Source organism: Geotrypetes seraphini, chromosome 17 (assembly GCF_902459505.1).
Source record: "Geotrypetes seraphini chromosome 17, aGeoSer1.1, whole genome shotgun sequence".
Taxonomy (NCBI): Eukaryota; Metazoa; Chordata; class Amphibia; order Gymnophiona; family Dermophiidae; genus Geotrypetes; species Geotrypetes seraphini.
The window spans coordinates 10,785,789-10,929,967 of record NC_047100.1 but is presented as its reverse complement, the minus strand read 5'-3'; the positions used below and the strand labels follow the sequence as shown (position 1 = coordinate 10,929,967).

Genomic DNA, 144,179 nt, shown 5'->3' with positions numbered 1-144,179 from the left:
ACCAATTCAAAAATCCACACTGGATTGCAAAATCTGCTATCCTCGCCGGAGGTGCTAATGTGTGTTTCTAAGGCTGGATATACGAGTATGCTTGTCTATGCTTTCGTGTATCCTCACGTCATCCTTTGTTTAATGTGTGTCTACTAATAAAGACAAGATATAAATAGAAGTCTTACCATAAAAGTCCTTTATTCAAATCCAAGGAGGCCTGGTTTCTCCCTCAGGGCTGCCCTCAGGGGTGTAAGTATATAGCTGGACTCAGACAACTGCCCATAATTTACCAGCTACATCCGACTAATATAATGGATGGTAATCACAGAATCCCTTGGCATATATATGAAATCGAAATAACTGTGTACTTTTGTGTGCTTCCTTTTTGTATGTGATTCCGTGTTTAGATTGGGCTTGTGTGTGTGTTTTGATGTTTGTTTGTTTCTGTCTGTTTACAAGAGGATTCTTATATGTTTCTCTCTTTGGTTAGTGTCTCCAAATGGTTTTACATTGCAAATATCTTCATAGGAATGAATCTCACTTTTTAATCCAGAATAAATTTTGGAACAATGACTGCTTGTGTCCCATCCCAAATATCTGTCTCTGGATCTGAGAAGTGGGCCGCAATCCCCCCGCTGGCTGACTCCCTCTCCCTCTTACCTGTCCGGGGTGGAGAGGTATTTCTGTTTCTCGAAGCGCTTCTCCAGCCCCATGAGCTGAAGCTCGGTGAACACCGTCCGGCTCCTGCGCCCCTTCTTGGCTTTGTGGCTCTGCTCGGCGCCGCTCGATTCCAGCTTCCCCCGAAGGTGCAGCTCCAGCGGCAGGTGAGCGGCTCCCGGGCCGCCCTGCAGGCCGGGCCCCACGCTCAGCAGAGCCGAGCTCAGCGGGGAAGCCAGGCCCGAGCACGATAGGGGAGCCAAAGGGAATTTAAAGACGGCGGCCTGCTCAGCCTTCAGCACCGCTGCGGATAGACCAGAAACAAAACCAATGGTGAGGGTGAAGTGCTGGTATATAAAATGCAATTGCAAAAGACAAAAGGCATGCTGATAGCATTGCAGTAGTGCATCGGGATTAAAGCCCGGAACTGATTCCACATTCGCAATCGCTCTGCCATTGTGACTGGAATGTTTTACTATAGGCTCGAATGTCTGCATTAATGAAGAAAACAATCGATTCAGTCCGCCCTTAACACCCAATAGTCGACAGGAAAAGATCTCCATTTTTCGAGCAGGGCCTGCTTTCTTACTCTTTGTGACTCTGTACAGCGCTGCGTACGTCTGGCAGCGCTTTGGAAATAATTAATAGTAGGAGTATTTAATGCAAGTCCCTCTCCCCCCTCCCCCGAGCACTCTCTGTCCTGTGATCCCAGAAAACGGCTCGCGACGTTATATCTAAAAATGCGACTGTTGCAGTTTTGCTAAATGCCAGGTTTGCTCCCGCTTTCAAATGCTCAGGTGCTCCAAGAACCTCAGGAACCACAACCCCCTCTATTGTTTCTCTAGCAATAACAGAGAAACCGCCCCCCCCTCCCAAACTAACCCTCTGAAAGAGCAGGGAGTCTGCAGCTACGTTACATTACAATGTACTTGTTAACCGCATGACCAAAAGTTTTATGCGGTTTGCAAAAAAATTATTATAACATATTACATAGAAAGAATGGATGAATTAGTCAAATATTTAAGGAAAAACTAGGTTTTCAATTTTCTTCTGAAATGTTTGTAAGAATGAGCAGAAAGCAGCAATGAATGAAATTCCTTTTGCCTGGAATGCTAGCACCCCCCCCCCCCTCCTCCCAAATTCATCTCTCTTGGTTCTTTGCAAACTACTCGTTTCAAACTTTGGCGCTACTCGTGGCGCAATTTTTTTCGCACTTTTGTAAATATATATATTCAGTATATGCAGCAGCTATTGCGACATCCACTGAAGAAACAAATGCTTGAGTAATCTGAAATTAATTTCAATGTTTCTGCAAAATATATATATTTTTTTGTCTTGGCTCCTCCGCCGAACCTGCACTAGCTTTGAAACTGTGTAATTTAAAATTATTTTAAAAAGACAAAAATCCTGAGATTGTAGCCATACATAATAGGATTTTAAAAAATCTTTTATCTAATTAAAAAAAAAAACCAAATAAATAAGAAGACTTGGTTGTTTCAGTTTATAAACCTACGATGGACTTTATTTGAATTCCTAAACAACTCATCTAATTTAGATGTATTAAAGTTTTTTTTCTAAGAATCTGAAACCTGTCCTAGTGCTTACATAGTTTGTAGTCAATGAGGATCAAGTTTATGAAAGCCAGAAATCGTGAGTCTATTTTCTCTGCTTCATGAATGTACCACTTAGGGAAAAAAATACTAGCTGAAATTTTAATTTCTTAATTATAAAATTTTTTTAAAAAAACTAATTCAACATAATGCTTTCGTTAATTTTTTTTTTTTTTGTATTGTATTAATGCTTAAACTAAACTAAACCTTAAGTTTGTATACCGCATCATCTCCATAAAGATAGAGCTCGGCACGGTTTACAGGTAATTCAATAAACGAGGGAAGGACATCATAAGAAATTAGAGGTTATGAAGAGGATAGCTAGCTTTACATTTTCAATAGATAGCTTTACGTTTTGGAGAAAAGCCAGGTTTTCAGATGCTTTCGGAATAATTGGAATGAGCCTAGGTTCCGCAGCTGGGCAGGGAGGTTGTTCCAAAGCTTAAATGCTCATTTCACGTCCTGTTCTTAAGATTCTGAAAATATTACTTTTTTATCTGTCTTTTTTGGTCTCCTTTACTTTGTTCCTGCCGTTCTGCAGGCTCTAGATTAAGCCCTCCTGAAGAAATCATTAAGGGATTTCTAGGAAACAGCTAGGTGGATTTTTTTTCCCCCCTAGATTTGTTGTTGGTTTGTTAATTTAAATGTCTTCACGTGTCCCAGTTTGTGATAATAAATAGACAAGACAGTCAGAGGCAGTCAAGTTTGCCTAAACTGAACTATGCATAGGTTTAAGCCTTGATTTCCGATAAGTACTTGTATCCAAAGCTTAGAAGTCAAATCTTTTTGGTGCTTATTTATATTCGTTGGCCAAATGATCAGTACAATATTTTGTAAGGATTGATGTTTTCAAAAATTACATTTTTGAATCCCATCCTAATGGTTTAAGGTCGTTTGCAGCAAGCAAGAGAGTAAACGGTGACTTGGATCTTAATAACTTCTTCTTTTCAGAAAAATTAAACTATTTTAGATCTAATTGCAGGAGCCTTTAGGCCTGGGATAAACAAATGGAAACGGATGTGAGAATGCTGCTTCCAAGTGCCAGTATTCTGAAAGGCCCAAAAGCTAGAACATAATAAAGGCAAAACCACATCAAATAAACAGTAAGTACATTAAATATGGTGATAAGACTAGTTTTATATAGGGGAAACTACTTGATGCCCAGTTGAGTTTTGCAGACTCTAAGTCTGCATTGTAGTGTTTTAATATCACTGGCTTTGGCCTATAAATTAGGAAGATACCAAAAAAACTTCTTCTTTTTTTAACATTAGCCGTTCCGAGGTACAATGTAAACATATTATTCCCCCCCTGCCCCCAGCAGACACGCTTTGTTGTGCCAATTCGCCCTTCATTCCCGAAAGGAGCCCTGGTTTCTATATAGGATCGATTAACACATAGGGGATTGTCCAAAGTGTCAATTCCTCATGGATCAGAGCTCAAATGAAAAGTTCCGATGTTCTGAACAAAGGAATACATTTCTTTTTTTTTTTTTCATGAGATTTTATTGAGAATTTTATCAAAATACAAGGGGAAAAACAAGTCATAACATTATCAAGTATCATAATTAGGAGCCAAGGAGGAACAGGGCAAAATCCAGTATAACAGGGCAAAATCAAATATACATAACTATATCATATTATAATCTGTTGCAATAGGTATCCAAATTGCATCAAAGAAATATGAAGGAGGGGAGGGAAAGAGAAAAAGGAATAATAGAATCATGAAAAGAAAAGGGGATACATTTCGCTAGAAGAAGCACGAGAAACTTGCCAATCCTATTTATTACCGATTAATGCTCAAACATTTCTCCTAACGTGTTTGTACGTGTTTTTTTGGAGTTGTTATTGTGAACTACCTGTGTATATTTAAAGATTACAATTTTTTTTTTTTTTAAACTTTTGGGTATTTCATTACTTTGCCTTTGCTTGAACATCATATGACATAACATGATAAAGTTAGCGCCAGGGTTGACGTACGGGACATACCGAGGTGGTTGTGGTACGGTCGGGCAGACAGAAGCGCCTGGACGCCGAACTTGAGCAAATCTCCAGCGGGGGCCGAGACCTTAGAGTCCGGATGATCGGTCAGGATTTCCTCAATCATAAAACTCCTATAACGATGAGACCTGTGATCGGGGAAAACTTCGGGCGGAAAATAGTGAGCTCCGAGCTCCGAGGGATGCTGCATTGTCCCAGTAATCAATGCAAAAAAAACCAAAAACCAAAACAACAACCAGAAAAACAACCACCGTGTATATTGGTTAATACTGAAGAAGAAACAAACGTCTCCAAACCACCCGCAAAAGGTTTCTAGAATAGATCGCCAAATCGTTCAAGCCGTTGGCCCCAGACTAGCAAAGCCTGCATCCTTTCTCCCTTGTGCTGATGGCCAGGCTGTGAAAAAGAGTCTTCAGCTCTCGAGAACTTTTTCAGCTCGAAAACAATTTGTCGTCGTCGTCCCCCCCTCCCCGAAGAAACGAGCTTTTTAGGGTCTGGCGGAAGACTGAGACGAGGCTGTAAAGTTTTCAGGCTCCAGCTCTAGAGTGTCAGCGAGAGTCTAACGGCTCCGCCCACTGCCAGCAAAAGCAGCCAATGAGCTTCTCCGATCCGAGACTAACACGGGAGGGGAGAAGACGGCCAGAGCTAGGCTGGCTTAACGTCTTGAACCACCTTAGGATGACCTACCGTGATGAGATTTACCTGTTTCCAAAGACAAAAATACCCAATCTGGGCTCATGACCCATGAAATAATCTAGGACCGATAAGATCCAATTAATATTTAAAACCTATTATACTAATCTGATAGTTTTTTTTACATAGAAACCGTAAAATAAATAAATAGAACAGCCACCCTCCAATATTTCCCAGTGCAGCAAAGTTCAAATGACGACGTCAATAAATTGTCACTTTCCTCTAAAAAGTACAACTTTTAAACTGTGTTTTCTGTGCAATGAGATATTGGATAACCAATCTGCCGAAGGGGGAAATCTGAAATGTGTGCTTTATCTGTTGGAGATAAAGCATTTTCTTTTTTTTTTTTTTTTTTTTTAAAAACACGTTTCGTGCACCAGTTTCCTGATACCTTGGATGGCGCAATTCTTCTAAGCGATAAAACCGCTTTTTTTTAACGCTCAATGCACTGTTCCTCCTGCAGATACCAATTCGTATCCTGTCTGTCAACATTTAACGGCCCATATCTGTTGTTCCAAGAGGAGACTGCTCTTTAAAACCAGGAAAAGCCTTGTAACAACCATTTTTTAAACAGGAAGGCCATGACTTTTACATGTGCAGGAGTCAAGTTATAGAATGGCCTTGTTGGCCAGATTAGAGGAATTCCTTTAGGAAAATATTGAAGACTCAACTATTCCTCGGAGCATTTTTCCGAGCAACTGACTTTATGTTAGACTGAATATGTCTGTTTTATCTTCTTATTTTTTATGATTCTTAACTTTTGATGTACGTAACTCCTTGTGCACCGTTTTGGATAAAAACAGTATAGAAATTTTAAAAATAAATAAACTTGTGTTACAACCCAGGGATGGCATGTTCAGATTTTCATACGAACTTGAAATAGATTACGTTCAAAAAATTCATCATCATAATTCTCCTCTGTAGATTAAAAAAAAATGTCAGATCTTGGCATACATCAGAAACTGTATTGATAATAGTTTTTGCAGGTACACTCAAAGTTACACTGTATATGTATATTCGCTGTTTGATCGTCGCCCCGCATCATTTCAGAAACACGTTTGCTGAATTTTATGAAGTTTCAAATTTTAATTCAGTTGCATTAATGCATACAATTAGAACAAGCAAAATTGCAATGCGCTATTGGAAAACCATTGCAAAACACTTATTAAAGTCAAATAGAAAGAATAAGTTTTCATATTTGCCCATATTTTTTGTTAAGATCATCTTTAGCGGTTATACAACTCTGCTCGTGCAAAAATGCAGTTTCCGTATCTTTGCAACAACGAATCCATACAATGCCTGCTCAGTTTTTCTTTGCATTCATTTCCAGTAACTTCTAGCTACTCTTTTTTTGAGTAAAGGGATATTATGGATAAGATATGTCAAAATTGCTAAAGCAGCGTCTTTGAGACACAGAATGCACTTTGGTTCGGAAATAACCCGCTCTACTTTGTAACCCAGATAACCTCTTATGGAATCCGCCTTGAACCGCAAGGTAATGGCGGAATTAAAGTCAATAATGTAATGTAATTTAATGTAAAGTTCGATAGGGGACAGTTGCACATTTCCACCTCATTTTTCTGTTGGCGTCACGTAGAGAAATTACTTTGAGACAATCAGGAGAAATAAGTAGACCAGTCCTCTTTAAATCGAATTCTATTACTCTCCTTTCTCCAATATATATTTCAAATAATTTTTTTTTTTTTTAAATAGTTCTTTTCATATTCACTGTAACTTCAATCCCTTAATGATTGCGGCATTAAAATATACAATTTGCCGAAGAAGCGTTTCCATAATATTTCTTATGCTGTAACCTGCGGCGACATTTGCGCTTGAACCAAACCGAAAACAGACGCGAAATTCTAAAGTCTGGATCCGAATAACGCGCGATCTTTGCTAAGAGATACAAGAGAGTTTGGAGAACTCTGCACAATAGTCTCGGCCGAGCAGAAATGCACAAATAATTTTCTTAATCTACTAATATTTACCATTTTCGTCTGACCAACACAATCTTTTGGCAGAGCAGAAATGACCATAAATAGCAAATATACACCTTTTACGTATTAAGTAGGGTCAGTGGTCAAAAACTCTCAACAAACTCGAGAGGGAAGAAGGAAGTTTCTATGCCAATGACTGAAAACAGGGGTATAATATAATATAATAGCAATTTTCTGAGGCTTTCCCTCCTTGTTTAAGGTTTGGGCACTAGTAATATTAGACACAGTAGGGATTATTTAGGAGGGTGTTGAGAAGAAATAACAAATGCGAGATTCTGTCCAAAGCATTTCTTTTGCCTAAGTTTTAAGTAATAAGCACAAAACTTTAACAGATCTCCAGGGCATTCGGAAAACCAAACGGCAGCTATTAGACAGCTAATATTCCTGAAAGAGGTTGCAGGAGTGCTGGCTCCGACGTTTAAATTCTTGTCTTAACGAATTACTCGATAGACATAACCCGAGAGATGAGCGCATAAAGCCAGCCTGAGGGAAAATAATGTCATATGCTTTCTTTGTTCACCTTCGCCCAACCCCTTCTTTTAATTTCGAGTTTGCATTTTATTTCACTTCTGCCCACCTTCCCACCTGGATCAAACACTTTGCAAAGCAACAAAGTCCTGTTTCATCTGGTCATAAAGAAGATTCACCTGTACGATCTGTTGGATTCTAATCCAGAAGACGAGACTGAGTGGATGCTCTGTACGAAATCTGCTGATGGTAATATTTCTTCAGACAAATGTTTGTTGGGGTAGAAGAGCAGAAACATGAAAAAAAAAACAAAGCATGACATTATTCGGAATAGTGGTATGGTGTGTGGTTATATTTTTGCCAGACTGTTATCGGAGCTGAGTTCTGTACAGCAATGTTTCAGAGAATCATAAGGAAAAATCACCATTGCTTCTCAGCATTGCACATCTTATAAAATGTTCCGTAGTCAGTTTACACTTCCATCATGATATGTTTTAATCAGTTATGATCCTAATAAGAACATAAGAACGTGCCTCCGCTGAGACAGACCAGAGGTCCATCTTGCCCAGCGGTCCGCTCCCGCAGCGGCCCATCAGGCCTAATCATTTTGCTAAAAGTTGAGAGGGGACAACTCTGAAAAAATAAAAATAAAAACACATAACAAAGCAACCCAACTTCTCGGAGATTGATGAAAAATAGTTATCAATAAATGGTAGAATAAATCATTCATTAACAGAAAGCCTGAGAGCCTGTCTCAATGGGCGACTTTAACGTGGAGCTGGGAGGCCCGCGAGGTCACCTGTTGAGGAGGGGGTAGGTCCCGGGTAGGGTCCAGAGTAGACGGGAAGGAGTGGGTTTTTCCCGCCGTGGGAAAGACTCGAGATTGGGTGGAGGCCATGGCCGATGTGAGCGGGATAAGAGAGAGAGCTCGGAGGACCCAAACGGTCACTGGGTCTTCCGAGACAGCTTTCCCGCTCGCGATACAGTTCCAGGGGGGGGGGGTTTGGATAGCTCAGGGGGTGAGGATAGTATCCCGAGCTACTGGCTGCTGGGCTCAAGGGATAAGTGGAGGGCCGGCGGGGAGCCATGCCTGGTGGTTCGCATGACCTGGACAATGGGGCATGTGGAGACATGCCACCCCTCGGACCCTTGCTAGCACGGCGGGGTTGGGGGCCATTTTAATTGTTATAGTAGCTCGGAATCAAGATGTGTTTTGTTATACAATGATTGAAGTTATATGTTTATTTCAATAAACAGGGCTGTGGCCAGTTTACTCCAACAGCAGAGTGAGTGTGTTATTGAGGCATGGGAGGGGGTATGGGTGAGAGGAGATCTTGGGGGAGTGAGCCACTACAGGTTCCGCTGTGAGAGTGTGGTGTAGTGGTAAAAACCTGAGGCTGTGGGTTCAAACCCACGCTGCTCCTTGTGATCCTGGGCAAGTTACTTAATCCCTCCATTGCCCCAGGTACATTAGATAGATTGTGAGCTCTCCTGCCGCCCTGACTCTCCTGCCCTTCTCTGCTCTACGAGCCCGTGGTTTTAACCCTAACCACGGGCTCGCGAAAAAGCAAGCATCTGATTGGTCACAGTCACCGATGACAACAAGAGTCCCAAGCGCTTCCAAAACCATCGGGGACGTCACTTCCTTCCCAAACTTTCCCACCTGCCAACTATTCTTGCAAGTTGTCTTCTTAAAAGAGAGAGAAGAGAGGATTTGTTTCTGTGTCCTCGCTGTATGAATGTTTTCCGGGGTTAGCAGGATCGAAGTTTCCTGTGTTTGTCGCCGAGAGAGAGACAGACACAACTGTCTTAAGTCATGGACTGATACCATTAGCTCAGTTCTGCAAACTGATCCGCCCTCCCCACCTATGATTTGCCCCTTCACCTCCCTCCTTTCCCCCCAAAAACCAAAAAAAAAAAAAAAAGGTCGCTACTCTTAAGCATGCGCAGACTATCAACAGATGGTCTGCACATGCGTCGGGATCGCTAGAGAGCAATCCCGGCAGTTGGATGGGGGCATGATTCTGATCGCCCTCATTTGCATGAGGGCGATTCGCGAATCATCCCCCCGGACACGGATTGGATCCTTTGTGAATCTAGCCCTTTGTACAATGCACCTAAGTTGTTTGCACTAGTGCTAATTACATCAATTAAGAGGTGTTCCTTGCCTTGTTAAGGAATTAAGTTGTGTGTGCAAATTGTCTGTGTGCGCGGATTTGCCCACACAACCTAAGTTGCCATACACTGAATTTGGGAGTTAGAGGCAAGATATTTTTGTCCTTGCTTTAATGATGTGGCAGGCCTACACAGCAATCTCAGTCTCTAGTTACTCAAGAGCACTTCTGCATTTGCCTCATCTCCGCTTTTCATTTACCACTTACTAATTTTATTATAAATTAGTTAACACGAAAAATATGCCGTGCCAGCAATTTCAATATACTTAGAGCAGTCGTATCATTTCCACGCTGACATTTCTGAGCCAATATAAATACTAACAGCGGAAGCTGGAGCGGCCCGCTTCCCCGATGTATACCTTTCCAACCTTCAAATACCAATCCAACCCCCTCACCAAAAAGACACGTAGACCTGAGTGGATAAACCTGGCCGCAGCCCTGTTTATTGTAAAACATATTTAAATAACAATTTACATATAGTAAACAACATATATAAACATCATTAAATAACATTTTATCTAATTAAACCGCCACAATGGTACCCACCATTGTGACCCCTGATCCCGAGCTACCGACATAGATGAAAATGGCCCCCGACTCTGCCGTCTAAGCAAGGGTCCGAGGAGTGGCATGTCCCCACATGCCCCATTGTCCAGGGTCATCTGACCCACCAGGCACGGCTCCCAGCCGGCCTACCACTCATCCCATGATGAGACCAGCCGCCAGTAGCTCGGGATACCGCCAACCAAAAACCCCACACTACATCACGCAGAACTAATGGGCGGGAGGGCAGGAAAGCTGCCTCGGAGGACCGGAAACCGTTACTGTCCTCCGAGCGTCCAGCTTATATACCCCCCACCCACCCAACCCTGCGGCCCCAATTTGACCTTATGGGAGGTCCGTCCCACGGTGGGAAAGACCTCCTCCCTTCTTTTTAAAATTTCTGCCTGCCTAACCACCCCCTCCTAGCTATCTTCCCGACGGACGGCAACGCGGGCCTCCCAGCTCCGCGTTAGAGACAAGCTCTCGGGCTTTTTAATCTTACCTACCTTCAAAAAAAGATGGCCTCCGAATCAAAACCAGAGCTCAGAAACAGGACTTTAGTCCATGCTTTTCTCAGGAAATCTGGGTTTAAGATGGTACGGAACGCTTTCTGGCCTACGTTGAGTTAGAGGTGAACGAAGGGGGCTAGAAAGGACATTGATTTACACTGGTAAGTAATGAAAATAGCACCCGAGTTTGCTTATGGAACAGACAGCCTTGCATTCAACTCAATGCTAAACTGCTAAAAATGTTAAATTCGGCAGCTGTGTAGATAATGACAGTACTTAAGGTGGCATACGCATCAAACGTTTGGTCTAGGCACAAATTGCTGCAGTTTCATTCTGGCAACATGCTGATTGAAAATACTGGGGTATTTTAATTGGTCTGTCTGGACCAATGTTTGGCCTGGAGCAATAGAATAACTAAACCTGCATCTCATCATCAGATGTAATCCTCCCCATAACCGACTTTCACCAGCTGATCTACATGCATTTCCCCTATAGTTTATATTTGGAGCCATCAAGTAGGAGGAGAGCTGTAGCTGAGTAAGGCATAATTGCAATAATTACGTTTTAGGTAGGATTAGCTATCTAGTAATATAGAACACTCAGTGCTTGCATGGCCTCCTTCCTGAACTCCTAAGCCACTTCTTCTGAGGGATTCTCATTAAGCTTCACTCCTTGCAGTTGGCCACACATACAGGTCCTACATTTTGAAAGTATACTGTCCTGTACAGGGTGCCCACAAAAACACTCCTTGATTTTAAATGGTAACAAAACCAAAATTGATTGGAATATTCTTTCACCTTTTAGGCGACAGTTTCATCAACTCGTAAAGTCTCATATGGTATCTGTTGATTACATACACTCGATGGGCGCCCCACCTGTTACTCGGCAAAACATCAAAGCGAAAATCGAGCTCGGACCAGACTCTGTGAAGCATATCCGGCGTGATCATGATGCGTTCCTGTAGATCGTCCATAGTTGCGGGTAGCGGAGGTACGTACCCCCAAAGGAAAAAGGCACAAACAGTAAGGTCCGGTGATCTCGGGGGCCACTTGAGGAACACCTGGTCATTTTGTCGCATTGCAATGTCTAAAGGTTGTAATTTCCGCACCAATTGCAGCTTATAAGGGTGAAAGTGCATGCGATTGTGTAAGATCTTGCTAACCGTGCTTTTTGTGACTTATATTTGCTGTCATCTTATTTATAAACATATTCCAATACGTTTAGATTTTTTAACCATTTAAAATCAAGGCCCCATGCTGGCAGAGAAGCTAATTGTGAAGGCTGATGATGATGAGAGAAAAGAGAGAGAGGTACCCATTGGGGAAGGTGGGGGGGGGGGGTAGAGAAATGCTGTACCGTGCACCCAATTGGAGGGAGGGGTAAGGAAGAAAACCATCCAGTTTGGGGGGGAGAGATAAGGAATGCAAGGGAGAGGAGAGTGATGCCAGACCAGGGGGAAGAGAGGGAGGGAAAGGAAAGGAAATGCCAGAGCATGGAGGCAGTAGAGAGAAATTCCATGGCATGAGGTTAAGGAAGGAAAGGAGACAAAGATGCCAGATCACGGATGGGGATGGAGAGATCATGGAAGGGAAGGAGAGGAGACAGATGCCATAGCACATGGGGGAGGGAAGGAAAGGAGACAGAGATGCCAGACCATGTGGTGAGGTAGGGAAGGAGGGAGGGAAGGAAGGCAGAAGAGAGAGATGCCAGAGCATGGAAGAAGGAGTGGAGACAGAAAGAGAAAAATGGAGAGCGGAGGTGAAACTGAAATGAAGCATGTATAAAGAAGGGGCACAGGATGGTTTATGGCAGGGGCATAGAAAGGCGCTTTTCCTTTTCGGAGAGGGTGCCATCAGATAGGTCAAGATGGGTGCATACAAATACACGTAAGAGCTATGGAGGAAGAAGCAGTCGGATGTGATGTGTTTCCTGTTGCGAGTCCGATGCTGGCAGTATCGCCAGCTGTCTTCCCTCTACCGGGCACCCCGTCCCACTAGGCCAGACAAGGCTCGAAGGCTGGGGTACAAGGCTAAACAAGGTATTTGTGTTCACCGAGGTGGCTGCAAACACCCTGTCCCAAGGGAGCTACCTATGGTAAACCCGTCCATCATGGTATTAATCAGATCAAATTTGCACGCAGCCTGCAGTCAGTTGCTGAGGAGCGTGCTGGCTCGCACTTTGGGGATTTGAGAGTACTGAATTCATACTGGGTTGGTGAAGATTCCACATACAAATTCTTTGAGGTTATCCTTATTTAACCATTCCACAAAGCCATCAGGCGCAACCCTGACACCTAGTGGATCACAAAGCCAGTCCACAAACACAGAGAGATGTGTGGGCTAACATCAGCTGGAAAGAAGAGCCATGGCCTTGGCAAGGGCCACAAGTTCCATCTCACCATTGGTGGTGCACGGCGTGCAGCCTGGAGAAGACTGAGAGATCGAAACATTCAAGGTACTGAAGGGGATAGACTTAGTAGATAAGGACAGGTTGTTTACCCTCTCCAAGGTAGGGAGAACGAGAGGGCACTCTCTAAAGTTGAAAGGGGATAGATTCCGTACAAACGTAAGGAAGTTCTTCTTTACCCAGAGAGTAGTAGAAAACTGGAACGCTCTTCCGGAGTCTGTCATAGGGGAAAACACCTTCCAGGGATTCAAGACAAAGTTAGACAAGTTCTAGCTGAACAAGGACGTACGCTGGTAGGGCTAATCTCAGTTAGGGCACTGGTCTTTGACCAGAGGGGTGCCGCGTGAGTGGACTGCTGGACATGATGGACCACTGGTCTGACCCAGCAGCGGCAATTCTTATGTTCTTATGTACCCTGCAACTCCACTGTTACTGCTAAATCTTATGTTGTTCGTAAATCTCATTTACTAATAAAGTCTGGGGATTGTCAGGTTAAAAAAACAGAAAGAGGGTGTAAGATGCCATAAGGAAGGGGGAGAGGGTGGACAATGGATGGAAAGGAAGAGAAAGAGGCTGGACAGTGGATAGAAGTGGCAGAAAAAGACCGGATGGTATACATCCCAGGGTACTAAAAGAGCTCAAACATGAAATTGCTGATCTGCTGTTAATGATCTGTAACCTGTCGCTAAAATCATCTATAGTACCTGAAGATTGGAGTGTGGTCAATGTTACGCCGATTTTTAAAAAGGGCTCCAGGGGAGATCTGGGAAATTACAGACCGGTAAACCTCACTTCAGTGCCGGGCAAAATGGTAGAAACAATTATAAAAAATAAAATTGTGGAACACGATGAGATGGAGTCAGCATGGGTTCAGCAAAGGGAGATCTCGCCTCACCAATTTGCTTGACTTCTTTGAAGGTGTTAATAAACATGTGGATGAAGGTGAGCCGGTTGATATAGTGTATCTAGATTTTCAGAAAGCTTTGCATAAAGTTCCTCCCGAGAGGCTCCTGAGAAAATTGAAGTGTCATGGGATAGGTGGCAAAGTTCAATTGGGAATTAGGAATTGGTTATCGGATAGAAAACAAAGGGTAGGGTTGAATGGTCATTTTTCTCAAAGGAGGAGAGTAAACAGTGAAATACTGCAGGCGTCTGTACTGGGACTGGTGCTATTTAACCCTTTCAGGACCAAGGGACCTATTTGTCCCATAACTTTAAAATCCTATCCATTTTGATTGGGATAGTCTACAGTTCTAAATTTGATATGTACGGATTCCATAGGATACTGCCTTTATGTAAACAAACTGGTTCCGACATTCATTCGTTAGCGTCGTTGCCAGATTGACGAGAAGATTCACTTGCCACACTGTCCATAAGCCAGAAGTGTGATTTTTTTAAAATAAAAATAATGATATTTCACAAAAAAAATCAATTTTTTGGCATCTGCAAGCCCTTTTTACCATAAAAATGTCGTCAAAACCACAAAAATTGGCCTACGATCCTTATGGTCCTGAAAGGGTTAACTTATTTATAAATGATCTGGAAATTGGAACAACAAGTGAGGTGATTAAATTTGCCTTATTCGACAGAAATATCACCTAAAAAGTATCTACACAAAACACTAAATCAATTTCTAATATTTCAAACATGTCCACTCCTGCGTATAAGACAAAAATTTATTCTACATGCTTTATTTCTCTTAACTCTGCATATTGTAACTCGCTGACTGTCCAGCTCTCTTCAATGTAAACCGCCTAGAAGTATAAAGTTATTATTATTATTATTATTATTAATAAACTGTTCAAAGCTGTTAAAACGCATGCGGATTGTGAAAAATTGCAGGCAGACCTTAGGAAATTGGAAGACTGGGCGTCCAAATGGAACATGAAATTTAATGTGGACAAACGCAAAGTGGTGCACATTGGGAAGAATAACCCGAATCACAGCTACTGAATGCTAGGGTCCACCTTGGGGATTAGCGCCCAAGAAGAGGATCTGGGTGTCATCGTAGATAATACGATGAAACCTTCTGCCCAATGTGTGGCGGTGGCCAAAAAAGCAAACAGGATGCTGGGAATTATTAAAAAAGAGATGGTTATCAAGACTAAGAATGTTATAATGCCCCTGCATCGCTCCATGGTGCGACCTCATCTGGAGTATTGCGTTCAGTTCTGGTCTCCTTATCTCAAGAAAGATATAGTGGCGCTAGAAAAGGTTCAAAGAAGAGCGACCAAGATGGTAAAGGGGATGGAACTCCTCTCGTATGAGGAAAGACTAAAACGGTTAGGGCTCTTCAGGTTGGAAAAGAGATGGCTGAGGGGAGATATGATTGAATGTAATGTAATGTAATTTATTTCTTATATACCGCTAAACTCCGTTAGGATTCTAAGCGGTTTACAGAAAAATAGACAATAGGGTGCATTAAAATAAGTAAAATAGGTACTTAGAAATTCCCTTACTGTCCCGAAGGCTCACAATCTAACTAAAGTACCTGGAAAAATGACAATTAGTAGAGTAATGAAGAAATAAAATAGAGAATAGATGAGAAAAATAAGAAAATAAACATTCTAATAAGACTACAATGATCTAAAGGACTTTGAAAGGTTGAAAAAAGAGGGGAGATAAGAATAGATGCAGAGGGAGAACCGCTGAAGCAATAGAAATTTAAATGAAATTTGAATGATAAAATAAAACAAAATAAGTGGTAAAACAATAAGTGAGATTAAAAAATATATCATAAACTAAAAAGAAGAAGTGAAAATAAAATCAAAACAGTCAAAACTGAAGTCCAGCTTGAACGGGCCCCCGAGCCAACCGTTGGTCCGATGGCCAGACTGCAGCCCTCCTCCGTCGGCTCTCCCCTGCTGGAATGGGGGAGGAGCGATGACAGTGTCGGGTGCCCCGCTGGAACGGGGTCTCCTTCCCACTTCCTTCTAGCATTTGCTCCCCTTCTCTCCACTTTAAGAGTCTGTTCCCCTCTCTCACTCTCCCCTTCCAACCAGCATCTGCTCCCCTCTCTCTCCCCTCCCTACTTCCATCCAGCATCTACGCCTCCCTCTTTCTTTCTCCACTTCCCTTCAGCATCTGTTACCCTTCTCCCCTCTCCATCCACTTCCCTTCAGTGCCACTCAACCTCTTCCCCTCATCCGGCCACCTTCCTCCCCCTTCCCCTCACCTTCACGGGTGCTCTTCATAGTTTTCTCTTTCTGAGGTTTCCGGATGCGGCAACATTCTCACCAAGTCCCGCTTGACTGCCCCAGACCTTCTCCTCTACAAAATCCTGAGTGGAGTAGAACGGGTACAAGTGGATCGATTTCTCACTCTGTCAAAAATTACAAAGACTAGGGGACACTCGATGAAGTTACAGGGAAATACTTTTAAAACCAATAGGAGGACATTTTTTTTTCACTCAGAGAATAGTTAAGCTCTGGAACTGCCAGAGGATGTGCTATTTGGCACGTTAATGAGGCCAAGAGTCCAATAACTTCATGTAATAATAGATTACTTTTCATCATGACGGGAGTTGCCATACAACTTATTCTGAAAAATTGGAAAAATTGGGACAGGTTAAACTAAAGTTTTTGGTGGGAATCCTTGTGCCAAACTTATAAATTTGAACGTATGAGAGCAATACAATTGGGACATAACAAGAAATTCAAGGAGGTTTGGGACCCATTGACAAAATTTTGTAAAGATTGATTATTGGTTTTAGCCCTTTGATTATACACGTCCAGGAGGGGTAGGGGAGAGGGGGATATGCCTTTAATTTATTATTTGATTGTAATTTGTTGGTCTTGATCATTAGTATTATTCTTGATTGTCTTTATGCTATATGAAAGGGTGGGTGAGTGGGAAGGGATATGTTTTTATTATTTCATTATATCATTTGATGGAATTATGTGCTGTCTGTTTGTACATTGCTTGATAATATGTTGCACTTGATGTTGGCTTTTAAAATGAATAAAGATATTTTTAAAAAGAAAAGAGAAGGCTGAGGGGAGATATGATTGAAGTCTACAAAATCCTGAGTGGGGTAGAACGGGTACAAGTGGATCGATTTTTCACTCCGTCAAAAATTACAAAGACTAGGGGGACACTCAATGAAGTTCCAGGGAAATAATCTTAAAACCAATAGGAGGAACAGTTTTTCCACTCAGAGAATAGTTAAGATCTGGAACGTGTTGCCAGAGGATGTGGTAAGAGCGGAAAGCGTAGCCAGTTTTAAGAAAGGTTTGGACTTAGTTCCTGGAGGAAAAGTCCATAGTCTGTTAGTGAGAAAGACGTGGGGAAGCCACTGCTTGCCCTGGATCGGTAGCATGGAGTATAGCTACACCTTGGGTTTTGGCCAGGAACTAGTGACCTGGATTGGCCACCGTGAGAACAGGCTAATGGCCTTGATGGACCATTGGTCTGACCCAGTAAGGCTATTTTTATGTTCTTATGTAAAGGAGAGTGAAGAGAAAATGGGGAAAGCAGAAATCAAAGATGACTAAAGGTAGACAAAAGATTTCTTTATTGTTGCTTTAGAACAATGTATCTCAAACTGTGTGCCGCGGCAAATTCCAGGTGTGCCCTGACGAAATGCCGGTAAGGAAGAGAGGAGCCGGTGACAGCTGACTGCATCTAGGATGTGCTTCTCGCAGTGAGAGGCACGTCCTATAGGCAGTCAGCCAGCCCCAACAACCCTCCTCCTCGCTGACGTGTCTTCTCCTCTCCATGCACCTCCCCTCCTCATGTATCTCACACCAAAGAGAAAGCTCCAGAGTTGCAGCCGGAGGGCCTGCCCGGACATGATGATGTCAGGCGTGACATCATTGCATCGACATCCAGCACACTACCGGGTGCCTTCCGGCTGGGGCACTAGCGTGCTGCCGACCGGAAACGTTTGAGGGACAATGCTTTAGAATAAAGCCATAGTGTAGCTGTATTGATAAACATTTATAAATAGAAATGGAAATAAGGACATCTGTTTACTGGACTAATTTTAATATATTTTTATTAACTTTCTGAGACCAAAACCCCCTTCCTCAGGTCAGGACAGGATACAGTTATTGACCTAAGGAAATAGGTTTTGGCCTCTGAAAGTTAATTGAAAAATGAACATAAGAACATAATGGGGTCAGGTCAAAAGCACGCCGGGACAAAGGCGCGCCCAGACAATTGAGCGCAGCGTGGAGGTGCGCGCCGCTCTAAATTACTGTTTTTAGGGCTCCGACGGGGGGTGTGTGTGGGGGGAACCCCCCCACTTTACTTAATAGACATCGCGCCACGTTGTGGGGGCGTTGTGGGGGGCGTGGGGGGTTGTAACCCCCCACATTTTACTGAAAACTTAACTTTTTCCCTGTTTTTAAGGAAAAAGTTCAGTTTACAGTAAAATGTGGAGGGTTACAACCCCCCAAACCCCCCATAACGCCGGCGCGATGTCTATTAAGTAAACTGGGGGGGTTCCCCAACAAAAACCCCCGTCGGAGCCCCTAAAAACTGTAATTTTGTGCGGTGCACGCCTCCGCACTGCGCTCAATTGTCGGCGCGCGCTTTTGTCTTTCGCGCCGTTGTCTATGAACCGAACATAATAGCCTTACTGGGTTAGACCAATGGTCCATCAAGCCCCGTAGTCCGTTCTCATGCAATCTGTCTGTGGGCGTTATATTGATTCTGAAACATAGAGTTTCATAGTGAATGTTTTATGGGGTAGGCCACCAGGTCTTCCCCCAACCCAAAGCACTTAGCCACATGACCGCCGCAGTTGGTATGTCATGCGTTGCCACTCTCCCGGCACTTTGAGCCAGCTATGGGAAGAGAGGGAAGAGAACGGTCAGTGGTAAAAGGAAGCAGCGGGGACCAAAGGCCCATTGGCCGGATACCATCAAGAATGACGCGGGAATGAACCTCAAGCAATTGAAAGAAGCTGTGGAAAACAGGGAAGCATGGCGAGGACTGGCCTACAGAGTAACCATGGGTCAGACACGACTGAATGGATGGTAGTAAAATCGGCATTCTCAGAAGAGCACTAGGTCTTCATGTGGTATATATCTTGATTGTATAGAATGGAGAACAAACTCATATCAAGTGAATTCTATTACCAGACCCAAACACCCAAGGCACACTACTTCTTAATTTTTTCGTGCCCTTGCTGGGGTGATATGTTCATCATCGGTCTTGATAAAGTGATGTGTGCAAATTGATTTTTAATTTATTTTTAAACAGGCTCTATAAAATTATAAAGTTATAAAGTTCTTAAAGTGCTGTAAAAGGAAGGCACTTATCTTTATGCCCGACGGCTGCCCAACCGTTTCACTCTTGGTTTCGTCAGGGGCTATGCCTTCTTGAATAAATGCACCAGTTTCTAAAAGAGAACCAAAAATACTTGATGTTCAATTTAAAACGTGAAAATTCTAACATCCACAGCCTAATAGTATGTTAATAATAATTTTATTTTTCATATACCGCCATAGCCATGAAAGTTCGAGGCGGTTTACAACAAGAGGCGCTGGACAAACAGCGAAGTAGCTACAATGCAATGTCGAAACAGTAGTGTGATGATATGGCTCGAGAATCATGACTGCTTTGCAGATGTCCTTAATAATAATAATAATAATAACTTTATTCTTCTATACCGCCACAATCTTGCGACTTCTAGGCGGTTTACAATCAAGAGTGCTGGACATTCAGCGAAATACAATAAGTAGATATTCAGAGGAAATACAGAGATCAGAGACCTCTGATTATACTATACTATATTATATTATACTATACTATATTATACTATACTATATTATACTATACTATATTATACTATATTATACTATACTATATTATACTATACTATTGGAGGCAATAGTATAGAAATACAATTTGCTGAGCGAAAATGTAATATGTACATTTTAGTAGGTAATGTCCGACAGGACCTGTTGGGGATAAATAGCAACGTAAAGTTACGATAAGATGAAGATAACAGATTATATTTATAACAGTGCTGTAAGTTCAGGAGGAATAGGGAGGGGGGGGGAGGGAGAGGGACAGCGGGTCAACTGTTTAGGTATTTCTGGAACAGGTATGTTTTTAGGCGTTTCCTGAATTCCCCGTATGTAGTGGGCGAAACAGAATTAGAGTGGAAATGGGTTGCTGAAGCTGCCATAACCCTTACATTACGAGCTATAACACAACTCTATAGTGTCAGCTCAGTCTGAGTAAATGCTTAGGCGTCCATTAGTCAAGTGGAGATGGTTCTCTTGGTAACAAGTATTCTTATGAGGTTTAGTCCAATCCAAGTAGTATGCCGGGGAGAGGGGGAAGGGAGGAAATTGGGACTTATATACTGCTTTTTTGCAGTTATAAAACTACACAAAGTGGTTTACATACAAATACTCAAGCGCCAGCCATTCACGCAGGCACGTGAAAAGCTCATGGCTGCCTTGATGGCCGCTCTGCCTTTCACGGCCTCAGCTGTCCGGCGAGGGAAGTGCTGGGAGTACAAAAAGCACCGGGGGAGGGGAGGGTGGAGGTTTGTAGAATTCACTCCATAAGATGCACCCTTATTTCCACCCACTTTTTTTGGGGGGGGGGGAAAAAAAGTCTTATGGAGCAAAAAGTACAGTACTTTTAATATGTTATTCAATCAGTTCATTAATAATGAATTCAAAATTAATAAGTATTTTTTAAAAACTCATTAATTATATCAATGTATCAAATATTTCATTATTTAACATTTAATATTATCATAAATCCCTAAGCCATAAAACTTATTACCTAATTGCATTACAATTTAAATAGATCATTCTAGAACAATATATAACTATATATTTCATCTTCATGATTACGTGGTATGCTCTCACCAAAGGTTGTTTGTGAGTAAAAATGATCAGCTTGAAATGACCAAACAATCTAAAAAAACTATGATGGTACTGCTTGGTCATGCCAGGAAAAAGGAAATCACCAAAAGAAAAAATGCCTTGCCCACATAATGCAAACAATCTACCAAATGCTGAGAGAAACAAAAACAATAAATGTAGCCCTGAAGGCAATGTGCAAAGGAAAAAAAAAAAATACGAGTTTTAATTTAGTCAAGTCTTATAAACAGACTCCCCCACTCCTAAAGTACAAAAAAAAAAACCCCACCACAAATGACATTGTTCTTGGATAATCTGTGTTTGGGTAGCATAAACAATGGACAATTTCAAAGATTTCAGAGCCTTATGATTTTTTTATGTATACATAATGTCCATGAAACAAACTACGTAATGTTTTGAACAATAGAGAAGAGCAGGCATTGTAAGTGTTCTTTGAACCTTAAATTCGCATTTGTTTTTCTTTGCATGTGCTCAGTGTTGGGAAATGTTTCATGACCTTTCTTGCCAGGGTCTCTAGTTTACTAGGAAGCGTTGGTGGAATTGCACTGTGCCCGCCCTTCTGGAGTGACTGACATGTCTATCTGCTTACTAGAACACAATGTGCCTTTTATCGTGACGTAATGCTGAAGCTGGAATTGCATATTCATCGCTGACAAAATAAGTGAATTTAAGGACCACAAGTCAGACTATTTACGGGGATTGCACCACGAGAACCAAAAGAACCAAGCCAACGATCTCTCACTGATGTACAAATGGGTCCGCCTACCCCAGGGAAATTTGCTCGTTGAACCCATGCCAGGGCTTTGGCAGGTATTGCAGCTGACAGCTCACCTTGGCCTTTCTTTCCTGCTTGCCTCCACCTGGATTGCAGCTGCTGGTGATTGGTTTCGACCTTCATGCTGCTGCCGGAGTCCCTAAAGCCCTGCAGGGCATCTGAAGGGGGAAATTAGCCGATACAATTCCCAGCTCTCTTAAAGGTATTTGACATTCAGGAAATGCTAAACTCTGGCATGAACGGAGGGGAACGCGTGACATTACCCTGCAGTTGTAACAGTGCATTAGAGCTGGTGGATAACACATGTGTGAGTAATGCTTTATGTGTAATGGCTGAGTACGACTCTATCAACAGTTAAACACATTTGTCTCCAAAAGTAATTTTTCACTAGCAGCTGGCGTTACTGAACAGTTTAGATGCTATACTAATCTGAAGAATCGTGCTTCTATCACATAATTAGGATTCCCTGTGCCCTGGATTCTATTATACTCTAATCCTCATACATCCTCTCTAATTATCGTACCTCTCTGCCCTCCTTGTCTTCAAGGATTTCAATGATTAATACGTTTTAACATTCTCAAGTTTTCCCAGTGCTGTTTATATGCTTTAAAATCACTGAACGAATAAAGACCGACAGATACCGTTCACATAATGCCATGAACCTGGCTGCTGTTAGCAAACAAATACATGCTGAAGATTGAAGTTGATATTCAAAAATATTTCTATGATTCTTAGCAGCACCAGCCATATAGGTGCTTTTAAAAAAAAAAAAAAAATAATCCAGTGTACTGCAATGCACTCTACTCCAGACTAACCACTGTCCTCTCTCAAGCATTTGCAACCAAGCACAAACAACACCATTTTGACCATGCATCCTCTCTACTAATTAACAACTCAGCGAGATGATGGCTGAATTCTTCCATGACAAGGTTCACAAGATCGCCCTTGAATTTGCTGCAAAGTCACATTCTTCTCCCCTTTCCACCATCCATTCTCTTGACCTTCTGGTTCCCATCATCTCTTCTTCCTTCACCCTAACGTCACACCTTCTCCCTCTCCTGACCCACCTCTCCTTGCCCTGTCCCTCCTTTCCCACCCTCCAACTCCTGCTGACTTTTCTTCCTTCTATGAAATCACGGAGGAAAAAAACCCACACTTCTGCCATTGGCCAAGTTTACTGCATGCCCCTCTGACCTTATTCCCACCCTCATCTCTCATTTGTGTGGCGCAGTGGTTAAAGCTACAGCCTCAGCACCCTGAGGTTGTGGGTTCAAACCCACGCTGCTCTTTGTGACCCTGGGCAAGTCACTTAATCCCCCCAATGCCCCAGGTACTTTAGATAGATTGTGAGCCTGCTGGGACAGAGAGGAAAAACTGCTTGAGTATCTGCATAAATGCATGTAAACCGTTCTGAGCTCCCCTGGGAGAACGGTATAGAAAATTGAATAAATTAAAATAAAATAAAATATACTGCTATCTGTCATATCCTCAATCTATCCATTTCCACAGCAACTGTTCCTGATGCCTTCAAACATGTAGTGGTTAAGCTGCTTCTCAAAAAAAAAAAACCCCTCCGTGGACCCTACTTGACGCTCCAATATCACCCTGTTTTCAGTTCTTACCCAAGCTACTCGAGCACACTGTCCTCCATAGCTGCCTTGACTTCCTTTCATCTCAACAGACTCTTAGTCCTCTACAATAGAGAATGACACAGTGACAAAATTCATCACCGTTCCCGTCCCCGAAGATAACCGCGGGAAACCATCTTCATGTCATTCTTTAAGGAGAGAGGGAAGAATCAGAGTATGAATGGCCACAACCACTGACCCTCATGCTTTGCTTTGAAGAATGCTGGTGTAGAAGGACTAAGGTCGAGATAGACACTAAAGAAGGACAGCCTCTGGTATCCAGAGCAGATATTGTGATGTCATAATGCCTCATTCCACCAGTGCCTAAGAGCCAATCACATCAGTGATGTCACAATGGCTTCATTATCCTTGGCTCCCATAAGAATCAGAGTATGAATGGCCACAACCAGTGTTCCCTCTAAGCGGGCGGGTGTTGTGAGCAAACTTTTTTCACTGTGAGCTAAAAATATCGGGCGCCAGCAAGTTATGAGCCAAATAAATATGTTGCTTTCTACCACAGAACTTCCTTACGTTTGTATGGAATCTATCCCCTTTCAACTTTAGAGAGTGCCCTCTCGTTCTCCCTGCCTTAGCTACTAAGTCTATTCCCTTCAGTACCTTGAATGTTTCTATCATGTCCCCTCTCAATCTCCTCTGCTCAAGGGAGAAGAGGCCCAGTTTCTCTAATCTTTCGCTGTACGGCAACTCCTCCAGCCCCTTAACCATTTTAGTTGCTCTTCTCTGGATCCTTTCGAGTAGTACCGTGTCCTTCTTAAAGTACCAGTGCTGGACGCAGTACTCCAGGTGAGGGCATACCATGGCCCGGTACAGCAGCATGATAACCTTCTCTGTCTCTTCAGTCCAGCATCTGCCCCTTCCATTCACTGTCTGTCTTTCCCTGCCATCTCTCCTCCTGCCCCCCCCCACCCCCCAATTTGGTCTAGCATCCATCATCTTCCTTCTGTTCCCCTCATGGTCTGGCATCTCTATCCTTCCCTCCCCCCTGTGGTTTTTAGCATATCTCTCTTCTCATTTCCTCCACTCAGATCTGATCATTCTCTGCTCTCTCTTCCCTTTTCTTCTCTGGTCTTCCTTCTCTATTTTCTGCCTCCATCTAAATTAAATTCTTTCTTACTATTTAGTCCCGTTTCCCTCTTTTCACTGTGTCTACACACAGCTTGTCACCCCTTTCCCTCACCCCTCCATTATCTTACTATTTTCTTCCCCCTTTATTTATCTCCTCCTTCCATCCAGTATGTGTTCTTTCCCCACTTCCATTCAGCATCTGCTCTCCCTTCTCAACTGACATCCATCTGCCTTCTGCTCTCTCTCCCTTCTTCTCACTTCCATCATCTGTCCCCTTCTCTCTCTCTCTCATCTCCTCCATTCCATCATCTGCCCCTTCTCTCTCTCTCTCTCTCTCCCCCCCCCCAACTTCCATCATCTGCCCCCCTTCCCCTCACCTTTGTGGGTCACTTTCTTTCCCCTGAGGGTGGCTCATGTCACAGGGGAAGCTTTGGCCGAGCAGAACCGCTTGATTGACAGTGGAACTTACTTGATTGATGTCGATGCTGGGGCCCGTTGCCGTTTGAAGGAAAAAAAAAAGGTGGAAAAAAGGAACCTGTAAAGGCGAGAGGAAGGGAAACCTCCAGGACAGCTGCTTTTTGCCCTCCTTCAGCGGCCCAAGAGTTCAGACCAGCAGCGGCAGCTCTGTATGCTTTTAACTTCGGCACAGAGCTGCCCCTAATCAATAGTTTAGCGCGGTTTCATGAGGCAGCCTCGGGGCCTTTGATAGCCGGCCCGCTTCGATGATGCGATGTGGGCCGGCCTAGCAAAGGCCCCGAGGCTGCCTTATGAAACCGCGCTAAACTATTGATTAGGGGCAGCTCTGTGCCGAAGTTAAAAGCATACACAGCTGCCGCTGCTGGTCTGGAGGTGCGGAGACAAGGCAGGAGGCAAACGCGGTGGAAGGCAGGAGTCCCGGCGAAGGCAGGAGTCCCGGCACAGCGACTGCAACAGGAAGTTGCAAGTCAGCTGACGCCGGCCTTTCGTTGCGGCGGGGACCGAATCCTTCGTGGACCGGCAAGATTTTGTTTGCGGACCGGCGGTTGAAGAACTGTGCTCTACACTGTGTGCGCTGCGACGAGAAACTTGTGCGCTGCGAGGTAATATTTTGTGCGCGTGCGCACGTCAACGCAGCTTAGCGGGAACACTGGCCACAACCACTGACCCGCAAGCTTTGCTTTGAAGAATGCTGGTGTAGAAGGACTGAGGTTGAAATAGACACTAAAAAATGACAAGGGATTATTTCCCGCGGTTATCCGCGGGGACGGGAACGGTGATGAATTTTGTCACCGTGTTATTCTCTACTCTACAATCTGGCTTTCACCCCCTACACTCCACAGAGACCACCCTTACCAAAATCTGCAGTGACCTGTTCCTAGCCAGATCTAAGGGCCTTTATCCTCATCCTTCTTGACCTGTCTGCTGCTTTTGATACTGTTAATCACCGCTTACTCCTTGATACGCTGTCCTCACTTGGACTCTGCAAATCTGTCCTCTCCTGGTTTGCCTCCTAACTCTCCCATCGCACCATTAATGTTTAGCTGACATTTTGACAGTTATATACGCATACGTGTGCTAATGCCGTTATTCTAAATATTGTCCACCCATGGCAATTCTTTCAAAAGTGCTATATTAGAAACTAGATTTTTAGAATAGTGGATGTAATCACATATTCATATTGTACCTCATAACCTTAATGTGTTAAATGTCTGTCTTCACGATCCTCAGCAGGGCCACCAAGCACTCAAATATCTTTCCTAGTGCTTGGCTTTAAGCTCCAAATCGTCATCGGATCGTCTCCCTTAAATTTGCATTTTTCTTTTAACTTATTTGAATATATATGTACTAAAAGTACTTAGCTCTATATGTTTAAGTGACCCATGCAAAAAGCAGGCATAGCTTGAAATATCTAACTTGGATATTCCAATTTATACCTATATATTCAGTGGCACTGCCTAAACATATAGCACCACTGAATATATAGTATAAGTGAAGGGAAGAGTGTGGCCCAGTGGTTAAAGATACAGCCTCAGTGCAAACCCATGCTGCTCCTGTGACCCATTGCCCCAGGTACATTAGTGAGCCTGCCAGGACAGACAGGGAAAAAGGCTTGAGTACCTGAATTAATTCATGTAAACCGTTCTGAGCTCCCTTTGGAGAATGGCAGAGAAAATTGAATACATTTGGGCATTTGCAGCTATTTGTGTCTTGTGCACATAAACAGTGCTTTAATTGGCATTTACACAAGCAAGTTCACTAAGGCCCTGGTTTTAAGAAAGGTTTGGACAGGTTCCTGGAGGAAAAGTCCATAGTCTGTTATTGAGAAAGACATGGGGGAAGTCACTTCTTGCCCTGGATCGGTAGCATGGAATGTTGCTACTCTTTGGGGTTCCGGAATCTTTTGTTACTCTTCGGGATTCCGGAACCTTGCTATTCTTTAGGATTCTGAATGGAATGTTGCTACTCTTTGGGGTTCCAGAATCTTGTTACTCTTAGGGATTCTGGAATGTTGCTACTCTTTGGGCTTTGGCCAGGTACTAGTGACCTGGATTGGCCACCGTGAAAACGGGCTACTGGGCCTGATGGACCATTGGTCTGACCCAGTAAGCCTATTCTTATGCTCTTATGTGCCTAACTTGTAAGAGCAATTGTCAATCATCCACTAGGCGCCATTTATAGAATCACGCCTAGTGGCATCTAAGTGTTCTTAAGCACAGGTAGGTGTTGAAACCTTAGGTGCTCTCCCATTTATACCAGGGCTTTCTTGGCCTAAATGAGTGCACCTAAGTTAAGCGTCTACTGGCGTCTAAGCCAAACCACGTCAAAATCTGCTCAGATTCTGCCTCTAATCACACCAACTTTCAGGTAGGTGCCTAAGAATAGATGCCTACCTTGAGTGATAGGTGCCTACTGAGTTAGGCGTCTACCAGCTAATTATTTTTTTGTTTTTTCAATTACTTTTTAATGGCACTTCTCAATTACTGGTGCCAACTAAGCCTAATTAAATAATTAAGTTAGGCGCCTAGATCATCTAAGCACACTGATCTAAGTGCCTAACGTCGGGCGCCATTTATAGAATCTGGGCCTAAGTGCTCTATTCTATAAACGAGCGCTTAGAGTTAGGCACCATTTATAGAATAGCGCTTAGGCCTGGAAATCGCGTCTGTTAGGCACGTCCGTTTGAATCCAACTGAAACGTAGCGGACATTTACATGCGGATCCCACGCCTAAATTGATGCATGTAAGTTTTAATTAAGGGCTCCTTTTACGAAGGTGCGCTAGCGTTTATAGCATGCGCGGGATTTTAGCGTGCGCTAAACCCCCGCTACGCTTCTAGAACTAATGCCAGATCAATGCTGGCGTTAAGGTTAGCGCACGGGGCTATTCCGTGCGTTAAAACCCTAACACATCTTTGTAAAAGGAGCCCTAAATCTGATTAGCGCTTATAATTGCTGGTTAGGATGCCAATTAGCGCTAATTGGCTTGCTATTCATTTAAGTTGCACACACAAACTGGACTCACGCCCAAATTTGCACACACTAATCAAAGCGGCATATACAGAATCTGGGGGGGGGGGGAGGGGTGTCAACGGGGAAATAACCTAAGCAAATCAAGCCCTAAATTTCATTTCAAGTTTATTAGGTTTTTGATAAACCGCTTATCTCAGAAAATCAAGACAGTGCACAATAAAATATATAAGGGAGAAAATAAAATAGTAATAAAAACAGACATAATTACATAAGAAATATCAAATCAATAGAAGCAGAAACTCTGGAATCTAATGTTTTATTTTATTTTATTTCTTCCATTTGTAGGTCACACATAACCTGTACAAGCTCTAGGCGACGTTACAGAGGAAGGGGATAGATGAGGGTAAGGGAGGACTTTGAAAGGCTGGAAAGAGTAAATTGAGGGAATAGAAGTAGAAGGGAGAAACCGTTAAAAAACAGAATTTTGGGGCAATTTAAATGATACAATAAAACAAAGGGATAAAAACGGAATGAAAATAAAAATAATTCATAAACTGGAAAAAAAAAATGGAAAAATAAAATCAAAACAGTCTAAACAGAAGTCCAGCTTGAAATGTCTTCACTGCTTAGGCTGCCACAGAGGCAGGCGACAGTCTAGGGAAGGAAGGGGGACTCAGCAGTCAGCTATCCCCGACAGGGCCGATCCACCGTCTGCATGCCGCATCAGCTGAGCCTCCGCCACAATTGTTCCCGGTGCATCAACCGCAGGTGCCAGCCGATCCCTGCCAGCACACCGGACACCAGACACCATAAGTCCGCAGAGGCCACAGGCCAGGGAGCGAAAGAGGATCCAGCAGTCAGCCATCCCCGACAGGATGGCTTGACGAGATGTTTATTGAGATACAGTAAAAGAAATCCAATATGGTAAAATATCCACTTTACAGAGTGACTGACACAACAGTTGATGGCGGACCCGACGAGGTCCCTGTTTCGGCTGGCTCTAGCCTTCCTCAGGGGTCCTAAGAAAGTGACATGAGTGTAAATGAATGTGTACAAGAGAGAGAGAGAGAAAATGGACAGTGGTGCGACCGTGTTGTTGAAACCGAGGATAATCGTGAATATTAATTCAGTGAGAAAACGTATATGAAAAATGCCAGTGAGACTCACAGCTATAGAACAATATAAAAGACAAAATTTAAAAAGTGAGACTGGCGTAGGGACTGTGCGATGACGCCTGGTATAGGAGAGTGCAACCAAGGTGTAATATAATGGATGGTCTAGAATGTATACAAATGTATATACAAGGTATATAGACGTTTTAAGTTTATTCATGGCTTGATATACCGACCATCACATGTTTGTGGACGGTTTACAATATTAAAAAATAGAAAGGTCTAATATAATTTTTGATTTAGGTGCGATAAAATAAAAAGAGAGCAAACCTAATAGTATAACAAGTTAAGACTGATTGGAAACGAGAGGTTTTGGGGGATAAAGAAGTTTTAATTACAATGATAAATAAAAATAATAGGGAGGGTAGAGGGATGGGGGAGTAACGAGAGGGAAACAGGGATATTGCTTCCTAAAAGCTTTCCCCCCCCCCCCCTCACACTTATTTCTCACTCATTTAAAGAGAAATATAAAGGCCCAAATACATACCAGGTCAGTGAACACTTGATGATATGAGAAGGTGGATACAAATATAAGTTAAAATAGTAAAAGCATAATTTAATCACACCTATGAACTAATGAAATGGACTAAAATAAAACCAGAATAAATGAAACACATATCGCATTAGCAAGCATGATATTAAAAAATTTAAAGGAAATAACCTTGAAAGAGATGGACACAGGAAAAACCATATAAAATACAATTAGAAAAGATGGAAACCATTTTTGTATAAGATCCATAGTGAGCTACTTTCACAAATATGAAATTAACTGCTATAAAGTAAAAATTATAAAGCTATTTAAGTTAACAAATCTCATTAAAAAATGAACATATTGCACATGAGACAAATGGGGAGAAGAAGATGAAATACAATGTATAGGAAAGAGAAGGGAAAGACACAAAAGAAGGAGTAAACTGAGGCCCTCTTTTACTAAGGTGACTTATATTAAAAAATGTATATACTGCATACAACTATGCAGTTTCCATACCACATACATAAAATCTTGTTTCCCTCTGATTATCACATATAACATAGGCATGTCAAGACACCATCATTAATCGTCCATGTTATAATAGGGATAGTGCACAAATTCAATCAATTCAGAAATACAAGCAAGATTTAAATCATATCAGAAAAATTCTAAAAGACGATTATCAACTGAAATATACCTTAGCATAAGAAGGCATTGGCAAATTATAATCGAATTTCAGCATTTTCTTAAAATTCATCCTCCCCCCCCATACACAACCGCAGGATACCAGGCAAGGCATTCCATAGTTCTACACCAGCCATAAACATCTTTGAATAATAAAGTTTTTAAAGATTTGATTTCATTTATGCGCTTGCTATACCGCTACAAACTGACATGCAGAACTGTGCAGTTTACAATGCTAAAAAAACCATTAAAAAACCAACAAACAATAAGAGAAAGGAACTCTAATTCATAGATAGTAGAGGGAAATCCAGTCATAATAAAGACAAATCTATATGTTTCAGGGAGATGACATAAATACTCGCCAATGTGTTATGAACGCTGTAGGCGTGATCATTTTAATTGGAAATATTTTCACTGTATTTAAGGATAGAGGAAACATACTTTTCCTGACAACGCCGCTCATTTTTAAGAGTTGCTAGCGCCCTCTGCTGGGCATGACATGCTAGAACTCCTGATATTTACTATGCTAGCAGCTGACCAAGTCTGAATGTTTATTTAGGAGCATCTGGTAAAAATAATAAGACCGAACATAACAGCCTAATACTAATGGCTTTTTCTAGAACGTTCCTATGGAATACAGGATCTTTCTAGTAAACAAGCATTTAAGGCTCCTTTTTAAAAAGGCGCGCTAGCGGTTTAACACACGTAATACCACGCGCTAAACCGCCGGACGCGCTAGCCGCTACCGCCTCCTCTTGAGCAGGCAGTAGTTTTTAGGCCGGCGCAGGGGCTAGCACGTGATGAAAAGTCGCGCGCGTTAGCCCCGCTAGTGCGGCTTAATAAAAGGAGCCCTTAGTCAAACCTGTCCTGGAGAAACATCTAGGGCTCCTTTTACTAAGGTGCGCGTTTTTAGCGCACGCAGGATATTACCGTGCGCTACGCAGCTAGAACTAATGCCAGCTCAATGCTGGCATTAGCGTCTAGAGCGCACGGCAATGTAGCGCGCGCTATTCCAAATGCCCTAACGCAGCTTCGTAAATGAAGCCCCTAGTCAGACATGCTTTCAGGATTTACCACCATGAATATACATGTAATAGATTGGCATAGACTGAATATCCCATATATTTTGTTAAAAAATCCTGAATACCAGGTCAGTTAAGTTCACCTGAATCAAAAGGCTGTTTTTAGTACATGCATTTTTTATAAAAGCAGGTAGTTCAGGAATGTCACCGTGTGGTCAGAACAGCGAAAAAAAAGAGTATGAAGAGAGACTCGCCAAGGAGGCACGGAATTTTAAACCATTCTTTCGTTATGTGAAAGGAAAACAACCGGCGAGGGAGAAGGTGGGACCCTTGGACGAAGGAGACAGGAAAGGAGTGGTAAAGGAGGAAAAGGCGGTGGCGGACAGATTAAACACGTTCTTCTCGTCGGTATTCACAAAAGAGGACACATCCAACGTGCCGGAACCCGAAAAATTCTTCAAGGGGGACCAAGAGGAAAAATTATTGTGCATGGAGGTAAGACTCGAGGACGTACTCAAGCAGATAGATAGACTAAAAACGGACAAATCTCCGGGCCCAGACGGAATCCACCCGAGAATACTAAAAGAGCTTAGAGACGAAATAGCTGAGTTACTACAGCGGATTTGCAACCTATCCTTGAAAACAGGGGTGATCCCGGAGGACTGGAGGATAGCGAATGTTACACCCATCTTCAAGAAAGGATCTAGAGGCGACCAATGGAATTATAGACCAGTCAGCTTAACCTCAGTTCCGGGGAAGATGGCCGAATCATTAATCAAAGACATTATCATTGAGCATATAGAAAAAAATAAGCTGATGAGAACAAGCCAGCATGGTTTCTGTAATGGTAGATCATGCCAGACGAACCTACTGCACTTCTTTGAGGGGATAAGCGAACAATTGGACAAAGGTGACCCCATAGACATAGTGTAGCTAGACTTCCAGAAAACCTTCGACAAGATGCCTAACGAGCGCCTACTAAGGAAATTGTGGAACCACGGAGTGGAAGGGGACATACACAGATGAATCAGAAACTGGCTGGCGAACAGGAAACAGAGAGTAGGAGTGAAAGGTCACTATTCTGACTGGAAAGGGGTCACGAGTGGTGTCCCGCAGAGGTCAGTGCTGGGACCGCTCCTGTTCAATATATTTATTAATGACCTGGAAGCAGGGACGAAGTGCGAAATAATAAAATTTGCGGACGACACAAAACTCTCTGGTAAGATTAGCACAGTTGAGGAATGTAGAGAACTCCAAAGGGACCTGAACAAACTGAGTGAGTGGGCTAATAAATGGCAGATGAGCTTCAATGTGGAGAAATGTAAAGTCATTCACATGGGGAAAGGAAACCCGATGTACAATTACACGATGGGGGGGGGGGGGGGACAACCTAGAAAGGGACTTGGGGGTTATGGTGGATAAAACAATGAAACCGGCGGCACAATGTGCTGCGGCCTCGAAAAAGGCGAACAGAATGTTGGGCATTATCAAGAAAGGTATCGCTACCAGAAGCGAGGAGGTTATCCTCCCACTGTACAGGGCGATGGTGCGACCGCATCTGGAGTACTGCGTTCAATACTGGTCGCCGTACCTTAAGAAGGGTATGGCAATACTGGAGAGGGTCCAGAGAAGAGCAACAAAAATGATAAAGGGCATGGAGAACCTTTCGTATGCTATGAGACTGGATAGGCTGGGGCTCTTTTCCCTGGAGAAACGGATAGAAACTTACAAGATCATGAAAGGTATAGAGAAGGTAGAGAGGGACAGATTCTTCAGACTGGCAGGGGCAACAAAAACTAGAGGGCATTCGGAAAAATTGAAAGGAGACAGATTCAGAACAAATGCCAGGAAGTTCTTCTTCACTCAGAGGGTGGTGGACACCTGGAATGCACTTCCGGAGGAGGTCGTAAAGCAGAGTACGATTTGGGGTTTCAAAATGGGACTGGACCAATTCCTGAAGGAAAAGGGGATTGAAGGGTATAATTAGAGAGGTACTATACAGTACAAATGCTTTAGGTCATTGACCTAGGGGGCCGCCGCGGGAGCGGACTGCTGGGCATGATGGACCTGTGGTCTGACTCAGCAGAGGCGATTCTTATGTTCTTATGTTCAAAATGTCATTAAAGACTTTAGCGGTAGCTATAACAGAGTGGCTATATATAGGAGCCCAGAGTATAGTGTCTAGTCTATAAAGGAAATCAGGCATCTACTTTCCTTTACAGAATATTAAACTTAGCAGGTGGACTATGCACCTATAATTTAGCTGTGAGCATGTACTTCACCCCTCCCCCATACTGCCTCAGGTTTTTATAGCCCAAACGCATGACCCTGCCTTTTTAACATTATATCTTAACTGGCAAATTCTGGACTATTCTTGCCAGGTTGCTCCTGATGTCATCCACGCAACCAGGGGTGTCTATTTACCCTTTTGCAGATTTTGGTATCATCCACAAAAAAGTCCTTCGGCAATTTCATTTACAAAAATGATATAAGATGTATTAAGTTTAGTCCAAGGTGTCATCTTATTTTTCTTCTTCTAATGTATTTATTGTTATTTACTATATACTCTTTGCAATTTGAGGGTTCACAATTTAAAACACAACACATACAAAGTGGGATTTGAACCCGAGTCCCCTGATCTCATCCCACTGCTCTTTTTATTATATGCATCACATGCATTCACTTGAAATCATGTCATTATGAAAATGAGCGCCAAAAAAAACATGAAAGTTCCTGGAGGTTTTTTTTGTCATCAATAGTGTGTGTGCCCTCTTTCCTGATAGGATTATATCATGTTTATACATATGTTTATACTTTCTACAAAACTGACATCTTGATTTCAAGAATTTATTCTTTTGCCAGACTTGAAAAGAAAAGCAATGTAAACAAAACAAAACAAAATCCTAACTCTCCTCAAACTCCTGTTATTGTTGGAAGAAGAAAAAATACAGTATCACACATTAGAATAAGAAGCACATAGCCATTGTTGATGTGGCAGTCGTTCCAAGCAGACAGAATAACCACAGCCTATGCCAAGAACGAGACTCAAACAATTACTGAGCTTATGGAATCATCGTGCGATAGACTCTGCACTCAAGCCAGGGTTATCAGAGAACATCAACAACGCCCTCTGGGATTTAGGATGTGATGCTCCTTTGTACCTTCGTCAGAAATTTCCCTTATGGGTATCTCTCCCATATGGATTGGGATTAGTTATTCTATATACCGCTTATCACACTGTATTGAAGGGGTTTACCTTCAAAAAGTGTATTATACAAGTCCAACGGTAATAAAAGAAAAAATAATGTATTTGGTGCAAAAATAATAAGCAAAGCTAATACTAAAAAGATGTTATACATTACACAATGAATAGTCGGTAAACTTGGCTTCTTGGTATTGAAAAAAAATGAAGGACTAAAACTAGTGCTAAACAACCATGTTTGTAATGCTAGACATCCTTGTCCTTCTCGAGACAGACTCGAACCTTACCAACCTCTCTGAGAACATAACAGTTTGCATAACGAAACTCCAATCCTGGTCCCTCTCAGTTCAAATGAAACTTCTCTGGCTCGGTCCAAAATTAGAACAGCTGCCCACCCTCTTCGCACTGCCCTCTGGCGCCACACTGCAGCTTGAGTTCTCCAGCAAAGTTCTAGGCATCATCAACTCTTCTCTTTCCTTCAACGACCACCTCAACTCCTTGGTAAAATTATGCTTTTTAAGCCTCCACATGCTGAGGAAAGTGAGATCCTGCTTCCGCCAAGAACATTTTGCCGTCCTTGTTCAATCCATCATCCTCTCCAGACTAGACTATTGTAATTCCATCTATTTAAGTCTAACAACAACAAAAAAAGTCTTCAAAGACTTCAACTAATTCAGAACACTGCGGCCAAGTTGATCTTCGCAAAACGCAAATTTGATCATGTTTCCCCACTTCTGTCCAAACTCCACTGGCTCCCAATAATTTCCAGGATCCATTTTAAATGCGCCTGCCTAGCGTTTAAAATCCTACACGGCATCCTCCCTCCCCTAATCCCACTATCTTGGAACTCCTCGAGTCCTGACACCACCAGGCCCACCCAAAACCTTAAACTATCCTTCCTCTCGCTAAAAGGTATCCTCTACGCAGGAAAATCTCTCTTCTTCAGAATCACAAAGCTTTGGAATAATCTTACTGCCCCACTACGGAATCAGGTCTCCTTCCAACTATTCCGTAAGCACCTGAAAACTAGGTTTTTCACAAAAATGTAATACTCTCCTCCCCCCTATACTCAACCTCCATACCCAATGTGTTATTCTTTCCTATATTAAGCTCTTTTAAACTGTGCCGAGCTCTATAATTATGGAGAGGATGCGGTATATAAACTTAAGGTTTAGTTTAGTTATGGGGGTCCTAAGTAAAAGGAACCCTAAAGTGGGTGTAGTAGCTGTGTTAGTCCACTTTTAAAAGTAATGGTTAAGGTAACTATTCATTCTCGCGTTTTTGGTGTGGTAGGCCCTTTATGGAACACCCTCCCAGATGCTGTTCGTCAGCATCTGCATAGATTTTTGGAAATTAATTTTATGAAATTGTTAACGGCTCACCTCTTTGTTAAGGCCTTTCATTAATCAGGCTAAGAATTTCAGCAGACCTCCTACTTTACAAAGCCGCGCTAGGGTTTTTAGCGCCAGCCACGGAGGTAACAGCTCAGACGTTCATAGGAATTCAATGTGCGCCAGAGCTGTTACCATGATGGCCGGCGCTAAAAACACTAGCGCGGCTTTGTAAAGGAGGGGGGTTAATGAAGGTATGTAGAAAAAGGTTTTATGCAAAGTTTGTATAATTGGCTCTCAGGTGCTAATTGTTCTGTATGCATATAGTGTGTCAGTTTAATATGTACATTTTATTGTAATCCGCTCTGGTTTAGAGCGGAATAAAAATTGGAAATTTTTAAATAAATAAAACAAGCAAACCCTAGAAAAGAAAATATGCTGGGTATCATTAAAAAGGGTATCACAACCAGGACGAAGGAAGTCATCATGCCGCTGTATCGTGCAATGGTGCGTCCACATCTGGAGTACTGTGTCCAGTACTGGTCGCCGTACCTCAAGAAGGACATGGCAGTACTTGAGGGGGTCCAGAGGAGAGCAACTAAACTGGTAAATGGTATGGAAAACTTTTCATACGCTGACAGGTTGAAAATGCTGGGGCTGTTCTCCCTAGAAAAGCGGAGACTTAGAGGAGACATGATAGAAACCTTCAAAATCCTGAGGGGCATAGAGAAGGTAGACAGGGACAGATTCTTCAGACTGTGGGGAACCACAAGTACAAGGGGTCACTCGGAGAAACTGAGAGGGGACAGGTTTAGAACAAATGCTAGGAAGTTCTTTTTTACCCAGAGGGTGGTGGACACATGGAACACGCTTCCGGAAGTTGTGATAGGTCAGAGCACATTACAGGGGTTCAAGGAAGGTTTAGATAGGCTCCTAAAGGATAAGGGGATTGAGGGGTACAGATAGAAGTAGAGGTAGGTTAAAGAAATGGTCAGGAACCACTTCACAGGTCATAGACCTGATGGGCCACCGCGGGAGCGGACCGCTTGGCGCGATGGTCTGACCCAGTGGAGGCAACTTCTTATGTTCTTATGATACCCTTTTTATTGGATTAACAATACATTTTTGATTAGCTTTTGAAGGTAACAAGCACCTTCTTCAGATCAGAAAACCAATGTTTAAAATAACTAGTTGGCGAGAGCAAGTTTATATTTAGTACATCATAAGAAGATTGGACAATTAGATCTTTGCTTAGATGGTGTTTCGTTTTATATATAAGTGAATATAAGCCGTGTTCAGATACTTCATGATATTCCAGGGCTTAACTGAGGGCTCCTTTTAACTGGTAAATGAATTGCCACGCACTAGACCTTAACGCCAGCATTGAGCTGGCGTTAGTTCTAGAAGCATAGCGCGGGTTTAACGAGCGCTAAAATCCTGAATGCGCTATAAACGCTAGCGCACCTTAGTAAAAGGAGCCCTGAGTGTTTCTATTTTTAATTACTTTTGTACATATTTATTTCATATATTAATATAATATAAAGATCAAAGAGTAGGGTTACCAGACTTTGTCTGGGTTTTGAAAAGCTTTCCTTCGTGCGGATATGACACGATGCCACGCGCACGTGTCATTGCGTCGTATCTACGCATGCGTGGATGTCCTGCCTGACGAGAGCAGGCAGCGGGAGGCAGGATTGGAGGTGGGGCTGGGGTGTGACAGGGTGGAACCGGGGCGGGGTGAGACTGGGGGGACTAAGGGTTTGGATTTCCCAGACGGAAAATCTGGTAACCCTATCAAAGAGCATTCTAAAAAAAAGTCCTCTAATTGCTTTAAATGTCCAGTAACACCAGCTATTATATAGGCTGCTACTGTGACATTTTGTATTTCTCCAATTAACAGAGCTTGAAACATATTGTAAGTTAGGGTCCATATTAAAGTCACTGGTGTAGCCGCAGGTGGGCCTCTCCTGATGACACCCTTGGGAGGGCAAAGTCGCAGTTTACTCTCTTGATGAGCCGCTCTGGGTTTCACCCTTGCTTCTCAGCCCGGGTCCACGCAATCTTCCCGCCAAACTCAAAACATTTCACAGTCTGCTCTTAGCAAATTCACATGGACTCTCCCTGCACAAACTGTCAGCACTTTCAGAAGTCTCCCTCAGTACTAGGGCTCTGGTGGGAGAACAGGATGACCAAAGGCTCTTTTACTCCTCACTTCCCTTTTACACTCCTCCCTCCTCCCATGTAGGTTAAGGTCCTCCCAACTCCTTCCACATAGCTCTTCTATCCACAGACATGCTTAATCAGTGATTTCCCCCGCTCTGTAAACCTCCCCCTTTCCGGTGTACCTCATCAACTTTGCAGGCAAGGGCAAAGAAGCACATCTGCTGCTTGCACCAGTCCCGCAGACTTTCCTTTGCCATGCTCTGCCCTCCCTGATGCTGTTTCCTGTTTTCTCTCTGTTGGGATGCAGCAGAAGGAAGCCTGCGGGGCCAGCGCCTCTAGGATTAAAGTTTCCGCAAGGTACCACGATAAATCTTGGCCCACCTGAATCAAACTTCTGTTGCTTTTGGAATTCCCTCTCTGGTGTCCTGAGGACCTGTTCCAACCGCTTACAATTTAGAAAGATGTTGAAGACACAATTGTTTCTGGAGGCTTTTTTTTTTTTTTTTACTACCTGGTAGGTTTATTTTAAGAATTTTAAGCATTTTAATGTGATGGCTAATGTGTAAATTCTTTGAGCTCTCAAAATTATTTTTAGGGGATGAGATTGCAATGTAATTTGAATGCATTTTGTAAATGTATTGTGTATTCATATGAATTATTGTGAATGTTTTTCAATTGTTAACCGCTGACGGCCTCTATTATAAAGCCGTGCTAGCGGCAACAGCCCCGAAGCCCTTTAAATCTCTATGGGCTTCGGGGTCGTTAGCGCAGCCGCTAGCGCGGCTTTGTAAAAGAGGCCGTTAGTTTTAAGGCGGTCTAGAAATATTAAAAATAAATACATATGCTGGCGGTCTGCGTTTGCATCCTGCGGTAAAATGGGCAATTTGCACGCCTACACCCCACATTAAAATTTTTTCTTGGAAGAGACAAGGATGCTAGGTGCTCCATTTTTGTTAGCCTACCCATGCAAATGTGCTATTAAGTTTATGGGAACATCTACGATCCTTTTTAGATCTTAAGGGTTTATCTAATGGTGGGAGTGTAGCTCCGGGTTGTAGCGTTTAAGTCTTTTCTTTGTATTTTATTGCAATGCTACTCCCTGTAATCTTTTTATTTCCTTCCTCCTTCTAATTGAGGTCTAAGGAAGAGTTAGTTTCATAATAATTTTGACTTTTAAATGTTATAATGTTCTATGATGTTAATTTTGTTGGAACATGACTGTATTTCTATAACAAGTAGTTTATACTTGTAAAGTATGCTAAATGTAATAAAAAATTTTAAAAAAAATTTTCTTGGAAGGGGATGGACTAGGGTATGGAGAGTGGACATGACAGCGCTAATTAGTTAATGTGCGAGGTACTGTCACGCACTAATTCATTAGCATGGGGAACTTGCTGCCTAAAGAATAGATGGCCTTAAGGGCTTATGAGATAAGTTTGTTTAATGGTCATGCACTAATTGCAAAATTAGCATGTGGAAAAACAAAGGAGCAGAGAAGACCAGACCTACAACCTAAAAACTTTAATGGCAAAGGGGGGTCTTTTATTAAGGCGCGCCATGGATGCGTTAGCATTTAGTGCGCCTTAGTAAAAGACACCCCCCCCCCAAATGAGAAGTGGAACAAGTAAACGGACCCGACACAGTCCGTGTTTGGGCTACAGAGCCCGCCTAAGGAGTCCTCAAGTTGTCCGCTCAAGAAAACAACAAAGTACAGGGAAGGGGTAAAACGCGGACCTCACGGACCTGACAGACCTCGCGGATCTAAACTCGTACGGCCTTCAAAATCTGAAGTCCGTGTCGGTCCATGTCCCTGCCGCTTGTAGTTTCTGTCGCTGACAGACCTTGATGAGATTTTTGCGCTGACGGATCCGTCTCAGCATAGGGAGGGAAAAGTGTTAGGATCCGTCAGCGCTAAAAATCTCTTCCAGGTCTGTCAGAGCCAGAGACTAGTGCTGGAGTTTGGAGACATCTTTTCCATAACGCACGTCCAAAACCTATGTCCCCGCTCTCTTGGCTTCTGCTCTGCCGCTCCAGCACTAGTCTCTGGCTCTGACGGACCTCGAAGAGATTTTTAGCGCTGACGGATCCTAACACTTTTCCCTCCTTATGCTGAGACGGATCCGTCAGCGCTCAAATCTCAATCAAGGTCTGTCAGCGACAGAAACTACAAGCGGCAGGGACACGGACCTCAGATTTTTAAGGCCTTACGGGTTTAGATCCGTGAGGTCCGTCAGGTCCGCGTTTTACCCCTTCCCCAAAGTACATGAGCTTATGTAGCAATCTAATTCACTTCTCATTTTTGGCATTAAAGTTTTTAGCCTGGTCTTCTCTGCCCCTTTTTTTTTTTTCCTTTTAGTTTTGGTGCAGTTTTGGCTTCTCCTTTTGGTTTCTAAATTAGCATGTGGCCATTATTCAGAAAATGGGAAAAATCAGCCATTTTCCGGCTGCGGCAAGTGGGAGAGACCTGCGTAAGGGCTACGCTACGGCCACTTTTGCCACAACTTTAGGAAAAAGGGCCCCTTTGCAAAATGAACTCTTTCTTGCGCAGCTGCAGTTTTCTGATCAGCAACCATACCTGGGGGCTTTAGTCAGACGTTTCACAACATGTGACTACTAAGAAGGGCATCTCTGGCAAGAGAAAAACTCCTAGAAAAACCCACCTAGTAACTCAAATTCCAATATTAGGTAACAGCAGCATCTGAAAAAATGTCTTTATTCCACAATGCGTATAAGATTTTATTTCTAAAACAAAAGTAAATATACATTACAAAATGTTTAATGATGAATATCAGCAAGATGGAAAAGCTTTGGAATTCATCATCAGTTAAGGGATATCATGTGAAAAAAGTGTTTCCAAAATTGAAAGTGACAATTTTTGGACAAGCTACATTTCTCATGGAAACTCATGAGAATACAATCCTAAAATGAATTTCTTTACCATTAGTGCTGAGCTGACCATTTGTTTTTAGTTTAGGGATGCTCTCTAAATGATTAAAGCACATTCCATGTTACTGTTATTAATGTTTCCATGCATTAAGCCCAGATAGCTAATGTACTTTTAACCACGCTTTGAGGTTTTGTGCCATCAAAAGAATTCTGTTGCTTTTCATTAATGTTTTAAAAAAAGTTTCCCCCCCCCCTTTTTTTAATTTCAGATGACTTTGCTGTGTTTCTCAAATGAAACCCTCAGGTTTGCACTTGATCTGTTTGTATGCTGTATCATTTCAGGTTCTGTCTCCAGAGCGCCTTATTCCCTGTTGATTTCTTACTCGTTCCTGTTTACAATGCATTGTTTGACTATCTGCAAAGAAAATAATGGTTGCTCTTTTAGTGCCTTTAGCTCAGGAAATGTAACTAAACCTGTAGTTTGTAACTTTTGCAGGTGTGGGATAAATTTCAAATCCATTTAAGCCACAGCTCTGACAAAAGCTAATTATAAACAAAGGCACAGTGATCTGGCTCAAACATATAACAGTATCCACAAACAGTCAATCAGACAACACTATGAACTCCAGAAAGAAGCTCTCAATGCAAGTACTACAGCAAATATTAGCATTAATTTGAGATTGGGATCATACTTTACATGCCCTGGCTTAGGAGGTTCATTTGCTGTCAAAGAATGCACAAACTAACTCGCTTGCAGAAAGCCCCTGAAACAACTTGATTTTAACAGATTTCAATAAATACAGTCACAAAATGCTTGTCATAGTATTCTTCTTTGCTGCCTTTAAATCTGAACCTCTTATACTCTTGTTCATACTCATCTTATTTCAACCATTTCCCACAATAAATGAAAACTTTCTACTTCCGCTTGTTGCGTTTGTCTTGAATAGTTTATCAACTGCACTGCAAATGGACTTAGTGTCCCGCAAACTTTCTCAAGCCGCGCACACTAAAGGCTCGAGGCACCTGGAAGCGCACGGATATCGGCATGATGACATCACGCGCATGCCATCATCATGTCGGCGTCTGCATAGGTCCTCCAGGCAGGTCCTGAGACGCCAGGGAGGGGGGGGGGGGCAGAAGGGAAGAGGACAGGTGCTGGCACCCACTGACTGTCTACAGGATGACATCCTGTAGGCAGTCAGCTGGCACCGGTGCCTCTCCCCCCTCCCCAGTGTACTGTGGCCCACCTGAAATCTCAGGAAGCACACTTGGCACATAGTTTGAGATACACTGGTGTACATGTACAGTGCTGGATATGTTGGCTAGCACTGTAGCAATGCTAAGTATTAGTAGCAATGTTGTATTGTGGAGCAATCGTACACATTTCTACAGGAACTGGTGCCCAAATATACTGTAAGTACCCTATAGGCATTTTGAACGCTGTGTTTATTTAACTGAATCTACAAAGCCAAGCTCAGAACCCCACATGCAGTCTTTTCCATGTTTGAACATAAGAACATAAGCAATGCCTCCGCCGGGTCAGACCATAGGTCCATCCTGCCCCCTGGCCCCCTTGGTTTCCCATTGAAGTCCTATCTTCCCATTGAAGTCCTAATCCTCCGGTCTTGCACATTCACGACTTGGTTGGGTTTCCATACTTATTACCTGATTAGTTTTCTATACTTGTATTACATCCCAGCACCTCTCTCAGTATCCCACGATCCCTTTATCCCTCAGGAATCCGTCCAATCCCTGTTTGAATCCCTGTACTGTTTGATTTTTTGTTGTTTTTTTTTGTTTGTTTGTTTTCAAAAAAGCTAGTAGTGTTTAATCTGCAAATGAATCAAAACAAACAAAAATCATGCAGTCCAATACAGTTTTATGGTGCTGAATTCCCAATGTTTTCCAATGAAGAGGTGTAACCAGCCTCTGAGATAGCAAAATAAAAGCCAATAAAGAGAACTGCAGGTTCACTTCAGATACATTTGCAGCTAGCTTCCGAGAATTATACTCCCTCATGGACCTAGGAAATGTGTAGTCAGCCCAAGAGACAGGTGTCGTCTGTCTCTAGGCTGTTTGCTGATTTTTTTTTTTATTATTATTATTATTTCTAGTCAGAAATAATTAGTAGTAATAAAATGCCCCTGGAAGCAGCTTTTGGAAACTCAGTCACCCTAGTTACCAGCTCTTCCCCATTGCCCGCCCAAAATCTGAGGAGCCTCTGCCCCTAACAAACATGGCCGCCGAGCGCGCTCGCTCTCTCTCTCCACGCACTGCGTTCTCTTCCCTCCATCTCTATGGTAACTGAAGTACAGCAAGCGAAGGCAGTGGTTGCCAATTGAGCGGCTTCCCCGCCTAAGTGAGCTATGTTTGAAGACCGACGGCAGGAAAAAAATTTTTTTTGTACGGTGGCGGGTTTTTGTGCTACTAACTGTGTGCGCCATTTCTTTTTTTTTATTATTTTTTTAACCGCTAGTCGCTAGCTTTCTGATTTAAGCCTCAGTCTGGTGTTGCAACCGCTTCGCTGTGCGTTTCGAGCCTCCTTCTGGTCCTCCAACAGCCTTTCTTCGCTGTGTGTTTCAAGTCTCGTGCTGCTGCTCCAGTAGCCGTTCGCCGTAGGTTTCAAGCCTCGTTCTGGCGCTCCAATAGTCTCTCTTGTAGGTTTCAAGCCTCACTTTGGCCTCTCCATCTATTTCTTTCGGTCCCCTGTCAGAGCTCTGTGCTCAGACCGATGACTGCTGGCAGCTACGTCGCAGGTGGAGTTTAGAGGTTGGAGAACAAGGTGTCAGGATAAACTGTCACTTCTGCACCAAGAAAATTGGTTCCCAGGAGACAGGTTGGCTATTCTGCTCGGTAGATTTGTTTTATGTATAGGCTTAATTGTCTTTATATATATATTGTTATATAACAGGTCTTACTTGTCGTCTGCCTCTTTTTCTGCAAAAGCTCACCCTGGTGTGTTTTTCAGCGTGAAAAGACAGAGACTTGGTTGGGGAAGGGAGGCATAAGACCTTCTTTGTATTTTATAGGTAACTGGGAAGCAGATTTTGGACACTGTTGCGCTGCCAGGAAAGTGCACCTGATGCCCACCTGCCTAGGGCAGCAGTTTCTAACAATAGACACATAACCATCAATGTGAACTTTTATCTGCTGGAAGAAGGTCAGTTTTTAAATGGCTTGTTTACACCCCCTCTCCCCCCCCCCCTCAAAAAAAGAAATTGCTTGAGCACCTGAATAAATCTGTGTAAACCTCTCTGAGCTCCCCTAGGAGAATAGTATAGAAAATTGAGTGAATACATTTAATATTTAAAAGCATGTTGTCTTGAGGTAGGGCAGATTAGGGGCTGCTGTTGTCCCCCCCCCCCCTTCCCTTCTGACATGTGGGTCCTTCTCCTGGTACTTCCACTTTGTTCATTACCCTCCTCTATCACCACCCTCCCCCCACCCCCCCCCCACACACACCTTTGCTTCTGTTGGTGAACTTTCTACATTTCTTGCTGATCTTTCTTTCTGTACTTCACACTCCTGACTGACAGTAAGACTATCTTATTGAAAAATAAATTGGTGATCTGAGGCATCTTCTGATCATTGTATAGTTTGGAAGCTCCGGGCCTTGCAACAAATTATGCTGTTGATTCTGAACTGAAGATGGAGCAGCTTATGCTAAATGTACTCTTAGGATGCAGGGGTGTCTGAAACCATGGCTGGAAATTGATCATTTTCAGCTAGTTGTTCAGTTGATCGTTTTACCACAGGTGGATTATTGTAATGTGCTGCTTATGAGTCTGCCTGATTAATAATTTGAGTAAGATAAATTTTTAAAGTTTAATAACACAGTTTGTGTTATGATAGAGCTTGTGAGGTGCTTCTAGAGAAGCCAAAAAACTAATTAAATTAAACACAAAGTAGAGAATGACACGGGGACAAATTTTTCCCTGTCTCCACGGGAACTCATTTTCCTGTCCCGGTGAGTTCTTTTCCTGTCCCTGCCCCATTCCTGCAAGCTCTGTCCTCATCTGCACAAGCCTCAAACACTTTAAAATCATAAGTGTTCGAGGCTTGTGCAGTTAAGGCAGAGTTTACAGGAATGGGGCAGGGACAGTGACAGGGACAAAACTTGCGGGGACGGGACAGGGAAATTGAGTTCCTGCAGGGACAGAGAAAAATTTGTCCCCGGGTCATTCTCTAACACAAAGGCATCACCTTCAATTTATATGATGACATTTACAGGCGCAGATCTGAATAGACTAAGGGCCATATTCTATACATGGAGCCCCCAAAACTGGAACTAATTAGAACAGTGCTTAGTGTAATTCTAACAAATGTATGTGTACCTTATGAAATGCACTGGCACTCAGCTTGATTCTGTAACTTTTATAGGCATACGCATTTAGGCCAAGGAAAAGCAGGTCTAAACATGTGCACCTAACTTCTGCGCACATCGGGCATATTCTATAAAAGTGCCCATAAATTCTAGGAACACCCATGATCCTCTCTAGCCACGCTTCCTTTTCAAGTTCACCCCCTAGAACTGGCATACAACACTTTATAGAATGTGCCTATCGAGTTGCGGCGTAACTTTTTAATTAGTGTCAATTAGCATCAATTACAAGGTTAATTGCCAATTATCAGTGCTGATTATGCTTATTAAACAATTAAATTGTGCGCACTGATTTGCGTTCACAACATAAGGCACCATATACAGAATTTGGAGGTAAAGCTTTTGGCACCTAACTGCACATCCTTGATGTGAACTACTTAATAAGTGCTGGGGGAGAAAGCATCAGGCTCATACCCAGCCCAGGTCTTGCACCTTTAGCCACATTAGTACTGAGATTAGAAAACAGAGAAGTTTGTTCTCTTCCAAAATATACCACTGACACCAGTAGAAACAGGTCTGGATTTAGGTCTAAAAAAAAAGGAGACATTGCCAGGGGTAGGGAGAGCTGCAAGAGAAGCGCTCTTTGGAACCGGGAAATCAGGACCAGAGAAGGAAAACTAGGTCTCTCTTCAAAGATTTGGGGGCGAAAGGGAAGAACTGGAGCTGGCCCTTCTAGAGATGAGAGAAGATAGCGAAATATTGCAGGGAAGGATGATTGGAAGCTGGGGAGCCCCAGCTGCCACTAGAACACACTACCATTTACCCAGCCTTTAATGTAGGTGCCCTCCACCAATCTCTCCCTCCTCCCACCGCAGCCTTATGGTGAAACTTTCTGCCCCTTTATGGGGAGAGGGGAAGGGGGCGATAGCAGGTTTCAACCGCTTGTAGTTAGATGTTGTTCCTTGATAAGGCGGTGGTGGAGACAGCAAAAAACCTCTACCTGCAGTCTCGTTTCACTTGGTACCGGCTTCTCTTGACTGGCTCCAGCTAGTGAAAAGTTTTCTAGCACAACTCATGGAAAAAAGTAACCCCAAAATAGTCGAAACCAAAAAACTAATATCATAAATATCTTAGCATCACAGTGATAATAAATTCAATTCTTTATTGTACAGTATTGTTTAGATGACCACATTTAGACAATAGTCCATTTAATTTAAAATGGACATATTTAGCCAACATTATCATTTCCAGTTCTAAGCAGATTACAACATATGAATCATTATATAATAATAATAATAATAATAATAACAACTTTATTCTTCTATACCGTCACAATCATGCAACTTCTAGGCGGTTTACAATCAAGAGTGCTGGACATTCAGCGAAATACAATAAGTAGATATTCAGAGGAAATACAGAGATCAGAGACCTCAGGAGGCAATAGTATAGAAATACAATTTGCTAAGCGAAAATGTAATGTACATTTTAGTAGGTAATGTCCGACAGGACCTGATGGGGATAAATAGCAACGTAAAGTTACAATAAGATGAAGATAACAGATTATATTTATAACAGTGCTGTAAGTTCAGGTGGAATGGGGAGGGAGAGGGAGAGCGGGTCAATTGTTTAGGTATTTCTGGAACAGGTATGTTTTTAGGCGTTTCCTGAATTCCCCGTATGTAGTGGGCGAAAGCAGTTGGTCTAGGTCTTTGCCCCATAGGACTGCTTGGTGAGAGAGAAGGTGTTCGTGGTGTTTTTTCATTTTGCAGCCTCTAACTGGAGGGGAAATGAGTTTTGGGTGTGTGTTTCTCTTGAGTTTGTTATTAGAAAATGCGAAAAGAACCGTTATGTACTTGGGGGTCAGGCCGTAGAGTACTTTGAAGCAGAGGCAGGCAAATTTAAACCTTACTCGGGCTTCCGTTGGTAGCCAGTGCAGCTGCCGATAGTAGGGTGTCACGTGGTCAAATTTCTTCAGCCCAAAGATAGGTCTGGCCGCAGCATTTTGCATTATTTGGAGACGTCTCATATTCTTTTGTGAGATTGCTAGATAGGCGATGTTGCAGTAGTCAAGCTGACTCAGTATGAGGGATTGCACTAGGATTCTGAATGTTGACGTATCGAAGTATAATCCTATTTAAATTAAATAAAATAAAATTTACAGAAAATAGCATCAATAAAAAAACAATCCACACAGTGAAACTTAAAATAATTCCAAACATTAAATAAATGATTGTTGCACATTCCTATATTCACAAGCTACGAGTTCCAGAGTAGAGCATGACATGGTAACAGAATTTATCGCTGTCTCTGTCCCCATGGATAACCACAGGAAACCATCCCAATGCAAGGCTTGAGGGTCAGTGCAAGGCTTGAGGGTCAGTGGCTGAGCCCATTCATACTCTGATTCGTCTTCTCTCCTTGAAGAATCACATGGGGATAGCTTCCCATGGAGACAGTGACAAATTCTGTCACTGTGTCATTCTCAAGAGTTCAAGTCCTTCCCCTACCAAAGTCCTTGTACTCATGCCAAACAAACAACAGACATTTCTTGAGCGAATACAAAATCTAATCGCCATAAATGAACGCATTTGTCTAGAATAGAAACATAGAAATTGACGGCAGAAAAGGGCCATAGCCCATCGAGTCTGCCCATACCAATGACCCACTCCCTGATTCTTACTCCCCTATAGATCCCACATGAATATCCCATTTTCTCTTAAAATCTGACACGCTGTTGCCCTCAATCACCTGCTGAGGCAGCTCGTTCCAATGATTGACCACCCTTTCGGTGAAGAAGTACTTCCTAGCATCACCTTGAAATTTCCCTCCCCTGATTTTCAGCGAGTGTCCTCTGGTTACCGTGGCGATACAATATTAATACATCATTGAGGTAACCTGGACTTAAGCCGTAAATTGCCTTAAAAACTAGCTGTAAGAATTTTGAATTAAATTTCTACCTCTTACCTGCAGCCAGTGCAGCTGGGCCAAATATGGGGTTACATGATCATACGACCACCCTCACTCCCCCAAATCAATTTTGCCTCAGCATTCTGTATCACTTGGGGCTCCTTTTACGAAGGCGCGTTAGGGCCTCTTGAGCAGGCGGTAGTTTTTTGGCTAGCGTGCGCTATTCCGGTTTGATTCATTTTGCAAGGGCTTGTCTTATTCGGCATTCACAAAGTTACTTGGAACTAAATGGTTTAACAGCATTATGGACATTATTAGAGAATGACACGGTGACAAAATTCATCACCGTTCCCGTCCCCGCGGATAACCGCGGGAAATAATCCCATGCCATTTTCTAGTGTCTATTTCAACCTCAGTCCTTCGACACCAGCATTCTTCAAATCAAAGCTTGCGGGTCAGTGGTTGTGGCCATTTATACTCTGATTCTTATGGGAGCCAAAGATAATGAAGCCATTGTGACATCACTGATGTGATTGGCTCTTAGGCACTGGTGGAAAGAGGCATTATGACATCACAATATCTGCTCTGGATACCAGAGACTGTCATTCTTTAGTGTCTATATCAACCTCAGTCCTTCTACACCAGCATTCTTCAAAGCAAAGCTTGAGGGTCAGTGGTTGTGGCCATTCATCCTCTGATTCTTCCCTTTCTCCTTAAAGAATGACATGAAGATGGTTTCCCGCGGTTATCCGCGGGGACGGGAACGCTGATGAATTTTGTCACCGTCATTCTCTATTGTGGATCTACCAATTGGTCATAATGTGAAGACTGACATAGGCCTGTTGTGCTTGTTTTGTTCCCTATATGTTTTCTTTCTACTTGATTTTTGTAGTTCTTGCCCTTTTTATCTTTTCTGCCCATTTGTCTTTGTTTTAAATGGGTTTTTTTTTTTTTCTAATTATTATATTTAATGATGTTTTGGCATCTTAAATATGTATTTTAGTCAAAGAATGTTTTTATGACTTTGTACACCGCCTAGATTAGAAGGTTGATTGGGCAGAATAAGAAATTTTAAATTAACTTGAAACCGTTGTAAATGTAGCAACATATTATATTGTAAAACACTTAATATTATTTTCAATAGTGGTTAATCAAAAGCAATGAATAAACATGCTTCATCGGACCTGCAGGGCTAATCCCAAATGTATGATTAGATTTGGGCTGTGAACAAAACAGCTTTCTTGCTAAATCTTTTTCAAGCTATGTGGCTCATGATAATCTTGATAAAGATGTCGTTTTTAAAGCACCCAAAATTAACCGAGGCATTCTTCACGTGGCGTGCAGTGCGTGCGAGATAGAGTGGCAAGAATTGTGGATGGCTCTTTGCACGAGGGGGAGGCTCTGTGTGTATTGAGAGAGAATGTTTGTCCTTGATAAACATACTGTCATTTGTGTGTGTATTTGAGAACTGTAATGTGTTTGCTTTGGTGACAGGAGCGCTGTCCTGTGTGTGTGTGTCCTTGCCAACTTTAGTTTATCTACTTCCTGGTCAATTTATGTATGGAAGTTCTGTGGCATCAGAAAAAGATGTGCTTGTGTGGGCTCGGAGGCAGGGATGAGACATAATTTATCTAGGAAATTACACAAGCAAGCTGAAAATAGACAAGGACGGGAATCGGCGTCAATACTTCCTTTGACGAATGCCTGGAATGGATCGCACTGATTTTTACTATTCAATTTTTCCTTTTGTGAAGAAAGAACATAAGAATTGCCGCTGCTGGGTCAGACTGGTGGTCAGTCGCGCCCAGTAGTCCGCTCCCGCGGCGGCCCCTAGGTCAAAGACCAGTCCTACCGGCGTACGTTCCAGTTGCGCAGGAACTTGTCTAACTTTGTCTTGAATCCCTGGAGGGTGTTTTCCCCTACGACAGACTCCGGAAGAGCGTTCCAGATTTCTTCCACTCTCTGGGTGATGAAGAATTTCCTTACATTTGTACGGTATCTATCCCCTTTTAACTTTAGAGAGTGCCCTCTCGTTTTCTCCACCTTGGAGAGGGTGAACAACCTGTCTTTATCTACTAAGAAGTATGAACTCTGACAGCTATTAGTGTAGAGAATCAGGTAATTGTAATTGTGTGTTGATTTTAAGTGTCCTTTTCAGCCACAAACATTGGAAGTTCTTGTTAGTAGACGCTGCAGGGCCAATCTTTTTCCATGTTATCACTTGGGGAGGACCATTTTTAAATAATTTTATTTGGGTCAGATTTGGCAGCCCAAAATTGTCCCCCCCCCTGTGCTATTTTCACACAAGTACTTCTGCCCACATTTCCGAGGGGCTGTGGAGTTGGTATTGTAAACCTTGGACAACTCCTCTTATCTTTCTACTGTCCATCTCTGATTCTGACTCGTGTGTGTAGTAAATCTCAAGAGAAATGTAATGAATTACAGAAACATTGGATATTTCTTTAGGTACAAAACTAGGAATAATAGACCACAAAATACATCTATTTGAAGTTTTAATCCAAACAAAAAAAATTATGTAAGTATAAAATTATATTTTTACTGTATATTATAATGCTGTATTTATTTTGAAGTTGGAGTCGGTATGTTTTTACTAACTCAGATTCCACCCGAAGTTGCTTCTGACTCAGAAAACAATTGCATTTTAAAACACCCTGCCATGTTAACTGCTCTTACCCCATACTCTAACATGTTCCAGAGCTTAACTATTCTCCGAGTGAAAAAATATTTCCTTCTATTGTTTTTAAAAGTATTTCCCTGTAACTTCATCAAGTGTCTTTGTAATATTTAATGAAGTAAAAAAATGGATCCACTTATACTCGTTCTACTCCCCTCAGGATTTTGTAGACTTCAATCGCATCTCCCCGCAGCCATCTCCTTTCCAAGCTGAAGAGCCCCCAACCTCTTCAACCTTTCCTCATACGAGAGGAATTCCATCCCCTTTATCATCTTGGTCGCCCTTCTTTGAACTTTTTCTAATTCCGTCCACTGTCTCTGAATTTTCAAATTTTGTTTTTGTAAGCCTTGGAATCAACATGATGGTGATGATGATGATTGGGAAGATTTCAAAATGCTCCTCTTCATTTTTATTCGATATATGCCGTGAAGTCCCAAAAATGAACGCTGGGTTTTACTAAAATGAATGAGTGCTGCTTTTACCTCGCCTGCTCGCGGTTTAATAAAAGGAACCCTAAGGAAAAGGAATCGATGAAAATGATTTGACTGGTAGAAATTCATTGCAGTTTGTTGAATAATGTAGAGCAAGAGTTCTCAATCTAGGCTTTGGGACACACCCAGCCAGTCGAGTTTTTAAGACCTCACAATGACTACAGTATAATCTCGTTATAACGGACTCACTTATAACAGAACCTCGCCTATAGCAGATGAGGTCCGCAGGTCCCGGCCGTGCGCCTTTATAAACATACAGAAAATCATCGCATATAGCATATAACGGACTTTCAGATATAACGGACAACCAATTTGGTCCCCAGAGTCGCTTTTAGCTGTAGTTCCGTTCGGCATGTGGTGTGCTGGTGATATAGTATCAAAATGCAGCCCAGAAGAAAATGAGAGAGTATTTTTCTTTCCAGTACAGTATGACATAATGCTTTAGAACAGTGTTCTTCAACCGCCAGTCCGTGGACTGGTGCCGGTCCGCAGAAATTCTCTGCTGGTCCACAGGGCCGGCACGTCCATCGGGCCCAAGACAGTGTTCTTCAGCCACTGGTCCACAGTGCGATCAATGCGGCATCTTTGGGCCGGCTACTTGAGTGCTGCATGCCATGAGAAAAGGCTCCTACGTGCGTCCTGCGCCTGAACCGGAAGCCTTCTCTCTGACGTTGCAAGGTCTGAGGGAAGGCTTCCAGATGAGGCACAGGATACGCGCGAGGAGCCATTGCCCACAGCTTTGTGTTCTGCAGCACTCGGGGAGCCAGCCCGAAGATGCCGCATTGATCGCACCGTGGACCAGCCTGAAGATAACACCGGGGGGCAGGCCAGAAGGCAAGGCACATGGAGGGAGAGAGACAACAACGGTAGGGGAAATGCTTTTATTTTTTTTATTTAGTGATTGATTTGTTTGTTCAGGAAGAAATGCATTTGTTTCTTTTCCGCTGGGGTTGTACTGCTTGCAGAGTCTTGCATCTTAAGGTTTATTTATAAATATTAGTACTTTTAGTTTTTGGTCCTGCATTTGCATGGGGTTATCTGTTTTCTGGTAGGAATGAATGTTGAAAAGCATACAGTGTGCTTTGTGTATTTTAATTTTGTGGTTAACCATTATGTTTTGTTAATACGATTATATTGCGTGTGTGTGTATATATGAAAAATTAATGGAAAAGATGGTGTTGCAATTAGTACTATTATGGGGGCGGGGTCTGGGGTGGAGATGGGCATGACTTAGCCCAGTGAACTTCAACTGCCGGTCTGTGGACTGGTGCTGGTCCACAAAATAATTATTTTATTTCCGCCGGCCCATAGGTGTCAAAAGGTTGAAGAACACTGCTTTAGAACATCTTTTAGGGTTCTGGTTTTGCAATCATTTCGTGCCATGCCAATGTTTTGCTGAGTTTTGTTATTGATGTCGCTGATATGCCTCTGCAGTGACTGTTATTCATTGATTGTACGTTGTTTCAAGTTGACCTAAATAAAGTTTTAAAAAAAATACAACCCTGGATATAACAGACTGTTTTTCTAGGTCCCTTGAAGTCCGTTATAACAAGATTATACTGTATGCTTGAAATGGACTGGCATGTAAATGTATCTGATACATATTCATTGTGGATATCTTGAAAAATTAGACTAACATGGTGTGTCCTGAGGAGAGAACTTTTATTCCTGAGGAGTGCTATTATATAAATACATTTTTACTGTCAAACAGGCATATGAGTAAAAAACCCCCCAAAAAGCCTGCTTGTATCTTTTAAAGCAGGGGTGTCTAACCTGCGGCCCCGTGAAGTATTTTGTGCGGCCCCGGTCGAGGGCGACGCAATGTTTTCCTCTGCTGCCCCCTGGTGTTTACTGTTTTGCTGGCTCCCTCCTCTGTCTTGCTGCAGCGTTTGCGCAGCCCCAGAAACATTTTTTTCAGCCAATGGGGCCCAGGGAAGCCAAAAGGTTGGACACCCCTGTTCTAAAGTCTGAGGAAATTAAAATGTTTTATTAAAGGGGATGTTAATTATTTAGGGGTCCTTTTATTAAGATGTGCTAACCGCTGTAGCGCGCGCTAACGCGTCCATAGACTATAATGTTTGCGTTAGCGTTTAACGTGCCTTAGTAAAAGGACCCCTTAGTTAATATGGGCTAAATTAGGTGCCTCCTTTCCTTTTCAGTAGGCTTGTCCAAGTTCAGTCTTTGAGGGCTTCAACGAGGCAAGTTTTGAGGATATCCATAAAAATATGCGTGAGAAAGATTTGCATAATCCCAACATCAATTGCGTGCAAATCTTTCTTATGTATATTCATCGGGGAATATCCTGAAAACCTGGTCATACCTACTTTATACCTAGTATGCTATATACATGCCTGCCATTTAGATGGGAGCACTTTTACCAACACCAGCTCTGTGGCTTGTGTATGTGTCTAAATAGTCATTTCACTAAACTGTGGTAAAAAGTGGCCTTAGCATGCCCTTCCCTGGATCTTTCTGTGTGCTAAGGCTATTTTTCCATTTTCCCAATTAATAGCCATGCGCTAATCTTGCCATTAGCGCATGGCTATTAACAAAAATTAGAGCCTGAGCCCTTACCGCCAACTATTTTGTAGGTGGTAAGGTCCCGCACGCTAATTCCACACTAATCAGCACGTGATAATGTGACTGCACTGATTAGTGCTGTCAGACCCCCTCTCTGCCCTCAGATGTACCCCCTCCAAGAAAAATTCAGGACATTTTTTAATGTATGTTTGCACATGTATGTTTGGTATTTTACTGCAGGATGTTTCAGCGTGTGCTGCAGTAAGTTCACTATCACTATTCTAACAAGATGGCAGCCGATTAAGTCAACATTTGTGCTGTCTCCCTTTGCTCTCTTTATTTCTGGTTTATTTTTTGGTCTTCTTTCCTGCTGTTTTTTGTTTATTTATTTAATTTATTTTATTTGTGTTAATTTTTTGAATCTTCTTTGTTTTTTACTCTGATTGTCACCCATTTGTGGACTCTGAACTGACAGTTCAGATTAGACCGTTATTCTTGGTCTGTCAGAAAAGGCCTCGTTCTCACCTGATGTTCCTGCACCTTGACGATCCTGAGTTGTGCCTGGCAGCTTGCCTTTTTTCTCATCGGGTGTTTGCTGCGCATTGGCGATCCTGTATTATGTCTGGCGACCGATCCATGACGGGCGGTGCTGGTGCTGAGTTGGAGAGGGAGTGTTGCCGAGGTCGATGGAGGGTGACTGAGTCGCCGAATGGAGGCGGTTGCCGAGGCAGAGGCGCCGTGGCTGGGATAGTAGAATGGACTGTAATCTCCCTGCAGCTATGCAGTTTCGGTTCTCCTACTGACAGTGCGACATCAGCAGGATGGGAGGACTGGAGAATGGCTTTTTTATCTTGCCGGAGTCTTACCACATTAGATGTCCCACAGCCAACCTGGATTAATTTTTTTGAGTGACGGTACCATCAAGGGTTGATTGAACTGTATTATCCAGACCAAAGAGCAGAGTATTGAAGCTGGAAGATCTGTGAGCTGTTGAATATAATGAACAGTATTCCAGAAAATCGAGAAATGCTTCTCTCTGCTTTAAAAAGTGATCCCATGGCTGATGTGTAGAGATCATTGATGGCGGTTGCCCAGCTGAAACAACTAAAGCTCTGGAGACGATAACATTGATGACTGAGGGAATTGAAATCAAGTCCTTCCTGACTTTTGTTCTACTGTGCATATCATATCTATTTCTTTTTGTTTAGTTTTCATTTAAAATTTTCTTAGAATTCTATTGTTTAACCGTTTTTGTTTTTGTTTTTTTCATTCCATTCTATGCCATCCTCTACCTTTTCTTTTCTCCTCACTTCAAATGCTTATTTTCTTCCTATATTTCTATATTTGATTAATTCTTAAAATTATTTTCTATTTAAATTAGTTTCTTTCTATTACTTTATTACTTTGATATGTACGCTTTGTTTTTAACAGTATGATATTGAGAGTTTTTATGTATTCTTGTTAGAAGCTCTACATCTCATTTCCGCTATCTTTATTTTCCTATCTACTACTTGCTAATTTATTTGTCCTTGGTACTTTAGTTAGATTGTGAGCCTTCGGGACAGTAAGGGAATTTCAAAGTACTCATTCTTTATTTATTTATCTTATTTTATTGTATCCTTTATTGTATATTTAATGTATAGTTCTCTGTAAACCGCTTAGAACTTAACGGATTTAGCGGTATATAAGAAATAAATAACATAACAAAATAACATAACGATCACTTACTACAGCTTGAAAGAAGGAATCCTAAGGGCTCCTTTTACTAAGGTGCGTTAGGGCTTTAACGCGTGGAATAGCATTTCATTGCCGTGCGTGCTAGACCTTAACGCCAGCATTGATCTGGCGTTAGTTCTACAAGCGTAGCGCACGGTAATTTCCCGCGTGCGCTAAAAACGCTAGCGCACCTTACTAAAAGGAGCCCTAAGTGTGGTAGATACACTCAGAACTTACTTGCCTCACTTACTGTAAGAGGGATCCCCGCCTGTATCCCTCTTATGCTCCTCCTTATGTACACTCCCTTTGCAAAACCAACACAGCTAGAGAGAACCAAACCACTCCTATGGTCCAAGATGCTTTTGGACAATAAGTGTCCTTTTAAGGACTAAAACAAGCTTTATAGCTTTTTACCATTACCTATTGTTTTTTCCCCTTTTACTGTGCTCTTTTCCTCAAAGATTGTAGTTCTTGCCCTTCTTTCTTAAATGTGTTAAGTTAGTATTTATGTTTTGTTATGTGTTTTCTTAACCTATCCTGGTTTTGTTTAGTATCTTTAATTTTAATTTTTTTTTATGAAACATTTTTACTCTGTACACCGCCTAGAAATTTGATTAAGCGATATAAATTTTTTTTAAAAAAATAAACTTGAAACTTGTTCTAATGTAGCCCACTGTTCTTCAACCGCCGGTCCGCAGGAAATTTCTGCCGGTCCGCGCAGGGCCGGCAAGATTAAGGTGACCATAGGTCCGTTTTCAGACCTCCTGTCCCGTTGTCCCCACACACAGCTTCAGGACAGCGTCCCGAAGCTGTGCTCGGGGACAACGGGACAGGCGATCATTTCCTGTCCCTCCCTCCTTCCTTTCCCCGGGTCCCCTTCTCTTATCACCCTGCTGCTGCTACTCAAGCTGACAGGAAGTCTTCTTTCCGACGTCAATTCTGATGTCGGAAAGGACATTCTGGGCCAGCCAATCGCTGCCTGGCTGGTCCAGAACGTTATCTCCGACTTCAGAAATGACGTCGGTAAGAAGACTTCCTGTTGGCTTTAGCAGCAGCAGCAGGGCGGTAAGAGCAGGGGAAAAGAAGGGGGGGAAGTTTTTTTTTTTTTTTTTTTTGCGCAATAGGGAGGGAAGGAGATAGGCAGGCCTGCAGTTGTGTTTTGGCTCAACGTTTGACATTGGACACATTTCCTTGTTTGTTATCCTGTCTTGGTTTTCTACGGTCATTTTCACTTCCTTCCTGGTTTTGCTGCCCTTGCAAATGAGTATTTACAGAATAACGCTTAGATGTGCGTAGGCCAGTGTTCTAGATGTTTACGTGTGTGGTATACATGTTACTGTTAGCACCTAGTTTATGTAATTGATCCCACCAGATCCAGAAGATTAAAATCCTTGGATGTCTTATTAGACCTATTAATGTAGTTTGTGTTTGTTCCGCAGATCATCTGTTACTTTAAGTAGCAAGAATTCCTGGCATGCTGTTTGAATCTGAAGTACTTGATTATATATGAATAAATAAACTAGAAGAAAACTGACCAGGTAGGGCGAGTTATCACTTTTTATTCTTTTCATATTCTTTTTATATGAAAATTAGGCATGCAGAAGTATATGAATTACGGAGGTTAAGTTTCAAGTTTATTTATAGCTTGATATACCGACCATCACAAGTATCTGGTCGGTTTACAATAATAGAAATTAAAAAGATATTTAAAATATTTAAAATTGCTTAAAGAAAATAAGAACAATCTTTCTGTACAAAATGTTTTGATTTTGTTAAAATTTTTAAAATGATAAATAAAGAATAAAAAAAAAAAAAAAAGAAAATAAGAAATTGAAATAAAAAGGGGGGGATTGAGGCCAAGACAAGGACATAATTGAGATGGGTAGGTGACAAGAGGGAAAAGGGGGAGAGGAAAATATTTAATTACATTATGTAAATAAAAAATAAAAGGATGGAAAAAGGGGAGGGATAAAACAAGAGGGGACGGGGAATGTCGCTTCTTGAAAGCGCTTCTCTATTTATTAGTTTTTATTTTCCCTTTTTTCGGGTTCTCAAATATACTTGTGAGATTGAGGGGGAAATTCATCAAAGTGCATTGAGTTGCGTTATTTGTTTCTCAACACGACTTACAGGAATCTAATGCAACCGGATTTAATTTCCCCCTGGTGATATTTAAATTGCCGAGGGTTACAAAGTAACGAGATGCAAAAACAGAGGGCGCTAGCGTTTTTGATGCACGCAGGGTATTACCGTGCGCTACGCGGCTAGAACTAACACCCGCTCAATGCTGGCTTTGGCGTCTAGCGGGCGTGGCAATGTAGCGTGCGCTATTCTGCACGTTAATGCCCTAACGCAGCTTCGTAAAAGGAGCCCATAGGGTCATTTTATAAAGCTGCGGTAAAAAGTGTGTCCTTATGTAGGCCTTTCCCACGTGCTAAGACTATTTTTACCACGGCAAAACATAGAAACATAGAAATAGACGGCAGATAAGGGCCCACGGCCCATCTAGTCTGCCCACCTTAATGTCCCTCCCCTACCTTTGCCCTGTGAAGAGATCCCATGTGCCGATCCCATTTGGCCTTAAAATCAGGCACGCTGCTGGCCTCAATCACCTGTAGTGAAAGACTATTCCAGCGATCAACCACTCTTTCAGTGAAAAAGAATTTCCTGGTGTCACCTCGTAGTTTCCCGCCCCTGATTTTCAACGGATGCCCTCTTGTTGTCGTGGGACCCTTGAAAAAGAAGATATCTTCCTCCGCCTCGATGCGGCCCGTAAGATACTTGAACGTCTCGATCATGTCTCCCCTCTCTCTGCGCTCCTCGAGCGAGTATAGCTGTAATTTGTCAAGCCGTTTTTCGTATGGTAGATCTTTGAGTCCCGAGACCATCCGGGTGGCCATTCTTTGCACCGACTCCAGTCTCAGCACATCCTTGCGATCATGCGGCCTCCAGAATTGCACACAATATTCCAGGTGGGGGCCTCACCATGGATCTATACAATGGCATAATGACTTCCGCCTTACGACTGACGAAACCCCTTCGTATGCAGCCCATGATTCCACAACATAACCCCTACATACATAGCTTACGGAAAAGACTATACGACGGCCTACTAGCCACTCAAGCAGCAAAACTAGACAACCAAATCTCCAACCTATTGATAACAACCCCAGACTACAAGATGTTCAGAAAGGAAATAAAAACTATACTCTTCAAGAAATCCCTGAATAAGGCTTAATCCCACGAATACCTTCCTTCTTACCATCCTCTCCCTAACCCCTGATCCTACCTAACCCACTCTTGGAACTGATCTCTGATCTAACTTTGCAACCCTCCTTCCATAACTCTTTTTGTAATCCGCTTTGAACCGAAAGGTAATGGCGGAATAGAAATCTGTAATGTAATGTAAAGTAATAGCTTCCAAATTCCACCAGTTCAGTCCCAAGCGCCCCCTTCGCTCAACCGCCGAAAGACGACTGTGCATCCTCCATGGAAAATTTCTCCAGATGGAAACGGCCCGGAAACGCTCATACAGTCATTTCATCCCTCAGCTCTGGAACCAGTTGCCTAATCAGAACTCACTGATGGCATTGCGGAGAGACCATACTTTTCAGCTGAACTGCGACAAGCAGCGTAGACCGTTCTTTTCATCTGAACCAGGGGTGTCCAGCCTGCGGCCCTGTGAAGTATTTTGTGCGGCCCCGGTCAAGATCGATGCTGCCCCCGGGTGTTTACCGTCTTGCTGGCTCCCTCCTCTGTCTTGGCTGCAGCGTTTGCGCGGCCCCAGAAACATTTTTTTTTTTCGACCAATGCGGCCCAGGGAAGCCAAAAGGTTGGACACCCCTGATCTAAACGGACTCCGACAGACTGGCCCCCCCCTTTCTGTAACCTGCCTTTGTGCCCCTGTATTTAATGACCAATCTCAAACTTAAGGCTCCTTTTACTAAGTGCGCGGGCGGTTTTAGCGCGTGCTACACGCTAACGCCTCCATAGAGCTTGCGTTAGGATTTTCTGTGTAGCGCGGGGGTTAGCACGCGCTAAAAACGTTAGCGCAGCTTAGTAAAAGGAGCCCTTACTCTCTGTGAAATTTTAACAATTTTCTCCCATCGTCCCCGCTTCCCTAAGACCTGTCATGTCCCCGCTTTTGCGTAATGTCTGCAGTGTGAATGTCCTGATGTCACCCGCTCTGAGTTTGGGGGAGGACGGGCTAGAAATAGAAATAAATAAATGGTCCTGCAGGAATCAAATATGGAGTTGAGCTTCAAAAAGGCTCGTTTTACGAAGCCGCGTTAGGGCCTTAACGGGCGGAATAGCGCGCGCTAGACCTTAAAGCCAGCATTGAGCTGGCGTTAATTCTAGAAGCGTACCGCACGGTTTAGCGCGTGGTAATTTTGTGCGTGCGCTAAAAACGCTTGCGCACCTTAGTATTATTTAATAGGCCGACATTAGAATGATCTTACTTTTTCTCTTCCTTTAACCATGTTTTCCATTTGATTTTCATGCTTCTTATTTGCATGGTTTTGCCCTTTTATCTCGTTCAATTTTCTTGTAATGTTTGCACTTTTATTCCGATCAATTTTATTGAAACGTAGGCATTGCTTTTTATTGAATTTTATTGTGATTGTCATTGAAAATGTATGTATGGATTGCTTTATCTCATGCTGTGAGCCGCTTAGAGCCTCCCCGGTATGGCGGCATATAAATAAAAGTATTATTATTTATTATTATTATTAAAAGGAGCCCTAATGCTTTACTTTTGAGCTGATTTTAAACACCAGAGAGGGAACCAGAAGTGTCCCTTAAATCAGTGTCCTTCAACCACCGGTCCATGGACCAGTGCCGGTCCACAGAAATTTCCTGCCGGTCCACAGGGCCAGCACGTGCATCAGGCCCAAAACAATGTTCTTCAACCGCCGGTCCACGGTGCAATCCATGCGGTGTTATCTTCGAGCCAGCTCCCACTTCCTAACTGATTCAGTGCACAAAGCCACGGGCAGTGGCTCCTACGGGTATCCTGCGCCTGAACCGGAAGCCTTCTCTATGACGTTGCAACGTCAGAGGGAAGGCTTCCAGAAGATGCACGGGACGTGCAAGGTGCAATTAGTACTATTATGGGGGCGGGGTCTGGGGTGGAGATTGGGTGGAGATGGGCGGGGTCTGGCCCACGACTTAGCCCAGTGTTCTTCAACCGCCGGTCCACGGACCGATGCCGGTCCATAGAATAATTCTTTTATTTTTGCCGGTCCATAGGTGTAAAAAGATTGAAAAACACTGCCTTAAATCACTTTCTAAAGACTAAGGGCTCCTTTTACGAAGCCGCGGTTGCGGCTTTAATGCGCGCGACTTTTAATCACGCGCTAACCCCCCATGCTAGCCGAAAAACTACTGCCTGCCCAAGAGGAGGCGGTAGCGGCTAGCACGTCCAGCGGTTTAGCGCGCGCTGTTACGCGCATTAAAACACTACTGCAGCTTCGTAAAAGGAGCCCTAAGTCCAAACAGTTACATGTGGGTTAGAGGAAGTGTAAATACCAACACACAGACCTTTTTTTTTTTTTTTTTTTTTTTTATAATATGCATGCAAGATAGGAGACACACACATGCTTTTCAGGTGTGCCCACAGCAATGGCAAGAACATGCCTCCTTCAAAACTGTATGTACTGCAGATATAAACATTGAAATAGTGGCTTAGATGCATAAGCTATTTACACATCCAGATGCCTTATAACGCTTCTAAAATAGCCGGCAATATGCAGAGAAGATAAAAACAAGATTATAGGGAAATTCATCAAAGTGTGCTACTGTTAAGATGGGTTATTTCACCACAAATGTTTTTTTTCCACAGCGTCTTTTTAGCATTGCCGTTCAATATTTTCTTTGCATGTTGTAGCATTCTATGTAATTTGGTGATGGTGATCCATAAGAACATAAGCAGTGCCTCTGCTGGGTCAGACTGGAGGTCCATCGTGCCCAGCAGTCCGTTCACGCGGTGGCCCATCAGGTCCAGGACCTGTATAGTGATCCTGTATCTATACCCTTCAATCCCCTTTTCCTTCAGGAAAGCATCCAATCCCTTCTTGACACCCAATATCGTACTCTGTCCTATCACACCCTCTGGAAGCGCATTCCAGGCGTCCACCACCCTTTGGGTGAAGAAGAACTTCCTAGCTTTGGTTCTGAATCTGTCCTCTCTCAATTTTTCCGAATGCCCTCTCGTTCTTGTAGTTTTTGAAAGTTTGAAGAATCTGTCCCTCTCCACTTTCTCCATGCCCTTCATGATCTTGTAAGTCTCTATCATGTCCCCTCTAAGTCTCCGCTTCTCCAGGGAAAAGAGCCCCAGTTTCTCCAAGGACTATAAGGACTCCCGAGGCAGGCTTGAAACGTGGCCGGTGACGAATCATATGAATGTTAATATCATCTGGTCATTAAATAAAGTCCACTTGGTTAGAAGTCCTGATCTTTTCTGCTCTTTCGATTGCATTATTTTACCATTTTATCTAATGAGACTTGGGAGCTAAAACAGGCATCTTTTAACACATTGATGAATTCCCCCCTATAGGTATTCTACACTTGTTATCTGGAATTCACATTTATTATATGGACCTGTGCCTGGGCTCCTTTTGCAAAGGTGTGTTAGGGCCTTAACGCGTGGGATAGCACGCGCCAGGCGCTACCACCACCTCTCGAGCAGGCGGTAGTTTATCGGCTAGCACGCACTAATCCGGTGCGTGCGCTAAAAACGCTAGCGCACCTTTGTAAAAGGAGCCCTTTATGTTTTGCCCTAAATTTGGACTTATACTTTATGCTTTGTTTCATTAAATATTGTGTGTGTGGGGGGGTTAATTGACATGATTCATCTTGAAGTCTAAAATTAAGCTTATTTATGAATGATGCACAATATTTTGAATTTTATTAGTGATGTGATAATCTAATCCACAATTTATCTGTTGCAGTTCTACCAGCTAAGGTTGAAGACGATTTACAATAAGACAGCCTATTATACAAATATGGGGAGTTACAGTATCCTTGGTTAACCAAATTATCAACAAAAATTAGTAAAATTTGCCAAATAAAAAAGTCTTCAATTTCCTAAATAGCCCGGTTTCATCCTAACATTGAAGCAGGTCATTCCAATTAGAAATTGCATAGAAAGTAAACATTGAGATGAATTAATATTTGCTTCATACGCTCCTTACTGAAGGAAACCTTAATTTAAAAAAAGTGTCCTATATCCTAGATCAGGGGTAGAGAAACTCCGGTTCTCGAGAGCCGTATTCCAGTCGGGATTTCAGGATTTCCCCAATGAAAATGCATGAGATCTATTTGCATGCACTGCTTTCAATGCATATTCACTTGGGAAATCCTGAAAACCCGACTGGAATACGGCTCTCGAGGACCGGAGTTTCCTTACCCCTGTCCTAGATGAGAAAACCCCCAAATAGGATAAAAATTAGATAAAAGAATCCGGAGAAACAACACATAGGGCTCCTTTTACTAAGGTGCACTAGTGTTTGTAGCGCAAGCAGGAAATTACCACACGCTACGCTTCAAGAACGAATGCTAGCTCAATGCTAGCGTTAAAGTCTAGCACACGTTAAAGCCCTAGCGCACCTTAGTAAAAGGAGCTCATAGTATGTGGTGAACCATACAAACAATTTTAAAATAATATACAGACTTTCACTTCAGAATGAAGTTTTAAAGAAAAAATCTGAAATACAGTACTGTTATTTTTTATGTTGAAACATTTTATGGAAGAAATCAATCAACTATACAATAATACAATATATGCTCATTACAATTAAATTCAAAGCTCAACTATTACATAAATAATTTTATCATTTCTCCAAAATATATTTTCCATATTACCTATTCATAATGCCATATATACCTTTCACATCCCCCAAATTTTTAAAATATAACCATGTAATAAATTAATTATATAAATATACAATTCAAGAAATTCCAACTATTATTATCATCAAAAAAATTCCCTACCTACCCCCATAATGAAAGATGACACACATTACAAAGGATTAAGAAGTAATGAAAGTTTCTTATTCCTCAATATAAAACATTAAGAATCATACTTCGAGCTCTATGGGAAAGATTTTGAATGTATGGATTCCAAATTTTCAAGAAATTTACGAACCTCCCAGACCTCAAATAAAATTAACCGATGGAATTGGTTTCTCCAATGCCAAAAACTAGGAGGATCTTTCTGTAACCAATATTGTAGAATACACTTATGACCAATCATGCATGCCTTCTGAAATAAAATATTTCTTTCTAATCCAAAAACCCCACAAGCAGCAGCTTTACCAAATATTATCCCCCTCTTACAGATTCCACTAATTTAATATTCCATAAAGCACCTAAAAATAATAAGATGGCAGACCAAAATGATTTAATAAGAGGACATTTTGAATTAATTGTAATTTGTTAATTAACATTGAACTTAGGCCCATATATAAAGAATTACAATAGTCCAACTGAGAAAACTAGCATTTGGTATTAAAATTTACCCCTAAATAATTCTTTGCTTCAGTCCTTACTGACGAGAACATTGGGAGTCATACGCGGGAAATCTTTTGACAGTAATGCTTTAGAACAACTAAAACAAACCACTGTAAATTAAAGAACAAGTTACCAGGGCCAAATATTATCCATCTGAGGGTTCTGAAAAAGCTCAAACTTGAAATTGCTAACCTGTCACTTGTAATGTGTAACCTATCATTTAAAACAGCCAAGGTAACTAAGGACTGGAAGGTGGGACATATGATGGCTTAATGGGAATGAGTCAGCATAGGTTAAATAAAGACAAGTCTTGTCTGACCAGTTTAGGAGATTATTTTGAAGGTGTACATAAGCATGTGGCTAAAAGTGATCCAGTTGATTTGGAGGGGCATTTTCAATATGACGTTCAAATCTGTTTGGGTGTTTTGCGGAACACACACAAAAATCCAGTAGCAAGCGTAACCATTTTCAAGACAGAAAAACATCCATCTATGTTTCAAAACTGGCCACTTCTCAGATGTGGTTGCCCTCAGGGTGTCTATCTTTTTGAACCATTTTTTGAAAAAAAAAAAGCATGTCCAAAAGAAAAATGCAGAAAACAAGCCCTTGGGATGCAGGAGACGTCAGCATTCTTAATAGATTGGCCAGACAGACATCCTGAGCAGAGCAGTGAGGCACTTTAGGGGGCACTGCAGTTCATATAAAAAAGACCCAGAATCGCATCTCCGCATAACCCCCTTTATAGTGATTACCCGGCGTTGCCCGGATATTTATTTATCCCAAAATGTCCAACCCCCTACATGTCCCACCCCCCTATGTCCCACATGTCCCACCCCCCACGTTACCCCACATGTCCCATATGCCCCACCCCCATGTCCCAACCTCCTACCCTCCACATGTCCCAAAGGAATGTCCCTCTCTATGGGGCTGAACTTAGACTTAAACGGCATCGGGAGTGTCGGTATTCATCTCTGCGAGCCCGAAAACTATGGGTTTGACATTAACATCTGTTGCTTTTGATAATTTTAACATATCACCCCCTTCCCACCCCCACAGTATTTTACCCCGTCCCACCTGCACAATATTTTTCCCCAGATAGTAAGTCATATGTGTACCAAGTTTGGTTGAAATCTCTCCATGCGTTTCAGAGTTATGCTGAGTATTCATCTGTGAGCCCGAAAACACTATGGGATAGATACTAAAATCTGTCATTTTCAATCATTTTTACATATCCCCCCTTCCCACCCCACAGTGTATGTCCTCAGATAGTAAGTAATGTGTATGTCAAGTTTGGTTGAAATCTGTCCATGCATTGAAGAGTTATGCTGGAACATATATACATACACACACACACATATATTCAAATTATAATGTGAAATATTTGACAAAATGAATACAATACAACTAACGCAAAACTTGATTATAAACAACATTTTTAGTTTCACCTCCAGGAGCAAGAACATATAAAATCTTGGGTGAACCCACCCTTGAGCAAGCAACATAGAGTTGTGGGCCGCGAGACCCCCAGAACATATCACCCCAGGTAGTGAGGGATCTGCATACCAAGTTTCGTTCAAATCGGTCAAGCCGTTTTTGAATTACTGTGAGAATGGCAGCTTTTTACATTTTTTCCATTGACATGAATGGGTGAAATCTGATTTTCTGTTTGTAGCTACGCCCACGTGTGCAGGTGGGCCGCGAGACCCCCAGAACATATCACCCCAGGTAGTGAGGGATCTGCATACCAAGTTTCGTTCAAATCGGTAAAGCCGTTTTTGAATTACTGTGAGAATGGCAGCTTTTTACATTTTTTCCATTGACATGAATGGGTGAAATCTGATTTTCTGTTTGTAGCTCCACCCACGTGTGCAGGTGGGCCGCGAGACCCCCAGAACATATCACCCCAGGTAGTGAGGGATCTGCATACCAAGTTTCGTTCAAATCGGTCAAGCCGTTTTTGAATTACTGTGAGAATGGCAGCTTTTTACATTTTTTCCATTGACATGAATGGGTGAAATCTGATTTTCTGTTTGTAGCTACGCCCACGTGTGCAGGTGGGCCGCGAGACCCCCAGAACATATCACCCCAGGTAGTGAGGGATCTGCATACCAAGTTTCGTTCAAATCGGTAAAGCCGTTTTTGAATTACTGTGAGAATGGCAGCTTTTTACATTTTTTCCATTGACATGAATGGGTGAAATCTGATTTTCTGTTTGTAGCTCCACCCACGTGTGCAGGTGGGCCGCGAGACCCCCAGAACATATCACCCCAGGTAGTGAGGGATCAGCATACCAAGTCTCGTTCAAATCGGTCAAGCCGTTTTTGAGTTACTGTGAGAATGGCAGCTTTTTACATTTTTTCCATTGACATGAATGGGTGAAATGTGATTTTCAGTTTGTAGCTCCGCCCACGTGTGCAGGTGGGCCGCGAGACCCCCAGAACATATCGTCCCAAGTAGTGAGGGATCTGCATACCAAGTTTCGTTCAAATCGGTCAAGCCGTTTTTGCGTGATCGCGGCACATACACACATACATACCTCCGATTTTATATATATATATATATATAGATGAGGAGCCCTCCAAAATCCACCCAAAACCTATTGGACCCAAATGTACACTGCACTAATAGCTCTTATGCCTTCGGGCATCACCTATATATAGGTACAGTGGGATTTGGATGGGTTTTGGAAGACTCACATAAGTGTAGATGTCCACCATAAGTGTAGAAGTTAGAGTGGGAGATGGGCCCGAGTCCCCATCTTTATGGTTGACTACGGCGCCCACTAGGCTACTCCAGAAACCTGCTTGCTACTCTACTAGGACTGGCCATAACATCTGAAGCTATCATATAGGAAGGTATGTACTGTTTCATTAACGTCTTGGGGGAGCAGTTTGGGTACCTTTTTGGTACTTATTTGTTGTTAAAACAGGTGTAGCCCAGAACGTCCAAATTCTTTCCTGGATTGTTGCAGAAAAATGTCTAAATCATAAGCCCGCCCTTGTCCCTCCCCCCTCAAAAGCGCACCTCCAACATGTCCCTTGAGATTTAGATGCACTGCAGACAACCACCATAGAAATCCATATAGAAAATGAGTTATGAGAATAGTGAATTGGAATAATTTGACGAGAAAAACATCCATTTGTCCCTTTATTCCACCTTTTGGACGGTTTTCTTTTTTTAAATGAGCCCCATATTTGGATATTTATAGTGCTGTGTTAAGGAGTGTGTGGCGCAGTGGTTGGAGCTACATCCTCAGCACCCTGGGGTCGTGGGTTCAAACCCCACGCTGCTCCTTGCAATCCCTCCATTGCCCCAGGTATATTAGATAGGGAAAATGCTTGAGTACCTGATTGTAAAAACCGCTTCGATAACCTTGATAGGCGGTATATAAAAATTCTAATAACGTAGGCGTTAGCACACTAAAACCAGACGGATTGGCTAAATCCCCCCCCTAGTTGCTTAGAAGTTGGAGGTTAAAAAAGAAAAAAAAATCAGGATGTGGCGGTTAGTTTTGGATTTGATTGGGCATGGTTAGGAGGTTTATTTTCCATTGCTGTTGTAATGTACTGTAGCTCCATTATGAACAAGAAATTCATCTGGAATTACTTTGTTAGCTTTGTTCTGTGACAACCAGATAATGCGCTAACAGCTGGAGCCTTTAATGATAACATCTTATCTATTTTGACATGAATCGAATCTAAGTTGACTGATCAGGAAGTGCTTCTTTCGTTGCCATGGAAGCGGTGACATGGTTTGCTTAATGGGAAGCATGACATAAGCTTGACAAAAGAATCGGGCGTACTTTTTCTCAAAGCAAGCAGCTGAAAATGTGTAGCGTCAAGCAAAGATTTTTCAAAAGAGGATATGTGTAGTCCTTGTAAACCAACCAAAAGTTAATTTTTGCAAACCTGTGTTATTTGGACTTTTAATCTGCCTTTCTAGTATCGTCACAGCTAACACTTCTTTATACGCTAATCGCTTAACAACTAAACTATTGCAATATCATCTAAGCCGTCCTCCCTCAATTTGCTTCTATGGCACTTACAATCCATTGAGAATACAGTAATTTTTATCTTCCATTATGCATCAGTGACAATCCCCCCCCCTTTCCTTATCCATAATCACTGGCTTCCAATTCACTACTGCATACACTAAACTATTTTTACACTGGTACACCTAGTAACATAGTAGATGATGGCAGATAAAGACCCGAATGGTCCATCCAGTCTGCCCAACCTGATTCAATTAAAATTTTTTCTTCTTAGCTATTTCTGATCAAGAATCCAAAGCTCTACCTGGTACTGTGCTTGGGTTCCAACTGCTGAAATCTCCATCAAAACCTACTCCAGCCCATGTAAACCCTCCCAGCCATTGAAGCCCTCCCCAGCCCATCCTCAACCAAAAGGCCATATACAGACACAGACCATGCAAGTCTGCCCAGTACTGGCCTTAGTTCAATATTTAATATTATTTTCTGATTCTAGATCCTCTGTGTTCATCCCACGCTTCTTTGAACTCTGTCACCATTTTCTTCTCCGCCACCTCTCTCGGGAGCGTATTCCAGGCATCCCCCACCCTCTCCGTAAAGTAGAATTTCCTAACATTGCTCTTGAATCTACCACCTCTCAACCTCAAATTATGTCCTCTGGTTTTACCATTTTCCTTTCTCTGGAAAATATTTTGTTCTACATTAATACCTTTCAAGTATTGGAACGTCTGAATCATATCTCCCCTTTCCCTCCTTTCCCTCTTTTCCCTCCTTTCCTCTAGGGTATACATATTCAGGGCTTCCAGTCTCCTCATACATTTATCAAAGTACTATCCAGCAGGTCTCCTCTGTCGAAACATAACGTGTATGTTTGGACTGGTCTAGCAGTTCTAATAATAATTTTAAAAAAGGAAATTATCAAGTAAGGCCAAATTTCTCCTTGCTTGGGGATAAGCAAAATACCTACTGTGCTTGAATGCAACTTCAAGATAAATGACATGAGCCAAATCCAAACATTTTATTCTATAATGGGATTTTTTTTTTTGTGATAAATCTTGTATAAATTTTGTGCCGGCATAAATTTTAAACAAATTAGCCTCTTCAACTTTTATAACTTAGGGGTCATTTAACTTGGGCGCGCTAAACGCCAACAAGTCCATTATATTCTATGGACGCATTGGCGTTTATCTTGCGCGCCTTAGTAAAAGAGGGGGTTATTAACTTTGTTTCCCATCAACAACTGCTATCATATCAAGCAGCCATATGGGGTAAAGACCTAGGAAAACTAATCGCGCACACAAACAACTATGAAGAATTCAGGAAACACCTAAAAACCTACCTATTCCTGAAATACCTAGGTAACGAACCGGAACATCAACCCCCCTCGTAACATCACCACATACCTGAACTGCAATCACTAAATATGAACACTCTATTCAACTTACGGAACATTTCTACTTCTGTTTAAACAACTTGGCACTTCCTGGCCATGCAACACACAAACTGACGTTAACATAATTAATGTTATCAGATGTACACTGCAATACTCTTTAATTCGTTGTACGGGATATTCACTGTTATACTCTTCAATTCGCTGTATGTAAAGTTTCTCTTTATTTTTATTGTATTTTCAGTTTCTTGTATTGTAAACAGTTTCTTATATTGTAAACCGCCTAGAAGTCGCAAGATTGTTGGCGGTATATAAAAATAAAGTTATTATTATTATTATTATTATTAAAGACCCATATCGGATAATATCGCTTTACATTCGGAATGAGCAAGCAAAAATCTATACTGTGCCGAGCTCTATCTTTATAGAGAAGATGCGGTTTATAAGCTTAAGGTTTAGTTTAAGCAAGTTTGAAGATCCAACATTATCAATTTCCCTACCCTTCTTTATTTTTATTAGACTAATACAAGATCTGACATCTATTGGATCAAAAAACGAAGTATTATAACCTGAAAAAAAAAGCCCACGGGCTCCTTTAACGCGCACGACTTTTAATCCCGCGCTAGCCGAAAAACTACCGCCTGCTCTGAAAGGTCACTCAGACACAACAATCAGAGACTTGAAGAAAGCAACAGGGTTTATTCAGCATATATGCGACTCTCGAGCACCAAGTTGGCAGCTTCAGAAGTGCCGAAACCAGGAAGTTACAGAGATATTTATTCATTTTTCTGGCTATACAACTGAATTCTAGAAAAAAGTTTTCACGTGTTACTTTTCTTAACAATCATTGGTCCTAAGCTCACACTAGCAGGTCACTAGCAGGTCACTTATCTAAGCCCTGAAGTCTTTCTGTTACATGTCCAGGAGGGCGGAATACAATATCGTATATGCTGAGAGAGCCATGAGAAGCTAAAACGTTCAGTGTAGGCAGGCTAGAACATGAGATAAGTTAGGTCTGCAGCTAAACATAATTCAGCATTTTATTAAAGAGAAAACTTAGTTCAACACTCAGGAAAACCAGTCCCAGACTCCTTCAGCTCAAGAGGAGGCAGTAGCGGCTACCGCGGCTTGGTAAAAGGAGCCCTAAGTTTCTCAGGAGAAATACGGCTGCCAGAACGCTACATGCGCAAAATTTTTAACAATGCTGTTTAGCTCCACTTAACTTTGATTAATTTTCCTTTTCTGGCCTGATAATTTCCTCCTATTGCTATACATCTTTCCAGATGAGTTGGAACCTGGGTGGCATTTGGCGCCGCGAAACTTCATTTCTAGCTCTTGTATTGGAAAGAAGGCAGCTCTCTCATTTCAAATAATTCTTTTTGAATGGATTAAGGAAATTCTAAAAAGAGGTTTTTCTCCCCCCCCCAAAAAACTATTTAAAACACATAGGGCTCCTTTTACTAAGCTGCGATAGCGGTTTTAGCGCGCAGAATTGCCCCACGCGCTAGACGCAAACGCCAGCATTGAGCTAAAATCGCTATCGCAGCTTAGTAAAAGGAGCCCCTAATGTTAACACCTTTAATAAAAGACTCTTAAGGGGCATATTGACCAGGTGCCCAATTATAGACCGGTAGCGTCGATACCATTACTAGTTAAAATATTAGAAGGCCTAGTCAACATCCAATTAAATCTACTTTAGAAAAATTTAATATTTTACATTCCACACAATCTGGTTTCCATAAAGGTCACAACAGAGAAACCATTTTAGGATCCATGTTAGACATTTTAAGAACTAATATTTCTAAGGGTTACAGAGTATTGTTACTTCAATTTGACCTATCCAGTGCTTACAACTTAGTAGATCACATACTGTTATTAAGAATACTAGCTGATTACCCGGCGTTGCCCGGATATTTATTTATCCCAAAATGTCCAACCCCCTACATGTCCCACCCCCCTATGTCCCACATGCCCCACCCCCATGTCCCAATCCCCTACCCTCCACATGTCCCAAAGGAATGTCCCTCTCTATGGGGCTGAACTTAGACTTAAACGGCATCGGGAGTGTCGGTATTCATCTCTGCGAGCCCGAAAACTATGGGTTGGACATTAATATCTGTCGCTTTTGATAATTTTAACATATCACCCCCTTCCCACCCCCACAGTATTTTACCCCGTCCCACCTGCACAATATTTTTCCCCAGATAGTAAGTCATATGTGTACCAAGTTTGGTTGAAATCTCTCCATGCGTTTCAGAGTTATGCTGAGTATTCATCTGTGAGCCCGAAAACACTATGGGATAGATACTAAAATCTGTCATTTTCAATCATTTTTACATATCCCCCCCTTCCCACTCCCACAGTGTATGTCCTCAGATAGTAAGTAATGTGTATGTCAAGTTTGGTTGAAATCTGTCCATGCATTGAAGAGTTATGCTGGAACATACATACATACACACACACACATATATTCAAATTATAATGTGAAATATTTGACAAAATGAATACAATACAACTAACGCAAAACTTGATTATAAACAACATTTTTAGTTTCACCTCCAGGAGCAAGAACATATAAAATCTTGGGTGAACCCACCCTTGAGCAAGCAACATAGAGTTGTGGGCCGCGAGACCCCCAGAACATATCACCCCAGGTAGTGAGGGATCTGCATACCAAGTTTTGTTCAAATCGGTCAAGCCGTTTTTGAATTACAGTGAGAATGGCAGCTTTTAACATTTTTTCCATTGACATGAATGGGTGAAATCTGATTTTCTGTTTGTAGCTCCGCCCACATGTGCAGGTGGGCGGCGAGACCCCCAGAATATATCACCCCAGGTAGTGAGGGATCAACATACCAAGTCTCGTTCAAATCGGTCAAGCCGTTTTTGAATTACTGTGAGAATGGCAGCTTTTTACATTTTTTCCATTGACATGAATGGGTGAAATCTGATTTTATGTTTGTAGCTCCGCCCACGTGTGCAGGTAGGCCGCGAGACCCCCAGAACATATCATCCCAGGTAGTGAGGGATCTGCATACCAAGTTTCGTTCAAATCGGTCAAGCCGTTTTTGCGTGATTGCGGCACATATACACATACACACATACATACCTCCGATTTTATATATATATATAGATTGGATGCAATTGGTTTCTCAGGGAACATATTATATTGGTTTAAAAATTTTTTGAAGCGCTCTTATAAAAATGTCTTCCATGATATCCACTGAATGGGAACTCCCTTCCAGAGTCTCTCAAGGTTAAGAACATAAGAATTTGCCTCTGCTGGGTCAGACCAAGGGTCCATCGAACTCAGCGGTCTGCTCCCGCGGCGGCCCATTAGGTCCATGACCTGTAGAGTGATTTTTTGTCTAACCCGTTGATTCCTACTCCTTTATATCCTGAAAAAAACCCTTTTCCCTTTTATCTATACCCTTTTCTTGCTCCTGTGTCCTCCTTTATCTGTAGCCTTCAATCCCCTTATCCTTCAGGAATTTATCTAGTCCCTCTTTGAAACCCCTTAATGTAGTCTGTCCTATTACATCTTCCGGAAGCGCATTCCTGGTATCCACCACCCTCTGAGTGAAGAAGAACTTTCTAGCATTGGTTCTAAACCTGTCCCCTTTCAATTTCTCCAAGTTCCCTCTTGTTTTTGTAGTTCCCAGTACGCTGAAGAACCTGTCACTCTCCACCCTCTCTATGCTTTTCATAATCTTGTAAGTCTCTATCATGTCTCCTCTGAGTCTCCGCTTTTCCTTTTCGATATTTTCCTTCATCCATTAGGCTTGCATTGGAAAAAGCTAAATTTATTTCTTTCATCCATGCAGATATTACTGTACTTATCCCCTTTTCTTGTTTTTTAGAACATATCAAATCTATAGTAAACCTTTGTATGAATCTGGTAGAGACTGGATGTTGGTTTATCTGCTGAAATTAAATAGATTTGTTTTTGTTTTTAATCATCCCAAAATGGGGAGTGAAGTTAAAGTTAAATCTGCAGGTTTCTATTGAGGTGCAGAACCTACAGAAAAAACACTTTGCGAGTTTAATTATTGAAGGCATTAATTTTCTTTGGTAATTAATGAGTTTCACAAAAGAAAAATCTTCTCTCAACTAATCAGAAGTCAGGAAATGATTCAGGTTTTAACAACATACAGTTCCAATTATGGGTTATGACTCGAATGCTATGGAGGAACTAATGAGGTTCAGCATCTCAGGAGCTCTTTAATTGGTCCCTTAAGTAATTTACCGAAGAACAATTTACTAAGGGAGTGAGTAGCAGTCCTCTGTGGAGAACTATAGAATACACAAAGGCAATCATAATAAACAGAATTCTGATGGTGAAGCAATATACTAAACATAAAAAAATGTTAATATGTCCGGTTTAAAAAAAATTGTTTTTAGTGTTAGGTGTATGAAAAAAGAAAGGGAGACCCTGATGTATCACTGTACTCGCTGTTTAAAATTGTCTTGGGAACTGTTCTATTTAAATATAGACCCAAAATAAGTGCAGCTTTATTGTTATTTCCACAAAGGTTTGCACTACTGCTTTATCTTTTATTTAGATCTACAAATCTTCACCACAGCAATGGCCTTTCTGTTACATAGCATATATACATTAAATACTCATAACAAATAGCTTATCTGGTTTATCGGATCTCGGCGATGGCACTCAATAGCAGATCAACAATTCCAAGTTTCCAAGTTTATTAATATTTGATTGATCGCTTATTACAAACTAAGCGATGAACAATTTATTTAAAATAAATAGAATTTTAGAAGTATTACAGTAAGTTGGGTTCTAATCAGTGTTCCCTCTAAGCGGGCGGGTGTTGTGAGCAAACTTTTTTCACCGTGAGCCAAAAATATCGGGCGCCAGCAAGTTATGAGCCAACTCGCCCGATTCTCCTCTCGCCGCCCTGCCATCTGCCGTACGCCTCTTCCGATTGTGCGCTGTGACGAGAAACGTGTGCGCTGCGATGTAATATTTTGTGCGCCAGCGCAGCTTAGCGGGAACACTGGTTCAAATGGTTTTATTTATTTCCCCAAATTTATTTTTGTTATACGCATTGAAAATATTTGATATTGCGTTTAAATCAAAATCTCAATAAACTTGAAACGAGTGCCCGTGAGATTGTGGGAGGGTTAAATACTCAAAACTTAGAAGTTTTTGCTACGCCAGCTTTCTGGTATCTTTACATACAGTGGCGTACCTAGCATATGTAACATCCGGGGCCCATCATTTTTTGGCACCCCCCCCATCTGTAAGAAAAACATGATTTTTAGTAACAAACCACACGTCACACATGAGTACCTAGGAAAAGGCAGCATCTTACATATTGCAGTGAGCAGTACATCAATACACCCATTGTAAAACTAAACAAGCCAGACCAGCACAGATCAATCCTACACCGTCAATCCTAACAGAAAACACACAGAACACAGAAAACACCTTCGCCTAGTAAGGAATATGTAATCACAAACTAACCCCTCCCTCTTTTACAAAACTGTAGTGTGGATTTTAGCTACGGAGGTAACAGCTCTGATGCTCATAAAATTCTGAGCATCAGAGCTGCTACCACCAAGGCTGGTGCTAAAAACGCTTCACAGTTTTGTAAAAGGGGGGATAAAATAAAAATACATAGACAAAGGTTAAATTGAACCAGCAAGAAGCTGGACTCTGCATACAATGCTTCACAGAAACAGTGACACATGTCTCCTAAAGCAATAAATAAATAGAAATTTTTTTCTACCTTTGTCTTCTGTGGTTTCTCCTTTCCTCATCTTCTTGTAACTCTCTTCCTTCCATCCACTGTCTGCCGTCTCTCTTCCCCTATATGGCATCTTCTCTCCTTCTATGCCCCTTCCAGAAACTGTATGCCTCCCCCTTCCATCTCTCCTTTCACCCCATTGGTCTGGCATCTCTCTCCTCGCCTTCCCTCTCCCACACCTCTCCTCATAGTCTGGTATCTCCCCTTCCCTGATTCTCTGGCATCTCTCTCCTTTCCTTTTCTTCCATCTTTCGCTCCCCCTCCATGCTCTCACATCTCCCCCTTCCTTTTCCCTTAGACTGGCATACCTTCCTCCTACGCTCCAAGCCCTGGCATCTCCTTTAATTCCCTCCCTCATCTTCCTTCTCCCTCCAGCTGGGTACCGCAACACTCTTCCCTGCAGCTCTGCACTTCCCCACAATTGCCATGCTTCGGTTCCTCTTCTTCCTTCCTTCCTCCCCCCCCCCCCGCGGGACCCTGCGGCACCATCAACTCTTACTCCCTCTAATGTCGGCCCTGCAGCTCCAGACTTCCTCGCACCTTCTCCCCTCCCCCTTTGGATCGCTATTATTTTAAATGTTATAGCCGCGGAGCTGTATCCATCAGTGGAGATGTCTAACCTCGGCCTGCCCCGGAACTCTTACTGCAACAGTGACTTCCTGTTCCTGCCTAGACGGGCGGCTGCTGCAGTAAGAGTTCCGGGGCAGGCCGAGGTTAGACATCTCCACTGATGGATACAGCTCCGCGGCTATAACATTTAAAATAATAGCGATCCAAAGGGGGAGGGGAGAAGGTGCGAGGAAGTCTGGAGCTGCAGGGCCGACATTAGAGGGAGTAAGAGTTGATGGTGCCGCAGGGTCCCGCGGGGGGGGGGGGGGAGGAAGGAAGGAAGAAGAGGAACCGAAGCATGGCAATTGTGGGGAAGTGCAGAGCTGCAGGAGCTGTTATAGCCGCGGAGCTGTATCCATCAGTGGAGATGTCTAACCTCGGCCTGCCCCGGAACTCTTACTGCAGCAGCCGCCCGTCTAGGCAGGAACAGGAAGTCACTGTTGCAGTAAGAGTTCCGGGGCAGGCCGAGGTTAGACATCTCCACTGATGGATACAGCTCCGCGGCTATAACATTTAAAATAATAGCGATCCAAAGGGGGAGGGGAGAAGGTGCGAGGAAGTCTGGAGCTGCAGGGCCGACATTAGAGGGAGTAAGAGTTGATGGTGCCGCAGGGTCCCGCGGGGGGGGGGGAGGAAGGAAGGAAGAAGAGGAACCGAAGCATGGCAATTGTGGGGAAGTGCAATCCCCCCAATGCGTCCCCTTACCTTTGCGACGCGTGTGTGCGCTGTGAAGAGAAACTTGTGCGCTGCGATGTATTATTTTGTGCGCGAGCGCAGGCCAGCGCAGCTTAGCGGGAACACTGGTTCTAATACAAACAGACAAAACAGACTGACATGATACATCAGGGAGGAAAGAAAACGGGAGGGAATAGTTACAATATTTAATCTATTTCATAATCTAAAGAAGAAGAAGAGGGGGCAGGAAAAAACATGCGGAAAGGGAATGTGAAAATAGGATAAAAAGTAATTCATTGCACTAAAGAGTTTTTCACATCAAATCTTCACTAATCCACTTTTCTGTTGCACTAATTCTATTTCTCATAATATAGTTCTATATCTCATAACATGTTAGGCTATATTCCACTTTGAGGCATCCAAAAACAGCGGCGGCGGCATGAACAGGCCACTTCGTGACCTTCCCTCTGCTGCCCTAATGCATCTCCCCAACATGTTCAACGGATAAAATTATTCAAGTATACCTTTTATATTTGTGTCGGTGCCCCACTTACTTAAACTTCAGAAAAATGTTTAAAATATATCTCTTTGTAATTCACATGCCTATCCACTCATGATTCTAGAAATTCTACTGTAATCTCAACAGATTGTTCTTTAACCCTATTGTAAACTGCAATGAATCCTAGTTGAAATTTGCAGGATATAAGAAACTATATGGTATGGTATAGTATTTTATGAGTTACAGAGCAGAACAAAAATGTACAGTCATTTTGGGGAAGTTCCCCATGTCCCTTCTTCTGTTTTCTTTTGTTATAGTGGATATTGATTGCTTTGGTACAAACTGAAGAGGGCATTATACTCCACTGGTGAAGGAAGAGGAGCTGAAAGATGTGATTGACATCCTGCTGCAACAGTTCATGACCAGAGGGTGTTCTCCTAGAGTACAGATTCCTATGTGTATTAACAGAGAGAAGATTATTCTGGTAAGAACCTAATCTTCCGTTATTGCTTCCTCTTCTGGAGGGCTTAATGTCTCTGCTGGCAGTTGCTACTCTTCTTTGCTGCTATGTGACCTTTTGTCTTCCTCTGCTGGTAGGCAATGGAGTCCCCTTCAGCAGCTGCTACTCTTCTTTACTGCCACTGTGACCTTCCTCCTTTCTGTTCCGGTGATGGATGGATCCTGCCTTGTCTGGAGAGGAGATGGCATAAATCTCACCTGGATGAAGACAGGCCAAACTATAGGAAACACATGACAATATACCACCAAGCTATAACAATGTCCAAAATAATATTATTTCTCACAATGCATTGAACAGGCTGTAAGTTCAACAAAGCAACTATTTATCTAGTAAATAGTCTGGTGCAATCTTCCACAACAGAACCATTGGAAACTGAACTGCAATGATTTTGCTGCATACTTTGGCAACAAAATTAAGTGTCTCCACCAGCATCTACGGGCAATCTCAGTCTGCTGTCAGTTAACTAGAAGCACATGACTTGCACTCTCTTTTTTTTTTTTTTTTTTTACCCAGATACCTGGGACAGGAGGAAAATCATGAGAGACATTTGACTAATCACCCACTGTCTCAACCCCTGCCCATCAAAGATAGTGCAACAGGCAAGCAGGAGCCTCACAGAAAGGACCACACAAATTGTGAACGTCGACCAACAGCATCCCTACTAGAAGATCTTCACAGAAACCATGACAGGGATTTGCTTTGGTGTTAGTACTACACTTCTCCCTCCGTATTTGCTGTGATTGGGGGATTAACAGAACCGCAAATACTGAAAAACCGCGAATAACTTTTTTATATGTTCTTTGCTGTTTTCTATTAAACAACCATCGTGAATATGGTGAAACCGCAAATAACATGGTGGGCGACCTGGCCTGTTTCTGAAGGAGAAGCAAAACACGATGAACAAAGTGCTTGGAAACAGCGATTTCTCTATGCAAGCTGATGTAATTTGGGGGGGGGGGGGAGGAACCAGCAAGCTAAAAACTGTGAACAATTGAAACCGTGAATGCTGAAACGCGAATACGGAGGAAGAAGTGTATTGGATTTCTCAGCAGCTTGTGACACCAAGACCACAATATCATACAAGCAAGACTGGCAGAAATAGTACTTGCCTTGTTTGGTTCTATCTATCAGATAGGCAAATGTCTGTATTTTTATTAGTATTTGCTAAACCGCGTATTCCATGTAGGATCTATGAGGTGTACAATATCAATATAAAATACAATCCCCCTCCTTTAAGTTTCAAGTTTCAAGTTTAATTTTATTTGATGTATCGCTTATTACAAACTAAGCGATTAACAAAGTATAACAATCATCGTTAAATTATATAATATTGAACACTAAAGGGGTAAAATGACAGTATTATAATATTTCTTAACTAAGAGGAATTTGACACACAAAACAATATTGACAGACTATGACACATATGGAATGAACATGAGGATTTAAAGTTACAAAAATATTTTCCCTAAAAAGGGAGAAAGAGAGGTCTGAAAGGGGAGGGAAAAAACAATGGGGAGGGATTGAAGGTTCTCAAAAAGAAATTGGCAATGAAGTGAGTTTAGAGGTCAAAAGAAATTTTAAAAAGAAATGTTTTTAAATTAGTTTTGAATTGGTTTAAATTCTTATGTTTTCTGATATATAAAGGAAGAGAATTCCAAGTAAGAGGAGCCACTACAGAGAAAATATCGTGGCGTTTTGTCCCTACTATTTTTAGAGAGGGAACCATTAATAATTCTTGGGATTCGGAACGTAAAGAGCGATTTGAAGAATGGGGTATTAATAAACGATCTATGAATTGTGGTTCATTAGTATTTTGAAAGTCAGTAGAGCTATTTTGTAAGTTATTCGGTTATTTATGGGCAGCCAATGTGATTTGATTAGCAGGGGTGTTACGTGGTCATATTTTTTACCATTATGAATTATTTTGATTGCTATGTTCTGTATAATTTGTAAACGTTTTTTTTCTTTTTGAGTAATATTTTGTAGCAGAGAGTTACAGTAATCTAATTTTGTTATAACAAGAGAGTGCATTAGGATATTTAAGGATTGTGGTTCTAAATATTTTGTCATTGAACGGATTAAGCGAAGGCGATAAAGACAGCATTTAACAATGTTGTTGACATGTTCTTGATAAGTAAACTTGTCATCTATGATTACACCTAAAATTTTGAGTGAAGTCACTGTTTCAATTGTTAAATCATCTATCATGAGAGGAGAAGATAATTGTATTCCCTGTTTTGAAGGAAAAAGGAGGACCTTTGTTTTTGGTATGTTAAGCGCGAGTTTGTTATGGGTGAGCCATTCTTTAATTTTGACTAATTTTTGGTTGACTTGAGCTATTTCAGTAGGGTTTTCTAGGTTACATGGATGTAATAATTGTATGTCGTCCGCATAAGCATATGCGGAGAAGCCTATAGACTGGCTAAGACTAAGTAAGGGTGAGAGGAAGATATTGAAGAGTAAGGGGGAAAGAATTGAACCCTGAGGAATTCCGAAGCTAGGTGAGTATGGAGTAGATTTGGTGTCATTGAATTACTAACACATAGCGCGGGTTTTAGCTCCAGCAGCGGCGGTAACTGCTCCAATGCTCATAGAATTCCTGTGAGCGTTGCAGCAGTTACCGCCCCTGCCGGCGCTAAAACCCACACTAAGAGTTAGTAAAGGAGGGGAGAATATGAGAGAAAAGAAAGAAAGGAAACCCGTCATGATAGGAAAGGAAGACACACACACAAAATTATTTTTAAGCATTCAATAGTCCATACTGTTGACCAGTACCTCGTCACCAGCTTGAGCATAACCTGAAGAATACCATAAGGATCCGTATTGCCACCTACTTTGTTTAATATCTACACTAAGTCACTATCTGAGCTGATTTGGATGGATTCTCGTTTCTAAATCACTGTAGATGGTATTTACTGTAGTTACACATTAAAAGACAAAAAGAAGACCCAATAATCCACAGTGAAATCAATCCAACGATAAAAACAAAAAGACTGTGGATATAGATGTTCTGAAAGATAATTTATTCTACGCTCTTCACAATAAAACCATTAAAATACAAATATAATAGTCCAAATGGACCCTACACGGTCCATGTTTCAGCGAACACGCCTTCCTCAGGAGTCCAGCAATTTTTTTTTTTTTTTTTCTGCTACTTTGCTTGTCTCCAGTCATTTCCGGCTATCTGCTCAAAGACAAGTACACTGTTTTAGTGCATTTTTTTAATTTGTGTACCTTGCATCAACTGGACCCCTGAGGAAGGTGTGTTCGCTGAAACACGGACCGTGTAGGGTCCGGTTGGACTATTATATTTGTATTTTAATGGTTTTATTGTGAAGAGCGTATAATAAATTATCTTTCAGAACATCTGTATTTACTGTAGTTACTCATATCCATTAAATAATAATAATAATAACTTTATTTTTCTATACCGTCATAATCAGACGACTTCTAGGCAGTTCACATCGAAAGAAGGCTGGACATTCAGCGAATTACAAATGCGTGAGGGGAATGTTACAGAAGAGAAGGGTTGAAGGGGAGGGAATGTAAGAGGGGTTATAAGGGGAAGGGAAGTGAGAGAGGTTGGAATTGCCTGAGAGATTGCTTCGGGTTCGTAGGGGGGAAAAATGCATAGAGCAAAGGTCGGTCTGCTTAGGTGATGAATTTGTCAAACAGAGTGGTTTTGATTGATTTTCGGAATAAGGCTTGCAGACCTCAGACTGCCTGGCTATCAGCAATTCAAGAATAAGATAAAAAGCAGCAAACTATATGTAGACTCTAGTAAAACAAAACTCTTGTGGGTCCTTAACACAAATAGCTACAATCCAGGAAGTGGGGCAGGAAGACCCAGTAGACAATGTACAGAAACTCCAATTTAAAATTCCTATGCATAATATATGATGCAGATTTAAAAAGGAAAAGTATAAATGTGATGTTATGCATTGTCCTTTCTGTTTTAGTCTAATGCCTTTGCTAAAACTGAAAATAGACATTGAGCAAATTGATAACAAAGGCATTTAGGAAGACTGGAGGGAGGCAGTTAAGATGTCGGCGTGAAGCAGCAGTGTTTAGGTCTCCAGGTTTTTTTCTGTGAGTTTTTCCTCTGGTTTTTGTTTCCGCTTTAACTATGCCGCACACCAAAAGGAAAGCAGCGGTAAAGACGCTTCCCCTGAGCTCAAGAATTGCTCTTACCTCGTAGCTAACCATTGAGACCTTTGCTGTTCGGGCCCCAAGTTTAGGTTCTGGAGGACTCCCAGTGGTACCAAGTTAGAAAGGAGAATCCTTGGTTTTGGGATTGGACGTGTCACTCTCCTTCAGAGAGTAATCCGCCCCTGCGTTTCTGGAGGGTTCTCCTTCGGTAGATATTGCCGAATAATAATAATAATAATAACTTTATTCTTCTATACCGCCACAATCTTGCGACTTCTAGGCGGTTTACAATCAAGAGTGCTGGACATTCAGCGAAATACAATAAGTAGATATTCAGAGGAAATACAGAGATCAGAGACCTCAGGAGGCAATAGTATAGAAATACAATTTGCTGAGCGAAAATGTAATATGTACATTTTAGTAGGTAATGTCCGACAGGACCTGTTGGGGATAAATAGCAACGTAAAGTTACGATAAGATGAAGATAACAGATTATATTTATAACAGTGCTGTAAGTTCAGGTGGAATAGGGAGGGGGGAGGGAGAGGGAGAGCGGGTCAATTGTTTAGGTATTTCTGAAGTGGAGGCCCCTATTGGGGACAGAATCGCGCTAGGACTTTTGGAGCAGGATAGAACAATTGTGGAGCAGTCTGCTGTTTTTTTCCAACAAGACAGATCCCGAGACTGTGTTAGAGAGCATATGGGTTGTTCTCCAGAAGCTTGATGCGAAGGTGGAGATTTCAACTAAAGCAATCTCTTCATTTGCGAGTAAAATTCACTAATTTTCTGAGAATTTGACTGGGACAAAAAATGAATTTACCACACAACTTTTGTCAATTTAGAGGAAGAAATGAAAGTTATAAAAGATACTTCCTCAATTTAATTAAAGATAAAAGGTTCATAAAAAGATTGAGATGTTAGAGAACTATAATAGAAGATTAAACCTCAGGTTCTTAGATTTTCCAAGATCTCCTGGAATTTCTCTTCTTGATGCGTTGAAAAAATATCTGATAGATGTGCTTAAATGTTCCTCACAAAATATAGTTGGAGATTAGCTAGATTGTGAGCCTTCGGGACAGCTAGGGAAATCCAAAGTACCATCTTTATTTATTTTATTTTAATGTATCTTTAATCTATCTTCATTGTAAACCGCTTAGATCCTCACAGTATAGCGGTATATAAGAAATAAAATAAAAAAATTGATGATCCTGAGAAAAGAAATGAAGATCTTAATATTTAAGATATTCTTGAATCTTCAATGACTGAGAACTTAGAAAGATCAACCTTTATTGGCTTCATTTATTTTTGAACAAGACGTGAATTTGATTATGAAGTTATATTTCAGAAATGCTTAAACTTTGTCTTATGTAAAAAAATCTGGATTTATCCCGATGTTGCACGTCGGACACAAAATACTAGAAAAGCTTTTTTGGAAATGAGGCAAGAAGTTCTGGACTTAGGGACCAACTTTTTATTGGCCTACCCATGTAAATGTCATCATATAAAACATTTGGGAACAACTTTTATTTGTCTTTGTTTTGTTCTATTTCTATCATTTAAATTTCTCCAGAATTCTACTGTGCAACGGCTCCCCCTTCTGCTTCTATTCCTTTCTCTCCTCTCTTCTACCTTCCAAAGTATTTAGATCAATGCCGTCTTGTTAAAATGTTTATTTTATTTTTATTTTTCCTCTAACTCTACTTTTCACTTCTCTATTACCCTCCAGGTACTTTAGTTAGATTGTGAGCCTTCGGGACAGTAAGGGAATTTTTCAAGTACCTTTCTTATTTCTAATCTTAATGTATATTTTCTGTAAACCGCTTAGAACCTAACGGATGTAGCGGTATATAAGAAATAAATTACATTACATTTATTACCAACCGGAACATCTGAGGACCTGTATTGACTTAAAGAAGTTATCCACCTAAATTTCAAGCTGATTGCTAATTTAAAGAACCTCGGTGCTTAAATTCCCATGCTAAAGCCTTTCCTATTGAATTAGTCTTGTAATCTCATATATTGAGGTCTAAGGAAGAGCTATAATATGTTTCTTATTCGATTATCTTAATTCGTATTATTTATTTATCTAAAAATTTATATACCGCATACAACTATGCGGTTTCCATATTGCATACATAGAATCTTTTTTTCCCTCCGATTATCACGTATAACATAGACATATCAAAACAAAATTGTTAATCATTCCTGTTATAATAGGGATAGAGCACAAATTCGATCAATTCAGAAGTACAAACAAGCTTTAAATCAGGGGTGTCCAACCTTTTGGCTTTCCTGGGCCACATTGGCTGAAAACAATTTTCCTGCGGCCGCACAAACCCTGCAGCAAGACTGAGGAGGGAGCCAGTAAGACGGTAAACACCCAGCGGCAGCAGATGAAAACACTGCATCGCCCTCGACTGGGGCTGCACAAAATACTTCATGGGGCCACATGCGGCCCTTGGGCCGCAGGATGGACACTCCTGCTTTAAATCATACTTCGATGTCAGAGAAAACAATTCTAGAAGGCGATTATCAACTGAAATACATCTTAGCATAAGAAGGCATTAGCAAACAATTGAGTTTTCAGCATTTTCTTAAAACTCATCCTCGCCATACGAAACCGCAGGATACCAGGCAAGGCATTCCATAGTTGTACGCCAGCCACAGATATTCCTTTCTAAGTTCTGTATTTCTTGAACGAGTGGATGCTTGTATGAATTATTTTGAACGTGCATTAATAAAATAATAATAAAAAAAAAAACCCAAATGCATTTACCCCCTCTTTTACTAAGGGCTCCTTTTACTAAGGTGCGCTAGCGTTTTTAGCGCACGCTAAACCCATGCTGCGCTTCTAGACCTAACGCCAGCTCAATGCTGGCGTTAAGGCCTAGTGCGCGCTATTCCACACGTTAAGGCCCTAACGCACCTTTGTAAAAGGAGACCCGAGGTGCGCTAACCGATTAGCGCACGCTAAATGCTAACGTGTCCATAGACTAACGTGCGTGCGCTAATCGGTTAGCGCACTTTAGTAAAAGGTCCAATTAATCTTACGATGGATTCCGTTTTTTTCTCAGCGACATAATGCCAAAGTGTGCTTGTACTGTTGGACTCGCTGCAACAGGCATCACTGCAGTGGAGGAGAAGCTTAACCCTTTCAGGACCATAAGGATCGTAGGCCAATTTTTGTGGTTTTGACGACATTTTTATGGTAAAAAGGGCTTGCAGATGCCAAAAAATTGATTTTTTTTGTGAAATATCATTATTTTTATTTAAAAAAAATCACACTTCTGGCTTATGGACAGTGTGGCAAGTGAATCTTCTCGTCAATCTGGCAACGACGCTAATGAATGAATGTCGGAACCAGTTTGTTTACATAAAGGCAGTATCCTATGGAATCCGTACCTATCAAATTTAGAACTGTAGACTATCCCAATCAAAATTGATAGGATTTTAAAGTTATGGGACAAATATGTCCCTTGGTCCTGAAAGGGTTAATGGTTAGTATAGTGGGCTGAGATCCTGGGGAACTGAGTTGGATTCCAGCTACTTGTGACTCTGGACAAGTTACTTAACCTTCCATTTTCCCAGTTAGATTGTCAGCCCACTAGGAACGGAGAAAGTACCTGCGTATAATGTGTACAGTGCTGTGTACATCTAGTAGGTGTATAGAAATGATCAGCAGCAGTAGTATACACAAGAAACGGATCCAACAAAGTCTGCAGTACAGTAGGCAAGAGCAAAAAAAAAAACAAGAAAAAACTGCAGATCAAAATGTCCAAGATGCAGGCTATGTTTTTTACCTTCACTTTTGGCATTGCACTGTCAGCTTGCGTTTCATTCACACAAGCTTTTGTTTTATACCATTCTCATTGCGGTTTATCGCAAACCTTAACAACCATGGACCCCTGAAGAAGATGTGTTCTCCGAAACACGGACCGTGTTGGGTCCCTTGGTTTGTAGTAAGGTGATATCAGTAACTGCATTAATATTTGGTACAAATAAACATAGCCTGCATCTTGTACATTTCGATCTGCAGTTTTTTTCTTGTTTTCAGCAGCAGTAGTATAACATCTGCAATTACATGCAGTGAGTATATGCACAACTTTAGAACATTTTCGGAGCAGATGTAAATTTATCTCGACTTCCAAAAGGCCTTTGACAAGGTACCTCATGAGCGGCTACTTAGGAAACTGTGGAACCACGGGGTGGAGAGGGATGCACAGATGGATTAAGCACAGGTTGGCGGGTAGAAAGCAAAGGATTGGAGTGAAGGGCCACGACTCGGACTGGAGGAGGGTCATGAGCGGTGTTCCGCAGGGGTCGGTACTCGGACTGCTGTTGTTCAATGTATTTATAAACGACCTGGAAACGGGGGCGAAGTGTGAGGTTATAAAATTTGCGGATGACACTAACTCTGTAGCAGGGTTAGAACAGCAGAAGAATTTGAAGACCTACAAAGGGACCTAAACAAACTGGAGGAGTGGGCAAATAAATGGCAAATGAACTTTAACATAGAGAAATGCAACGTCATGCATATAGGGAAAAAGAACCCGATGTTCAGCTACATAATGGGGGGGGGATCAGTGCTAGGGGAAAGTAACCTTGAAAAAGACTTGGGTGTGCTGGTGAATACAACAATGAAGTCAACGGCACAATGCTCGGCAGCCTCAAAGAAAGAAAACAGAATGTTGGGTATTATTAAGAAGGGTATTACAACTAGGACGAAGGAAGTGATCATGCCGCTGTATCGTGCGATGGTGCGCCCGCACCTGGAGGACTGCGTCCAATATTGGTCACCGTACCTCAAGAAGGATATGGCGATACTAGAGAGGGTTCAGAGAAGAGCGACGAAACTGATAAAAGGTATGGAAAACCTTTCATACGCTGACAGGTTAGAAAGGCTGGGGCTCTTCTCCCTGGAAAAGCGGAGACTCAGAGGAGACATGATAGAGACTTTCATGATCATGAAGGGCATAGAGAAGGTAGAAAGGGACAAATTCTTCAGCCTATTGGAAACCACGAGAACAAGGGGGCACTTGGAGAAATTGAAAGGGGACAGGTTCAGAAATTCTTTTTCACTCAGAGGGTGGTGGACACCTGGAATGCGCTTCCGGAGGTTGTGATAGGACAGAGCACATAGAAACATAGAAATAGACGGCAGATAAGGGCCCACGGCCCCTCTAGTCTGCCCACCTTAATGTCCCTCCCCTACCTTTGTCCTGTGAATAGATCCCATGTGCCGATCCCATTTGGCCTTAAAATCAGGCACGCTGCTGGCCTCAATCACCTGTAGTGGAAGACTATTCCAGCGATCAACCACTCTTTCAGTGAAAAAGAATTTCCTGGTGTCACCTCGTAGTTTCCCGCCCCTGATTTTCAATGGATGCCCTCTTGTTGTCGTGGGACCCTTGAAAAAGAAGATATCTTCCTCCGCCTCGATGCGGCCCGTAAGATACTTGAACGTCTCGATCATGTTCCCCCTCTCTCTGCGCTCCTCGAGCGAGTATAGCTGTAATTTGTCAAGCCGTTTTTCGTATGGTAGATCCTTGAGTCCCGAGACCATCCAGTCTCAGCACATCCTTGCGATAATGCGGCCTCCAGAATTGCACACAGTATTCCAGGTGGGGCCTCACCATGGATCTATACAATGGCATAATGACTTCCGGCTTACGACTGACGAAACCCCTTCGTATGCAGCCCATGATTTGTCTTGCCTTGGACGAAGCCTGCTCCACTTGATTGGCAGACTTCATGTCCTCACTGACGATTACCCCCAATACGGGGTTTCAAAGAAGGATTGGATAAATTCCTGAAGGATACGGGGATTGAGGGATACAGAAAGAGGGAGAGATAGGTTATGAAAGGGTATAGATAGAAGGATAAAGGGAGTTAAAGGGTTTAGACAAGGATCACCTTGCAGGTCATGGACCTGATGGGCCGCCGCGGGAGTGGACTGGTCTGACCCAGCAGAGGCAACTTCTTATGTTCTTATTTGTTGGGGCTGGTTTTAAAGGCCTGTTTTTGGTTTTGTTTTGGTTTTTTTAATAAATCTTGACTCATTTTTAAAACTCACAATAAGTGTAAAATAAAATACATTCATTTTATATTTTAACTTCACTTAATATATCGTCAAATTCGAACTCTCATCAAATATTCCCCCTCCCTGGACACCTATGTTGCCTTTATAAAATAGGTCAAAAATAGGTGCTATTTTGGACATCCCATATCGATTTCCTGTTATAAAGCTACCCCCAATATGTTGAGTTAGAACACTTTTTTTTTAGGTTTCTTTATTTTAGTAGTAAATTTAGTTTTTTTTATAAACAGGAAGCTCATGGTGTACTTTTTATGGTTTCAAGTGCCAAGTTCAGTTTGTCTCTCAAAAAAATCTCAGCAGATTCTTGCGATCAGATTAGAATGTGTGAAGCTGAGGTTATGCACAGGACTTTCCAACTCGTAAAAACGTTTATCACTTGTAAACAGCAGTGTCGGTAGTCATTTGGAATCGCTAGAGGGCGATATTTCTCCCTTTAGATAAAGAGAGCAGAGCTAAAAGGGGATAGATTCCATACAAACGTAAGGAAGCTCTTCGTCACCCAGAGAGTGGTAGAAACCTGGAATAGAGAGTTGCGCGGGGACAGAAATCCCACCCATCCCTGCCAGGATCCTCTCCGTCCCCACCCATCCCCGCAAGGAATTACTTCCATCTCTGCCCGTCCCCATAAAAAGCAGCAATTACTTCTGACCGGATCATCAATTCCACAGTTTCTTTTGCGTTTGCGCTGCTGTTTTCCTTGTGGAATCTCTTTGGTGGAACCCTTTTTTTGTTTTCTGTTCAGGTAATTAACTTATAAACCCCCTCTTTTACTAAAGCTGACGTGTCCATTATATTATATGGATGAACCCTGCTTCCAAAGCCTTCTAGCCCCGTGGGCGTCCCGTTGGCTAGAGGGGGTCCCATGGGACTCCCGTGGGCCAGAGGGGGGTCCCTGTGGGAGTCCCGTTTGCCAGAGGGGGGTCCCTGTGGGAGTCCCGTGGACCAGAGGGGGGTCCCTGTGGGAGTCCGGTGGGTTAGGGGGGATTCCCGCGATCCCCGTTCCCGTGCAGACCTCTAATCTGGAACGCTCTTCTGGAGGCTGTTACAGGGGAAAACACCCTCCAGGGATTCAAGAAAAGGTTAGATAAGTTCTTGTTGGACCAGACCATACGCAGGTAAGGCTAGACTCAAATAGGGCACTGGTCTTTGACCTAAGGGCCGCCGCGTGAGCGGACTGCTGGGCACGAAGGACCGCTGGTCTGACCCAGCAGCAGCAAATCTTATGTTCTGAATTCTCTTTATAAACCAATCAAATTAAAGCTCAAATATTAAAATGTTACAGTGGATGAAATACTTAGGGCACCTTTTACTAAGGTGCGCTAGGGCTTTAACGCGCAGAATGCGCTAGACCTTAATGCCAGCATTGAGCTGGCATTCTAGAAGCGTAGCGCGCGGTGTAACGTGTGGTAATTTCCTGCGTGCGCTGAAAACGCTAGCGGCCCTTAGTAAAAGGAGCCCTTAATCAAGCAGAGCCTACTGGAAATTTAGGTCTTCCTTTGCTTAATTATTTGCATTTTAGGGTCCTTGTTGGATGGTGCTAATTATGACGGTGAAAAGCGGGGTCAGGGCAACTAACGGGCAGTGGTGATGTGTAAGTATTCATGTGATGGGTAGCTTATGGTAGCGGTTGGAAGGTGTGATTACTGTTACATGCCAGAATACGTCGTTTTGACTCTGCTAATCGACAGATCTGGCTTCAAGCTTCTTATCCATTAAGCCAGTGTGTCGCAGCCCTTTTAAGCGGCAGTACGCTAGTCTCGGGGCTGCAGCTGGAAGGCGCCCGGCAATGCGCAGATGTCAATGCGAAGACATCTGCACATAGGAAGCTAGGAAAATGTGTGATGTCATCATGTTGATGTCCGCGCATGCCCTGAGCCTCCTCTTACTGCCGGCGTGGGGATGCTGTAGAAGGAGAAGCGAGGAGGCGAGGCGCAGATGCCGGTTGAGTGACTACAGGAGGCGCCTCTCGCCGCGAGAGGCCCATCCCGTAAGCAGCGAGCTCCTCACCGGCATCTCACGGCTCATACGTTTGCAATAGGTTGAATTAGGTACATTACACACATACACACACACAAAAAATTCTCATAGGCTCTGGGCAGTAGATACGTCTCTTGTATGACTATTGGGAAGGATGAATGGGGAGGACCCAGTGAAGGAAAAATGCCACTAATGGTTGCTTTTGCTTCAAGGCTCTGTTTGGTTTCTCTCCCAAAATACATAATTGAGCTCTTTTCTTTTGCAACCAATAAACATTGGAGAAATTCACGTTTTGAATTTTGTTTTACTGCCTGTTTAAAAAAAACATCATCAATATCTTCTGTCATATCAAGCAGCATTATGGGGTAAGGATCTGCGCTAGCATTTTTGGCGCACGCAGGAAATGACCGCGCGCTACGCTTCTAGAACTAATGGCAGCTGAATGCTGGCATTAAGGTCTAGCGTGCGCGGCAACGAAGCACACGCTATTCCGCACGCTAAAGCCCTAACGCAGCTTAGTAAAAGGAGCCCTTAAAGACTTATTTGTTCATGAAACACTTAGGCAGCAAACTGACAAGGATACTTCAGTGAACCATCTATATCAGTGGTCTCCAACTCCAACCCTTTGCAGGGTCACATTTTGGATGTGTAGGTACTTGGAGGGCCTCAGAAAAAAAAAATAGTTAGTGTCTTATTAAAGAAATGACTCTTTATATTATATAAATCTTTCCTTTTGGCTAAGTCTTAATATTGTCATTTATAGATAAAGAGACATGATCAAGAAATGGTTTTATTTTACTTTTGTGATTATGATAAACATACTGAGGGTCTCAAAATAGTACCTGGCGGGCCCTGAGTTTGAGACCACTGAGTTAAGGGGGACAGTTAATCTGCTGGCTGGGTTGGAGGGCAGAGGGGAGAACAGGACAATCAAGCCATTGTGACATCACCGATGAGGCTGGCTCTTATTGGTGGAATGAGGCATTATGACATCACAATCTCAACTCTGCTTCCCAAAAACAAACAGGCTGTCATGGTTACAGTTTAGCTAGTGGTCTCCAACTCCAACCCTTTGCAGGGCCACATTTTGGATTTGTAGGTACTTGGAGGGCCTCAGAAAAAAACAGTTAATGTCTTATTAAAGAAATGACAATTTTGCATGAGGTCAAACTCTTTATAGTTTATAAATCTTTCCTTTTGGCTAAGTCTTAATAATAAAGAGACATACGATCAAGAAACGGTTTTATTTTACTTTTGTGATTATGATAAACATACCGAGGGCCTCAAAATAGCACTTGGCGGACTGCATGTGGCCCCCGGGCCGTGTGCTTGAGACCACCGATCTAAATCATTGTAGTATTATTTCTAATTACTTGGTTATCTAACTTTTTCTCTTAATTGTCATTTTTTTTTTATTTTTTGTAAACTGCATAGAACTTTACAGCCCTGCGGTATATAAATTGATGATGATTATTATTTTTATTAGGTACTGCAATGGCTGCTGGGGTCTTGATGCAAAACGAGGTCCATTACTGTTCACGTGTAAACAGCAGTCCACATGTTACCAGTATGAGTTCAGGTAATTTATTTCGATGATTAAAAATCGTTTCATTGCCTTCTCTTAATTTTGATCTGTATTGTGGAATACAGTTAGCCGTACCTATGGAGATGTTAGTTACCTGTTCTACGAGAGGCGCTAATGCATGTGTTAACTGCAAAGTACTCTCTGCTCCTTTCATGTCCCCGGATATAAATATCGATGTTTGTTGTTTAACCCTTTCAGGACCAAGGGACATATTTGTCCCATAACTTTAAAATCCTATAAATTTTGATTGGGATAGTCTACAGTTCTAAATTTGATATGTACGGATTCCATATGATACTGCCTTTATGTAAACAAACTGGTTCCGACATTCATTCATTAGCGTCGTTGCCAGATTGACGAGAAGATTCACTTGCCACACTGTCCATAAGCCAGAAGTGTGATTTTTTTTAAAAAAAAAAATGATATTTCACAAAAAAAATCAATTTTTTGGCATCTGCAAGCCCTTTTTACCATAAAAATGTCGTCAAAACCACAAAAATTGGCCTACGATCCTTATGGTCCTGAAAGGGTTAACATGGCAGCATGCAGCAGGTTAACGTTTTAATTTTTTTGGGAGCTTCTTTTTAATGCATATTAAAACTTGCGTTCAGCACCTAGAGTTTCCAGTTGGCTACAGATTGTACTGGATGACCATCGAAGATGCAAGAGATTTACAGGTTTGCTTTCAGAGCCAGCGAAAAGGAAAGTGCGTACAATTTCAAGAAGAAGGTCGTGAGAGAAATGGTTTCAAGTTTCAAGTTTATTAGTTTTTAATATCCCGATCATAAAATAAATATCTGACCGGTTAACAATAAAAAAAAATTTGAAATAGGAAAGTAAGAACTAGTGGAGGATGGGCAGGGGAGGGCTTCAATGGCTGGGAGGGTGTAGATGGGCTGGAGTAAGTCTTAACAGAGATTTCGGCAGTTGGAACCCAAGCACAGTACCGGGTAAAGCTTTGGATTCTCGCCCAGAAATAGCTAAGAAGAAAAAAAAAAATAATAATTTAAATTGAATCAGATTGGGCAGACTGGATGGACCATTCGGGTCTTTATCTGCCGTCATCTACTATGTTACTATGTTAGTTAATAGTGTATTAGAAATATTGGAGAAAACATATTAAACATATACTGACAGACATGACCGTGAGGATAAATGGGAAGGAAGGGAAAAGTTACATAATATTAGAGGAAATGATATAGTGGGAAGGGAAAAAACATGAAGGATAATTGTGCATGATATTATGATATGCGCTAAAGTAAAGGATAGTATTGGGGAAGAGTTGAAAATTAAATAGATAAAGTAAAGATTAGGATTTGTCAAAGGCATCTTGAAATAGGAAAGTTTTAAGATTAGTTTTTAAATTTTTGTAAATGAATTTCATCCCGGAGAAATTGAGGGAGAGAATTCCTCTAACATAGTCCCAAAATGTGTTTTGTCACAGAAATCTAGTTCCAGTTCTATTAATTTTTCTTAGGTCGTTTCGTACAAACATGTGTATCGTGTTTTGATTTTTTTTTTCATGGAAACGATATTGGCATCTAGCCTTCTCTGTAACAGAATTGCCCATTATCCCACTCTGAAGCCCTTCGCTTAGAATTTAGTAGACCCATCATCACTGGCTTTATGGTTGGTTACTATAGAAACCTGACGGCATATCCTAAAGGGCTGCTGGGTCGTACAGAGACTACTGCACGTCTCTACATAAACTGAATGCTGCAAGCGGGAAGTCTCGCTGCTCCTCTGCTGTATTCTGTCGGATTAACAAGCAGTGACGGCCGTTCCTCGTTATGCAGGATTCGCCCAGAAGAATCTCGGCGGTGAATTTTTGGGGCAACTTTTTAGAGGGTCGGAGACATTCTGCCTCAGATACCCTGCACCGAATCGTCCAAAGACGTCGGAGTTCAGTAATAGAGGACCTTTCCTCTTCCTCTCACCGGGTTATGGTGGCCCTTTCGTCAGTCTACTCTGTAGAGGTGACCTCAGACATCATGAAGAAACAAAGTAAAATCCTTTTTCTAACTGCTTTACGCAACTAAGCAAAACATATTCAGAGGCGTTTCATGCTTCTACAAACTCATAGCACGTTGAATTCTGTCTAGTGAACGTTTAAAATGGAAAAGTGTATAATTTCTGCTCATTTAAATATATCCAAGCATTTTGATTTTGTCACTAAATAAAATACAAGATAGGAAAACTTTTTTGTAGCATAAGTCTGAAGATGCAGCTATATTTGATACATTCCTCGTCCGCGTTTTGTTATATTATGATTATTTTTTTTTTACAATGCTGTTGTAATTATTTGTATTTAATGATAATTAAATATATTACTCTTAGCTTGACAAACTGTATCAATTTACATTGTGCAAAATCACAATCTCATTTTGCTTTCCAGGGTTCAGTTAGTCTGAAAACAAACATTTGAACCGAATTTTGTGTGTAATATAGAGCAATAACATATACATTCAGATAGAGTATGTATTAATTATGTTTCCTATGAAAATTACTAAAATATGCAGCATTCATTTGCATTAAAATAAGCTACAAGAAGAATACAGAATTTGAAAAAAAGCATAAAGTTCTCAGCTATAAACCTACTAAAAACTTTGGGCTGAATATTCAGAAGATCTATACGTTTAGCAGTAGCCGCTAAGGAGTACTTATATAACCTGGAACTTTGCATGAGCCTGTTCTATAAAGGAACAAAGACGCCTACTTTACTTTCTAGATCGATTTTTCACTCTGTCAAAAATTACAAAGACTAGGGGGACAGTTGATGAAGTTACAGGGAAATACTCTTAAAACCAATAGGAGGAAATGTTTTTTCCAATCAGAGAATAGTTAAGCTCTGAAACGCGTTGCCAGAGGATATGTTAAGAGCAGATAGCGTAGCTGGTTTTAAGAAAGGTTTGGACAAGTTCCTGGAGGAAAAGTCCATCATCTGTTATTGAGAAAAACATGGGGGGAAGCCACTGCTTGCCCTGGATCAGTAGCATAGAATGTTGCTACTCTTTGGGGTTCCAGAATCTTGTTACTCTTAGGGATTCTGGAATGTTGCTACTCTTTGGGGTTCCAGAATCTTGTTACTCTTAGGGATTCTGGAATGTTGCTACTCTTTGGGGTTCCAGAATCTTGTTGCTCTTAGGGATTCTGGAATGTTGCTACTCTTTGGGGTTCCAGAATCTTGTTACTCTTAGGGATTCTGGAATGTTGCTACTCTTTGGGGTTCCAGAATCTTGTTGCTCTTAGGGATTCTGGAATGTTGCTACTCTTTGGGGTTCCAGAATCTTGTTACTCTTAGGGATTCTGGAATGTTGCTACTCTTTGGGGTTCCAGAATCTTGTTACTCTTAGGGATTCTGGAATGTTGCTACTCTTTGGGCTTTTGCCAGGTACTAGTGACCTGGATTGGCCACCGTGAGAACGGGCTACTGGGCTTGATGGAGCATTGGTCTGACCCAGTAAGGCTATTCTTATTTTCTTAATCGTAACATAAGTGAAAATACACACCTATAGATTAGATGCAAGCATTTAGGCCAAAATTGTATACATGGCGCTGAAAATCAGCACAGATAAGTTATTGCGTTAAATACCGTTCTATAAACAGTGCTCAGAGTTGGGTGTTGTTTATAGAATTAACGCTTGGCACTGGGATCCGTGCCCAATTTTAGGTGTGAGGATTTACACCAAGTAAAACTTGGTGCGTATTCTTGCGCCTAAATTGCACTCGGATCTCCCTTATTCTATAAAACTGGCTTTTGTAGTCTGCATATAAAATTTAGAGTGTATCCTGATGCCCAAAAATGTGTGCATAAAGTTGAATTCATGGCAATTAGCACTGATAATTAGCTCCCAATTATCCCCCCTTTTACTAGGCCTTAGGTTTAGTGGGGATGGGCAGACCCGCTATGCCTAAGGCCTGATGGGTAGGAAGTATTTTCGAATGAAAATAAGACATACCCCCTTGTCTACAAAACTGCGATAGTAGTTCCTAGCGCGGGGAGCCGCGCTGAACGGCCCGCGCGGCTCCCAACGCTCGTAGGAACTCAGTGAGCGTCGGGGAGCAGCGCGGGCCATTCAGCGCGGCTCTCTGCGCTAGAAACAGCTATTTCAGTTTGGTAGAAGAGGAGGGATAGTTGGGGGAGGGGTGTGCAGGTATTCTCATGGCATTCAGCTCTAAATCTAATAGATGCTGGCACTGTCATGTTGAAATTGGGACATTAGACCATCTTTTATTCTTTTGTCCATTCATCTTAACATTCTGGAAATCAATTTGGCCCCAAATTAATAGGATGTTAGAAAATCCAGTAGCCTTGACATATGATACTATATTATTTGGAACAACAATGAGAGCAAGAAGTCAAATCTCATCAAGTAATAACAAACTTCTATTTATTTTAACTGGAATAGCAATACAACAAATCACATTCAATTGGAAAAGGCATGACAGGTTAAATTACACTTTCTGGTGGAATTCTGTTTGCCATATATACAAAATGGAGCTTACCATAGCAACACAAAAAGGATATATTAATAAATTTCAAAAAATCTGGAGACCATTAACAGAATTTTGTAAAGAACAATAATTTTCCCATGTTTAGAATTTGATTAGAAGGGAAAGGCGGGAACATATTTTTGAATAATATACAATATATCAAAAATTTAAATGTATAATATAAATAATGGATTATTGATAGAAAGGGAGGGGGAGGGATGGGATATTATTATTATAATCAATAAAAAATATGTAATTTCAGAACTCTGATATATTAATTGCATCTATTTTTTTTTTTAAAGTTTTAAATAATTTATCAATATATAAGCTTATCAAGTGTGTATATATAAGTTTGTATAAAGAATATGTAATTCACTTGTTGTAACATAAGAAAATGAATAAAAAAATTCAAAACAGAAAAAAAAAAGAATTCTACAAGAGAACCCCTGACCGAATGCTAATTAAACTTTACTCTCTACCTTTCTTTCTTTATTAGTTAGTTCTACAAAGTTAGCAATCATCTTTTGAAAAGCAAAAGTTTCTATGCAAGGCAATATACAAAATAAATAGGCGAAAATAAAACGAAAGCAAAGTTAACTTACATTTCAACATTGCCATTTCACTGCACTTTATTTTGCTTCACCTTGGATTTAGTGTACAGTTTTAACTTAATATTGTGTATCTTATTACTTCATTATATCCTAAAGTAAAGTTTAAAAAAAATTAAGATGGCGGTATAAACAGCTGCATTAAAAATGTAAAACAGATTTTCAATGCACCCTTCTTACATCAGCCTTACAAACTGCTGTGTTACGGAATGATGTGTTTTAATTTTAAGAAGAAAGTTTCCCCTTCCTGATCTTTGCGATTTGTATTCATTTTAGCACGTGGGAGACGTCCAACAGCAAAGTACACCAAAGTAGGAGAACGCTTGCGACATGTCATCCCTGGACATATGCAGTGTTCTATGACGTGTGGTGGTCGTGCTTGCAAATATGAAAACCCAGCTCGATGGAGTGACCAGGAGCAAGTTATTAAAGGATTGTATTCCTCATGGTAAAATGAAATGTTGATTTACTTTACACTGTTTATATTCCACATTGAATTCATAGTTTAGATTGAAAACTCTTCTTCAAATTCTTAGATATTTACTGCACATTTCACTATAAAAAAGAATGAACAATTTTCATCTCCTTAACCTATGAGAAACTAGATCACTGGTTATTTTTGGGGGTGGAAAAAGTGCATCTTATGGAGGGAAAAAATACGGTAATTATAGTACTTATGGAAGAAGTATTTAATTACATGCTAGAGAAGTATAAAGAGAAGAAAGCGGTATACTGTAAATAATATAGGCGTACAAAAAGGCACAATTTCAGTGTCGCTGCCTTCCAGGTTTCTGTGATGGAAGCAGAATATATATTAGCTATCAAGGTTGTTATTGCATGAGGACAGTAAGCCGCGACTCTCCTGGAGAGTTGAGGTTGCATTTAAAATAGTGAAAGTTGATGAAGTCCATGATATTTTCCTAAACCTCGCTCAAGTAAGGCAGAAGCTCTTCATACATTGGATTACTGTCTAGTTTTACATTACCTTAACCCAGTGGTTCTCAACCCTGTCCTGGGGACCCCCCAGCCAGTCAGGTTTTCAAGATATCCCTAATGAATATGCATGAGAGAATATTATATGCAAATCTCTCCCATGCATATTCATTAGGGATATCTTGAAAACCCGACTGGCTGGGAGGTCCCCAGGACAGGGTTGAGAACCACTGCCTTAACAGACAAGACACAATCACTATAAGATAAGTGACTTTATGGTGTTATATATATATAACACCATAAAGTCACTTCCTTATAAAAATAAAATGATATAAATACTAATAAAAGTTGGACTGATGAAGAACTTAAGCATTCGAGAGTTTAGTACACAGGTGTCAAAGTCGGTCCTCGAGGGCCAGAATCCAGTCGGGTTTTCAGGATTTCCCCAATGAATCTGCATGAGATCTATTTGCATGCACTGCTTTCAATGCATATTCATTGGGGAAATCCAGAAAACCCGACTGGATTCCGGCCCTCGAGGAGGGACTTTGACACCCCTGGTTTAGTACCAATTGCGGTCTGAAGGTCCATACACGTGAGTAAAACATCTCAATTGATGGGTGTTACAATATAAGTGTGGTTGGCCTTTAGAGCAAATGTTATCAGGACAAACATTTTACATGATTTGATTGAGATAACAACAGTAGCGTGGGTATAAGTATTAACAGAACAGAGACATTCTGTTGTAAATCACAGCTTTCCATGGCATTCAATCCGAACAATCCAGGACTGTTGGCTCCACCCATGCCACCTATTAAGCAACAAACATGGAGAGCAGAGAGGGACTGGAGGTGGGACAGATGTATATCATAGTAGCATAGTAAATGATGGCAGATAGAGACTACTGTGTTTCTTCTAATTTGCCTAGTAAAGTGGCTAGACTTGTACCTGCCATTCTGTACAGGTTACCTCCGTTTTGTCTTTGTGTAGGTTCTATCTTTCATTCCATACAGGTTATAATCCTCTATACTAAACTAAAACTTAGATTTGTTGATCAGGTCATCACCAATAGTTGCTCGACTCGGTTAACAATAAAAATGGTACATAGAGAAAAAGATTAGACCCAAAAATTAGGGGAAAATTAATATGTGTGGTTTCCAAAATAATTAGCAAACAAAATTGTCTTTAAAGTTTTCTGAAATGATTGAAAGGAGCCTAGACTCCTTAAAGTAAGTACATAAGAACATAAGAATATTGGGTCAGATCAATGGTCCATCAAGCCCAGTAGCCTGTTCTCACAGTGGCTAATCCAGGTCACTACTACCTGGCCAAAACCCAAAGAGTAGCAACATTCCATTAATTCAGAGTAAGCAAGATTCCGGAACCCCAAACAGTAGCAATATTCCATGCAGAATCCCCAAAGAGTAGCAACATTCCATGCAGAATCCCCAAACAGTAGCAACATTCCATGCAGAATCCCCAAAGAGTAGCAAGATTCCATGCAGAATCCCCAAAGAGTAGCAAGATTCCATGCTACTGATCCAGGGCAAGCAGTGGCTTCCCCCAAGTCTTTCTCAATAACCGACTATGGACTTTTCCTCCAGAAACTTGTCCAAACCCTTCTTAAAACCAGCTACGCTATCCGCTCTTACCACAACCTCTGGCAACGCGTTCCAGAGCTTAACTATTCTCTGAGTGAAAAAAAAATTTCCTCCTATTGGTTTTAAAAGTATTTCCCTGTAACTTCATCGAGTGTTCCCTAGTCTTTGTCATTTTTGACAGAGTGAAAAATCGATCCACTCAGGATTTTGTAGACTTCAAAATCCTCCCATCAGCCGTCTCTTTTCCAAGCTGAAGGCCCTCACCGTTTTAGTCTTCCCTCATACGAGAGGAGTTCCATCCCCTTCACCATCTTGGTCGCTCTTCTTTGAGCCTTTTCTAGCACCACTCTATCTTTCTTGAGCTAAGGAGACCAGAATTGAACGCAATACTCCAGATGAGGTCACACCATGGAACGATACAGGGCCATTATAATATTCTTAGTTTTGTTAACCATCCCCTTTTTTAAAATAATTCCCAGCATCCTGTTTGCTTTTTTGGCCGCCGCTGCACATCGGGCAAAAGGTTTCATCGTATTGTGTTTGAAGTGTCTTTCATTTTAAGTTTTGCTTTGATTTTCCATTCTCTTGCTATGTTAGGGATCTGCTGTGTCTCATGCCTTTTTGAATTCCTATTTTCATTCCCACCACCTCCACTGAAATGATGTTCTTAAGCATCCACGTACTTTCCATGAAAAATTATTTTCTGGTTTTGCAACTCAATTTCATATCCTCTAATTTTATAGTTTCCTCCTCCTTGAAAAAGCATCATTGTTTGTTCAGTATTTAAACTTCTATAAAATTATGTTGTGAGGAATATCACCATCGATTCATAAATGGTGTGAAAATAGCCAAGAAGAAATATTTAATTTACACAAGTCAAAATCGCCCAAAATGACTCTTCTGTGGTGGACAAGTTGACATACATTTTGCATTTACATAGGCTGCATAATAGTCCCAATTTAAATGTACTATTGCTTAGCACAACATCTTAAAACTCAACTGGCCACAGGCTCTTCCATTCACAGCTGCAGCATAGCATACATACCGAATATACTCGAATATAAACTGAGATTTTTGGGCAAAAAAAAATTGGCCCAGAAATGGAGGCCTTGGTTTATATTCGAGCCAACACCTGACCACCTGATTGTCCTTTCCCTGCTCTCCACTGAACTCCAGCATCACTATTCTGTCCTCTTATTGCTCCCCGTTGAACTCCAGCGTCAATATCCTGCTTACAGGCCCCTCCCCAAGCCACTATCCACAATACATGCCACCTCCCCAGGGCTGCTATTCATAATACAGACTCCCCTGGAGCCATTGACCTCCAGGCATTTCCCTCCCCCCCCCCCACTTGGCATCATGCTTACCTGTTGGTGCTGCTACAAATCTGCTGTATATTGATATGAAGATATAGAAATGTGAAACGGATGTCACCTCCACACCCCTTTCTATAGACTCACACTTGTCAAAAGTTTCTTCAGTGTTCACCGACCCTCAGAAGTGCCACCACGATACTCAAAATGTTTCACTGTATCCTCCAGCTTCACGCACTATATCTTCACTGGGTCCAACTTTTCTAACTATTTTAATTAAGTTATTTTTAAACATTTTGTCAACAACCGTTTTTAACCAAGGTACTTAGCTTTTAGCCTTTTTGCCTTCAGGTGGTCAGTTAGTAGGGACATCTATGCCGACATGTTTCACCCAGCGGGTTTTTTCAAGGCTCATATCCCTCCACTAGCTTTCACCGTCTTATAAAAACCACCAAGTACTTTAAACAAAGTACTTTAAACATTTTGAATATCGTGGTGGCACTTCTGAGGGTCGGTGAACACTGAAGAAACTTTTGACACGTGTGAGTCTATAGAAAGGGGTGTGGAGGCGACATCCGTTTCACATATCTATATGTACAACTTTACTTGCACAAAAGATATTATATAAAGTTATAGTGCTAATCTCCAAGTATATTGATATGAGGCAGGGTCTTGAGCATTTGTGCATGCCCAAGGCCTGATGGCAACTGCCCCCTCCAAGATTCTGAGATGGCAGGAGCTGAAAGGCCTTGAGCATAAACCCACCAGCACATTTGATTAAAAAACGCCCGATTGGGCAGGAAAATCAAATCGAATTGAAAAATCAAGTCAAGAGGTCAAATTGAATCAAAAAGTTTTGTTTCCTGAATCGAGCAGCACTACTCCCTTCCAATGCACAGGGAGAAATATCGGTACTAAAAATGGAGAATGTTCCTTATATGGCCATTCAGTTGAGGACAGACTGGGGAGGGTTTCGATGGCTGGGATGGTTAAGATGGGCTGGAGTGAGCTTTGATGGAGACTCCAGTAGATGGAACCTAAGCACACAGGGCTCTGGCCCAGAAATATCTAAGAAAAAGGACCATTTAAACTAAATAATTAGTTTATGGAGCAGGTATGGTTGGGCAGACTGTAAAAGTAGACTAAAAAAAGACCTCAGTTCAAGCGAAGTCTAATATTCTGGAGTTTTATAAGAAGTGGAGTTTTTTTTTCTGTGACCTACGATTGTTGTGGATCGATTGCATTTGCTTTGTGGCTATTACAGTGGTTCCCTAGCCATTATTAGCTTGAACTGAGGTCTTTTTTTCTAGTACTGATCTTCCTCCCTGTGCATTAGAAGGAACTGGACTTATAGTTGGTAATTTAAGAAAAGTTATTGTCAGACATATTTGGCCATTTACACATGTAAATTGCTCATTATAAAATCTGACCATGAAAAGTAGACACGTGGAGGCAAGGGCATTTTACATGATCTGTGAGTGGATCTGAAGAAGGCATTAGTGTAAGGTACATCCTGAATGTTGGAAGAGATTATCTTAGAAACCACCAACAGTATCAAATCCTGGCTCATTCTGATGCTTAGGTAGATTCTGCCATCTCTGAGATGCAAAAGTTTTTATTGGCATGATAATTTGAAAATGTATTGCTAAAATGCATAGGAAAGGTGAATTTATTTCAGGATACCCAACTAGCCACAGCAAGGATGTCTAATCTTTGTAGACTGGCTCATCAGGATCACCCAAATTTCTAATCTCAGCTTTTATTTGCATCAGTTTATATTCAAGTAAATATGGTAAGTCTTTGTTATAACATGTGTTAAGCTTTTTAAATGAGGTCTAAGGCAAAACATGGTCCACATTGGATATTTTCATACGATAACTTTTTTTCATATTTTTAAATAAAGGATCTATTTTATGGGATTCAGTTCTGCTTTAGTTGAGCAGTTATTTACAGACTAAAATTTAAGCAGTGTTTTTGGTTAGTTACACATGTATTATACGAGATTTCAAATGCCAATATTACAGGTGAAGGTATCAATCATCGAGTACCAGTTTTTTTTAAATAAGTTAAAGTGCTCAAAATAGTGACTTATCTTAAAGTTGTAGGAGTGCTCAAAACCCTACGGGGACCCGTTTCACCATTAGGCTTCTTCAGGGGTCAGAGTTTGAGATGTATGCTCGAGTTAACGATACAAAAAATGGCGATAGCCGTTAACTCGAGCATACATCTCAAACTCTGACCCCTGAAGAAGCCTAATGGTGAAATGGGTCCCCGTAGGGTTTTGAGCACTCCTACAACTTTAAGATAAGTCACTATTTTGAGCACTTTAACTTATTTAAAAAAAACTGGTACTCGATGATTGATACCTTCACCTGTAATATTGGCATTTGAAATCTTCAATGATTTGCCATTCAGGTGTCTGAGAGTACAGTTAAGATTAATTGTCTTATATTTTACAAGTCTATATTTTGCTTTGGATCGTTTTGATACTTTTAGACTTGTTTTCATTGTCTTTTGGCTTGAACATGTATTATACGCACATATGTAAGTAAATGCATTTGTAAACATTTACACATGCATAAAAGGCCCTTGGGGTTCTTCAAGGGACATGATCCTTTGACATAAGCCTTCAGCGATGCCTTGCTGCCCCAACTGGGCCAGCTCTTGATGGCACTGGCCCAACAATGTCCTCAGAGGAGGGCAGGTCTCGGTGGTCTGCAGTAGCAGATGCTCTAGAGAATGATCTGCAGAGATCCTGGGAAACAGGAGCTCAGCAGCAGTGGTTGGGTAGTCAATTGCGGATTCCACTTATCTCCATGTTGTGCATTATTGCAGCCTAGTAAATAAGCCATAGTTTTCCTGAATGCTGCAGAGATGTTCCATTGTTACACCAAAAAAAAAAATAATAATTGAAAGAAATAGTTAATCACTAGCCATTGTGCATGATAAATTTTCTTCCACTGCCATAAGACGAGTAAGTTTCATGTATTTTTTAGGGTCACGGATAACATACTTGCAATGGCACGCCCATCAACTGAAATAATTCAAAAATATAATATTATCGAGCAGTTTCAAAGGTAAAAAACATTTTATTGTTTACTTGCAATAGATGCTAGTTGTGTAATCTTTCAGTTGTCATATGCGTTTTGATTGTAAAATGATATGCTTCCTATTTTAATGATGTTTCCGTTTAACTAATTTTTCTAAAACAGTGAAGTGAGAGAACTATGAATAAATGGATAAAGTAATGTGGTTAATTTGTTCCCTGTTAAAGCTGTGGCATCAAAACAGTAATTAACCTTCAGCGTCCTGGAGAGCATGCGAGCTGTGGGAATCAGCTGGAACAAGAAAGTGGCTTCACCTATCTTCCTGAAGCTTTTATGGAAGCTGGAAGTAAGTTCTGTCCTGCTGCTTCTTCTCATTAATTATCAAGTCCTTTCAGAATTCCTGCCTGTGCTGCTAAGTCATATCAGGCACTATTATATAAGCGCTGCTACGTAGACGAATTCATCAAAAATAAAATGTCACCTGCATAATACACTGTCCCCTTCTTCTGTCCCATTATAAATATTGATATTTTCAACCAGCACTTTGGGCTCCTTTTTACTAAGGTGCGATAACCACGCGCTAAATGAAAAACATAATATAGTAGATGACGGCAGATAAAGACCCGAATGGTCCATCCAGTCTGCCCAACCTGATTCAATTTAAATGTTTTAAATTTTTTCTTCTTAGCTATTTCTGGGCAAGAATCCAAAGATCTACCTGGTACTGTGCTTGGGTTCCTACTGCCGAAATCTCCGTTAAAACCTACTCCAGCCCATCTACACTCTCCCAGCCATTGAAGCCCTCCGCAGCCCATCCCCCACCAAACGGCCATACACAGACACAGACCGTGCAAGACTGCCCCGTACTGGCCTTAGTTCAATATTTACTATTATTTTCTGATTCTAGATCCTCTGTGTTCATCCCACGCTTCTTTGAACTCCGTCACCGTTTTCCTCTCCGCCACCTCTCTCGGGAGCGCATTCCAGGCATCCACCACCCTCTCCGGAAGGTAGAATTTCCTAAGATTGCCTTTGAATCTACCACCCCTCAACCTCAAATGATGTCCTCTGGTTTTACCATTTTCCTATACTAACGCAAGCTCTAGGGAGGTGTTTCGCGCTAAAACCGCTAGCACACCTTAGTAAAAGGAGCCCTTTGTGCACTAATAATAATAATAACTTTATTTTTATATACCGCAATACCACAAACAGTTCAGAGTGGTTTACAGAGGAAGAGATTTTATACAGGTAGCGATATTACAAAAGTACACCATGGTAGAAATGGAGTTAGAGAAATTTGTCAAAGAGATAAGTTTTGATTGACTTCCTAAAAGTTTGGTAAGAAAGAGCGTTTGAGATCAAGTTGGTTAAACATTTATTCCATTTGCCTGCTTGGAATGATAGTGTTCTATCGAGGAACCTCTTGTAGATACAGCCCTTCAAGGATGGGAAAGCGAACTTGTGTTAGAAGAAAGGGAATTATCTAATAAACAAGGCAAAAATTCCATTGAATAATGCTTCTAGGAGGGGTGCACCTAATCCTTTTAAAGAAAAAAAAAATCTAGTTACTATATAGTACATTATTAATGTAGAATCTAAAGCAACATACAATTCATTCACCTGTAGACATCTCCAATCCCTGGTGAAGAAATGCTTCTTCAGCCTTCACATGCTAAGGAAAGTCAGACCCTATTTTCACCAAAAACACTTCGCAGTCCTAGTACAATCCATTATCCTCTCCAGCTTGGATTATTGCAATTCTATCTACCTCAGCCTAACCAAGAAAAGCCTCCACAGACTTCAGCGGATTCAGAACGCCGCAGCTAAGCTTGTTTTCGCGAAAAGCAAAATTGATCACGTCTCACCACTCCTGTCTAAGCTCCATTGGCTCCCAGTAATCCCCAGGATCCACTTCAAATGTGCGTGTCTGGCCTACAAGATCCTACATGGCATCCTTCCTGCCGTTATCCCTCTATCCTGGAACTCCCCAACCCCTACTTCCTCCAGATCCTCCCAAATTTTTAAACTATCCTTCCCTTCCATAAAAGGTATTTCCCATGTAGGCAAACTTGGGTCATCCCTCCCCTTTAGAATCACTGAGATCTGGAATAACCTCCCCTCCCCTCTCCGAACCTCAAGCTCCCTCCAACTCTTCCGCAAACACCTAAAAACCTGGCTAGTCTCAAAACTGTAACACTTCCCCCCTCTTAGGCCTCTCACCTTCCCCCTTTACACCTAACTCTTAAATCTCTCCACTGTAGTTCCTCTCTCATCTTTCTTCTTGTAAACCGTGCCGACCTCCGCATTCGTGGAGATGGTGTGGTATATAAACCCAAGGTTTAGTTTAGTTTAGTTTAGACATAGATTATTTATTTTATTTATAAATTTATATACCACATACATAAAATCTTGTTTCCCTGCGATTACCACATCTAACATAGACATGTTAAACAAGAAAAGTTTGGATAGGTTCCTGGAGGATAAGGGGATAGAGGGGTACAGATAGAACTTGAGGTAGGTTATGGAAGTGGTCAATAACCACTTCACAGGTCGCAGACCTGATGGGCCGCCGCGGGAGCGGACCGCTGGGCAGGATGGACCTCTGGTCTGACCCAGTGGAGGCAACTTCTTATGTTCTTATGTCTAAACAACATCATTAATCGCCCCTGTTATAAACAGGAATAGAGCACAAATTCAATCAATTCAGAAATGCAATCCAGCTTTAAGGGCTCCTTTTACGAAGGTGCGCTAGCGTTTTTAGCACACGCACCGGATTGGCGCCCGCCATAGCGCGCGCGAGCCGAAAAACTACCGCCTGCTCAAGAGGAGGCGGCAGCGGCTCGCGCGCGGGGCATTTTAGCGTGCGCTGTTCCTCGCGTTAGGGCCCTAACGCGCCTTCGTAAAAGGAGCCCTAAATCATACATTGCTGTCAAAAGAGTTCTAAAAGGTAGTTATCAACTGAAATATACCTTAGCATAAGAAGGCATTACTGTAACATAGTAAGAGATCAATTGATCCATCGTATCTACCCAGTTTTTCTTCCTCTCTATACTCGTACAATATGCCAACAATAGAAGCTTCACCACTTGTATGGTCTCTCTCAGTACCTAAGTTAGGCTTTAGAAATGTGACAAAATCTAACTTTTGTGCCCTTATAGTTTGGTATTATACAGCATTTTTCTCAATTCCTCACCAACAGCCTTTGAGATAAATCTCTCTCAAGTTGACCTGTGAGTCCTGTTCACCTACACCAAGGCTGCATTCCTGTCAGGATGTTTGCTCATCGAAAGACACGTGTTTTATGCTAGGACTTTTACTCAGAATACAAGTATTCCTCTCTGGATATCTACAAACCTGATTCGTTAGCATAGAGGTTCCCTAGTCCCTCTTATATCTCATGTCTTTCAAATTTTATAATGGTTTAATTTGACATGTTATACTGCACAGCCAGTTAACTAGTACAAAGATATTTATAGCATAAAAATAATCATTAAAAGTTTTCCTGAAAAACGAATACCATATACAGTATATTCTAATATAAGCCATCTCAAATATAAACCGAGGTAACCTTTTTCCCAAAAAAAGTTGACTCGAATATAAACCATGGGGTTGATAGTCAAGTGCCCTGCCCTTCCAGATTCTGTACCCTGTTCCTTCCTCCCTGCCCTGTACACTGTCCACTCTCCCTCATGCCGCTGTCCACTCTCTCAAGAACTCACGGCAGCCATTCAACTAATGGTTCAGCACAGGGCAGGAGCACAGGAAGACTGCTCCTGCTTCGGCCCATCGCTAGACTACCAGGGATTTCAAAGGTACACGGGGGAGGCAGGAGGGAGTTAGCCATACCAGGATGCAAGAGAGATCCCTCCTGTCCCGACCCCTCACTGGATCACCAGAAGCCTGCAACAGGTACAGGTTGGGGACGGGTGGGTGCTGACCCAAATATAAGCTGAGGCCCATTTTGGGCCCCAAAATCTCAGCTTATATTTGAGTATATGCAATAGTTTTAAAGGTGGCAATCTAAAGTGCAAGTTTAGAGATCAAATACAACTTTTGGGGGGAAATTCTATAACCAGCGCTTAAACTTAGGCATCGGTAGACGACCTGCCGATGCCTAAGTAATTGAAAAATGCAGTCAGTCATGGCAGTAGTGAAGCGCCTTCCAACAACTAAATTAAAGGTGGCTGAAATGGCCACTGGAATCGCAGCTAGGTAGCTACTTTAGGCCGCAGAATGCCAAAGTTGTCGTTTCTAATGCCGGAAGAGACAGGCGGGCTAAAGCGGCTACATAGCCATGATTCACACCAAGATAGGCGGCTGAAATGTAGGCCTAGAAAATCCTGGCCTACATTTTGGCCATTTATCTTTGCCACTAGACTGCAGCAGCCAGTTATATCAGGGGAATTTCCCCCCCTCCCAATGAGCTGAGTGGGAGGGACTCCCCAAAGACACAATTCTGTAACCAGCACCCAAGTCGGATTGCCTGTCGTTCATTCGAGGGTGCCAGTTACAGAATCGCGGCTTTGGGGAGTCCCTGCCGCTCAGATAATGGGGGAGGGGGGAATTGCCCTGCTGTGATCAGCTGAGTGGCCATGTCAGGGAACCCCCTGAACCCCAACACAAGTCAGCCGGCAGAAGGGATACCCACTCTCTCCCCCACCACCCCTGAAACCCCCACACTGTCCACAGCAGGAGGGATGCCCATTCCCTTCTGCCGACACCCCACTTCTGAACCCCCACCCCACAAAGCCCACTTGGACCCCCCTCCTTGTACCTTTAACGGGAAGGCCGGACAGAAGGATGTCGACTCCGGCCGGCAGGCCCACCTCTTCAGAATGGCGGGCCTTCCCACACCTGGGCCAACCTGAGTCGTAGGCCTCCTTCACAGTGTATTGTGAGCCTAAGACTCCGATTGGCCAGATCCCTAAGGAGACTTAAGTGCATTTAGCACTATAATAATACCTATTTTTGCTTGTTTTTTAGTTTACTTTTATAATTTTGGATGGAAGGATTTTGGTGTAGCCTCTCTCACTACTCTACTTGATATGGTGAAAGTGATGACATTTGCACTACAAGAAGGGAAACTAGCTATTCATTGCCACGCTGGGCTTGGTCGAACAGGTATACTGTTTTTTATTCTTTGGTTAAATTTTTTTCATTTCATGTATTGTAGTTTCAAATGTGCAGTAGCTACAGGAGGTCTGTGCCCCTTTGAATGTTTTCCCCATTCAGTTATGCCAGTATCAAACTTATAATTATTTAAATCAATGCTTGTCAACCCAGTCAGCCAGTCAGATTTTCACAATATCTACAGCAAATATGCATGAGACAGGTTTGCATGCACTTTCTCCTTAGTTTGTAAATCTATTTCTGTTACGTCCTTTCTGGATTCCATACACTAGGTGTTTAATCCCAACCCGCAATCCATGAATTCCAGAAGTTCAAACACTTTTCTGAGCACATGCTCCACCCACTTAGCCTGAGAGCTAGGAAACATATCCAGTTACAGTTTCTGCAAGTAAATCATGCAGTAGTCTTTTTGCAGTTGCTATGCTTCCGCTGGCCAGAACTTCCTCTCCGACGGCAGAATTGACGTCGGGGAGAGGAAGGCTGATCAGCCCAAGATCGACCTATTGGGAGAAATACTGCCGGGTCCTGCCTTTGAGGAAACAGAAAGTAGGCAGGACCTGGCAGCAAGAAGAGCAAATCGCAAGCTTCACTGACCTGTCTCCCGCTTTAGCCCGCGAACGGGGCTCTAGCATGTGCGTGCCGGCTTCCCTTCTCCCCCCTCCCCCCCCCCCGACATAACTTCCGGTTTCAGAGGGAAGAGAAGGGAAGCCGGTACAAGCACACGTTAGCCCCCGGAGCATAAGTTCTCCAAGCCGTTTATTTTTTTTAAATGTTGAGCAGCGGCAGCAGCAGCAGAATTCAGGAGCGAGCCAGTCAGGAGGGGAAAAAAGAGAAGGGAAGAAGGGAACCCGCTCTGCGATCAACTGGGGTCGCCTGAGCGAGCGACCTGTCAATCGCGATCGACGTATTGGGCACCCCTGTCCTATTAGGTCTGCTATCTCTATTCCCTTCTTGTTCATGGATCTTGTGTTTAGTAGGCCTTCTCTCCATGTTCTTTGCTGTTGTGCCTGCTGATTGGTACATGCTTGTTGTCTGGTCATTCTTTTTGTATTTTTCTGTGTTGCCCGCCTTCTCCTTGGTAGTGTTGATCCTACTAAACCCTAACCAAAACACATTCTTTTCTTGTTTAGATTGTCCTAATTTCCCTCCTTCACTGCTAGGCCTGTATATGGGCAGTGGTGTGCTGGGCATGATGGACCACTGGTCTGACCCAGCAGCAGCAATTCTTATATTCTTATGTACTTTGCATGCCGTTCCCCTACTTCAATTTTTTGAGACAATGAACAGACAAATTGATAGTGGAGAACTGGTGGATATTGTATACTTGGATTTTCAGAAAGCGTTCGACAAGGTTCCACATGTAAGACTCCTCAGGAAACTGCAAGGCCATGGAATAGAAGGAGACATACTAAGATGGATAGGCAAATGGATGGAGAACAGAAGGCAGAGAGTGGGCATAAATGGGAAATTCTCAGACTGGGAGAATGTGACTAGCGGTGTGCCCCAGGGCTCGGTACTTGGGCCCATCTTATTTAATATCTTCATAAATGACCTGGAGGATGGAACATCTAGTGAGATCATCAAGTTCGCAGATGACACAAAGCTATGCCGGGCAATCAAATCGCAGAAGGACAGCGAGGAACTCCAGAGCGACTTGAGCCGATTGGAAAACTGGGCAGATAAATGTCAGATGAAGTTTAATGTGGAAAAATGCAAAGTCATGCACTTAGGCAGAAAAAATAAGGAACACAAGTACAGTATGCCAGATGCAACTCTGGGAAAAACCGAACAGGAAAGGGACCTGGGCGTATTAATTGATAGGACCGTGAAACCGTCAGCGCAATGCGCGGCAGCAGCGAAGAATGCGAATAGAATGCTAGGCATGATAAAGAAGGGAATCACAAGTAGATCGGAGAAAGTAATACTACCGCTTTATAGAGCGATGGTCAGACCACACTTGGAATACTGCGTCCAACGTTGGTCTCCAAACCTAAAGAAGGATTTAAAAGTACTCGAGAGGGTGCAGAGACGAGCAACGAAGCTAATAAAGGGCATGGAGAACTTGGAATATGAGGAACGACTTAAGAGACTGGGATTGTTTTCTCTTGAGAAGAGGAGACTGCGAGGGGATATGATCGAGACTTTCAAAATACTGAAAGGAATCGACCAAATAGAGCAGGATAAAAAAACTATTTACAATGTCCAATGACAAGAGGACATGGACTAAAGCTAAGGGGGGACAAGTTCAGGACAAATATCACGCAACGAGTGGTAGAAACCTGGAATGCTCTCCCAGAAGAGGTAATTGCGGAATCCACCGTTCTAGGGTTTAAGGGTAAGTTAGATGTACATCTCCTTATGAGTGACTTAAGGTGACATAGGTAAGGGTAAGCTAGATGCGCATCTCTTATGAGAAGCTTGGAGTGATATGGGGCTAATACTATGCCAGGGTACACCTGGCGGGGCCTCCGCGTGTGTGGATCGCCGGACTTGATGGACCTAGGGTCTGTTCCGGAGATGGCACTTCTTATGTTCTTATGAGTACAGCTTCACTTCAATTTCTGTGGATTAGGGAGCTTGGGAGGTGTGGGTAGTGGGTTGCAAGGTTTGATAAAGGGGTGGTGGGGTATGTGCAGGGAGAGGGGCTCTATGCTATATAGAACTGATGACGGAAGGGTCCTGTCTGAGTTATTCAGCATGCTGGCTTGCCTTTTTCATTTGAATGATACGTAAGCAATTTTGATTGTATGCTTTGTCATCAAATGTAAAAAAAAATAATAAAATGCTATGGGGAGGGCAATAGGATCGGGTCAGGAAGGGGGTAAATTAGGAGTTGGAAATGTTTAGAATGCTAAAAAGAAAGCTGAGACATTGTATAGTTTATTTGAATGTGTATTGAATTATTTAATTAAAAAAGAAAAGATATACCTTAAAATAAAAAGTCAAATAAGTATTTATTGGAAAAATAACAGAAAGCCCCAGTTACGCTAGACCCTCCACCTCCTCTGTGCCTGCTTTGGATCCTCTATTTTGCTTTTATGACTCTCCATGCTAATGACTTCTTAGCTGCACAAATTTATCCGATTCCGCCAGAAAAGATGCCTAGCAATGGCACCTATACGCTAAAAGAATCCCTGGCTAGTTGAGAAATGAACACTTAGGGCCCCTTTTACGAAGGCGCTTAACACGTGGAATAGCGCGTGCACTAGCCGCTAGCGCCTCCTTTTGAGCAGGCGATAGATTTTCGGCTAGCACGCGCTAATCCGGTGCGTGTGATAAAAAAACGCTAGCGCTCCTTCATAAAAGGAGCCCTTAAACTTTAGTTTATAAACCCCTCCGAACAGAAGCCCGAACGTGTCTTACTTTGTTGAACTAGCCGTGTTTGCTCGATATCGTGTACTACAAGCTATAAATGTCACAGCCGTAGAATAGCAGGGCAAGTATTGACACGTACCAGCTGGCTTGCACCGGCGGGGTGAAAAGAGGTCATTCTGTGCTATGTCAAGCCTGAACAAAGTGAGAGAAATGTGAGAAATGTTGCACGCAATATGTCCCATGTGATGGAAGTGAGAAAAATGCAGCTGTTTTTCTTTTGAGGTGGAGGGATGAGAAGCAGAACACGGCTGCCGAACTGATCTTTGGAAAAAAATAAATATGATCATTTTACTCCATTGTTGAGGGCACTGCATTGGCTTCCGATGCATTGGAGGGTTCAGTGGAAGTGTGGTAATGTTGTTTTGAAGAGTTTATATGGGATTTTTCCCCCATTGTTTCCCCTCTGAATTCTCATCGTCTTCAATCTACTAGGAATATACATAAATTCAAATTAATATTCCCTTCTGTTAGAGGGATTCGTACTTTAGGTAAGCTTTCACATTCTTTGACATTTACTATGGTGAAAGTCTGGAATGATCTTCCTTCAAGTTTCAAGTTTTATTTTAATTTGGTGAGTCGCTGATTTAGATTTACTAAGCGAGTTACAACAGTACTAAAAATATAAACATATATTTAGACATACCATTTAAAATTTAAAAATGATGGGTTAGGCCAACAGAGTTACAGACTAATCAATGCACAAGGTAAGGAGGGATTGAACTACAATTTAAAGTACAGAAAAGATGTAGGAAGTTCCCGACGTAGTCTCGAAAGACTACGGGAACTCCCTGCAGCCATTTCCTCATGGCGATCTGCACGGGGCAGGAGCGTAGGAAGATCGCTCCTGCCCCGAAAACCCTCTAGACCACCAGGTAAGGCCGGGAAGGCGGCAGGGAGGAAAAAAGACTGTTTTTTAAATTTTCCCCCTCCCCAGAAAAAAATCGCGATTATATGAAATCGCGAGTGCAGGAACCGCGAATGGGGAGGGGGAAGTGTAAAGACATAGGGGTAGATGATTCAAAGAGCACTAGAAATATGGCCGCTAAGGCCTGGATTCTCTTAAGGGTGCCGATATCGGCAGCTGCCTAAAAAGTGACCGCCAATCATGTGTCAGTCACTAGATGGTGCCCTATAGAGCATCGTGCCTGTGTGAAAGATAGGTGCTGGAAATGCAGGCCAGGGTTTTCCAGGCCTAAATTTCCGGCTCCTGTCTTTGTCATGAATCGCGCCTGCGTAGACCACGCCCATAGTGACGTTCGACCTAAAACACATGCATGCAGGTGCGATTCTGGCACGTATTATTTAGGCGCCAGTAAGCACTTTAATGGTGCCTTTTTTTTGTCGTTTCAATTGTTAATTAACTTGGGCGCTGATAGAGCTCCTACTGGTGCCGTTTCTAGAATTTTCCCCTAAGCGCCAATTTTGTAATTGCAGTTGTTCACAAAATTGTAGAATACGGCATAAGTCAGCATGCCCTGTGTAATTTTAACTTTTGGCGTATAAATGCTGGCTCCTAAAGTTGGTAGCTGCACATGTTAGTGATAGTATTCTCGAATGTAAGTGCTCAGCTTCAAGACATGTGCCTATGCCCTTTGTAAGTGCACTCTATAGCATTTAGACGTCATTCCATGCATAATCACTAATGAATGCCAATAAGCACCAATTAACCATACCACACAGTTTCATGTATCCTGCAGTTTTCTGCTAGGAATCATTGCAGTTTACAATTTAGTTACACAACATACGTTTGACATTACAGCAAAGTTTTCAGAGCCACTTATGGGTTATTGTTGGTACTTAACACCAATTTGCACCTAATTTAACAAGTTAGGCTCACAATTGGCATTATTCCATAACTTGTGCGCCCAAATTTGAATGCTGGTCAGAAATTTGGCTGCCCAGCTTTATAGAATCCAGGGGATAATGATGCCTATGCACTAGAACTTAGGCCTGGATTCTCTAACCGGTGCTGTTTTTTTTGTTGTTGTTTTTTTTTGGCACCCAAGCTCAATTTAAAAAAAAAATGACGTTTCAATGACATTTAAACTGAGTTTCAAGGAGCCTACCAGCCCCTAAAAAATGGTCACCAGAATCACGTATCCGTAGGCCGCCTAAAGCCACTGGGAGTGTGGCTAATGCTGAAAGTGGTGTTAGGTGGCCTAAAGCGCCTACAGAGATGCGATTCCCTGAAAAACCCTGGCCTACCGTTGCCGGAGGCACAATCCTGAATTTGGCTCCATCGTGTGACTGACATGCAATCGGTGGCCTTTTTTAAGGCAGCTGCCGATAATGCGCCGGTTACAGAATCCAGGTGAAAAGTTTATGTTTATTAAAAATTTGATACACTGCCAAACAGGGCTATGGAGTCGGTAGATAAATCCTTTGACTCCAACGCCTCAGTTTCTGGTACCCACGACTCCGACTCCAGGTACTCAAAACTGTCTCTGACTCCACATTCTCCAAATCCACAGACTCCGATTCCAGGTCCCCAAAATGTCTCCAACTCCGACTCCACAGCCCTGCTACCAAATCTTACAATAGTTCTTAGCAGTTTACATGAAGGTTTTTGCATGCACTTTCAATTGGTTTCTGACATTACCGTATTTTCGCGGATATAACGCGCACCATTGTAAAACGCGCACAGGGGTATAGCGCGCAGAAATCACGATGATATGTACAAAAACTTTTCTATACCGCGCTCAGGCATATAACGCGCATGCTGCCCGACTCTCCTTTCGCCCGCCCTGACTTTCCGTGCGCTGTCCCGACTCTCCGTTCACCCCCCCTGACTTCCGTGCACTGTCCTCCCTTGAAGTCCTGTCCCCCTTTGAAGGTCTGTCCCCATCCTGAAAGCCTGATGCCCCCCCCGACGTCCGATACATCCCCCCCCCCGGCAGGACCACTCGCACCCTCACCCCGAAGGACCGCCGACTCCCCAACAATATCGGGCCAGGAGGGAGCCCAAACCCTCCTGGCCACGGCGACCCCCTAACCCCACCCCGCACTACATTACGGGCAGGAGGGATCCCAGGCCCTCCTGCCCTCGACGCAAACCCCCTCCCCCCAACGACCGCCCCCCCCCCCAAGAACATCCGCCCGTCCCCCAGCCGACCCGCGACCCCCCTGGCCGACCCCCACGACACCCCCACCCGCCTTCCCCGTACCTTTGTGTAGTTGGGCCAGAAGGGAGCCCAAACCCTCCTGGCCACGGCAACCCCCTAACCCCACCCCGCACTACATTACGGGCAGGAGGGATCCCAGGCCCTCCTGCCCTCGACGCAAACCCCCCTCCCCCCCAGCCGACCCGCGACCCCCCTGGCCGACCCCCACGACCCCCCCACCCCCCTTCCCCGTACCTTTGGAAGTTGGCCGGACAGACGGGAGCCAAACCCGCCTGTCCGGCAGGCAGCCAACGAAGGAATGAGGCCGGATTGGCCCATCCGTCCTAAAGCTCCGCCTACTGGTGGGGCCTAAGGCGCGTGGGCCAATCAGAATAGGCCCTGGAGCCTTAGGTCCCACCTGGGGGCGCGGCCTGAGACACATGGTCGGGTTTGGCCCATGTGCCTCAGGCCGCGCCCCCAGGTGGGACCTAAGGCTCCAGGGCCTATTCTGATTGGCCCACGCGCCTTAGGCCCCACCAGTAGGCGGAGCTTTAGGACGGATGGGCCAATCCGGCCTCATTCCTTCGTTGGCTGCCTGCCGGACAGGCGGGTTTGGCTCCCGTCTGTCCGGCCAACTTCCAAAGGTACGGGGAAGGGGGGTGGGGGGGTCGTGGGGGTCGGCCAGGGGGGGCGCGGGTCGGCTGGGGGGGGGGGGGGTGTGCGTCGAGGGCAGGAGGGCCTGGGATCCCTCCTGCCCGTAATGTAGTGCGGGGTGGGGTTAGGGTGTCGCCGTGGCCAGGAGGGTTTGGGCTCCCTTCTGGCCCAACTACACAAAGGTACGGGGAAGGCGGGTGGGGGTGTCGTGGGGGTCGGCCAGGGGGGTCGCGGGTCGGCTGGGGGACGGGCGGAGGTTCTGGGGGGGGGCGGTCGTTGGAGGGAGGGGGGTTTGCATCGAGGGCAGGAGGGCCTGGGATCCCTCCTGCCCGTAATGTAGTGCGGGGTGGGGTTAGGGGGTCGCCGTGGCCAGGAGGGTTTGGGCTCCCTCCTGGCCCGATATTGTTGGGGAGTCGGCGGTCCTTCGGGGTGAGGGTGCGAGTGGTCCTGCCGGGGGGGGGGATGTATCGGACGTCGGGGAGTCGGCCGGGCAAGAGGGCTTGGGCTCCCTCTTGCTCCGATCGTGGATGCGGGTGCGGGTGGGAGCGCGTGCGAGCGGTCGTTCGGGGTGGGGGTGCGAGCGGTCCTGCTGGGGGGGTGAATCGGGCGTCGGGCGGGGTGGGAACTATGTTTAAAAACTTTTGTATACCGCGCTCAGGCATATAACGCGCGAGGGGTATGCGCGGTACGTAAAATCACGTATAACGCGCGCGTTATATCCGCGAAAATACGGTATTAGCATGTGCATGCTAACATTAGACCCCATATAAAATATTCTGTTACTCTTTACTGCTATGACTCATTGTAACCCGTCTCTACAATGTTTTATTCTGTAACTTTCTCCCTCTTGATGTGATGTAACTTTTCCCCACAATGTGGCATGGGCCTCTTTTCTTGTAAATCGCTTTGAACAGGGCTGCTCAAGTCCAGTCCTCGAGATCTACTGGCAGGCCATGTTTTCAGGATATCCACAATGAATATGCATGAGAGAGATTTGCCTGCACTGCCCTCTTGGTGTGCAAATCTCTCTCATGCATATTCATTGTGGATATCCTGAAAACCTGGCCTGCCAGTAGATCTCGAGGACCGGACTTGGGCAGCCCTGGCTTTGAACCTTTTGTGGAGAAGTGTGATTTAAAAAAAATCCCGATTAGATTAGATTTCATATACGGTAATTATTAGGGCTGCTAGTTAATCGTAGTTAACTCTGCAATTAATGCATTATTAATTGTGACCCCCCCAAAAATCAATTGCCAATTAAGAAAATCATGTTGCAACATTTCCTGTCTCTTCCACTTCCAACTCCTATCCTTGGAGCAATCCAACATTTTTTCCCCCCATTTACAATTTAACATCGCCAGCCCCCCGTGTAAGTCTACCTTAAAGATGGTTTTCTGTGGCTCTTTGGTAGGGTTACCAGATTTCTTCTTAACAAAAAACCTGGCCCTGTCCCATTCTGCATTCAGCTCCACATGAACCTTGTGTCTCCCCAAGCTCAGGGCCACATTTGGAAGGCCTCTATACATTCACAGACGTCATTGTGATGATGTCACATGCATGCGTGTGACATCATTATAATCGATGCATGCACAGAAGCCTTCCAGATACAGCTCCGAGCTTGGAGCTTTCCAAAACCCAGACAAACTGCTGGGTTTTGGAAATCCCTCCGGCATCTAGATAGTCCTCTTAAAAAGAGGACTTGTCCAGGTTTTCCCAGACATCTGGTAACCCTACTCCATTGCAGAGGCAGCATTTCACATTTTCTGCCTGCAGTCTGGTCTGACGCTTTCTCTCTGACTGGTCCTGCCTATGCAAAAACAGGAATTGATGTTAGAGGAGTTAGGATGGGCTAGAGGGAAAGCTTCAGTGCAACAATGTAACTGCCAGGGACCAGCAGACCACCACCTTTAAGGTAGACTAGCAAAGTGTGTGGGGGGGGGGGCAGATTCAAGATGCTAAACTGTGGTAGAGAGAGGGGACTAAGCTGTAGACCCACAAGCAGAACTGGAGGGACCACCAGTGGAACCTATGGCCAAGATGGTGATCTGGGGGTGGGAATGACAGAGATTATCAGACAAATAATTTGTAGTAGACCTTGACCAAATTTCAGACTGTTCGTGAGGAGCTAGCTAAACTAAAGGTAGACAAAATGATGGGGCTGGATGGCATACATTTGAGGGACTCAGCAAAGTTCTGGTGGCTTTGCTAGCTGATCTTTTCTATGTTTTTCCAGAATCTGGAGTGGTCCCAGTGGACTGGAGAAAGGTGGATGTGGTTTCATAATGCACATTGGGTCATGCCATGCACTTCTGAACTAGTTAACTACCTGGGAAAAGATGACAGGCAGGCCTGTAGTCCAGTGCATCCAGCAGGAAGACCATCCACTGCTGGCAAAAGCACAGGCACTGTGCTGCCCATCTCTGTACTAGGCCAGTAGAGGAGGGAAGGTGAATGACATGGGCGTGTGCAGAGGAGGCACAGTGGAGGTAAAAGGGTAGGAAGGTGGAAGCACGATGGCCATCTTAGCCCATCATTTTAATGGATATTTTTGGTAAGTAGGATACATGTAGTATTTATAATATGTTTGGAAAACATTCATTGCTCATTAATTTCAGCGAAGTTGTTCAGTTTAACAAATTATGTTTATTTTGATTTAGAGTCATTGGAGTGGAAGAGTAGCATAATGGTTAGCACGGTGAGCTTTGGTCCTAGGTAACAGGGTTTGATTTCCATTTCAGCTCCTTTTGTGGTGTTGGGCAAGTCACTTAACTCTCTATTGTCCCAGGTATAAAAAACTTACACTGTGAGCCCACTAGGGATAGAGAAAATGCGCATATATCGTATTTCCCTTCAATTTTTTGAGAAGGTGAACAAACAAATCGATAGCGGAGAACCGGTGGATATAATATACATGGACTTCCAGAAAGCGTTCGACAAGGTTCCACACACAAGGCTTCTGAGGAAACTGCAAAGCCATGGAATAGAAGGGGATATACTAAGATGGATAGGCAAATGCGTGAATGCAGAGAGTGGGCATAAATGGGAAGTTCTCGGACTGGGAGAAGGTGACAAGCGGTGTGCCCCAGGGCTCGGTTCTTGGGCCTATCTTATTCAATATCTTCATAAATGACCTGGAAGAAGAAACAACAAGTAATATAATCAAGTTTGCAGATGACACAAAACTATGTCAGGCAGTTGGGTCACAAAAGGACAGCGAAGAACTTCAGAGAGATTTAAACCAGCTGGAGAAATAGGCGGAAAAGTGGCAGATGAAGTTTACTATAGATAAATGCAAAGTGATGCACCTGGCAGGAAAAACAAGGAGCATGAATATAAAATGTTAGGTGTGACATTGGGCAAGAGCGAACAAGAAAGGGATCTGGGGATACTGATAGACAGGATCCTGAGGCCGTCGGCTCAGTGTGCAGCGGCGGCAAAGAAAGCAAACAGGATGTTGAGCATGATAAAGAAGGGGATCACGAGTAGATCGGCGGACGTCATAATGCCGCTTTACAGAGCAATGGTCAGACTACACTGGGAATACTGTATCCAACACTGGTCTCCCTACCTAAAGAAGGATATAGCACTGCTGGAGAGGGTGCAGAGGCGAGCCACGAAGCTAGTAAAAGGTATGGAGAATTTGAGCTACAAAGAACACCTTGGAAAACTGGGATTGTTCACCCTCGAGAAGAGAAGACTGAGGGGATATGATAGAGACCTTTAAAATACTAAAAGAATTTGACAAAATAGAGCAAGAAATATCGTTATTCACATTGTCAAATATGACTCATACAAGAGGTCATGGACTGAAACTGAGGGGCCTTAGGCCCCTCCCCGGTGCATCCCAGAATGCATCAGGAAGGGGAAGACCCACCATTTTGGTGCGGCGGGTCTGCTGGCTGGAAGATATATGCATCCGTCAAGCCAGACTGCCTTTAGGAAAGGCATGGGGGGTGTAGGGGGCTGTACAGGTGAGGGGGAGTTTGGACGTGTGTCGCAGGTTGGGGGGTTGGGAAGTTCTGGAGGGCATGGCGACAGGAGGGAGGGAGTGGGCATCCCTCCTGCTGGGGTACTTTGGGGATTTCACTTTTTTTATAGTAAGAAAGTAGATAATTTTATATCAAAATGTATTTGTTTTTGTATAATTTCATTATGAATGTATTTTATTGTGAACTGCTTTGAATAGATTATTTTTTATTTTTTATCAGTATAAGTGGTATAGAAGTTTTTAATAAAAGACTACTGATTGAAAAAGAAGTTTCTGCTGCGGGTTAATGATAGGGGACATAACAAAGTAATAAAATGGGTTGAACAAGATAGCAGTAGGTTCATTTCTTGTATTGTAATGCTTGTAAAATATTTCTGGTTGTTTCTTCTTATTGATGAGGACTATGATTTCTTCTATTTCATTTGTTTGAAACATGTAATATAAGGGCTCCTTTTACAAAGGTGCACTACTAGTGTTTATAGCGCACACACCGGATTAGCGCGTGCTAGCCAAAAATCTACCGCCTGCTCAAGAGGAGGCGGTAGCGGCTAGCGAGCGCTATTCCACGCGTTAAGGCCCTAACGCACCTTTGTAAAAGGAGCCCTAAATGTAAATAAAAAATACATTTTTAATAAAAAAATTATATCCATATGATCTGCCAGACTATAAGCAGTGTAATATGATACCAGCTATATAATAATCTTTCAGATACGCTTTTTCTGTTTAACACTCAAAATATGTATTATTGATGTGCTATCCTCTTTTTAAAGCCTAAGGGGCATTTTACCAAACGGCGGTAGGGGCTTGCACGTGGCCATTATTGAAAAATTATGAAAATCAGACATTTTTACACCAGAAACAAAATTGGCCTTAGTATGTCCTTAAGTGGGTCATTTCCACAAACGAGGGCCATTTTTTCTGCAGGGGTAAAATGGCCGATTTTTTTTTACTTCTGCAGAAGTAGCCATGCATTAGTGTTTATATCAGGGGTGTCCAACCTTTTGGCTTCCCTGGGCCGCATTGGCTGAAAAAAAATGTTTCTGGGGGGCCGCACAAATGTGCAAACGCTGCAGCAAGACAGAAGAGGGAGCCAGCAAGACACTGCATCGCCCTCGACTGGGGCCCCATGTTGGACACCCCTGGTTTATATTATTATGTCACCACCTATTTAGTAGACAGTAGCACGTGGCAGTGTAGCCCAGAACATTCCCACTTTACACCCCTAGACAATGGGCATAGCCACTGGGCGGGCCTGGCCCACCCACCCAGCAGCCACAGGTTCCTACATGCTGCCGGAGGCTGACACAGACGCCTCCTCTCTAAGGCGTTTGTGTTTTGTGTTTTGTGTCAGAGGAGAGGAGGCACCCATGCAGGAACCACTGCTGGCGATCTGAAAAGAAACTGAAATGCCGCACAGGCTGGGGGGGTGGGGAGAGAAGGAAGGGAAAGAGAGAGGCTGCGGGGAGAGAGACGCCTGCCCACTTTGGACTCAGGTCTGCCCAAAATTGGCTGCCTGCGTATGCTACTGCCCCAGACATACCCCCTGCTCCCAAAAATATGAAGTCCTCGTATTGAAAAATTTAGCTAAGTCGCTTCAGTGCATTCTGCAATAGGCCATTTTTTGCTGCGTTACCACGCATTAGCACTTACTGTAGCTTTGTAAAAGGACTCCTAAGTGAGATTGCCTTTTTTGTGGGAAGCATATTACAAAATATGTAGCATAGTATACTCATACACCATTTTGGAGCAGGTGAGTGTACTCTTAGGGCCAGTTCCGGAAACCAGTTTCTTTAAAAGTACAGTACATAGTCACCTATGTTGCTTTCTACAATGGGCTTAAATTAGATGCCTTTTTCAATTTCAGAAACTCAAAATCTAAATGTGCACCAAAGTAACAATGCTGAAATCCCAGTAAGCATCAAGTTACCACCTGAATTAGAGAAATTCAGCACATAAGTTCCTCAGAATGCCACACCGGATACCCGGCACACTCAACAGGGATTTAGCATCTCGCTAAGACTTTGAACTGCTCTGCTCTCCCTATCCCCGACCCTGATGAAATTATGAAACGCGTCGGTGGGGATTGAGGCAGACCCAGTTTCACAAAGCTAAGTATTGCCTTTGCAGTCATTCTTTAAAAATGATAATTATATAATTTATTGAAGCACTTGCACTTTATAAGCATTATGAAACGTTATAAAATAACAAATCCACACATCGCAATGTTCCTATGAGGACGGCTACCACACGAGTATCAGGTGTGGCATTCTGAGGAACTTTTTCTATTTCAAACATAGGCATCCTATTCTAAAAGTATCCTCAATGTGGCTATTGAAAATTGCCTCCAAATTGGGGCACAAAGAAAATCAGGCTTATAATCTTTATTTAAAATGTATTCTGTATATTACATGTATATATGTTTGTTTAAAGAGGTTTAGAGCATAACTTTCATAAAAATCAGATTAACAGGATAATATAATCTTAATTAGTAAAAATCCGATATTAACATTGTATTTTACTTTTTTAGGTGTTTTAATAGCCTGTTACTTAATTTTTGCCACAAGAATGACAGCAGATCAAGCCATCCTATTTGTTCGAGCAAAAAGACCTAATTCCATTCAAACCAGAGTACAATTATTGTGTGTACAAGAGTTTACCCAGTTCTTGATCCCTCTACGAAACGTATTTGCTTGCTGTGAACCAAAGGTCCACTCAGTGACTTTGTCACAGTATCTGATTCGACAGCGCCATCTGCTCCACGGTTACGAGGCCCGCCAACTCAAATATGTGCCAAAACTTGTCCACCTGGTTTGCAAACTGCTGTTGGACATGGTCGAGAATAAGCAAGTGGCCGAAGAGCAAGTCTTGGCGATGCCGGATCTCTCGGCTGAAATTGAAAAGACCGTTTCTCAGCTGGCCACGATGCGGCTGGACAAAGTGTTGGGAGCGGAACTTGATAGAACGGATTCATTGGGCCACTCGATAGTCACAAAATCTTTTGTTGCCCCCGAGTTTGTGCTGGCTGGTGAGCAAGAATTTGACCCTCTTTGGAAGAGACGCAACGTTGACTGTCTTCAGCCTTTATCATACCTCAAAAAGCGTTTAAGTTATAGCGACAGTGATTTAAAAAGAGCTGAATTTTTCCTCGAACAAGGAGGAACTCCCTGGACGGTACCTGCACAGATACCCTACCTTGGCGTACTTCAGCAACAGAAAAATGTGAAGCAGTGCTTTGTTTCGACTGCCGATGACCCTATACAACAAACACCTCCTGCAAAGGATCTTCATAAAGAGACCTTAGTACATAATACATTTTCTTTCTCTACTGTAAATAAAATGAACAGTTTAGAAGGGCAAAGAGATGGATCTCCACTTTTCCACAAAAGAAACTTCTTAAAGGAGCTTCAACGGAGCAGAACCTTTTCTGCGGGATTTTCTTCCGCAAATGCTGGAAAGCCAGAAATACTAAATTGTGATTTTGCAAGCGATATACTGCCGCAAAGAGTTGCCCAAAAATTTGAGCACTACACGCGGGGAGAAGGTGACGTCAAAGAGAGAATTTCAGTTTATGAGAAAGTAGCATATGCTTTTCAAGACGGCGAATCTAACCCGACGACGTCGGAATTGAATGTTGGGTGTGAAAGTCAAGAGAAGTTTGAAGAAAATCCATATATTGTTTTGCGCTCGGAATTAAATATTGAGGACAGAAGAATGTTAGCAGCTCAAGCACTTGCAGAAAAAAATGAATGTGCTTCTGAAGAGGAAATAAAAGAAAAGATCAAAATGTGGCAGGTACATATTCGTGAACAGTGTGGTAGGATATTATGAGGCCCTATTAAGTAGTGTTCCTATTCCTTTAAATATAGAAGCTTGACGCTTTTGCCACCTATCAGAGATGAAAAACCAAAACTGAACAAATCAATAGGGGTTTTTTTTTTGCATGTGATGCACTGAATTTTGCTTTCTTTAACCAAAAAAGAGATAAGTGGAAGAATGAGTATCTTGTTTCCTTCTGTATTATCAATTGGCAAGCACTATTAGGGACCCTTTTACTAAAAAGTGCACTAAAACGTGCTGTTTACACATTATAACACAGGATTTTTACCACACGATAAATGCAACTCTTACACGGCACTTTTTGAGGGCTTTCCCGCTATTTTTTGCAGGTCGTTTGCTAAGGTTCCCATTAGATGCGTTATCTGCCGAATGCAATCGCAGGAGAATTTACTGCTCCTTATTTGGAAGGCACCAAGACCCAAATTCTATATATATGTCATCTAAAAAAATCTAGTGCAGCGCTAAGCATGATTCTGTAAAAGGCGCACTATATAGAATAAGCAGCATTAGTGTATCCTAACTTTTAGATGCACCCGATTTATTCCAGGGTTGGTTTTTTTTTTTTTTTTTGGCCTAAATGTTCTGCGCACAATGACACCTAAGTCAAAAACAGGTGCCTAAACCGAAAACACACCTACTTTTAAGTAGGAGCTTTGGACTAGGAACATACCACATGCTCCTATTAAGTTGTGCAACTAACATTCAATTAATTATAATCATAGTCAATTGACGTGTTAATTGCCAATTAATGGCACCAATTTGGCCTATAAATCAACTAAGATTGGCTAGGCTAGGCGCACTGATGTAGGACTATATAGAATTTGGCAGTAAGCGCTCCAGCGTTAGTTAACTCTGTGTTAGCCAGGCCTGTACTAAGTATAACTTTAGTGGCTAACACTTTCCGTTTCCACTCCCTGCCCATGCCAGGACTCCCTAGGGGAAAATTCTGAAAAATACGATGCATGATAACAGGCAAACTACCATAAAATACTTTGGGCTAGATTCACTAATCCCACCGATCAAGTCCCGACCACGTAGCGACCCCTTTGCGACCCGATTTTCCTGCGACCCAATTCACTAACCTCTGTCCTGATCATCCTCTGATCCGCGCATGCAAATGAGGGGGAACGGCATTCAAATGTAGGCAGGCAGCGATTTACTTAAAAAAAAAATGAGGGACACCGACTGGGCTGACCGATCAAAAACATAAGCGACTGTTGAGCACCAGTCGCTCAGGTCCTTTGCAACTGCCCTGCCTTCTGCCACCCTGCTTCTTTGCTCTCTGCCCCGATCCTCCTTCTCTGCTCTCTGCCCCCGACTTGCCTGCCCTTCCCCACAGTGCAAACCTGTGGTTTTAACCTGCAGGTTTAAAGTGGGTTAAAACCACAGGCTCTCGAAGTAAGTAAAGTAAAGCGGTAAAGTTCTTCCCGACTCAAAAAAAAAAGTTTCAAGCGCGGTTAGCATGCGCAGACCATCTACAGGCAAAGTATGCGCATGCGTCAGGATCACTGTAGAGCGATCCGGGCAGTCATGAATCAGCCCCCCCCTCCCCCCCCTGGCCATGGATCGGATCGCTCATGGATCGGATCCAATCCATGGCCTTAGTGAATCTAGCTCTTTATTAGAATAGAGTGATACATAAAGACTTACAGGTTGCCTGGAAATTTTGACATTTTTCCCCCAGTACAGGTTTGAAAAACACTGTTGAAAAACTCGTTTTTTGCCTCAATTGCTTTTGAAGGCACATAAAACCAGCCTGGTTTTATGGAAAGCCACAGTAAATGCGTGTGAGCTAGATTTGCATACATTGGAGATATTGTACACAATCTAATAAGCATTCATTATAGATATACTGAAAACCAGTCCAGTTAGGTGGGCATTCAGGAAAAGTATGAGAAACACTGTCTTAATTTCACATGGCAGGTGTCACTTGGATCTATGTTCATGCGTTTGTGGGTAGAAGATATGAACTAGTTATAGTGAATTTATAGTTATAATATTTCCTAGCTTTCTTTATTTGTCCCTCTAAAGTATAGGCAGATAGCAGCAGGAGTACCAGTCATGTTAGCTGGGCACAGGGAAAGCTTAATGCTCTTCTGTGGTCATTAATGTAATGTCCTAGGGGTAGACGCACCAAAGTCAGCGATCGTCACTAAACCTGTTTTCACAGCTTTAGCGACGATTACTGTTACCAACCCAATGCACATAAAGGCCCACCATGTGTTTTTCCCCTCGATCGCCCATTATCCACTCCGGCGTGGGGGTTAGCAAAACCCCCACGCAGTATAGCCAAGCGATTGATGCACTAACATCGCTTGGCTATTCCAAATGGGGTTTTAGTGATTGTAAAAACCAACTGGGCTAGACTGGGCTTTGATAACTGGGCTGTGTTACCAACAGGTCTGCCTGTTGTTGTTTTTTTTCCAATGGCACAGATATTTTGCGTGTGTTACATACACAAAATATCTGTCCCATTGAAAAAAAATCCCCCACCACCGATGACGCCCCTCCCCAATGACCCCTGACAAATGTGGAGCCCCCGAGTTATTGCCCCCCCCAAAACAGATGGCATGAGGAATGCCCACTCCTTCCTGCCTCAAAGGACCCCATGTCAATCCCCCCCCCCCCAAAAAAAAAAGGCAGGAAGGATGCTCACTCCCTCCTGCCACCGGAGGCCCCCCTCAACCACTCGTACCTTTTAAGGTGGGAGCAAGAGGAGTGCTCAGTCCCACCTCTGAGGCCGCCAAGTCTACAATGCCAGGCCTTCCCCTCCTGGTGCATCATGTGATGCATGAGGAGGGGCCTAAGGCCCTGATTGGCTCAGATGCCTCAAGGAGGCGCCTAAGGAGGTCCCTGTGGCTCAAGACACCTAAGACCCCTTCCAAGGGGAGGGGCTTGAGCCAATCAGGACTTTAGGCCCCTCCCTATGCATTACATGATGCACCAGGAGGGGAAGGCCTGGCATTGTAGATGGCATCCTCGGAGGAGGGACTGAGCACCCCTCTTGCTCCCAACTTAAAAGATACGAGGAGGGGTTGAGGGGGGCCTCTGGTGGCAGGAGGGAATGGGCTTCCCTCCTGTCTTTTTTGGGGGGGAGAGTAGGGGTGGTTGGGAGGGTGATTGGCGTGGGAGGTCCTTCGTGGTAGGAGGGAGAAGACATCCCTCCTGTTGTTTTTGGGGGTGTTAAGGGGAAGGTGATTTTTTTTTTTTTTTATGGGACAGATTATTCGTGTCATGCACACAATATCTGTGCCATTTTTTTTTAAAGCCCTAACAGCAGTGACAGGAGGCTGCTTCCACTGTCACTGCTGTTAGGGCTTTGTGCATGTGTCAGTCGTTCACTGAGCAAACATGATAGCACATCGATCGCTGCTGGAGAATCAGCCAAAGAATCGGCCAATAGCGATCAAGTTGGTATCTTTAGTGCATCTATCCCCTAGTTCTTACTGTGATCTGCTTTGGACTATATGTTATGAGCAGAATATAAATGACATAATAACATCTCTAGCTTCTAGTCTGCTCAGTTCTTGAATCTTCTTGCATAAAAGCTATTGAGCAGCTGCAGGATAAAGTAAATTAACACCTTATTTTAAACATATGCATTTGAGTAGTACTGCTAAATATACATTTATGTTTCTGTTTGAGTTAGGCCCACAGCTATTTGGACATGAAACCCCTACAAAAAAGGGACATCAGCTAAGGATCATCGGTCAATCTCATAGTGGTATGGTGATTGAACAGATGACCACTTTCCGATAACTCCCCTTTAAACATATGCCATTAAGTAAAAATGTTAGTGTCCAACACTATCCAAAATTTCTTATCTATTGCTGCAAAAATCAATGTTACATAACAACAGATAATTTATCTTTAAAAGCCAATTAGAGGTGATGGATTCTTGTAAGAAACACCAACTGCAAAATTTGCATAAATTCTGTTTTCAAATGCCAAACACCACCTGGTCTTTTTACTCAAAAGTTTTCAAAATATCCCCAGTATGATCAGTGTTTCAAAAAACCTCTGCTTCAGGGGTTAATCCACAATGTAAAAGGGGCATTATCTCAAAAGTGTGATCAAACAACAGTGTGTTCTAAAATAAAAGAAGCGAGGGTCACAAGATGTCTTCCTCCACCAATCAAAATGAATTGTTAAATTTTAAGTGCAAAATGTGCTACATTTATAAGAAAGAATTCCGCTTAGTCTCAGTGTTAGTCTGCTCTCCGAGCAAACCGCCAGAACTCTTGTCCACATTCTAATCACCTCACCCTTAGACTACTGCAACATAGTTGCTTACAGAATAGATATAAACATAGAAATATAATGGAAGATAAAACCCAAATGGCCCAACTAGTCTGCCCAACTTCAATTACCATTAATTATTTCTTCCTCTCTCTAAGAGATCCCACATGCCTATCCCACGTCTTGAATTCAGACTCAGTCTCCACCAGTTCTTCCAGGAGACTGTTTCACGCATCTACTACCCTTTCTATAGAAAAGTATTTTCTTAAGATTACTCCTGAGCCTATCACTTCTTAACTTCATCCTATGCCCTCTCATTCCAGAGCTTCCTTTCAAATGAGACTCAACTCGGGTGTATTTACACCATGTAGGTATTTAAATGTCTCTATTGTATCTCTCTTCTCCTGCCTTTCCTCCAAAGTATACATATTGAGATCTTTAAGTCTGTCCCCATAGGCCTTATGATGAAGACCATGCACCATTTTAGTAGCCTTCCTCTGGACCGATTCCATCCTTTTTATATCTTTTTGAAGATGCGTTCTCCAGAATTGTACACAATATTCTAAATGAGGTATCACCAGAGTCTTATACAGGGGCATCAATATATCCTTTATCCTACTTATCTTTCAGCTCTGCCTCCTTCCCTTTCAATTCCGTGGTCCTTCCCTGTAGGCTTGCTCCTGCCCCCTCAGTTTTTTCTTCTGCAAGCAGTTGGCTCAGATGTGTTTCTGATCTGCTCTGCAGTTTTATTTTTTCAGGTTATTTTCTGTCATTTTAAGTTTGAGGCTTGGTGCCAAGAGGTTTCCTCTTTTTAGTACCTCTGCCTGGGAGAAGACGCAGCCTTGCAAGGTGGAAGTCTGTTGCTAGCAGGATCAGCCCTTGTAATATTTTTGGAGCTCAGGGGCTGTGCTTTGATTAACTGCTCTTATCCCTGATTTAGCAGGAGCTTGAGAGCAGGCTATTTGGCTCCTTCCTGCTTAGTCCTCCTCCCGTCATGGTGAGAGAGTTGCCAGGGGTTGAGACTCAGTCTGACATCAGTCTGACTGGCAGCCCAAAGATCAAACTTATAAAGCAATCCTGGGAGGCAAAGTTCTTCTCCATTTGTTCCAGCTGCATTTCTGAGCTGAGGCAGGCAGGCAGCACATGGCACAGTGAGTAAAGCTATTATAGCCTATGGGGAAAATTGTGTGTGTGTGTGTGTGGGGGGGGGTCTGCCAGAGATCTCCCATAGTAGTAGTAGAATTTTGCTGCTCTCTAAATAACTTTTGCAGAGCCCCAAGACTTCCCGAACTCCATCTCCCAAGCATACAGATAGCTTTTATCCATGTAACTCAGCATGGTGAATGGATAGAAGTTCTCTGTGTAACCTACAGAAATTAAACAAATGTATTTTTAAAAGACTTATGTGCACTGACCATGAATATTAGTCTTGTTCATTTCGGTCTGGCAGCAATATATTCCTTTGTATTATGTTTTGAATGCATCTAAACTCTCCATTTTCAACAATAAAATATAATATGGGTGTTCATTTTTTTTCTGCTGACTCCCTTAGAAAGAACTAAACTCTCGAGAAGGAGCGTGGGATAAGATATGCACAGAGCAAAATCCTTTTATACTTTGCAGTTTGATGTGGTCTTGGATTGAGCAACTAAAGGAACCTCTGATAACAAAAGAGAATATTACCATATTGGCAAACAAGTGCACAGAACCACAAGGTGCACTGAACTTCCTAGAAAAGGTAATTATAAAAACAAGTGCACTGAACTTCCTAGAAAAGGTAATTATAAAAACAGAGCATATGATGGTGTGAGCCCACCAAAAACACATTGTACTGCCATATAGGTGACACCTGCAGGCATAAGGGCTATGGGTACAGTAGGTTTGGGGGGAGTTTTGGAGGGCTCACTATATAATGTACAGAGGTTATGGTAAGATGTGCACCCTTAATGTGAAGTTTATAGCAGTGCCCCCTAGGGTGTCCCACCGCTCTCCTGGCATGTCTGTGTGGCAGTCTATTAAAAATGCTGGCCCCTACTACTTGCAAATTTTTGACTTCTTTGGGATGTTTTTCATTTTGGATTTTTTTTTGATGGCAAAAAATTAGATGTCTAGCTGGACCATTTTGAAAAAAAAGCTAGATGTCTTGTGGGTTCGGAAATGGACATTTTTCTCAAAAACGTCCAGTCGGACTTAGACGTCCTATTGAAAATGCCTTTCCACATCTAGTATAGTCGATATTTAATTTCTTGTACCCCCACTACAAATGTAAATATATACCCCACTCACCACACTGTCTCCAACACTCTACTGAATTAGTCTTGCACATTTTATGAAGCCTTGAGGGGGTAGATGCTTTATACCTGTTCTCTACCTAAAGGATACAGTTGTTAAGAGACATCTTATGTTACCTCATTATAATTGATTGTTGACTGAGTCAGTTTTTGTTATTTTGATACATATCCAGGGAAGGATGTGTGTGTGTGGGGGGAGTTCTGTCATAAATTGATTTTTAAATATTTACACTTAGGGTGGATGGGAAGATATCAATATCTAGAATAGGGTAAGGTTTTGTGGTAATATATGTTTTTGTGTTTTATTGAATAATCATTGGGTGAGTGGGAGGAAAATGGTTGATTATGAATATGTGTAAGTTGAATATGCTTTTATTGTATATAATTATACATTGCATTTGTTATATTGCACTATTGAAGTTTTGAAAATTAATAAAGATTTATAAAAAAAAAAAAAATAAAGAAACCATTTAACCAGGTATCTCCTTAATAAGCATTCATATGAACATTAATTCATGGTACTTCTAATTGTTTGAAATTGTTTTTGCTTAACAGGGCCAACATCAAACTATCCTTTGTATTTTGCACTGTATATTAAGTCTGCAGACAATACCAGTTGATATGGAAGATGCCTTGCTTACACGTGCAATTAGAGCTTTCACTAAGGCAAGTAGCACTTTGGATGATTTCAAAGACAGAAATGGAAGTGACAAGAGGGTTGCGAAGATAGTTGTCAATTTGTTGTCTTCACTAAAGTTATATGGGGGGTCATAATTGGTTGCATGATGAAAAAAATAGTAAAGTGCATCAGATCTGCTGAGGTCTTTCTCCCTATTTCAAATCTATAAAAAGTAAACATAGTTTCTATTTTTGGGCAGGTTTTCACTATTTTTTCACTTAATTTTGTTGATAATGGGGTTTTTCTTCCTTTTTCAGTTTAGATTTCACTAAAGTTAGAACAAGAAGTGATGGGAAAATGTATTGTAGACCTTAGAAAGAACTTTAAGTAGTTAAGCCCTGGACTAATTTACCTAGAATGGAGATTTTAAAAAGTTGATCAGACAGATGTCTGGGATAGTGTAAAGGTGGTTGATCGTGCCTGAAAGCAGTGGGTAGACTAGATCAGTGTTTCTGAACTCGATCCTGGAGTACCCCCTTGCTATCAGGTTCTCAGGATATCCACAATGAATATGCATAAATATAATTTGCTTACACTGCCTTTATTTTATGCAAATTTCTCTCAGGCATATTCATTGTGGATATCCTGAAAACCTGCCTGGCAAGGAGTACTCGAAGACCAAGTTGAGAAACACTGGACTAGATAATCTCTTGATGCCCTTTCTTCTTTAGCAAGCAGAATGAATTGGCCACAAAACTGAGTGATGTCATCCAAATAACAGAGACCAGAATTTTGAAAAACTGAAGCGGAAATTTGAGTATTCACGGGATTTTCCATGTAGCCTGCTGTCTCGCAAGTCCCTTCAGCTTCTGGCATTGGTTCCCAAACCTGTCCTGGGGGCTCTCCATCCAATCAGGTTTTCAGGATATCCACAATAAATGTTCATGGGAGAGAACTTACACCTTGAATGGAGAAACACTAGCTAGGACTTCAGAAGAACGGGACTTGGGAGTAATCATCAGTGCAGACATGAAGGCTGCCAAACAAGTAGAGAAGGCCTCATCCAAGGCAAGGCAAATGTTGGGATGTATCAATAGAAGCTTCGTCAGCCACAAACCTGAAGTCATAATGCCACTTTACAGAACCATGGTGAGACCTCATCCAAGGCAAGGCAAATGTTGGGATGTATCAATAGAAGCTTCGTCAGCCGCAAACCTGAAGTCATAATGCCACTTTACAGAACCATGGTGAGACCTCACCTGGAATACTGTGTGCAATTCTGGAGGCCACATTACCGTAAAGATGTGTTTCGAGCTGAGTCGGTCCAGCGGATGGCCACTAGGATGGTCTCCAGACTCAAGGGTCTCTCATACGAAGAAAGACTGGGCAAATTACAGCTCTACACTCTAGAGGAGCACAGGGAAAGGGGAGACATGATTGAGACATTTAAGTACATCACAGGTCGTGTCGAGGTGGAAAACGACATATTCTTTCCCAAGGGACCCTCGATCACAAGGGGGCACCCGCTCAAACTCAGAGGAGGGAAATTTAATGGTGACACCAGGAAGTATTTCTTCACAGAAAGGGTGGTAGATCACTGGAACAAACTTCCGGTGCAGGTGGTCAAGGCCACCAGCGTTCTCGACTTTAAGAATAAATGGGACATCCACGTGGGGTCCCTACGAGGGTCGAGTTAAGGTACTAGGTCATTAGCACTCAGACCTAATGGGGTGAGTCAGTAGAGTGGGCAGACTTGATGGGCTGTGGCCCTTTTCTGCCGTCATCTTTCTATGTTTCTAACTCTCTCTCATGTCATGAACCTTCATTGTGGATATCCTGAAAGCCTGATTGAATGGAGAGCCCCCAGGCCAGTCTGTCCTGTGAACTGGATGTGTCACCTCTTTCAAAAAATGATCTAACTATTGAGAAAATAACCTTTTTTTTTTTTTAACTTCTTCTTTTCCCAGTTTAAAATAATAATAATAATTAAAAAAACAAGCAAATTACATTTTATTTTGGTAGACTAGATATTCTTTATGGCAAACATTTGTTAACAGATTTAAACACTGTCCGTGTGAATGGAAGGTGTCCATCACTTACCTCCTCTTTTACAAAGGTGTGCTGTGCTTTTTAGCACGCGCGAAACGCTAACGCATACATGTTATCCTATGGACGCATTAGCTAAAACGCTTAGCGCACCTTTGTAAAAGAGGACCTTAGTGTTTGGGGCCAGATTATGATGTCCCAAACTGCTTCTGTTGTGCTAAAATACTCGTATAACCAACTTTCAAAATGTCGGGTTTCAAACTTTCAAAATGTCGGGTTGGCGAAAGAAGAGTGTAAGATCCTCCTTGAGATTGAAGAGTGAATTCTCACAGGACAGAAAAGAAGTTGCGCCTTAGAAGAGGAAATCTGATCCTAGAGCACTACAGAGATCTTCAGCACTAATGAAGCTTAACTATTTTCATAGATTATTGGGGCTTAAAAGTATCTCACTCAGATCAGCCAGATCCAAAATTATGAAGCAACAAAGGAATCTTGTCTACAGAGCTGAGCACCTCCCAGAACTCATCAGCCCTGAAAACACAAATCTACCTCGGTGCCAAAGATGCCTTCTACCCCAATGTTGAAGCATTTGGAACTTAAGTCCCATACATATAATTTCTGCTCCTTCAAAAGCTAGTCAAATAATGTATTTAGTACAATCATTTTAAAAAAAGAATCATCATCTTTTTTTAAATTTTTATATATGGATGAACACAGCAATTACACTATTTTATTATAGCTGTTTGTGACACTGGAAATATCCTAGCTCAACAGGCTCTGCTCTAAGAGAAAGCCTCACACTAGGTACAGTTCTATTGGCCTTCCTAAAGCCGAGTCAAGTTCTGGCAGACTATCTGTTGATGGTTGAGACGAGAAGGACTGGTGAGGATGGCAAGGGGCTGAGAGATAGGTAAAGAGAGGCCAGTGTTACAGAAGGCACTGGGAGTGGGTGAGAGATGGTTGGGGGTGGACTGGGGAAGGGAGAACAAGACGAGGGTCCCTATAAGGAATCCAAAAAGTTTGGAAAGCCTGTTTTAATCTTACCTTGAATGTGTAACCTCTTCTGGAAGGGATATTTCCATCCCCGGCAAAGATTTTAAATCTGGTCCTAACTTTAACTACATAAATATTTTTGTTTGGTTTTTTTTTAGATTAATTTGGACTCTGAAAATGGACCCATGATTTACAGCACCCTAAAAAGAATATTTCAGCATATCCTGGAGGAAAAAATAAAACAGACAAAGGAAAAACCAGAAAATTTATCATCTTAAGCTGCACACAATAAATCCTTGCAACATTGTTTGCCAGTTAGGTTTATGTTAACATATATTAAGAACTAAAGAACTTTTCTAGAAGTAAAAATGCAGTGATGGCAGACATATTATCTATGTATATAATATGAAGTTTATATAACTTGTTACTGTTGTGCGATTTGTACTGTTACATATGGTTTTACATTGTAGTCCCCAGTGTTTCAAAGGTATGTTTATTGAGTTAGGAATTGCCGTCATCAGTTCGGTACATTTTTTTGTGTAAACAGTTGCCATAAAGTACTTTGTGCCATTTTTATCATGTTTTACTTATTGTATGACAATATTGATGTATTAACACACTCAATGTGTAATGTTTACATTAATTTCATTCTTTTTTTGCATTGAGAGTTTACTACTGTAATAGAATAGAAAAATTTCCTATTGGATTCTTTCCTTTAGAAATTGTCAAATAGATACTAGTTATATTAGTAAAAGGAAAGTTCTAGAAAAGCATGCAGCATATATCATAGGGCTCCTTTTCCTAAGCCGCGTTAGAGCATAGCGTGCGCTAAAAACGCTAACGCAGCTTGGTTAAAGGAGCCCATAGTATGTGACCAGATCATAGTGTGATATGTTCCTGCCTACGTGTTTTATTTCCTGAAATAAGTATGCTAACATTTTTGACAAATTTGGTCAAACTTTTAAAGATGTTTTATATATTTTATAGAGATTCTCATGAGGACATAAAAATATAAAGAACTTTGGATTATGTTTATGATTTTTGTGGTTAACTTATTGACCTCTCCCCAAAACAAAGATTTCAATATGTGTAACAGTGAATTATAACATGAGGTTTGACGTTCAAGGATTTTTCCATACATTCTGTATAAATACATTTGTTGGTATGCTTGCAATTGAAAATATATTTTTGACCTCACGTTATGTAAGACTTGTCTGCAATTTGTATTATTATTTATTATTCTTTATTAACTTACATGTAATAAGCACTACGTCAAGTTCATGTTTACAGTAAAGCATCTTAATGTTAATACATAATAAAATTCACATCTATTTGGATTTTGCTGATGCCTCTTTTAGGTGTAGCTCAAGGCAAGTTGCTTTCAAGCGTAGTACATGTTTCCCATGTTTTCCTGTCCCTAGAGGGCTCATAATCTAAGCTTGTACCTGAGGCAATGTTAAGTGATTTGCTCACGTTTACAGATTTTCCTTTGCAAGAGGTAATCAACAATTTAAATTATCTCTTCCCTCCAAGAAAGGGATAAAAGGAGTCAAGATTTTTACTCAATCTCTCTAATTTTTCAGCTCTCTCAACTCTGGAATGACCTTCCACTCCTTTTTAAGGAGTTCCGGTTCACGCCAACATATTTGTAAATCTTTAAAAAAAACTATTTTCTTTGCTAAACACCTTGAAAATTAATCTTCTGAAACTTAGGGCTGCTTTTACAAAGGTGCGCTAGCGTTTTTAGTGCGCGCCACCTGAAAAACTACGGCCTGCTCAAGAGGAGGCGGTAGCGGCTAGCGCGCGGGGCATTTTAGTGTGCGTTAAGACCTTAACGCATCTTTGTAAAAGAAGCCCTTAGTCTTGTTCTGTAAGGTTTATTTAAGTTAATTATTGTAAACCGAGTCGAGCTTTCTTGGACTGATGTCTCGGTATATAAAGCCAAGCATTAGATTAGATTAGCAGTGGGCACCCCTGATTCTCAGCCTGCTACTCTGTGAGATTACTTCTCCACTCCAGTTTAATCTAATATAACTAAATATATGCAGAATTATTTTTATTAAAACACTATTACTGTGTTTCCCTGAAAATAAGACCTACCCCAAAAATAAGCCCTAGCATAATTTTCGGGGTAGGTCTTAATATAAGCCCTACCCCAAAAATAAGCCCTAGTCCTGAAATTCGCCGGCAACTCTTCAACCCGCCCCGCCACCACGCAGCCAAACCCCTGATGACCATCCTTTCCGCCGACTGCGAGTGAGCCCTACCTTCATCCAAAGCAGCATCGGGCCGGCAGCCTTGTCCGTTGGGGATTTCACTCTGCCGCGTTACTGATTGACCTAAGGGCTGTCGCAAGAGCAGACTGATTGGCAAGATGGACCACTGATCTGACCCAGCAGCGTATCTTTCTGGAATAGGACTCGATGCTCAGTAATCTGGCTGACAATTTGGTGCCCTCAGAGATGGAGGTGCGGCAGCAGGGAGAAGGAATGGGGATTGGAGTATTATACATGTCAGTCTTGGATCAGTAGCTGAACTAATTTCACTACAGCAGATGGGAGAGATCATGTGAGCACAAGCTCTCCTTTGAGAGCAAGTGTTCTGGAATCAGCTATCATGGGGCCTCTGTGATTGGCTGACTGGCACTGATTGTTGAAGTCATTGCTAAGGAGACCCTTTTGTGTTCTTAGCTGTAATGGAGGCTTTGGGTAAGGTACTGTCCTGCCCAGTATGCCTGGAATTCTTCACCCCTCCGGTGCTTGTCTTGTCCTGTTCCCACAACTTCTGCAAGCAATGTGTGAAGCAAATCCTCCTCTCCCAGAACTGCACCCACGTCAATGGCTCCTTCTACTGTCCTGTTTGCAGAAAAGTAAGGGGAGCAAGCAATCTCTTCTAAGGTGACAGCCACATGGTACAAATGATTTTCAGGAAAATAGGATTGAAATTAACCCCTCTGTTTTGGGATGATTGCCATATTGTAGAAACATTCAGAAGAGTGAAAAAGTGTTAAATTGCAAACAAAATTTACAGATAATGCACAAATAATGGATAAACAGTATGAGGTCAAGAAAAAGGATTCCACAAGCCAAGGTTTTGCCAGCCTTAGAAGTGGAGAGAGGTGGCAGTCAAGAGTGGGATGCAGAGGAGCTTGAAGTAGCAAAAGTGGTGAAAGGCGGAGGAAGGTGCAGATGATCCCAGATCAGCACTGGTGGCAAGGAGAAGCCAAAGGACAGCGATGGTAACAAGAGAAGGGGGCAGTAATGACAACTGGAGAAATGGTGGTATAGCAGACTGATATTGAAAAACCCAGAATAGTGTTGATGGCATGGAGGAGCCTGGAGAAGTGGTAGCAAAGAAAGAAAACAGGGAGGATATAGACAGATTATGATAATCATAGGAAAGAAGATATGGGAAACCCAGAAAAAAGCCAACAACGAGTCCAAACAAGTGGGAGACAAAAGAATAGGCAGAGTGGAGAGCGATGAAATAATCAATATTTGAAAGCTGTTATTAATATAAACACAGGACTCGACAAAAGCTGGGTTTCGGCTGTCATCCGATAATTCCCAAGAAAGGATTTATATGAGAAAAATAAAGAGCTCCCAGTCCCTTCAGATGGCTAATCCTTGGGACAGGCACAGGTCTGCTTCCTAGCTGCTTGCTTTCCCACTAGGAATATTTTTGGGGGGAATTATTGGATATGGACTCCTGATGAAGGCATGAAAGCCAAAACACAGCTTGTAGTCGAGTCCTATATACAAATTATATTAATAAAGAGCTTTCAAGTACTGATTATTTCATCACTTTCTATTGTGCCTATTGCTTTGTCTCCCACTTTGGACTGGGAAAGAAGCAGAAGTGTCGAGGCATTAAGAGGTTATATGGAGGATCCAAAAGCAAAGAGGGCCATAGAGTAGGGATGTGCATTCATCAGTGTGCCTTTAAAATGTTAGCACACACTAAATTGGAATTTAATGAATACTAATTGAATTAAGCTAAGCCAAGTCACATGTGAAACAAACCCATAATTCACCAAATAATGGGGGGGAAAGCCAAACAAATCAACAAATTTTAGCCTGTGTGCATCCCTACTATAGAGTGATCTACAGCAGTGGTTCCCAACCCTGTCCTGGAGGATCACCAGCCAGTCAGGTTTTCCAGATAGCCCTAATGAATATGCATGGAGCAGATTTGCATGCCTGCCACCTCCATTATATGCAGATCTCTCTCATGCATTTTCATTAGGGCTATCCCGAAAACCCAACTGGCTGGTGGTCCTCCAGGACAGGGTTGGGAAATACTGATCTAGAGCATTGCCAACAGTGAGGTAGGATGCTAAAGAGCAGCGATGTTGACAGGGATCTCTGTTGAATTCAAGGGTGGCCACAGTGAGGGTTGGGGTGAGGGGAAAAGAGAGAGGGGTGCCGAGGTTTTGGAGCAACAGCTCTAGGTAAAGCCGAACTCAAATTTCTCCTGCTCTCTGGCTAGTGTTTTACTAAAGTGTTTGTCTTCTTGGAGTCATAATATCAACTCTCCAGCACAAGTGAAGAGCCAGAGCCCCTGCCACCATTTATTTTGAATTCTCACATACCACCAAATGGGCAAGGAGGAAGAACAGGAGTATTTGACAGAATGAATGAAAGAATGCTTCTGTTTGCTCCCCAGAGCTGCCATCTTAAGTTACTTCTGTCCTACCAGCAGGATGGAACGAGAGAATGATTCCCAATAACTAGAGGATGGGAGATACTAAAGTTAAAAAAAGTCTACATATGTCATTTGCAAATATCTTAGTTATAAGCCTCATGGGTGTGGTCTTAAAACGAACAAGGAATCCTGGGTTATGACTGACTGGTATCCAAAACTCAGATTGTAGTTAGTGGGCCGTTATATGACTTAGCAAAGAATTAAAATTAAAGAGAATGCAGTGGCCATATGGAAGACCCCTGAATCTATTGCCAAGTCGGGTCTTTCACTCCCTGAGTCAGCTGAAGCTGGAACTAAAGATACAACAAAGGTAGCATTCATAGTTACTAGGAAGTGGGCAGGACCGTATCGGGATCATCTGTCTCAATGGTGACACCTAGGTTAGGGGTAGGGAACTCCGGTCCTCGAGGGCCGTAAACCAGTCGGGTTTTCAGGATTTCCCCAATGAATATGCATTGAAAGCAGTGCATGCAAATAGATCTCATGCATATTCATTGGGGAAATCCTGAAAACCCGACTGGATTACAGTCCTCGAGGACCGGAGTTCCCTATCCCTCCCCTAGGGCCATATTCTATAAATGGCGCCATAAGTTGGACGGCAGTAGGTCCTCTACCACTGCCTAACTTAATTGTTTTAATTGTCTTTAATCGGTGCAGTAATTGATTGTGTCATTTAAAACCGATTAAAAACTCATTAAAAAAGTAGGCGCCAGGAGGAGTGTACGTGATTGAGTTTTGATTGCATACTCACTACCCGTGATGATATGGGCTCCAATGGATACATAGGGGTCTGGGAGCCAAATATATTGAGGTTCTGTTTTTCTCCACTTTTGTCTTTATGATTTAGTTGTCATTCGGACTGCAGGCTGTGTGAGTTGAGAAGCCCCAACAGTATCTTAACAAGTAGATCGTCGAGATTTTGAACTACTGATATTCACCCTTAGGCGCCATTTACAGAATCACGGCTAATGGTGCCTACCAGAAAACATAGGCATCAGCAATGTAGGCCAGAGTTTTTCTGGCCTACATTGCAGACACCTAAGTTCGTTAGTGAATCGTGCCCGAGTCCTGCTCCACCCCTAACCATGCTCACTTAGGTGTAAGGCATTTATACAATGTAATTTAAAAACCTTCCCTTTTCTTTCCTTTCATATCCTTCGTAATCAAGTCTTTGTATCGACATTATCCCCCCTATTTTTATTTTGGTTTTTTATATACAACTTTTTTTTATAATTTTTATCTCTTATTACTGTAAACCGACCAGATTCTTGTGATGGTCGGTATATCAAAATATTAATAAACTTGAACTTGAAACATGATTCCAGTGCCTACACGTATCCACCGTGTGGTCTTCAATGTAGAGTCCGCAACAATAAAACTTCTTAATTGTGATGGCTGCTGGAGGAATAGCTAAGTTCAATAACCAGCTGTAGTGCATCACATCTTATGGGAACAGGTTCCAAAACCTTATAAAAGAATTCACTTATAACAATTTGATATCATACAACGTATGCATTCACTGTATTGTGTGTTCTCAGGCCCAAGAATGAATGAAATGCAGGGTTGTAGCCTACCAATTTAGGCACCGTTTACAGAATCTGCCCCCTAGTGACCAGATTCTATCTAGGTACATTGGAGAAAAGGATATAACATCTCCAGGTATTTGCATATGAAAGTTCATAGCATCAAGATATCAGAAATAGTTCTGACCAAAATGGAAGCTTACGAGCCTTGTAAATAATAAATAATAATTAAACAGAAGGTTCACAATCTGAAAAGCTTTAAATCTGAAATGAGCAAGCATTGTAGCATGATTATTGATTTACACCTCAGCTTGACACAGCCGTCACATGAAAATGTTGCATGATATCTGCCAGAAGGGGTATGAATAACAGTTACTGAACACAAAGATTTATTTAAGTATTTATATACCACTTATAGCCTAAGTGGTTTACATTCAAAGCATTTTTTCCTCTCTGTCCTGGCGGGCTCACACTCTCTCTAATGTGCCTGGGGCAACGGGGGATTTGGTGACTTGCTCAGGGTCACAAGGAGCAGCGTGGGTTTGAACCCACAACCTCAGGGTGCGGAGGCTGTAGCTCTAACCACTGCACCACACTCTTCCATGTTTGACAAAATAGTTTAGTGGATAAATAACACCATAAGGAAAAACTGTAGCAAACTGTGTCATGGAGGGGAAACCTGTGATAGATGTTTTCCTGTACCTAGAGCACTTACAATCTAATTTTCTATTTGAGGCAAAGGAGGGTTAAGTCAAAGGAAGTATCCTTCCTGGGTCTCAGCCCGCTGTTCTATCCATCAGGCTACTCATCCATATTTTGTATATTTCAAAAATATTGGTGTCGGGTTCATATTAGCAAAAATGACTTTCAAATAAATAAGAAAACTGCATTTTTAATTGGGAATCTCAGGTAGAAGCTCTGGTATTCATTTGCTTAGGGATATATTTTATGCTTTCTATCTGAGACAAAATAAATCTTATAAAGTCACAGCTGTCTCTTGGCAGCAATATTTTCAATGGTTCATTAGAAACTATACATTTTAGCAGTGATGCCAGTGGTATTGATGCCCCTGCATAAGACTCCAGTGAGACCTCATTTAGAATATTGTGTACAATTCTGGAGGCCACACCTTCAAAAAGATATGAAAAGGACGGAGTCGGTCCAGAGGAAGGTTACTAAAATGATGCGTGGTCTTCGTCATAAGATGTATGGGGACAGATTTAAAGATCTTAATCTGTATGCTTTGGAGGAAAGGCGGAAGAGGGGAGATATGATAGAGACTTGGTGGAGGCAGAGAATCTCAAGAAAGCCTGGGATAGGAACCTGGGATCTCTTAGAGCAGGGGTGTCAAAGTCCCTCCTCTAGGGCCGCAATTCAGTCGGGTTTTCAGGATTTCCCCAATGAATATGCATGAGATCTATTTGCATGCACTGCTTTCATTGTATGCTAATAGATCTCATGCATATTCATTGGGGAAATCCTGAAAACCCGACTGGATTGTGGCCCTCGAGGAGGGACTTTGACACCCCTGTCTTAGAGAGAGGAAGAGATAATGGTTACTGCAGACGGGCAGACTGGATGGACCATTTGGTCTTTATCTGCCATCATGTTTCTATGATCTGTTAATAATGTGCACACAGTTCAGTAGAAGAAATATTGCACCACAAACAATATTCTCTTATTCTACTTTTGATTTCTTTAACTTCTAGGTTATTTACTTGCGAGGGAAAGGAACAAATGGATTACAGAGGAATATTTTGGCTGAAAATATATTGGAAAAGTTTAAGGACGAACTTGCCCGTATTCATGCTAAAGAGGAGAATCAGCTGTTACAAACCTGTGAGAAACATGGTGAAATCATGAATCTGGTATTAATGTACACTTACATATAATTTACATTTTTTTTTTCATGTCAAGTCTTTATTTGATTTAAGAACTGGTCCTAGGACCCCCCCTCCCCCCCCACACACACACAGACAGTTCGGCAGCAGTACTTACCATTTAGATAATTTGTATTTGAGTTCTGGCCTAAGATGTCTTCTACCCATGCTGACTGGAGCTTGGGATGAGACAAAGACAACATTCATGGTACTTAAAGAGAGGGGGGGGTGCCCAGTGAAGATGTAATGATGATGGCTACTAGACAAATTAACGTTCGCGACTGTAGGATTCTATAAGACTAGGGGCTCCTTTAACAAAGGTGCGTTAGGGCCTTAATGCACGCACCAGAGACGGTAGCGGCTAGCGTTTGCGGCATTTTAGTGCACGCTATTCCGCGTGTTAAGGCCCTAACGCACCTTTGTTAAAGGAGCCCTAGATATATGTTTATTAAAATTTAATATATGACTATAGCATCCAGCAGTTACAAGCGATTTGCAATCATAAAAAAAAAAAAAAGAACCCCATAAAAATAAAGGACAGTCCTAATGTCATTTATATAAGATACTCTCCCTAGGAATGTAAATCTTAGCATACAACCATAAGTAAAGACCTGCTCTCTTATTCTTCGTGCACCACAAGGGTTACGGACCTGCCAGGCTCATTATAACAAGTATAGCCCAACTGTTACAGGGGGTCAATCAGTAGGTGGGAACTCGCAAAGGAAAACTTTTTTAAGCGAGTTCACTCGGGTTCAATACCACCAGTAGCACGAGAGTGCCCGGCAGACGTTACCCACTTACATCACTTTACACACCCTGTGGGCCAACCTCCTATAAAAACTATAATTTAATATGCTAAAGGTTTTTTTTTTTTCTTTTTAACTATGTTATTACAAAAAAAAACCTAGCTAGCAGCCCAAATACCCTGGTGTCTTCAAAAAATAAATCTGAAGAATTTGAAATCACATCTAATTTGACATCATTTGAAAAGTTCCCGTGATACTCAATCTTAACAGTTTTACCATCCATCATAAGATTACTCAAAGTTCAGGAACTTATCTCTGTCTGCTGACCGCTGTGGTTTCTATGGGGTGCAACAGCAGATCACCCTACAGAGCCCCGTTTTGTAGCCTTCGTCAGGGGCATCTCCCGGTGCAATATAAATCCAATGCTGGTTCTCCGCGGTGCATATGAAATGATAGTTTTTGTAGGAGGTTGGCCCACACTCTGTAACAGTTGGGGCTATACTTGTTATAATGAGCCTGGCAGGCCAGTAACCCTTGTGGTGCAGGAAGAATAAGAGAGCAGGTCGTTACTTACAGTTTCAAGATTTTTTTGACCCCTCTCATTTAGAGTAAGGCTCTAACTTAACATACATCCATTATGTTCCTTATTTTATCTATCAGACTCCCAGGTCTTCAGTGGTGCCACCTTAGACTCAAACATCTCTCACAGTCTAAGGCTTTAAGAAACATAGAAACATAGAAAGATGACGGCAGAAAAGGGCTATAGCCCATCAAGTCTGCCCACTCTACTGACCCACCCCATTAAGTCTGAGTACTAATGACCTAGTTCCTTAACTCGACCCTCGTAAGGATCCTACTAGGGCATCCCATTTATTCTTAAAGTCAATAACGCTGGTGGCCTTGATCACCTGCTCTGGAAGCTTGTTCCAGTGATCTACAACCCTTTCTGTGAAGAAATACTTCCTTATGTCACTATCGAATTTCCCTCCTCTGAGTTTGAATGGATGCCCCCTTGTGACCGAGGGTCCCCTGAGAAAGAAGATGTCTTCTTCTTTCTCACCCAGTCGTCACTGGATCTTGCTTATTAGACGCTGTGGTCTGTTTGAATGGCTGAAAGTTAAATAGGGATTAGCAGCCTGGAAAAAAACAAAGGGCGTAACTATCCCTGTGTGTGAGAGACCATGCGGCTAAGTACTTTTTTAGGACATAATATGTAAGTAAAGTTTAACAAGTTATTGAATATTTTAAATAAGCAAGATCCAGTGATGAGTGGGTGCACAAAGCAGTAGACTGTGAGAGATATTTGAGTCTAAGGTGGCTGAGGATCTGGGAGACTGATTGATAAAATGAGGAACATAATGGATGTATGTTAAGTTACACATTCCTAGGGAGAATGTTTCAAGATTTTCCTCATCTAGTTCACTATTAAGATTAAGTTGCCACTAGTCAATTTCACATTTAAAATAATTCAATTCCAATGTGGTACAGAGGACATACATCGCATACCAATCGCTGTTTTTCTCCCTTTATAGAGCTTCATATATATACTTCTATGGATTGATTATTTATGGATGCTCATTGTACCCTTGTTGCATCCTTTCTGTCATAAATAACATGTTCATTGTACAATTTTCTTCTTTCTTGTTTTTCCTAAAACTTCAATCAAATTTTAAAATGAAATGAAACAGACTAGTAAATGTCATTTTGGAGTATATAAGAACATAAGAACATAAGCGTTGCCTCTGCCGGGTCAGACCAGGGGTCCATCGTGCCCGGCAGTCCGCTCCCGCGGCGGCCCCCCAGGTCCATGACCTGAAACTGTTCCCTACCTAACCTAAAATATCCATACCCTATTCGCTCAATGTCCTGTAAGG

The 144,179-nt window shown here is 42.3% G+C and overlaps 2 protein-coding genes and 1 pseudogene across 4 annotated transcripts in view; 2 read left to right on the top strand and 1 right to left on the bottom strand.

Moving 5' to 3' along the window:
• The window catches only part of BARX1 (BARX homeobox 1), an 8,693-nt gene extending 3,971 nt beyond the window's left edge, over positions 1-4,722 (bottom strand). The window contains exons 1-2 of the mRNA XM_033926485.1: positions 4,244-4,722; positions 652-952 (exon numbers count right to left, since the gene is read on the bottom strand). Of these exons, the coding sequence (XP_033782376.1) occupies positions 652-952; positions 4,244-4,445 (503 nt within the window). The 5' untranslated portion in view covers positions 4,446-4,722. The remainder of the gene's footprint in view (positions 1-651; positions 953-4,243) is intronic.
• A 7,783-nt stretch (positions 4,723-12,505) lies between these two features.
• LOC117351382 lies at positions 12,506-13,484 on the top strand (annotated as a pseudogene).
• Positions 13,485-43,253: 29,769 nt separating this feature from the next.
• PTPDC1 (protein tyrosine phosphatase domain containing 1) lies at positions 43,254-134,789 on the top strand. Of its 3 annotated transcripts, XM_033926636.1 has the most exons (12): positions 43,255-43,601; positions 43,795-43,925; positions 56,855-56,953; positions 91,085-91,177; positions 96,562-96,733; positions 103,129-103,209; positions 103,407-103,525; positions 108,163-108,300; positions 121,955-123,219; positions 129,056-129,241; positions 130,350-130,460; positions 133,611-134,789. In XM_033926636.1, exons 4-12 carry the CDS (start codon positions 91,093-91,095, stop codon positions 133,728-133,730), a joined length of 2,277 nt encoding a protein of 758 aa, XP_033782527.1. In that variant the 5' UTR covers positions 43,255-43,601; positions 43,795-43,925; positions 56,855-56,953; positions 91,085-91,092; the 3' UTR covers positions 133,731-134,789. The 3 variants fall into 3 exon arrangements, with proteins under 3 accessions (XP_033782530.1, XP_033782527.1, XP_033782529.1); XM_033926639.1 differs by lacking the exon at positions 108,163-108,300 and having other exon boundaries at positions 43,254-43,601; XM_033926638.1 differs by lacking the exon at positions 43,795-43,925.
• The last annotated feature ends 9,390 nt before the right edge of the window (positions 134,790-144,179 follow it).

Coding starts and splice junctions, on each gene's coding strand:
- PTPDC1 (XM_033926638.1), top strand. CDS start 91,093: ATGGCTGCTGGGGTCTTGATGCAAAACGAGGTCCATTACTGTTCACGT. Junction 123,220..129,055: donor AAAAGATCAAAATGTGGCAG/GTACATATTCGT, acceptor TGACTCCCTTAG/AAAGAACTAAACTCTCGAGA. Junction 130,461..133,610: donor CAATTAGAGCTTTCACTAAG/GCAAGTAGCACT, acceptor GTTTTTTTTTAG/ATTAATTTGGACTCTGAAAA.